The 142,693-nt window shown below is 50.3% G+C and overlaps 2 protein-coding genes and 1 long non-coding RNA gene across 5 annotated transcripts; 2 read left to right on the forward strand and 1 right to left on the reverse strand.

Moving 5' to 3' along the window:
• Positions 1-42,204: 42,204 nt before the first annotated feature.
• On the reverse strand, positions 42,205-92,204 carry TWIST2 (twist family bHLH transcription factor 2). 3 transcript variants are annotated; one of them, XM_027116810.1, is made up of 2 exons: positions 91,510-92,204; positions 42,205-42,917 (listed from the first exon to the last, which is right to left on the reverse strand). In XM_027116810.1, the coding sequence occupies exon 1, from the start codon at positions 92,025-92,027 to the stop codon at positions 91,545-91,547; it is 483 nt and encodes a 160-aa protein (XP_026972611.1). In that variant the 5' UTR covers positions 92,028-92,204; the 3' UTR covers positions 42,205-42,917; positions 91,510-91,544. The 3 variants fall into 3 exon arrangements, with proteins under 3 accessions (XP_026972611.1, XP_026972620.1, XP_026972628.1); XM_027116819.1 differs by lacking the exon at positions 42,205-42,917 and adding an exon at positions 81,420-83,154; XM_027116827.1 differs by lacking the exon at positions 42,205-42,917 and adding an exon at positions 81,420-83,184.
• Positions 92,205-92,373: 169 nt separating this feature from the next.
• On the forward strand, positions 92,374-95,105 carry LOC113625907 (translation initiation factor IF-2). The gene is given in 5 exon segments (XM_027116836.1): positions 92,374-93,000; positions 93,002-93,080; positions 93,083-93,142; positions 93,145-93,268; positions 93,270-95,105. Coding segments are annotated over 5 exon segments (894 nt in total). The 5' UTR covers positions 92,374-92,559; the 3' UTR covers positions 93,460-95,105.
• A 650-nt stretch (positions 95,106-95,755) lies between these two features.
• On the forward strand, positions 95,756-98,499 carry LOC113625910 (uncharacterized). The gene is made up of 2 exons (XR_003434932.1): positions 95,756-97,417; positions 97,757-98,499. It is a non-coding gene; the product is annotated as an uncharacterized LOC113625910 (long non-coding RNA).
• The last annotated feature ends 44,194 nt before the right edge of the window (positions 98,500-142,693 follow it).

Consider the following 142,693-nt stretch of genomic DNA (forward strand, 5'->3'; position numbering starts at 1 on the left):
ATAGTATACAAAAACTTTGCTCTTACATAGAACCATTACTTTCTCCTTCCTTTATCCTATGATTCTCATACAAATTACCTATTCATACAGTAATGCAGATATATTATTGTTGTACACAGTCGTTTTTAAGATAGAAAAAACAGTTACAAAGAAAGATACATGCATACCATCTTTTATATTTACCGATGTAGTTACCTTTATTGGTGTTTATTTTTTCATGTGGATTTCAGATACTGTGTGTTGTCCTATCATTTTAACCTGAATAATTTCCTTTAGTGTTTTTTGTAGGGCAGTTCTGTTAGTGAAAAGTTCTCTTAATTTTTTTTATCTAGGAATGTCTTAGTTTTTCCTCATTTTTGAAGGTTCGTTTTGCTGAATATAGAATTCTTGGTTGACAGTCTCCTTTCAGCACATTGAGTGTATCACCCTAATGCCTTCTGGCTTCTATGGTATTTGATGTGAAATCAGCTGTCACTCTTGTCGAGGGTCCCATGCCTGTGATGAGTTGATCCTTTACGACTGCTTTCAAGATTCCTCTTTATCTTTGGCGTTGACACTTTTATTATGACGTGGCTAGGTGTGGATCTTTCTCAGTTTAACCTACTTAGAGTTAATTAAGCTTCGCAGATGTGTAGGTTGAGGGTTGTCATCAAGTTTAGAAGCTCTGCACATTGTTTTTCAAAGGTTCTTTCTGCCCCTTTTCCTTCTCCTTTTCTTCAGGAACTCCCAGGTTGCAAATGTTATGCTTGATAGCGTTCCTTAGGTCTCTGAGGCTCTGTTCATTTTTCTTCATTCTTTTATTCTTTCTGTCCTCAGAACAACTTTATTGACCTATCTCCAAGCTGGTTGATTCTTTCTGCTTATAGCCTGAATGTGCTGTTTTTCAGTTGTACTTTTCAATTACAGAATTTTTATGAGGTTCTTCTTTTTAAAATACTTTGTAGTTCTTTATTGGTCTTCTGTATTTCGTGAGACCAAGTTCTCATATTTTCTTTTAGTTCTTTACACATGGTTTCCTTTAGTTTTTTAAACATGTCTAAAATAGCTGACTTCAATTCTCAGTCTAGTAAGTCCAACATCTGGGCTTCCTCAAGGGCGATTTCTATTGGCTGCCTTTACTCCTCTGTATTGGTCATACTTATTTGTTTCTTTGCTTGTCTGATACTTTTTTGTTGTTAAAAACTGAATTTTTAAATAATATAATATGGCAACTCCAGAAATTAAAATCTCCTCCTCAGGGTTTGTGTTTCTATTTGCTTGTTTTGTGACTTTCCTGAGCTAATTCCATATTCTTTATCACGTGTGACCACTGAAGCCTGTGCTCAGTTAGCTTAGAGGGCAGCTCATGATTGGACAGAAGTTTTCTTAAGTTCCTGGAACCAATACATCTCACAGCCTTCTTCGAGGGACTCTGTGTGTCGGGGGCAATCCTTCAATTCTCAGGCAAGCAGGTTACACGCTGCATAAGACTTCACTTCCTGCTTGCACAGAGCCTCAGTGCAGCCAGGGATGAGACCTAAGTCCTTGTCAGGTCTCTCCTGGGCATGTGCCCAGCTCTGAGTGTGCACACAACCCTGCACACGCATGTGGCCTTCAGATTCCCAGGAACATGTCAGAGTTTCTCCAAGCCCCGTTCTGAACTTCTCTCTCTCCAGCTCTTCTTTGTACGTTTTTCCGTCATCTTATTGTTTGTCCTAATTGTTATCACCGCCTCAGGCTGTTGTGATGATAAACTATTACCATTTTCCAGGAAACTGCAATAAACAGGCTGAGTGATGACAGTTCTCAGGGAATGGGGCTCTGGAGGAGCTCCAGCTCAATCTTGCCACCTGCAGTAGCTGCCAGGCTGTGGTTTTCATGGGGTTGTGGGACTATTGACTTTCAAAGCTACCACAGAGCTGGGACAAGGGAGATAGGAATAGGGCAATTGAAAATGCCACCAAGTTCTCTGTTCTTACTGAGATTCAGCGATGTTCTTGCAAAAATGCCCCCTAGATTGTTGCAAGTCTTTGGTTAATTTCCAGAGTTCTGAAAGCGTTGATTTTGACAATTTTGCCAGTGTTCTCATAGCTTGTATATCGAAAATGTTCAGAGGTCCTTGTGCTGATGTTCCCACGGACATCACTCTGCAATTATTCTCGGTTTTGCATATGGCTTATGTAGTCATCTGTGCTTATAAAAAGGAGAACATAAACAAAATCCGTGTGTCGTCCTCTTGCGCTCAGCCACACTAATAAATAATGCCATTCTGTCTTCGGGGTGTTCAAAGGAGTCTGCGACGCCGTACGGTAGCTGATCCAAACTTCATTGTTAGATACTGATGTCAGTAAATAATCCAGACGGAGGAAAGGCTCTATGTGCAACAATGCTCATTACAACATTAGTCATAGAGTAAAAAACTAGAATCAATCCCGAAGTCTGAGTTAGGGGAAAGGGTAGCTCAAGGACCCTGCATTTTCTCACTGGAATGGCACGTACCCATTCTCTGAAGTAATTATGAAGACTAAGAGTAGCATGGAGAACTTTTTAGGATGTGTTTATTGAAAAAGCAAAGTGCAAACTCCTATTTGCACCATAGTTATAACTTTGGAACAATTATATATGTGCATGTACAATCGCCAGAAGGGCAGAGAGAAAAATGAATACAATTTGTTAGGGTGGAGAGAACTGTGGGTGTTTTTAAATTAGATGTTTTTCCATCTTACTGTTGTGCTATGAGTGCAATAAATATGAAGTTTAAAAAAATAGGTCAGCATGTCTAATAGAAAGATTTATTTCACCACCGCACTTCCACACTGAACATGGCACAGGTCAGAGGCATCGATGGCAGGGGCTGCAAGAGGCCAAGGTGATTCCTTTGTGATGTGACCTGGGCACAGAGCTCTGCCTCCTCAGCTACAGAGATGGGCCCCAGGGACCAGGACGGGATGGAGTGCAGCTCCTTGCCAAGCTGCTTGGAGGGGGAGAAGGAGGAGGAGAAAGTTCTCGTCCCTTTCCTCCTGGCAGAGGAGATGTTTTTCCAATTAATAGCTATGAAGTCTCAAATGAAATATAAGCCTCATGAATTATTTGGCCTTTTGGGGGTCCAGGAATCTTTCAGTGTCTGGACAGGGTCACCGAGGCTTCTGACGGAGGCCCACATCTCCTGCAGGGGCACTCCCTTCCTGATGATAATGGGTGACCACCCCACTCCACCCCTACTCCCCTTCCACTCCCTCCTCCTGATTTGGGGGTCTTTCGGCTGCAGTCAGTAGTCCAGAGCTGTCATCCTGTGTTTCTGTCCTTTTATTTATTTATTTATTTAAAGTGTCTGAAGGGGAAGGAAGAATCAAATGGAATATTCTGTGGGAATCATTTGTCAGAGTGGGAAATAATTTCCCAAAGTTGGTTCCGTGTAGGTTGACCAGCTGTCCTGGTTTGCCTGAGATTGGGTTTTTCTAGAACACAGAAATTTTACTGCTAAAATCAGCAGGTCCTGGGCCAAGTCCTGAGATGAAGGAGTTGGTCTCCCTAGTTCCATGAATCTCTAGTTTAGTGGGAGGCTCATAAGTAGTGTTTGAAAATGGTTCCAGGATCATACCAGTCGGCAAAATACTGGACTGGGCAAAGTCACACAGGTATATTGGGTTGTGGCCAAAAAGTTCTTTTGGTTTTTTTTTTTTTTTTTTTGTGGTACGCGGGCCTCTCTCTCACTGCTGTGGCCTCTCCCATTGCGGAGCACAGGCTCCGGACGCGCAGGCCCAGCGGCCATGGCTCACGGGCCCAGCCGCTCCGCGGCATGTGGGATCCTCCCAGACCGGGGCACGAACTCGTGTCCCCTGCATCGGCAGGCAGACTCTCAACCACTGCGCCACCAGGGAAGCCCTCTTTTGGTTTTAAGTAGAAATAAAAGACACGTTTTTCATTTTCATCAAGAATTTTATTGAACAATGTATTCATTAAGCAAATGAACTTTTTGGCCAACCCAATATTTGCTACAGGACTTGTGAGAGTCTCATGCTATGTGGTATATGGACACACATATCCAAGACAAACTGCCCCTGGTGTAACCGCTGAAATTCTCTCTCTCTTTTAAATTAAAGAAAGAGAACATTGATCTGGGGAACTTAAAGGCTTCTGGAGATGAGTGGGCTGTGGACATCTTCTGGAAGGGAGGGAATCGTGGCCGTCCTTCCCTCTTCCCGGGAGTAAGAGAGTGGAAAGCTGCCACGTGGCCAGGGTGGTCCTCTCCAAGGTGCTCTTAGAGGAGGGGAAGTCGTGGGGTTAGCAGCTTAAGGGCCCTCCATCTGCACAGAACCGGCCGCACCAAGGGCTGTGATGGCCAAGGATGAGTACTGGCCGCCCGCCCCAACCCAACCACTGGACACAGGGAAAGGGCATGCGTGCTCCTGGTCCCAGGAAGGCAGACCCCTGGGCCCACAGAGGGGCCACAGGGAGGGTTGCCTTTCGCCTGGACACCCAGATTGTTTTGAGCTCTCATTCCCCAGGTGGTGTGGTGGGACATCCTTGCTGAGATGTCCGTAGGTGAAGCCCCTGACATCTTCATGGTTGGGGGCCGTGCAGGATCTGGGGTTGCCTGCTGGCCGGGTGTTCTCACCTCACCTTCTCCACTCCTGTCTACAGAAGGCACAGTCATCCCGCCCCCTGCCACATGACCCGCAGCTGTCGTGAGCTGTGAACAAAACCCACAGGGAGCTTAGTACAGCCCTGCTTTGGTCTCCTTGCGTCTCCGCAGCATTGGGCGTGCACACAGGGGCTGGGGGCTTTTCCACCTTCCAGGGACCGGGCTAGGGTGAAGGAGTCCTCCCCAGACAGGAAACTCAGGCTGCAAGGTTATGGGGTCTGAGGGGGGTCCTGGGGTCATGGGTGCTGGGCAACCGCTCGACTCCCCACACCCTGACCTCTCATCCTCCCCGATACTAGGGCGACAAAGGGGTCCTGGGATCTGCGTCTGCTGGGGTTTGCACGCTCCTTCCCTGGACTCTGGGGTCAGGGACACAAGGGCTGCTGGATACCAAGAGTCAGCTGACAGCCTCACAAGAAGCTCATGGTCCGGGGTGGGCAGACTGCAGGGGCTTTGCGACCCCGGCCTGGTCTGTGTGGACAGGAGGGGGTGGGCTGTGGGTGAGCACAGGGCCGTCCTCAGCTTTGCACCAGGCAGGGGGCTTCTCCTCACTTGCCTCCAGCCTTGGCAGGAGATCTGTACCCACTGTGGTCCCGCTGGAACCTGACCCAGCCCCTCCGGCTGTCCTGGGCGAGGCTGCGGGACCTTGAGGTCGCTGTCCTACAGGAGGGGCGTGGCCGTCAAGCTCTGGGAGCAGAGGCCGGTGGGCTCTGGGTCAGCCATGGACTAACGGCACACTCACTGGCCCCCAGGGCACAAGGGCCGTGCCAGGCACCAGGGACCCGTGGGGTGTGCAGTGCACAGCCTGCAAGTTCCTGAAACACATGATATGCAGCAAAGACCATGGAGGGCCAGGGTCATCAGGGGACTCGTGTCAGGAATGCTGTGCGCACGGACGCTGGTTGGGCCTGGCAGGAGCCATGTGGATGGCATCTTGGGGCTGCTGATCGAGACTAAGATTTTTGAGTAAAGATGGGATGGAAGTCACTCTGTCTCTCTGGGTCTTCCTAGGTGGATGGGAGGCCAGGGGCATGCGTGCTGTCTGGCTCTGGGGAATGGTTGTAGGGGTGATGAGGGCTCAGGGTGTGCCCTGGGCGGGGGTCTGTCAGGCGCTCCAGGTTTTGCAGGCCTCTGATTTGCTCAGTGTGGAGCCTGAGACACGTCAGGGCGCCGAGTAGGACAGGGCACCCAGGGCCAGCAAGACGGTGGAAAGAGAGGGCGCCTTTTGGGGCAGACAGGACAGCTTTAACCTCGGGGGCAAGAGAGTCCCTGCCCACCATCTAAAGGTAGGGGGCTCCACCCCGGCCACAGAAGAGCCACACAGCCTCTGTCGGCAGCTGGGGGTGTGCGGGCAATACTGCCCAGACTGGGGAAAGCAGGGGAGCCCCGGTCAGCCTCGCAGACCTGGAAGCGGCCCACAGGGTCGGCACCTCGGGCAGTGCGAGGCCTGCCACAGTTGCAGATGACAGCCACCAGGTGGCATAGGAGAGTCCAGCTTGGGCAGCCGTGGCCGAGTGTCCTGCCGGCCGCCCAGGAGGACACGGGAGCCCGGGGTTCCAGACTCGGCCACTCCCTGCCCCTTGCCCACTGCACGCCCTCCCCAGGTGAGGCGAGGCCCGCCCGCCAGACATCTTTTGTGTGTTCTGGTGGCATCTGATTAACTGTGGGTCCTGGCATGACTGGGGTACTAGGGGGGTGGCATGAAGATCCCGAGAATGGAGGCGACCAGGAGCCCCCTCCCCACACCCGGTACCAGAGGCAGAGGCAGGAGGCAAAGGAACAAAGTGGAAAAGCCCCAAAAGTAAAGGAGAAGGAAAGACAGGAGGGGAGGGGAGGGGACAAGCTGGGACCCTCCGTCCAGGATGTCCAAGTCCATGCCGTGTTCCGGTCATTGGAATGAATCCTGCAGAATCCTTTTCTGATTTTCCACATTATTGAACATTCTTAACTTTATCAAGGAAATGTGGCACCTGTCAGTCCAAATCATTCATTCTCTGAGCAATCTGCCCTCGGGTCTGGAAGGGCTCCTCTTTCACAGGCACTTGTGTGTTTCTGTGTCTGCGTGCGTGCGCACGTGTGCACGTGTACTCAGCCCCGTGGTGGGTCACAAACGCGAGGACAGTTTACAAGATGTACTGCTTCTCTCTCTCTTTTTTCAGGTCCAGAGTCCCTGTGGGATCCACTCTGCCTGTGATTTCCGGGAGGCGGCTTCACTGTCTTGCAGAATCGTGGAGAATTGGTGACAAGGTGAGAAGCAGTTCCTGGAGGTGCGGCACCTCCATGGGGTTCTCGAGGAACTGGCTGCTGCCCTCCCAGGAGCGGGGCCCTCTGGGTAGATGCACCCGAGGAGGACATTTCTGCCGGGGAAAGGTCTGGGGAGACGAGGCCGAAGGAGCAGGAATGCAGGGAGGAAGCTGGACGCGGCCCGGGGCCTCTGGGCGGCCAGGAACCTGGGGAGGATCCCACCTTTCCTTGGGGATCCAGGAAACGGGGGCCCCTGGGCTGCCGCTGGGGCCTGTGGCTGCAGCCTGGGGTCCCCCTCCCCAGGGTCAGGGCCAGGGCGGCAGAGGTGGCCCGTCAGGCCCCAGTTTGATGAATTCACTTTTAAACAAACTCACCACAGCCCCGACTCTTTCCTGGAAGGCCTTGTCCCATAAATTTTCATTTAGTGCCATTGCATTTTCATCCAGGGAGCTGTCAGGGGTATTTTGAGAAGGAACTGGGAGGTCAGATGGTCGGGCTTCAGCGGCGGCGCGGATTACAGCTTGGGCTGGACGCCAGACTTGGGTAAGACAAAGGGGGCCCGGCCCACAGGCTGTGTCCTGCAGGGCCCTCAGGGTGGCGCTTCCAGAAGGTTGACCAAGGGCCTCCAGCCCCAGCCTCCGGGCTGACCCTGAAGGCAGAGAAGCGACCACTGTGGTTTTATGTCGGAGGGGCCGCGAGTGTCCCCCCCTTTCCTGAATGTGCAGACCCACAGAGGGGAGGGCAGTGAGGACTTCAAGATGACCCTCCTTCGCCCTGAGGTCTGCGGATGGCGGCTTGGAAGCATGAGGCCCCCCGTTTGTAGGGACTTCCCGTGGTCAAGGTGCTTTCTCACACACCATCTTATCCGGTCCTCACAACCACCCTGAGAGGGAAACAGGGCAGGGGTGAGTATCCCCTTGTTCAGGTGAGGAGACCGAGGCTCTGTGGAGGTGGGGGAGGCCCTGAGGTCACGTACGGAGAGGGGCCCGGAGTGGCTAGCTGCCCCCTGCCGATCTGGTAAGCACTTCCTCAGGTAATGCTCACCCCAAGTCATTATTTTACGTGCACATAAAACCTTACAATATGTGCATAAACTAAAGACTTCTTTTTCCCACTAGGAATGAGGCAGCGGGAGCTCGTGGGCCTGGCGTCCTCCACCCAGGACCTACACCCACAATGGACAAGAAAAGGGCTGTTAAGGCGCTGGGGTGTTGGCCTTCCCTACCACACCCTACAACCCCAAAGGGTCTGTCCCTCACCTTGAATGCTGGATCTGCCCTAGAACCTTCAACCCAGGAGGAGAGAGGCATAAGGATTTCCCCTGCCAGCCGGGCCTCTTCAACGTAAGCGATTAAATTCACCAAATATTTATGGAGATGAACACGTACCACAGGCTTGGGGCCGAGCTGGGTCTAAAGGCCCTGCAGTGGGAAAAGGGAGGTGGTCTGCCCCCAGGAATCCAGGAGGACCTCATGGAGGAGGTGTCCCAGGACCCCAGCCTCAAAGGTGCCTGGCTGTGCAGGCAGAGACGGTGAGGAAGGCTGGGCAGAGCCGCGCTGAGCGAGGGCAGAGCGGGCGCCCTGAGAAGCGTGTTTCTGTTGGCAGCATAGCTGCTGGATCCATTCTCCATTGGATGGCTGCGTGATAGGAGAATGTAGGTCAGTGGGTTTAAAAAAACACTTGCCCGGACTTTGAGTGTATGCAAGTATGTGCAGAGAGGCTGAGAGGCTTGCCTGAGAGTCGGTGAGTATAAAGCCTTCTGTGGTTGGGAAGAGTGGAAACATCTAGTTATTTTAGTGGTGCTGGCGGGGGATGGGAGGTAGACGAGAGAGATAGACATACAATCACATGTCTTCGTAAGCCCGTCACGGGCTCCGAGCACCAACCGTGAGCAAGTCCACGTGTACGTAACACAAATCTCAGTTCAGGAAGCCGCAGAGGAAAGAAAACGCCAACTGGTGAGAAAGTGCCGAGAACGGGGCCCATCGGTGGGGGGAGGTGACGGGGACTCGGAGGGGAACCCTGGGGCCAGAGGCCACAGACCGGAGCGGGTTAGAGAGAGAACTTGGAAACAACACAGCAGAGCCCCGTGGGCCCGCATCCAAGGAGCCGACACCCCCAGCTTTAGGTGAAGACAAGATGTTTGAACAGTGACTGCAATCACGATCTCCATGATGAAATACGGGACATTATTTCAATCCGGGTGGATTTTCTAATCATCTCCCAGCAGCAGTTGTAGCTCTGGAAAGCACAGCCCAGAGCTGGGGGCTCGAAGCACCCTGGGTGGCCTCGGGAACACTTAATTAAACAAAGAGCCAGCCACCGAGGGCTGATGACAGCCCCCTGCCTGTCCCGGGGCTCAGGACCCAGCTGACGCGGGCAAGCTTATGGTCCTTGCAAAGGTGGTCTTGCCTGCAGGAGCCCAAAAGACCCTGGAGGGTGGCGACGAGTGGGAGTCGTGCGGGGCTCACCGGGGCTGCACAGGGCCCGCAGCTGTCCCCTCGGCACCACGGGAACTTGGGGCCGCATCGTGGCTGGCCACTCAGTGGTGCGGGTCTCAGCCTCTTCAAGCTTGTCTCCTAATTTTATGCTGGGGCTGTCATGGGCCCTCCCACGGCCCCTCCAGGAGGATTAAGGCACCGTGCCCCCTGCCCCTTCCCGCATTTAGCATGGAGCCTGGCCCTTCCCGCATTGAGCACGGAGCCTGGACCTGCGGGGCTCGGAGTGGGCAGGTAGTGCGCTTGGACACCCGGGCGCTTTGCCTGCCTCTGTGACTCCAAGGCGCTTCCCCAGATGTGGCTTCTCCCTCACTCCCCTGCCTTCCCCTTCTAAGGAATTTCTTGGCTTCAGAGGGGAGGTGCTGTGGATAAGAAAAACACCTTCCCGAATACCAAATACTGAGGAGCAGCCCAGTAAGTTAAATCACCTTGGTGGGAGTCCTGAACTGGCTTCCTCCACTGAAGTAATTAATGGGATGGAGAGCAGAGCAGGGGGAAGACAGAGCTCCGACTGCAGTGAGCACCAAAAATTTACAACACATTATTTTAGCCATAAAGAGCCCTTGGGGCCCTTCCACTTGCAGGTCAGCTGGCATGGAAGCCGATCCCAGCCCCGATCGGTATTTACTGAGAAAATATCACATGCCTCCCCATCTGCTATTACACTTAATATTTGAAACGGATCCACACGAAAACAAGGGGATATTTAGTGAAGGGGGCAGGCTTTCCTCTGCACATGAAGAACGTCTGATCTGAGTGAGCCGGAGCTTCCAGGAGCCTCACGCGGGCTGAGGAGGGGTGATAGCCCTCAGTGCCGTCGGAGAGCATTGCCGGCGACCCAGCACGTCGGGGGCTTCAGCCCCCAGCCACTAGACTGCCCTTCCTCTCTCTCTGGCTTCTCCCGCGAGAGCCTGCTTCTTTGCCCTTGAACTTCTCATTCATTCATTCACCAGTGTTTACTGTGCACCTACTATGAGCTAGGCTTTGTTCCAGGTGCTCGGGACGCATCAGTGAAGAAACCAAAACAGATCAAGGTCCGTGTCCCGGTGGAACTGTGTTCTGGTGGGTGAAGGGTGTCGGCTCGCCAGCAAAGGGCACCAGTGACCTAGAGGGTGGTGAGTGCTGGGGACAGAGGAAAAGCAGAGCAGGTGAGGGAGTGCAGGTGGGCTGCATCTTGGCCGGGGCGGGCCGGTGGGCCTCGGTGGGAAGGAAGCCACCATATGGAAATCTGGGGAGGGACGTGGGGGTTTGGATGTGGGCCCCTCACCGTGGAGGAAGGCGACCAGCAGGACGGAGAGGAGAGGTGGCAGGCCAGGACCACAGAGGGTCCACGTATTAGTTTCCTGGGGCTGCTGTAACAAATGACCACAAACTGGGTGGCTTAAAACAACAGAAGTTTATTTTCTCACAGTTCTGGAGGCCAGAAGTTCGAAATCAAAGCGTCAGCAGGGCCGTGACCCCTCCAGAGGCCCCGGGAAGGACGCTTCCTCGCCTCTCTCCAGCTTCTGGCGGGCAGTCCTTAGATGCGTCGCTCCGTCTCTGCCTCGCACTTCCCCAGGCCACCCTCGCTGGTCTCTCCTCCACTTCTTCTCTTCTGATACGGTTACTTGTCATTGGATTTAGGGCCCATCCAGTTACACCAAGATGATCTCATCTCGAGGGTCTTAACTAATCCTATTTGCAAGGACCCTTTCTCCAAACATGGTCACATACCGGAGGTTAGGACTTGGACACATCTTTCTGGGGGGCCACCATTCAATGCACTGGAGGTTTGTCGGATGAATGGGATTAGAAATCTGTGAGTCCTGGTTGGAGGTAGCATGGTGCAGTGTGGGAACCCTAGATTCTCAGCGGGGCAGGCTCCAGAAGGCTCTAGACCAAATTGGTACAAGGCCCCACCCTAGTGTGAGCTGGGAGTTAGGTGGTCCTGGGCGTTGAGTCCCCCTGTGGGCTGTCCCCACACCCTAGTGTGAGCTGGGAGTTAGGTGGTCCTGGGCGTTGAGTCCCGCCGTGGGCTGTCCCCACACCCTAGTGTGAGCTGGGAGTTAGGTGGTCCTGGGCGTTGAGTCCCGCCGTGGGCTGTCCCCATCTGCTGGGCAGGTGCAGTCAGGGTACAGGGCGGTTAGGGGGTGCTCTGCTGGTCCTCATTTATGCTCAGATGACCCCAGAGGATTCAACGCAGTGAGAGCACTTGTGCACATGCTCAGTAGGCGTCAGCAACCTCCACCGCGTGTGGGCACTGTGGTTACAACAAGAGGTGGACAAGCCCTGTCCAACGGGAGCGACGCTGCCTACCGCCCACTGGTGATGGCAATGGAGAAGGCTCGGGGCAAAGAGGGGGGTGTGCTGAGCCTGCAGAAGCCTGGGTGAGGGGCTTGGCCTGGCCCCCATAGGGGTCTGGGGGTCGAAGTCAGCTCTACAAGGACCAGCGTGTGGGAGGGTGTTGCAGGCAATGGGGACACAGCGTGGAGCATGGAGGTGACGGCGGGCTGGTGGTGGTGAGACATGAGACTGGAGAGGCGGGCAGGGGCTGATCTCGGGGATCCTGACCGGCAGGGCTGGGATGGGCCCTACCCTGGAGTCTTAGGTGGGATCCAGGCTCGGGTCCGCTGTGCAATAGATGGGTCACCTGGGAGGATCATGAAGGATGCATTTGGGGTTAAGGGCACCAGAGGCCGGTGGTCCTATCCGTATATTAGAATCAGGACACAGATGCATCACAGCTGATGTCCAAAGCACTTTCCCACCATGGTCTGACTTAACCTCCCAAGCCATGCTCGCTGGGAGATGGGGAGGCCTCCCTGCCTTTCGTGGGAAGTGAAGGAAGGAGGGGACAGGTCGTCAAAATATTTTTTCATTTTGTTTCTCAGACACCTGGGTGTTCCGATCGTAGCTGGAACTGTGAAAGGTTTGAAGTCCCATCCCTGGTTCCGGCCAAGAAGCGGAGGTCAGGAGACTGCCAGCAGGGCCCAGGGCCTGGAAGGAATGTCTGGCATGTATTCTGTGCGGGATAAGCCACAGATTTACTTCCTAATGGCAAGAAAATGAAGCATGAAAAGAAACAGAGAAGAAAAGGTTACAGGTTGCAAAACAGAGCTGAGAAAGAAAACTTTTAATTGTCTTATTTGAAGCCAGGACAGAGGAAAAGAGAGACCTATAATTGTGTCCTTTCCATCAGCCCTTTATAGAATGTGGGCAAATTACGTCCTTTCCGTATTAAGAGGTGAAAGAATCAGTTAAATGATTGGAATGATAAAATAGCATCTTCTCGTGAGAACACCCAGTGCCAAGGATGTGCAAACTCACTTGCTGACTCAGTAAACATTTGAACAGGTAGGAGCTAAAAATCTGTCCGCCGTGGACAGAAAAAGGCAAGAAGATAGTAATAAGAAATGTGCAAGACCTTTGTGAATAGAATCACAGTACTTTGTTGTGAGCCAGCAGGACACTCGAAGGAAAGGAGAGGCACGCCCTGTCCATAAGTGGAAGACTCCATATTGAAAATACAAAAATTCCCCCAAATTAACCAGTAGATTTTCTACTATTTGAATTTAGGTCCCAGTGGGTTCAGGGAGAAAGACACAAGGAGAATTCTGATGATTCTAAAGTTCATTAGTCAAAAAAAAAAAAATATATATATATATTTTTTTTTTGGCAAGAAAGTTTCATTTCACATCAAGCACAGAGGGGTTTTGTTTAAGGCATGTGTGGCAGTAAGAACGTCAGCCCTCGTGGGTCACTGGATGGGCAGACAGGAAGTTGCAAAGTGATGGGGCCAGGAGGCACCATGAAGCCCTGGAGGCGGCAGCGGTGGTGCCGACTCTCTGGTCCTCTGCCCTCGGGGACCCAGCCCGCCTCCCTGTCTGCATCTGCCCCTCGTGTCCCCATCAGCCTATACCTCACCCTCAAGGCTGTGCACCTTTCCTTCCCTCGTGGCCTCGGCTGACTCCTCCTACTGTCCACTCTGAATGTCACCTACGTGGGGTGGTGGAAGACAAGCCTTTAGGGATATGCAAAGCACAGTGGGAAGGGGCTGCGGTCCAAACTAAGGAATGCATCTCCATCAGGAGGGCAAGGGGAAAACTGCGGAAGGGTTTCAAACAAGGAAATGTCAGTAAGGTGATGCGGGCAGAGGATGGGGAAGAAGGGAAGGAGCCCGCCGTGGCTTCCAGGAGAAAGGATGGTCCCCAAGGATGCTGAAACCTCCTCTGGGCGCCCTCCTTCCACCTCTCAGCGCATTTCACTGTCTCCGAGGGTTCAGGGCCAGATTCCAGACTGTGACTCAGGGGGTCAAGTTTTCAAAGGGTTAAAGGCTGGCTCACTGGGGTCTTTCTTTCTGGAACGGACAGGCAAGCTGTGGATCCGTGGTCCTCAAACTTTCCTCTGAAAGATTTTGGAGAAACTGGGTACCCCTCATACGTTTTAAGTTGACATCTAAAAACTTTAGTGAGGTATTAAAAAGTTTCAAAGCCTATAATTTCCAGGATATTATAAATAATAGATTTAAGCAAAAACTGCTGCTTTTCTCTTTCAAACGTACTCATTAGAATGTAAATGACATAACGAATCCCTTACTAATATCAACTTAGAAAATACATAATAAGCTCTACCTATCAGAAAATGTGCATGTTTCCTTTTTCTTCTTTAACCCGTAATTCTTTTCCATTTCCTCCATCAATGTCTATCTTAATATAGTATATTCTCATGCTTGAAAGCCTCTTACAGATCACCCTGTTATTATTTTGTTTCCTATTAATCCTATCACAAATGAAGATACTTACATATATTGCAAATTAAAAATACGTTTTTTCCTATGACTATGAAGCTCTAAGTATTAAAACTTTTTTCTTGTAGATTAAAATATCATTGCAGTTAATATTAATTACTAATGATCAAAATTATATAAATATGATTTAAATATTGATAATTATTAAGCAAAAAAAAGGAACATTTTCTCACAAATTGTGCTCAAACTTTTTCTACGTATTTAATAAAGGAAAGATATGTATTGCCAAAAAGAATTGGCCTGACACCTGGACTATTCTTTTAGCCTTTTTCTAATATAAGATAGAAAAATTGAACAATTTTCTAAAACGGATAAGGTAACAATTAACTGAAGTCAGAATACATATTTAATCCAATGTATGGAAAATATGTTTTAACTATCTCATTAAGGAACAAATACCCCATCTGAAAAAATTCATGTGAAACATTTATCCACGGTGTTTCCAAAGTGGTATTCGTCAGCTTCTGCTGGGTTAAGCCGCATAACAAATGAGCTCAAAATGCTCACAGCTCTCATTTCTTGCTCAGGCTCCTCTGTGTGTCTTCACAGCCCAGGACCCAGGCTGAGTGGGTCGGCCCCTTTCCAGGACCCCCATCGTCCTGGCTGTGGACCAGGAGGAAGAGGGCTGGTGTGAGCAGGTTGGGTGGGGCACAGGACACGCACTCACACCTGAAGTCAGCAGTGTGTCTGCCAGGAAGGAGGGGCGAGTGATCACACCTGATGAAGTCATCTACCACAAACATAACTTAAACAAGTGGGGTTTCCTGGACCAGACTTCAGCTACATTTAGCAGAATCGGCCCGTTTCATCCACACTCCAGAGTTGCTTAAAGCTGCCTTCTCCCCAGCTAAGGACACATCCTGGCCAATTGTTTTTGCTTAATTAGATGAGATAAGACCTATTTTCAGTACCTGATAACCCTAGTGATGTTTTCTCTGCTTTTCCCAGATTCTTTCTCAGCAAGAATGTATTATTTGATATCGATTGAGGGATGAAAGAAGGAAGGTAGGAAACAGAAGTCATCAATGTTTCTGCCACCCCTTCGTAACGCCCCCAGTGAGCACATCACTAGCCACGCCTCCCCTTTTACAGGTGTCTGGCTGGGAAATGCTGGTGCCTGAGGGGCTGATGGTTCCTGGATTTATTATTAAAAGCAGGCTTCCTTGCAGGAGGGGTCCGGGATGTTTTCCCACCCCAGATGGGTGAGTGCCCTGGTTTTATTTGCAAAGGGGGAAAACAGCTCCTGGGGGCTCAGGCAGGGTCCAGGAAAATCCCCTTCAGCCCAAGGACTTCCGCTTTGAGTGGCTCTGTCCTTGTTGAGGGCACAGGGAATCAGCCTTTGGTTTGAGTCAGGCTTTCCGCCCATTGCCCTCCAGCCCCAGAGGTATCTATCAGGGGCTGCACCTGCCCACAGCCTGGGGCCTTGATTGGGACAGGTCTGTTCTGAAGAGTCACCCACTGGGAAATGTAGGCCCTTGCCCGGGTTCAGATTCAATAGGTCAGGCAATTGCCCCACATCACACAGACCCCTCTGACCAAATCTGGGCAGGGGAGGGGCTGGTTAGTTAGTGGAGGAGAGCAGGTCACCAGAGGAGGGTGCCAGGAAGGACCCACCAAAGTCACATCTCAATAGATGCAGAGAAAGCATCTGACAAAACTTAGCGTGTATTTATGATTTTTTTTAAACCAGAAAACTAGGAATAGCAAAGAACTTTTCAACTCAACAAATGAGATTTACTAAAAATCCATGGCTAACATCATTTATGGTAAGAAAATAGAATGCTTTCTTTCGGTGATCAGGAACCAGGCAAGAAAGTCTGCTCTCACACTTCTGTTTAACATGCTCTGGGGGCTCCACCATGGCAACGAGGCAATCGAAAGAAATGAAACTCATACTGATGGGGAAGAAAGAAGAAGAACCATCTATATGCACAGGTGATAGGGTTGTCTATATAGAAAATCCTAAAAGATCTATAACAGAGCTACCAGAAGTAAGAAGTAAGTTTGGCAGGTTGCAAAATAGCAGATCAGTGTTCAAAAATCAATTGCATTTCTGTACACTATGGAGAATCAAATGGGAATTGAAAATTTAAAAAAATAGTGCCACTTACAAGAGCATAAAATATGAAATACTATGAATACATTTAACAAAAAAATGTGCAAGACTGGTGTGATAAAAAGCAGAAAATATTCACGAGTTAAAGGAGATCTATCTCTTTTTTTGTGGTACGCGTGCCTCTCACTGCTGTGGCCTCTCCCATTGTGGAGCAACAGGCTCCGGACGCGCAGGCTCAGCGGCCATGGCTCATGGGCGCAGCCGCTCCGCGGCATGTGGGATCTTCCCGGACCGGGGCACGAACCCGCATCCCCTGCATCGGCAGGCGGACTCTCAACCACTGCGCCTCCAGGGAAGCCCAAGGAGATCTATCTTAGTGGAATGTTATATCCTGTTCCTGAATCAGAAGATTCAGTACTGTTGAGATGTCAGTTCTCCTCAAACTGATCAATGATCTAATGTAACCCCAATAAAAATTCAAGCAGATGTTTTGGGGGTAGAAATCACAAAGCTGATTTTCTATTTATATAAAAAGTACAAAGGACCTACAATAGCCCAAATAATTTTGAAAAAAGGTAAAAAGGACAGAGTTGAAGGATTCACACCACCTCATTTCAAGGCTTTCTATAAAACCACAGAAATCGAGACTGTGACATCGGCATACAGATGACCATACAGATACATAGAACAGAAGAGAATCTAGAAAAAGGCTCGAGCAGATATGGTCATTTATTTTCAAGAGAAGCCAAGATAATTCATTGGAAGAAAAGACAGTCTTTAAGCAAGGGTGCTGGAACCATTGGGTATCTACATACAAAAAAATGAGCTCTATCCTCACCTCAAACATATACAAAGTTTCTAGTGCAGCCAGACGGTTTTAGTGTTTTTGTGAACTTTTATCACTATTTCAGTGGGAGGCAGGGAAGGCCCTCCACCAGGTTAACCTTAGGCTTCACCCCAGATGAAAAATCTGAGAGTCCGATAGGTTAATGAACTTGTACTAAGCAGAGAACTAATCTGTGGGGTAACCATTCAGCTCCTTGCCTCCAAGGTCAGCAGGCTTTCCACGGGGTCGTTTTGCTTCCCGGGACCCCTGCAGGATTAATCAGAGAGGACAGAGGTGTTCCAAAGTCCAAGGGGTGTCAGTGAAGTCATCTGCTTAAATCAGCGCCTTTGGGACCATAAGGGCACAAAGCCTCAAATGCCAGAGTGGGGAGTGCCCTCTGCTATCCTGGGCAGGTGGGCGCAGGGACAAAGGACAGGGTGAGGGGCAGGTTCTGAAACTTGGGCCCTGGCTGGGAGGAGCGTGGATATGCCTTCAGCCTGGGACCATTTACTGGGATCCCCCATGCAGCACCTCCAAACAGTGCACCCCCATAACTGCAGTAAAGAGACCTTCCAAGTGCCCACCCATGGAGCGCTCGAGGGGCCCAACCAACCTGCAGACCCAAGCGAGGCCTGGACAGGCTGGGAGGGAAGCCGATCTCAGGGTCCTCGGGGCTCCAGGGACCAGATCATGGGCAAAGCGTGAGCCCAGGATGCGTACGCCATGCCTCTGGGAGAAGACACTGACCCAACCCTAGAGGAAAGATGAAAGCAGGTAATGTCAGGAAGGGCTCGGGGCCTTCTCCCTGGTGGGAAATTAGGGCCGATTCTTACTTTTGATTTTTTTTTAAAGGAAGGTACTTTTTTACTGTGTTCTTTAACATCGCTGGAAACAAAGTTTGTACGAAACAGGGATGCCTTTTACGACAGGAAAAGGACCCGAAAGAAGTGGCTGCCAGGATTTTGGCCATAGGGCTGATCTGAGAGGAAAGAGAAACGAAGTGAGTCAGGCTGCAGAGGGGCCGGAGAAGTGCGGTGGAGGTCTGCCCTTGCAGCCACCTGGGAGGCGGGGACCCTCGTCCCGCAGATGGCGGCTCTGATGGAAGCCTGCATCCTGGGCAAAACCCACGAGGTTCCAATCGGCGGCAGCATCTGTGGGAGCTGGCCAGACGCCCCCCAGGTGCCCAGCCCCCGAGGGGATACTACACCCAGATTGCTAGGGAAAATCACCCTGTCCCAGCGACAGCTAGTGTTTCTGAGGGGCCTCCCATTGCCAAAGTCCTTTTAGTAGCCACAGAGAGATGGAAAGAAACAGTCACTGCAAACCTCCCTGAAGGCTGCCTGCCAGGGTGGGGAAGCTGTGGGACGCAGGGTCAAAGGACCCGGGAAGTTACCACTGGAAGGTTCTCTGGGGCAGTGCTGGCCCGCAAGATTTTCTGTCCCTGCCTCACGCCGGGAAGGTCTGCCCAGCTCCTCCCGCCTTGCCGAGGGGTGGAGCCTCCAGGCACCAACCCTTCCTGGGCTCAGCCGAGGGCACCTGCTGGGCATGGCGTGGGCGGGCTTGCAAGGCACCCAGAGTTAAACCTGCAGACATTTAGGTGACAACGAAGGGCACGCTCAGAACAGTCAGGTCAGGGAAGGAGAGTGAGCTGTTTCTTGTGTCGTCCACTGGGAGACAGTTTGGGTCCACAAGTGTCAGGAGTGCAGGGGTGAACCTGGGACATCACCAAGGTGACCCTCACAGGCAAGAGGGTCCCGACCTCAGCAGCACTGTCTGTTCTCTTTGCTCGCTCGTGTGCACGGATATTCGTTTCCTGGGGCTGCTGTAACCAATGACCACAAACCAGGGGTCTTAAAACAGCAGAAATGTATGGTCTCCCAGCCAGGAGGCCAGAGCCCCCAGTCCAGGTGTGGGCAGGGCCACGCTCCCTCCCATGGCTCCAGGGGAGGGTCCTTCCCTGCCTCCTCCAACTTCTGGCCTTTCGTTCCTTGCCTTGTGGCTGCATGTTTCCAGTTTCCGCCTTTTCTTCACGTGGCCTTCCCTCCGTGTCTGTGTCCTAGCCTCTTCTTGTAAGGACACGGTTTACTGGATGTAGGACCCAACCTACATCCAGGATAACCATATTTCAACATTCTTACCTTAACTGCATCTGCAAAGACCCTGTCGCAGTCTGGTTCTGTGTTGACATGAATCTGGGGAGACACTACTGTTCAACCCACAGCGAGACACCTAAGCTTGCCGCGTGTCTGTTTTACCCATTTCTGTGTCAAGATGGAGAAAGTGGTATCTACCCAACCTTTTCTCAGGGGACATAGTTAATGCAGCTGGTGGGAACACACCGATAACCAGCTTGGGTGGGCGGTGAGAAACCGGGGCAACCTCAGCACCAGAGACCGGTAACAATAAGCCGCTGTTTTAAGGGGGCTGCTGAGGTTCCTCCAGGGTTGTGCAGGGTTGAGGCAGAGCCATATTACAGGGCCCGTAAGCAGCAAATCTCAGACTCAAGGAGGGAGGGAAGGAAGGGGCCCTCCTGATTGTGGCTCCGGAGAGCGAGGCAGGCAGGGGATCAGGAACTCGCCACTGGGAAGACTGGAGGAATCCCTCCCTCTGTCTTTCCCTGCAAAACCTTCAGTGACATCCAGGTTTTGCACTAATGCCTAGTGGGAGAGCGCTATCTCTGGGAATTTTCCGAGGCTTATTACAAGGAAGGTCCAGGACAAGAACAAAATTTTCATAGAGGGAAAGCCACCATCTGGGACATTTCTCCTCTTTCCCAGCTGTGGAGCTGGGAGCTTGCAGCCTGCACCCCGGCTGGGTGGTAGGAGGTCAATTCCTGCCAGACAGTAGACCTCACATTAGAAGGGGCTCACGTTAGAATAAACACGTGGAAGGGGCTTTTGTTCTCTGGGAAGACAATGCCCAGGGACATTTATAGTCAGGATTCTGGAGGGCGTGGACCTGAAGCAGCTGGCCTAATGCTGCCCTGGGGTCTGTCCTTGCCCTGGGGCCACATCATACGGTCCCCAGGAGCACTGAGAATGCCTCTCGCAACAAGTATGTAGGAAGGTTGGGTGGCCGTTATTATTATCTCCGTGTTCTGATGAGGAAACTGAGGCTCAGAGTGGACACCAGGGCAGCCCAGCCAGGACAGTGGAGGCGCCAGGCTGCACAGCCGGGTCGGGTGGGATCTGCCGTCTCTCGCTCTCCTCCGATTCTCAGCTTTAAGCTTTACTGTTCGAACGTGCGGGGCTCCCCGCCTACACCCCATAAGCCGGGCAAGGGGCGGTGACTTGTAGGAAACGCGCAATGGCTGCCCATCTGTCTTGCCTGGAGGCGTCACGTTCTCCCAGCCGTCCTGTGCCTGCAGCTCTCAGTGGGACAGGCCCTCCTGGCTGCCCTCTGACTTCCTACTCACCACGCATTTGTGTCCCCAGCTTCTGACCTCCCCGGATTCTGCCATCCCCACAGCGATCTGGGGCCCCAGCTCTGAACTTCTGCCCCCATCACCCAGGCCCCCAGAGGACAGTCCCCCCAGCTCAGTGACGCTGGGGCCCCACCAGCAGGTGCACGTGCCTTCTGCCTTCGGTGCAGCGCGGCCCCCGGGTGGCTTTGCGGGCCTCAGGCTCCTTTGATGCCTCTGGCCCGTCTCCAACATTGTGAGGACCAGGGTTTCTCCAAGTCTCTGCAAGAGCACGGCTGCCAGGGGCTTCTCCCAGTCCCCTCCTGTCACTACGCTTGCTCTCCACCATCCACCCTGTGGGCTAGCTCCCACGGTGCCCTCCCGGCACCTGTGGGTCTTGTTGGCCAAGTTCCATGGCCTGGTCAGGTGACATTGCGACTTGAATCTACTTACTGCTCTGGCAACGCTGGGGGGAAGGGCCCGGGGGGCCGTGCTGTCTCTGCAGGCAGAAGCCGCTGTGTCCTCTTCAGCCACAGACAAGCACTCGTGGTTAACAGGGAGGAGTGGGCTGCTTCTTCGGGAATCCGGAGCCTGCCTGCTTTCTAGGGCATCGACATGGCTGTCCCCATCCTGTATCAGGGTCCCTGTCTTTGCTCCCGACAGGACCCTGACCTGGGTTGAGAAAGGAGGGCTGGCCTAGGTGTAGGCCCAGGTAGACGGGGCCCGCGGCGTGGCCCAGGACAGGTGCGCATGACCTGGGTGGGACCTGGTCAGAGCGGATGGAGATTGGAAACACCGTCTCTGCCCATTACACGTGGTCTCATAGCATCCACGTGAAGGTAACTGCTGGGGGAGAACGAATAGATGTTCAGGAAAAGTGAGATAGGGCAAGACCACCCCCAGCTGATGGACGCGAGGACACACAGCACATCCGCAAGCACAGAGGCCGGAGCACACGCTCCCTTCGCTGGCTGCAGACGCTGAAACACACATTAGTACAAAAATGCAAACAAGGCACCCAGCCACGTGGGGATGAAAGACACTTTCCTCGGGAGCAAGTGGATCCACGAGGAAATGAAGAATTAATAAAACTATAGATGTAGAAAAATACAGTCCGACTTCTTAAGTTGGAAGATACTGAAAAAAATTGCGTGTAAAATAGAAGGTTATGGCCGTGGCAGCAATGGAGGGCTGGCGATGCCTTCTCTATCAACCAAAGAAAATGACCACGCTGGGTCTACAATCTGTGATCTCAAAAGGGTTGAAGGAAATTGTAGGGAAAGTAATAAAAATGGCAACAGATCACATGAGTAGAAACAAACATACATTGTATGAAGAGTGGAAATAAACGTATCTGAATATGGAAAAAGCTGAAATCAGTCACTAAAGCCAAGAGCTCGTCCAAGCAAAACAAATGAGAGGATATTTGGAATTAACCTAGAACAGGGTTCCTCCGCCTCTGCACTGCTGACATCATGTTTTGCTGTGAGGGCCGCCCTATGCCCCGTAGGGTGTTGAGTAGCATCTACTACTGGCAACACCCCCGAGATGGGACGACCTAATACGCGTCCCGATACTGCCAAATGTCCCCAGGGGAAAAAATGCCCCGTGGCAGAGAACCGCGCACGGCTCTAGAGTAAGAAAAGGTCACAAGCCCCCGGAGCCTTTATCTGATGGGTCACCTTGTTGATCTCACCCTTTCAAGGACCAGTCATTTTCATGGTATGTCATTAGTTTCTGGACATTCTTTCAGGTACATGTCATGGGGTAAGAAAACCAGAAGAAGATCTAAGGTGCAAGATTATTATTTAGAGAGAGCAGGAGAGACCAGCGGGTACATCTTGCTTCCTTTTTCAAGCAAAATTGGGAAAAGACCCAAGGTTTTGAAACAAGGTGACGAAGGAATGTTTCTTGTCGATGAGCGATGACAAGAGACTCTCTGATAACACAACATCTTCGAGATGGATCACATTTCGGAAGACAAGGCTGAGAACTTGTCACCAGATGTGGCCAGGAGCGAGAGCTCACAGACGCCAGCAAAGTCACGTTAGCATTAAGAGTGCCAAGTGCCCGGCAGGTGCCTCACTCTGCAGGGACCCACTACTCCTTCCAGGCATGGTCTGGGCAGGGTCCCTAGTCACGAAGACCCCTGTCTGGTACCAGTGCACTTGGGGTCTGTCCCCATGGTTGCTGCCTCCTGCTCCGGCCCCTGGCTGGTTCTCACCTCCTTCCATGGGGCTGGGAGTGGTCTCCCCGTTGGCCTCAGTGCCTGTGTCCCAGGGGCTCCAAGTCCCCAGGCCTCCAGCTGTCAGAGCCCGGCTGTGCCTAGCAGAGGTGAGCAAAGGAGCTCCTCCCCACACAGTTTGACTGGCTACAGCCCTGGGGACCTGGGCTTCCCGGTCTGTGGAAGTCCAGCGGGGGAAACGGGCTCAGCCAGGGGACAGGCAGGGAGACCAGCTTCCCCTTCTGGTCTTGCTGGGTCTGTGTTGCACCTGTAACCACAGCACAATCAGGACACAAACCTCCGGGACACAAGCAGGCATCTCCCTGCTCCTGTGCAACGGCTGCAGCCAAGGTCGAGGATTTGGTCTCACTTTTCAAAGTAGAGTTTATTCATTTATTTTTATTTTTTTGCGGTACGCGGGCCTCTCACTGCTGTGGCCTCTCCCATTGCGGAGCACAGGCTCCGGACGTGCAGGCTCAGCGGCCATGGCTCACGGGCCCAGCCGCTCCGCGGCATGTGGGATCCTCCCAGACTGGGGCACGAACCCGCGTCCCCTGCATCGGCAGGCGGACCCTCAATCACTGCGCCACCAGGGAAGCCCTAGAGTTTATTTTTTAACCGTTCCCATAGTTAATTTAACTCCACAGGGGGTACTTCCCTGGTGGTCCATTGAGTAAGAATCCTTGCTCCCAATGCAGATGGCCTGGGGTTCGATCCCTGGTCAGAGAACTAGGTCCTGCATGCCGCAACTAAGACCCGGCGCAGCCTGAGTAAATAAATGAAATAAAATAATAATAAAAAACAACACCAGGCTCTCCAAACTGCAGAATAATAAAAAGGGAATAAAAACAACTCCACAGAGAGCAGCTCACCTGTCCACTGAGGTGGTCCAATAGGTGAGTGGCCAGGACTTCAGTCTTCGTCCGTTGGCCCCGTGTAATCGTTATTTTACCCTTTCACTCTCAGGAGTGACCTGGTGTGTTCAACCCCTCTGCTCACACCCTCCCAGTCATGCCCTGGGTCCCAGAAATCCTTCTCAAGACACCTGGCAAAGTTCACCCTTTAAGCACCAAAGCATGAAGACAGTTTCGGGCCATTTTGTGTAGAAATCCGAAGGTCACATGGAGTCTGGTTCGGAACGAGGACCAGGTCCTTGATGACTCCGGATTCTGCGCCCTGCCCTGCCCTGTGCCAGCCCCTGGGGCTCACCTGGGTCCCAGTAAGAATATCTCTCTTTTCTTCCCGCTGTATCTCTCTGTCCACCACACCGAGTTGTATCTGCAGGTTGAACCGTGGCCCGTCCCCTGTGTGAAAGCTGTACCGTCTCCCCTGGCGGGTGAGTCATTTCGTGTAATTCGACCTCCGTGGATGGATGCCTGCTGGGCCCGGACCTGATGGGGCTGAGGGTGCAGGCGCCGAGTGGGCGGATGCAATCCTTACCTGGAGGGGGAGAAGGGCTTCAGGTACAGAGTCCTTGCCCAGGTGCAGGAGTGCGCAGGGGCTGTGGACACATGAGAGGTGTGGAGCCCCGCCGAGCACAGGCAGGCTTCCTGGAGGAGGGGGTACTAAGCCTGTCTTGTAAGGTATAAGGAGTGGCCAGGTGGGAAAGCAGGAGGCCATCCCTGAAGGGGGAGTAGACTGAGCACAGGCAGGTGACAGGCAGGTGAGCTAAGCCTGTGAAATGCAGGAAGGGCTGGGGCCAGGGCTGGGGCTCGGGACACAGTGGTCCTACGTGCCGTGCGGGGGGCTTGGGGAGCCCGAGTCCTCTCTTTCTGGCCCCGTGCCACCAAGTAAGGTCTCCTACAAAGCCACAGCTTGCCTCCCAAAACATTAGAGACTGAGTTCGAGAGACCCCACAGTACAGGGGAGATGCTGCCAGTTACTAATCATGTCCTGGTTGTTCGGGGCCAATTGTTACAGGGGTTATTGTTTCACTTCCTGGTTCCTAGAGACAGTTGTCTGATTTCCTATACAGTAGAGTCTGACTTCCAGCAGCTGCCTTCCTGGGCTGGTTACTGCAGAGAAGGGGTTGGTTTCCTGGGCTGGTCACAGCAGGTTGTGGGTCAGGGTTCTGTTTGCATACGTGGATGGCCTGGCCATTGTCTGCTTGTGTTTCAGTCTCTCCAGTGAAATGGGCTATTTTTTTCGGACAGCGCAGTCATCACGCTAGAAACCCCCCATGTTCTGGCACCTGGAGGCTAGAGCATGGCTCGGGGTCAGCAGGGGCGCAAGTCTCACTTGGCAGTTGACGGGGACCTCCTCTGTCCCGGATCCGATGTGGCCACAAACGTGGGCCGCACCCAAGTGCACGGATGGACGCACTGGAGCCGAGTCCAAGGAGAGGCCTGTGCCCAGGTCCTCCCGGGCCCGGGTTCCGTGAGAACCGTTTTATTGAGATGGATGGTATGCAGTGGGTTGAGAAATTGCTGTGGTTGGGAAAACAATGAAAAAAAACCTCCCAGAACAAAATACTGAAGAGGAAAGTGCTAGGCCAACAGAGGAGGCAAGCTGAGCACGTGGGAAATTACAAACTAATTTTCAAAAAGCGGAGAGGAGGGAAGCTCGAGCTGTCTGTGTGCCAGTGCCGGGGGATTTGGCCGGATGGTGGCTCTGACTGCATTTCAAGTGTAAGATACACTTTGATTAATTTCTCTAGACTTCACCAGAGTTACACCAGCAACTCCCAGAACACTAATTACAGAGAAGAGGCGGGCAGTGACTCATGCTGGAAGGAACCCAACTGACGAAACCTTCCCAGCCCTCGGAAAGCATCCGCGGTCCTCATGCGATGGGAACCGCCTTGATCAGGCAGCTTTGGCGTGAGGTCAAGGAGATAATGGAGACAGAGCTCTGATTAATGCGTGTGTGTGTGCACATGTGAGTGCACACGTGCACAGGCTCTGGGTGTGTGTTCTCAAGAAGAGCTGGCAGGGACATCTGGCAGGCACTCTTCCTGGAGGGAGTCACCCTGCGGGAGACTGATGAACCAGACAGGCGCTCTGGGGTTTCGATTCCCAGGAAAACAGCAGAAGCTGGTCCTGAGGACACCACTGAGCGACCCAACCCACCATCACCACGGGCTGGACGTCGCCTCTCCCAGCTGGACCCAACCACGCAAGGCCGTGTTGGCTGACCGAGCTTTGCCTTGGAAGCTTGAATGGTGGAGAAGAGAGCCATTCATCCTCCAGATGCTGTGGGGATGGGACCAGGCAGAACCGTCCGCCTCCTGCCTCAGACCTGGAGTGTGTGACAGCGGAGGAGGACACCCAAACGTACGTTTCCTCTCCAAGTGACGAGGTGCCTCAGGCCCTGCCCTGATGGGACGCTGTGGCCGCAGAGCTGGCGGCCACCCGGCTGTGCCTCTGAGGAACGACGGCTTGGGCCTCCTCTGCCGGTCAGGGCTGGAGGACGGCCCCCTCCGTGGCTCTCGGTTCCAGGCTGGGAGCAAGCTCGCCTGCCTGCAGACGTCCTGGTGCACGGGCCCTCAGGGGGTGACAGAGATGTATTACGCTCACACGAGGTCCTGTGTCTTCACCCTTGATCCCTGGGTCACGGTGTGAGTACAGATAAGAACCAGCGTGCTCTTCGGGCACAGGTAACATCCACGTGCAAACCCGTGAAGGGCTGAATGTGGTTGAAGCTTTCACAGCTTCGGGGGGTGTGTGTGTGTGTGTGTGTGTGTGTGTGTGTGTGCGTGTGCGTGTGTGTGTGTTAAAAACTGAGACGGGAAAACATGGGAGTCAAGAGCAAGGGCTCTGACTCTCGCTTCTGCCCATCCTAGAACCCTGGCTAGTAATTAACCCGTGTGGGTTCAGCTCTTCAACCCGTGGGCAAGGACAGGTGTACGGGCCCACAGGAGCCTGTACAGCAGACGGATGGGACGAAGGCGCAGCCCACGGCAAGCACTCAGCCGTCACGCTGGGGAGCATCTCAGGCTGGCTGGAGTCAGATGCGCCGGGCTGTGCTGTGGACTGCTGAGGGCCGCAAGCTTCACACCGCAGTGGGCGTGAGAATCCACAGGGGCGCGTGATCCAAACGCAGAAAACTTCACAGGTTTGTAACCAAACAGCCAACACAGGAACGATAATTTTTAAAATCATAATTAAAAAGGAGGAGAGGGCAATGTAGGGGCAGGAGAGTAAAAGGTACAAACTATTAGGTATAAAATAAGGTACAAGGATATATTGTACAGCATGGGGAATATAGCCAATATTTTATAGTAACTATAAATGGAGCATAACCTTTAGAAATGATTAATCACTATATTGTACACCTGTAACATATAATATTGTACAGCAACTACATTTCAATTTAAAAAATAAAAATAAAAAATAATACTCATCTATATCAAAACCTAAAAGAAAATACTGACAGTCACAAAGGCATCTTAAATTCTTCATACATCAAGAAATTGTGATGGGTAACCTTACACGTCAGCTTCACTGGGCCACGGGACGCGCAGATAGCTGGTAAGACATTATTTCTGGGTGTGTCTGGGAGGGTGTTTCCCAAACAGATGTGAGCATTTGAAGGACTGAGGACCGATCATCCTCCCAATGCAGGTGGGCGTTATCCAATCCCTTGAGACTTGAGGAGAACAAACAGGCGGAGGAAGAGTGAAGCTGCTCTTTGCTTGAGCTGAGACACCCGTCTTCTCTTGCGCTCGGACATCAACTGCCCCAGCTGCCCGGCCTTCCACTTGGACTGAATTATACCACCGGCTTTCCTGGTTCCCTAGACAGCAGATTGTGGGATTTCTCACTCTCCATGATCATGTGAGCTAATTCCTATAACAGACCCCCTCTTATATATCTGTATCTGTATCCGTATCTATATACCTATATCTACAACTATGTGTTGTTGGTACTGTTTTTTCTGGAGAATTCTGACTAATCCAGAAATACTATGGTAAATATTGGACTTTGCCTTAAAAAGGGGAGGGCAGCTCGATGGGAAGTGAGAAGGGCTGACACCTGGGAACCACAGGGACGAGTACACAGGTGGAGAATGAACCTCTAAATGGGCATTGAGCCTTGGGGGGGACCCAGGGGTGAAAGGGTGTGACCAGCACGGCTGTGCTACTCCAGGACTCGCCGTGTTCACCTGTGTGTGTGCCCTTTTCATTCAGCCTGACTGGTTGGTGCACCAGACTCGTTGTCTGGTGCTGGGAGAAATTAGACAGGAACCGATGGGCAACACACAGGCGCAGGGAGGCTCTCCCGAGAGTGGTTGAGCCCTCCGCCTTGGATTGGCCGTCTGGCTGGCATGCAGGACCATTGGATGTCATTGAGCAAGTCCTGTAGGCTGCGCCCTGTGCTAGGGCCTGGAGAGCCAGCAGGGAACAAATCAGACAATGACCAGACCCTCATGCGGCTTAAGCTGCAATTAATGAACACAGACCAATAAGGCAGAAGAGCAGAGGCAGGCTCTGCCCCTTGTCCTCTTGTGCCTCATGAAGGAGCGTTGCTTATGACATCAACAAGCACAGATGCCTAGATGGTGCTTCCAACGTGGAAGGAAAAAAGTTTGGAAGATTTTGGAGCCTTTTAAAATCATGAGTTCTTTCATCTCTCACATGAAAAGGGGCGACACCCAAAGCAGGGCAGTGACGAGCTGAAGGTCACGCCGTTCCTAAAGGTGCAGCTGTGATCACACACACGTCCCCCAAGCTCCCCCATGTCAGTCACTGCTTCTTCCAATGTCACAACGTGCGGAGGTGCCTTCTTCACAGTGGAGAGTACCCGCTTCATTAAGTTGCATTTTGAATGTATTTTTGTTTATTTCTAATTAAAATCTTTATTTTGAGACAATTGTTGATTCCCATGCAGTTGTAAGAAATGATAGAGACCCTATGTAACGGTAACATGTTGCAAAACTTTAGTACAATATCACAAAGCCAGGAAACTGACGTAGATACAGTCGCAATACAGACCATTTCATCATTCCGTCATTCCACATGCCATCACCAGGAGGACCATCATGTTGTTCCTTTATGGTTACGCCCACTTCCCTTCTGCCTCCCCTTCTTAATCCTTTGCAGCTACTATTCTGTTTTCCATTTCCATAATTTTGTCATTTCAGGAATGTCATATAAATAGAATTAGACAGCAAGTCATCTTCTGGAATTGGCAATTTTCACTCACCATAATTTTCTGGCGATCCATCCAGGCTGTTGTGTGTATCAGTAGTTCATTCCTATTTCTTGCTGAGTGGGGTTCCATGGTATGGGTGGACCACAGCGTCACTACTCACCTGTTGAAGAAAATTCAGTTTGTTGCCAGTTTGGGGCTATTGCAAATTAATCTGCTACAAACATTCATGTACGGTTTTTGTGTGAGTGTAAGTTTTCATTTTCTGGGATAAATGCCCAGAAATAAAATTGCTGGGTCGTATAGTAGTTGCATGTTTAATGTTTAGAGAAACTTCCAAAGTACTTTTCCAGAGCAGCTGCGTCATTTTACATTTTCACCAGCCATGAATAAATAAGTCAATTTCCCCACATCCTCATCAGCATTTGGTGTTGTCACTAATTCTTATTTTAGATAACCTGATAGGTGTATAGTTATACCTTGTTTTGGTGTTAATACGCATTTCTCTGGTAGCTAATGCGGTTGAACGTTTTTCATGCGCTTATTTGTGTTCTGTGTGTTCTCCTTGGTGAGATGTCTGTCCACATCTTACGCTCATTTTCTAATTGAACTGTCTGATTTTCTTTCTTACTGCTGAGATTTGAAAGTTCTTTACACATTCTAGATATTAGTCCTTTGTCAGGTATATGGTTTGTAAATATTTTCTCCTAGTCTGTTATTTGTTTTTTTCATTCTCTTAACACAGTCTTTCCCAGCAAAAGTTATTAAATTTTGAAGAAGTCCAGCTTATTGATTTTTCCTTTTATACGTTGTGTTTTGGGTATCAGTTCTAAAAACTTTTTAGCCAAGCCTAAGATATGAAGATTTTCTCTTCTTTTTTTTCTGAAAAGTTTACAGTTTTAGGTTTTATATTTAAGTCCACGATCCGTTTTGAGTTAATATTTTATAAAGAAGAATACTTAAGTTGAGGTTCATTTTTTGCCTTTTAATGTCCAACTGCTGCATTTGTTAAAAACCCTATCTTTCCTCCATTGAATTGCTTTTGCTCCTTTATCAGAAATCAGATGGGCATATTTGCATGGGTCTATTTCTGTGTTCTCTGTTCTGTTCCATTGACCTATATGTCTGTCCCTTTGCCAATACCACACAGTCTTGATTACTGTAGCTCTACAGTAAGTCTTGAAATTCAGTCGACTGATTCCTTCTACTTTATTCTTCTACAAATTATTTTAGCTATTGGTTACTTTGCTTTCCATAAAGATTTTAGAATAATTTTGTCTCTAGCTAAAACTCTTGCTGGGGTTTTTTATGGGAGTTGCTTTCAACCTGTATATCAATTTGGGGAGAATGGGGATCTCTACTATGTTGAGTCTTACAACGCATGAACCTGTAATGTCTTCAATCACAGATCATCTGTGATTTCTCTTACCAACATTGTGTAGTTTTCAGCACATAAGTCCTGTACATGTTTTGTTAGATTTATACTTAAGAATTTTCATTTTTTGGGAGCAATTGTAAATGGTATTTTTTTTTTTTTTTTTTTTGCATTACGCGGGCCTCTCACTGCTGTGGCCCCTCCCGTGGCGGAGCACAGGCTCCAGACACGCAGGCTCAGCGGCCATGGCTCACGGGCCCAGCCACTCCGCGCCACATGGGATCTTCCCGGACCGGGGCACGAACCCGTGTCCCCTGCATTGGCAGGTGGACTCTCAACCACTGCGCCACCAGGGAAGCTCAGGTATTGTATTTTTAATTTTATATCCAGCCTTGCATGCCCAGAATAGATCCTACTTGGTCATAGTGTATATTTATTTTTATGTATTGGTGAACTTTATTTGCCAATATTTGGTTAAGGATTTCTGCATCTATATTTAAGAGAGGTATTGGTCTAGAGCTTTCTATTTTTTGTAATATCTTTGTCCAGTTTTGGTATCAGGGTAAAATACTAACTTCATAAGGTAGATTGGGAAGTCTTCCTCCTCTTCTGTTTTCTGGAAGAGATTGTGTAAAATTGGTGTTAATTCTCTTTAAACATTTAGTAAAAGTTTTTGGTGAAACCATCTAGGCCGGAGAGTACTTTTTCTTTTCTTTTTTTTTTTTTTTTTTTTGTTTTAAAATTGTGAATTCAATTTCCTTAATACTTATAAGTTATTCAAATAATCTATGTCATAATAGGTGAGTTGTGGTATTTTTTTTCTGAGGAATTGGTCCATTTCATCTAACCTGACAAATGTTTGCAGTATTTGCTTACTATCCTTTCAATGCCTAAAGCGTCTGTAATGACATCCTTTGTTTCACTATTGGTCTTTTTTGTCTTTTCTCTTTTTTTCTTTGTCAGTATTTCTAGAGGTTTGCCAATTTTATTGATTATTTCAGAATACCACACCTTTGCTTATGAGTTTCTCTATTGCTATGTTTTCAGTGCCATTGATTTCTGTTCTTATCTTCATTAATTTCTTCTTTCTGTTTGTTCTGAATTCTTTTATTTTTATTTTTATTTTTTTTATTTTTTGTGGTACGCCGGCCTCTCACTGTTTTGGCCTCTCCTGTTGCGGAGCACAGGCTCCGGACGTGCAGGCTCAGCGGCCATGGCTCACGGGCCCAGCCGCTCCGCGGCATGTGGGATCTTCCCAGACTGGGGCACGAACCCATGTCCCCTCCATCGGCAGGCGGACTCTCAACCACTGCGCCACCAGGGAAACCCTCTTTTATTGTTTTTATGGGTTTTTCAGGTGGGAGCTCACATGCTGACTTGAGGCTTTTCCTCTTTCTTAATGTAAAGCACTTAGTGCTATAAATATTCCTCTGAGCACTGCTTTAGCCTTAAGTCTGCATGGTGGGGGGGTCTGTTTGTTCTCTCTGTTTTTCATTTCTCTGTTATCTTTTTCCTGTCTTCCTATGGATTACTTGAACATTTTTTCAAAATTCCATTTTCATTATGTTCTGGCCACAAAGTAATGTAAATTTAAGGTGCAAATGCATGTCAGGATTGGCTTGTGTTTACAACTTCTCACAGGTGTGTTTTCCTCTCTACTCAGCCCCAAGGCACCTTTCCTTAAAGTACCCTGAATGTGGTCTGGGGAAAGCAGTGGTCCGTTTGGGAGTCTCAGATTGATGTGAGGAGGGTCTTTTATTCAGCTTGCCATGTTGAGAGTCTCTGCGTCACGTAAACTGTCAAAGCTGCAGCCCAGGTCTGTCCGAGTCTTCAGACGCCCTCGGGCCACCTGCAGTGGCCCTGTCCTGTGTGTCTCTCTGGAACCCATTTTTCTCTACATTTTAGCCTGTTGATTTCTCACCGTCTTGTTGGCTCTTCATTGCTTTTAAGACAATTTTAAAAGATTTTTTTTCCAACCTATTTGTTTTCAGCAGGAATTTGGTTTGAGTAACCTAGTTTGTCACGTTCCTGGAAGTAGAAGATTCTAACTACTTTTTAAAGGACCTTCTGGATGGAGTGGTTTTGGTTGCCAGTAAAAGGGATTCATTTATGTCGCCTCAAGAAAAGGGGTGTCTTTGCTTGGCTTCCCCTTCAGAGCAGAGTCTGAGACAAGGCTTCTGCACAGGTGGCTTATTCTGTAAAGTTTCCAGGGAACGAGGGACGGGGGTACTGCGACAATGAAACAGGGGAGGAGGGAACGCTGATCCAGGGGTGCCTCGCTGAGCTGTCTGCACTGCAGACAACAGGGCTCCACCCTGCTGCGGACTCTCTGAGCATAACTGTCCTCTTGAGACGTGGGAGGGGAATATCTCTCTTCCAGCTCCTGCCCTACGGGTAAAGAGTCACCCCAGGGTGTGTGAGCTCCCGTGCACTAGCACTTGAGAGAATGCACCAGAACAGACCAGAGATCCATGACTAGTGGCCGGGAGCCCCAGGGCAGCGGCTGAGTAGTACTTGATGCCCTTGGTGAAGCGGTCAGGACACAGCCCCACACAGCTCATTCCTCCGTAGGGACTGGGAAAGAGGCAGGTCAGGAGGACATGACAGAGGCCCTAAGAGGTGTCTGCACAACGCCGTGGACCACGGAACGTGTGGTCTGGTAGTTGAGGACGTCGAGGATAGGGTAGCCCTCTCTCCTCCTGCACCTGGGACAGCGCGGTCATCTGCGCTTCTCTCCACGGCCCCTCCGCCTGCCGGCTCTCTCTCCTCCCTTGTAGATTCTCCCCCTTCCTCTCTCCAGCTTGTTTGGGGGCCAATGGCACCGCACTTCCATCCCTGCTGTGACTCCAGACGCACAGGCTTGTGGTCTCGGCTCCACCATCAGTGAGACCAGTCTCTCTGTTTCCCAATTCCCAGGAGGACTCTGCTGGCCCAGTCATCTTTTTGACCCAGGCCACTCATGCCACGTGCCCTTGGCCGCCTGGCAGTCAGCTGCTGCTGGGCCCAGCATCCACCCTGTTCCCGACGGCGGAGGCAGGGGGACAGGAGTGGGGACCGTGGGTGGCTGTGCGGGGAGACGGCTGTTCACCCAGAAGAGCTGTGGGCGGGAAGACACCAGCAGCACAAAGGACCTACAAGTGAAGCAGGGAGCTTTCATTTTGTTTTTTATTACTTCTTACAACTCCCCAAAAGGACAATGGGAGGAACTGGGTCTGCGGGGTCAGCAGATCATCCGACGAACAGAATGTGCAACTTTTTCCAGCTTGACTAGCTTTGCTTTTTTTTTTTTTTTTAATCTGTGAATTGTTGGGTCAATTCCCAACATCATAAAGAGCCAGATTTTGTTAATCTTGGCATCTAAATGATGTGTTTTCAAAATCTGAACTAAAATAAAGCAGTAACAACACGCAAGAAGTAACATCCTGTTTTATGGAGAGTCTGTTAAAATAAAAATAATGAGAAAAAACATTCTGTGTGCAGAGTCAATATTTAACCCCCTGTTGCTGGGAGGTGGAGTGTTTTCATCTGACGTGCGTGTGAGAGGACGTGCGTCTCAGGACGGACGCGTCACCTCCCCGAGGCCTCAGCACTGCTCATAGGGCTCACCTGGTCTGGAAGCAGCGGGAATGTCACCACAGATCAAGAAGAGCTCGAGCACAGGTTTCGGGGACCTGGACCCCAAGAGGATGTTTATCTTTAGCGTGTCGGGCTGAGATGAGAGTTGCCCACCTGTCAGTCCGCGAGCCCTGGTTGCATGACCCTGATCCTGGACATTTTAGATCAGGAGCCCGGAGGCTGGACTCTGCTCTCAACACTCATCTTCCATCTTCCCAAGTTTCTTCCAATCTCTGGGCATTGAGAAGGTGCGGCATCAACACAGCCCCCCAAAATGAGAACACATGTCTGCGTTGCCCTTCCCAGGGGACTTGCTCATGTGTTGTCACATTTATGTCCCCAAGAGCCCTGCAGGTTACATCTGGTTTCCAGGACCCTTGCCTCACAGATGGGGAAACAGGGAAAATGGGTTATTTGCTGTGGTTGTTTGTTGTGTTGTGTTTTGTCAAATCAGAGAACTGTCTCTTGGGTCTTTCTTCTTCTAACGGTAGGAACGGGAAAGCACATAGGCCTTTCCTGGCCTGGACAGGTGTGAAGGTGACCCTCACACTCACCTGGATTCCCAGATCGTCACACCTGGCAGCAGTTCTATTTTCCCCAGTGTCGCTATAAAGGTTACTATTTGGATGTGGGTTATTATGATGTCAATATGTCAAACAGGTTTCTTTCCTCCCTCATAAAATTCTGCAAGTGTGACAATTGTTAGCAAATGATGATCTAATTCCTATTTTGGTGGAAGCTTGGAGCGCACTCTCTGTTAGGACTTTTTGCATCGTAAACCGACAGGGAGCTCAGCTCAAATGGATGTCAACAACAAGGACCGTGTACTGGTCACCTCAGGGGAGAGGACATGGGTTCAGGGACCTTCAGGAGAGGTTTGATCCAGCACTCAGGCACACTGCTCCCCCTTCATAGCTAGTGGCTCTGCAGAGGGACCTGTCCCTGCAGCCCGACTCTGCCCTGAAGAAGATGAGTTGTCCCCAGCAAGAGTCCTGAGGTTCACTGAGCCCCCATCCAGTCTTTTCCTGGATCCGGAGGTATCTTCCTCAAGCCCCCAGGTTCCCCAGGTGATGGGGCCCTGCAGGGACCATGCCCCGGAAGGCACCTGTGTGGGGACCACTTGCTGAAGGGCTCCCCTTAGGACCCCAAGGCACAGAGCCCCGTGGAGTGGGGTGGCTCCGGGGAGAAGCCCATCCAGCACTGCTCTGAGAGCTGCCGTGAGCACGTGCTCTGATCACCAGCCAGGTGAGATGGGCAGCCACGTCGCTACCTTCCCTACGTTCATTCCTGGGGCCCGAGATGAGGCACTGGCCCCGCCATCCTGAGGACCTGACCCTCCCCAGGCACAGCACAGTTTCTGGAGTCATCCTTCTGTGGTTCTTTGACCTTGCACTTAGCCGAGACTCCTCCAGGAAAGCCCAGGAGCATCAGACGTGCCTCTTACAAAGCGCCTTCTTCCAACGCCTTTCCTCTTCTTCACTCATGTAGACGTCTGACTAAGCTGAGCGTCTCTCGGCCTCTGCCCGCCCCCGCTACCCACGAGTGACTTTTCTCCATCTGCTGGGCGAGGAAGAAGGGAATGTTGGGGCAGGGGTGTCTCTGCTGGCCCTTCCTCTCCCCGGCTGAAACTTTACTCTCAGCTGGTTTTCCGAGGACCTGGCCCACTGTCTTAGCTAAGCTTCTGCTAACAGCGCGATCACTGTTTTGAAACAGAAACTGAAGAATGTTTGGGAGTTGGGGTCTGTGCAGAGAAAACACTCTCCTTGACTTTCTCTACTGAATGGCATGTGTGAAGGGAGACTCAGGCTCCCTCCTGCTTCGTCCCCGCCCCCTAAAATCAATCACCTGGTTAAAAAACAAACCCAAGAAACAAACAAAACTCTCAGCCTGTGTTACCAGAGAGTGGTGTCATGTGTCTCTTCATTCCAGGGCCCTGCTGGTAATCTACTGATTATGAGTCGAGTCACGAATGCTTTCACACAGGCTACCTTACTTATTGTCACAAAACCCCACGAGAGAGGTAGCATTGGGGTTTGATCCCCATTTTACAGCTGAGGAAACTGGGACCCCTAAGTAAGTTTCTAACAGTGACTCTACCCTGCGTGTCTGGGAACACGGTATGATACATGCCGCAAACAGCAGCTTCGGAACAACCAAGAAGAGACAGAAATCACCAGGAACAACAGAACCAAAACCACCCCTGTTTCTTTGGGTGGACTGTTCACTGCTTGGTGTGCAGAGCCAGGCTCTCCGAGGCTCAAAGGGGGACCTTATTCAGGGCGGAGAGGGTCGGGCCCTCCCGGGGGAGGTTTGTCTCACTTGCCCTCCTTGGTCCTCTCTGACCAGCACCGGGTGAACTTGGGTCTCAACCCTGGAGCATGATGGCTAAGACATCCTGATGCTCTCTGGCCCCTGGACAGCCATGCCCTGGCCTTGGCCGGCTGCACCCTGATGGGAGCACAGAGGTCTCCCCCATTCCTGGGTCAGCACATCCACCTGCCCGACAGCAGCCGCCTCCCAGGAGTGGAGGCGCACCTGTTCACCTCTCACTCAATCTGCAGCCTTTCTAGCAGGTTACGTGGGCTGCACGGCGATGCTGGGAAAAGACCCAAACACCTGGGTGAAGTGTGCGGACTGATGCCAACAGCAGAATGGCAGAAAGTGAGTGCAGAGTGCAGCCAGGCAAAGCTCCAGGTCCTTGGAGCCCAGCAGGGAGCTCCGGACTGGTCCCTGTCCACCTGGCCTGTCGCCCAGGCCACGCATGCCAAGTGTCGCTCTGGGTGGAGCCTGCCCCTTGTGCGCGAAGGCCGGGCCGTGGGCGGTGGAGGGTCCGGAAGGTGTGTTTGGAGTGACCTGTGAGGGAGGGGCCAGGTGCCGGGCCACCCCATTCGTCAGGAGCACCTGCTGACATTTTCTCCTTACACGTTTACGGGTGCTGCAGCCCAAACCCACCTTGCACCCCATTCTGAGCCTCTCTTTCCAGGTCTGTTGTCTGGAGACCCCTCGGCCTAGAACATTTTAGTTAGAAGAGCTGGGCCACAGCACGGGAAGCCAGACGCATCCAACCTCCAGCCTAGACAGAAGGCTGTGATGCTAACAGCTCAGCCCCCTTCCAGCAAAACTTAGGTGTCAAGAGTTTCTGGAGCTGCTGCTGGAGAAGAAGAATCATCACCCACGAGCACAGTTCACACTCACGGAAAAGCGAGAGTTACTATCCAAGGGCACACGTTTTACAGCAAAACCTGTAACAGTGGAGATTTCAGTCCTTCAACTCTCCACCTCCGCCTTCTTCCTGATACGGTCTCTTGGGATTTCGGCAGGTTAATCTCTACATGCCCTTTGATTTTATTATTGCCCAAGGAGATAGACCCAGTTTGCCACATTCCAACGGGAAACATTTTCATGTGTAAAAATACCCGAAGATGGTTTCCCGTCTGACGGTAGCGGGCCCACGGTTCAAGCTGGCCGCTTCCCTTCCACCCCGTGGGCGTGCGGGGCTTTGGGGAACACTGAGTCTCTATGGCCCTGCAATCGCGCCTTCTCCGCCCTTAAATCAAACCTTGATTCTGAAGCCCTGAGTTTCATAAATTTAAATTGACCAGAGGAACCAGGAGATCACTTAGAAAGGCCAGAAGTCTTCCCCAGCAGCTCTGAGCTCAGCAGGGGAGGATCGGATTACTCATTCCACTGGCCGCCCCAAGAAAGGAGCCCCCAAACTGCGGTCAGGTCCTACTTCACCGCAGCTTGGGGGGGGGTCGGGTGACGGGGTCTGCCCCCCGGAAGTGCACTTGAAGTAGGAGCTCAGCCTGTGAAGCATGTGTGCCTGTATTTGGATGGGCTTTGCTCCAAGCTGGACATTTTACTTCAAAGGGAGAGGTGACCACAGAGCTCTCAGGCTGGACACCTCTGAAGTGGAGTGGAAACTCACCGAGAGAGGGAGGGTATCTCTTTCGGGCCCTAAATCTGTGAGCGGCCAAGCGCCCTGGTTTCTCAGCATCCCCTAGTCTCCGTGGAGGATGGCTGTCTGCAGGCGGACATGCTCAAAGTGAGGGCACAAGGCGTTCTCCTCCTCTCCCACAGGCGGGGAGGGGCTGAGGGACACCTCTCCTCCGTGTCCACACGTAATTTCCCTCTCCGGTCAGTGCCACCAAGCAGACCAGGTAGCAACACTTCTGTCCAAGTAGCTAGTCATCATCCCTGACATCATCAGACCCCTTTGTCTTCCTGCTGCACCCCTACTTCCCTCCTTGCAACCCGAGAAGCCGGGACCAGGGCTGTGATTGGTTGGAACCTGCCACTGTGCCGTCCATGCGTTTGCAGTTTGGGAAGGAATGCCAACCCCATGAGTTCCTTCCATTTCTGCCTTCATTTCTCTCTGTTTTATTCTCAAAGTAGACACACGGGCAGGAAACTTACAGCCTTGTCCAGGACTGCGATGACACAGCCTACACAATAAACACGTCGTGTCTCTCAGGGCCTGAGGCTGGAAGCTGAGATCAAGGTACTGGCAGGGCTGTTCCTTCTGAGGCCACGAGGGAGAATCTGTCTCCGCCTCCCTCCTTCGCTCATAGACGGCCGTCTCCTCCCTGTGTCCTCATGGTTGCCCCTCTGCCCATGCCCTAATCTTCTCTTCTGATAAGGACACCAGTTATGTGGGATGCAGCCCACCCTAATGACCTTAGTGTAACTCGATGACCTCTGTAAAGACCTTAACTTCAAATAAGGTCACATTCAAAGGAGGTTAGGACTCCAACATATGAACTGGGGGACACAACTGAACCTATAACAAACCTGAACGGCTGTCACAGGTCACTGGTCCACGGCACAGTTTACAGAAGGAGAAACCGAGCTGGAGAGAGGGGAAGTGGGCAGCCCCTCCCCGCTGGGATCAGAAACCATGGCTCCCGGGCTTCCCTGGTGGCGCAGTGGTTGAGAGTCCGCCTGCCGATGCAGGGGACGCGGGTTCGTGCCCCGGTCCGGGAAGATCCCACATGCCGTGGAGCGGCTGGGCCTGTGAGCCATGGCCGCTAAGCCTGCGCGTCTGGAGCCTGTGCTCCGCAACGGGAGAGGCCACAACAGTGAGAGGCCCGCATACGGAAAAAAAAAAAGAAAAGAAACCATGGCTCCCACTCTGGACGCTCACTGGGTGCCAGGAAACGTGCTGAGTGCCCCCCTCCCCGGTCCTGACACCCAAGGGAGGCACTGCTGTTCCCCGGGGTGTCGCTGGGGAGACCAAGGCAGGTGGGGAGAGCGTGATGCTCCGTGGTGACAGGACGTGGATGCTTCTACTATCGCGAGCGCTCGCAGCTCTACTACTTTGAGGATCTTTGTCTCCGTGCTCGAGCATCAGTTATCGCTTCTTTGTCTTCTCGTTTGGTTGCTTCTCCAAGATGTCTTCCTGAGGCCCAGCCTGCCTGGCCTATCCTTCCCTCAGTGTCCCCACAGCCTCAGGGTCGACGTCCACCACGTTCCCCATGCGGGCGCCCAGCTTAGCACCTGCCCCTGCCTCCAGACGTCCCTGTAATGCGGGAGTCACCTCTTAATGAAGAAACCACCTAATGCTGAGATACTCCGAATCTTCACTGCGTCCCGAGGAACGTATGGGGGGAAGGTGTGTTCTTCATGGCGGGCACATGTCTCAACACCTCTGTCTCCCCAGCCACTTTCAATACCATCATCGTCCCCCGGAAACTCTGCTCCCCTACTCTCAACCTGGGGCCCGCCCACTCTTCCCTCCCCACAGGCACCTCTGGCCTCTGCGGTCCCCCATCCTCCCGTATCCCCACCTGTGTCTCTCCAGCCTCCCTGCCCCTGAGCTCCCACCATGAAGTAACCACTGAGGTAACCAAGGCAGAGCAGCCGTCTCCAGGCTGGGAAGGGAAGCTGAGAACCCCCAGGGCTCGGGCTCCACGCGTTTCTATGCCCCGGATAAGGCAGAGAGAGCTCGACTGCTCCCTAAGCCTGGGCCGCAGTGGGTCACGGCATCAAGACAACCTGAAATTCTCAAGACTCCCAGTCGGGCCCTCCCACCTCCCCTTCAGGTGGGGAAGGAGAGGAGCGGGTGACCGTTCTGATACTCTGGGGCCGCAGTCCAAGGTGGAGAGCATGGCAACAAAAGGGATATTTAAGCAGACGGACCCAGAGCCGCTGGTGAGTAGGTAAACTGTGAATGGAATGTGTGTGCTCCCTCTAAGGAAAAGGCAGACAATATCCAGGTGAGTGTGTTATCTGAGATACAAACGCTTGGCCGTGTCACTTCCGGAGGAGAATCCTCAAACACTAATGCTGGCGTTTACCTTCAGCCATGGGGGCGTTGGTGCAGTGGGCTCTGTTCCTTACACCAGACCTGCAGCAGCTGTGGGAGAACGGGCAGCCTCGATGCCCTCATCCAGCTGTTTTGAGGTGGAACCCAGAAATGCAAGCGTTTTATTCGATGTCTCTTCTGCGACGTGTGTTCAGGTCCTGCCTAGAATTGTACTCTTGGCTTTGTCAGTCCCCGAGACCCAGGTGGACACGGCTTGTTCTTTCTGGAAAATGCTTCCTGTGACGTACGTATTGCTACCCCTTTCCATATTTCCACGGAAACTTTTTGGGTGACAATTTTAATGTCTATGAAGAAAATTCACCTGATTAGGTAGAGGGAGGGAGACATATTTAGGTGAGCGTTCAAAGACAACATGATACGTAGAGAGTGAATATAAAACCGCAGAATGGGGGGTAGGGCTATTCTCATTATAAGCTCTGGGTCCTGGAGGAAGTGGGGCTTCCTCTGAGCGTGTTTGTGTCTGGATGGGGAAGGGGATCCAGGGGCAAAGAGTAGAGTTTTCCCGGGGCCCAAGATATGCCCTGTGTTCTTTCCTTGGACTTTGGCCTGGGGGTCCCCTGACTCTCCCAAGGGGGGCCGTGCGTCACCTGCATGGGTACCTCTTGTGCCTCACCCCTAGCCAAGCCCTCTGCCTTGGGCTTGGGTGGGGGAGGTTCATAGGGCCTGGTCACCCACAGTAGAGACCCAGGGGCTGGTCACTCTGCAGGGTGACATTGGTTCCAGCTCTGGGAGGAGGGAGCATGGATTTCGCAATTTGGAAATCGAGAAAGAAATTCTGGCCGCCCCACCTGTAAGTTTTAGGTGATATGATTTGGTGTTCTTTTAATCTCTCCATGGCGAGAGACCATGACCTTTGCAGTCTTCAAGGCCTCCAAAGGCCTCTGTAGGACCCTGTGGGATAGCACAGGACAGGGCAGGAGTCTCATTGCCAGGACGGCAGCTTGCCCAGCTCTGTCTTCCCAAGGTCTCAGCAAGGAGTCCAGGGGTGCTTTTGTTGTGTGCAGTGGGTGCTACAGCTTGTGCTGCAGGGACCCCTCCAGGTGGTGCACCACGGTCACTCCTAGGGGCCAGCCAGGTGATGGAAGTTGAGGACAGGCTGGTATTTCTGGAGCTCCTGCCTTTCTGGTGGGCCTGGGAGCAGAAGTAGGAGAGGGGTACAAGGGCTCATGGGCCACCACAGCCCTGTCAGAGACCCCCACTCTCCAGAACCCCGTCTGGGAGCTGGGTGGGGTCTGTGTGGCCTCTCATCTGTGGACAGCTCCACCCAGCAGCCCCAGGTATCGGCTGTCCCCCAGGAGACATGTCTCTGGTGGCTCAAGGTGGTGACCCATGGACTTGTAGTTCCCCCCACCGGAAGCCCTTAACCTGGGAGCCACTCCCCAACCCCCAGTGAAGCCCACACAGTACGGAGGCCAGCAGGTGGGGCGCGGGACTTCCTGCCCCACATGGAGTGTGTCTGCACCACCTCCCTGCCCGCCTAGACCAGACCCCAGCCGGCTTCTCCTTCTTGGATGTGGACTGTGGACTGTGGCCTTTCTGGGACTTCTGCTCTTGAGCTCCATCCTTACCTGCACATACAAGTGCTGCAACCTTAACCTGGCCCAGTGGCGTATACAGGGCTATGGCAAGTGGGACAGTTGCCTGTGGAGCTCATGTTATCAGGGGGACTGGACATATGCAGAGCAGACTGTAACCCACTGGGAGAAGTGTGAAGGAGGACATGGATGTCATGTCTGGGGAGAGTAAGGAATTCCACCTGGGAAGGCTCCGCAGCGCTGGCACTGGCTAGCACTGACCTTGAAGAGCAGGCCTGGGACACAGGATGGGTGACTCTTGATCTAAAGAACAAGAAATGGTCTGGAGAGCGTACCTCTAGCAACTGAGTCTGGGGCGTGGGTAGGTGAGAAGATGGGCACCTAGAGGGGCTGAGGCCAACCTCATCTGCTTTGCCAGGCCTGGGTCTGTTAACACACTCAACTGCATTAGTGTTGGTAGTTTCTAGAAAGTTCTACAATCATGTATGCTATAAGATGTCTCACATCCTTTCCGGTCCCCTTTAAAGTGAAATGATAGTTATTTTTGCAACCCATTCCAACTTTCTCAGGCCCTTTCTCGTGTTGCAAAGTAAAGAAGAGACGGAGGACCAGGACTGCAAAGACATCTTTATTGTTCCTGGGAGGGAGCAGAATACACAGCCACATTGCAGTCACTGAGCTTGTTACAAATATCTCAATAAATAAAACAAATAAGCAACATATACACTGAAACAGAAAAAAAAAAAAAAGGCTAGCTGAGCAAATCATGGAGAAAGAGAAAGGGGAGAAGTGAGAAGAATTCCAGGCTTCCTTGAAACAATCATGCAGGGGCTTGGGGGTGGGAAGGGAGCACGAGGTTCTTTTTCTGAGAGCCTTGGTCCAGTTTAAACAGAATTGTACAGGAAGGCATTTCTGGCTTATTTTTTAAAATATACACTAAAAAAAGGCACTTAGAGGGAAATACAAATCCAAAATCCTGGTAAATGTGTTCCTGAATTCAGCGATCTTCAGAAATAATAAATCCCCGCCCCCTCAAAACAAAAATAAAAAAATAAAACCCAGGCCTGGGTCTGTTCCCACCCTCAAACAGTGGCGAGGACGGCAATGAACATGTCACCGGCAAGAAAGACCGTGCGCGCCACTTCCTCTGCGGGGCCCGTCTCGGGGAGGGGGCCGTGCGGTCCGGGCTCTGTCGCTGTGCCCTTGTCTAGGCACCGTGCTGGAGCACTGAGAGGGGCTTTCCCGGAGGTCGTTCGGGTTTCAGAAGTTACAGACTCGGATGCACCCCAGTTCCATGTGCGCTCAGCCCCGCGGGACAGTCTGGAAAACAAGGTAGAGGGAGGTTGAGAAGCCACCGCATCTCTCGGTGTCCAGGGACCGCCCTCATCCAGGAGCCCCCGGACGGGACGGGACACGTGCGAGCCGCTCTGACACCCGTCTGCTCCCTGTCTGCCCTGGCAGAAGCTGCACAGGTGACCAGTGGTCAGGGCCACTGGGCACCTGCAGGCCGTTGCCCCCAGGGACCCAGGCCAGGCCTGGACCCCCCCCTCCCTCCCCACCTCCACCCTCTCCGGCTGCACCCAGACCCAGAGGGCCGGATCTCCTGTCTGCTGTGCCCACCAAAGCCTTGCCCCCCAAGGTGCCCGGCAGGGCAGTGCTGACCCCGTGGGTGAGCCGCTCCCTGGTGGGGCTCCCATGGAGAAGAGCAGCCCACCATGGAAGGGGAAGGGGTGCTGGGGAGAGGTGGCTGCAGGGGCTTCAGGACAGCGGTGTGAGCCGAGCCAGCTGCAGAGGGGTGGGGGCGAGGACGCAGAGAAATGGGACGGCTGCTGGGCAGGAGCTGTCAGAGGGGGATGAATTTCTACAGCTGTGCTTTTGAAAAAACGACAGATTCACAGACAACGCAAAACAGAAGTGTACAGGGAGGTCGCATGCACCTCTCACCTGGTTTCCCCCACTGGTATCACCTGGCACTAGTCTCGTGAAGCGTCACAAACAGAAGAGGGACCTGGGCACAGCACGAGGGCTTAGTCACACCTCGCTCGCGCGTGCGCGTGTGTGTGTGTGTGTGTGTTGGGAGTGGAAGGAGGTTGTACCAGGGGTGTGTGTGTGTGTATGTGTGTGTGTGTGTCTGTGTGTTGGGGTGGGAGGAGGTCGTACCCAGGTGCGTGTGTGTGTGTGTGTGTGTGTGTGTGTGTGTGTGTGTGTTGGGTGTGGAAGGAGGTTGTACCAGGGGTGTGTGTGGATGTGTTTGTGTGTGTGTTGGGGTGGGAGGAGGTTGTACCCAGGTGCGTGTGTGTGTGTGCATGTGTGTGTGTGTTGGGGTGGGAGGAGGTTGTACCCAGGGGCGTGTGTGTGTGTCTGTGTGTTGGGGTGGAAGGAGGTCGTACCCAGGTGCGTGTGTGTGTGTGCGTGTGTGTGTGTGCGTGTGTGTTGGGGTGGGAGGAGGTTGTACCCAGGTGCGTGTGTGTGTGTGTGTGTCTGTGCACGTGCGCCAGGCTATTTCATCACCTGTGGATTCTTGCCCCCTCCAGTGCGATCAAGATACACAACTGTTGAATCCCAGCCCCACAAAGCCCCGGAGCTCATGCAATTGGTCCATAAAGTGCAGGTGGGTCGATCAAAATGCCACTCTGGGGCCAGCTTCCAGCCGCCGTCTCCGGAGCCCCTCACCCCCATGTCCACCACCTCCCACGGGACCTGGCCAGTGAGGCTCCCAGGAACCAATGCAAGTGACAAAGGCCACGCTCTACCAGAAGCACTCCTGCCTTCCCACTGGGGAGTGAAGCTTGCTGCTGACGGGGAGGTGGAAGACCAAGTGATGTCGCAGAGGGAAGGGGCGTGTGCCGGGCGGGCCCCGCGGGCAGGGAGCTCAGGACCTCACGGGCTGCCATCTGCGCCCGCAGGCGTCCTAGAGAAAATGTGCCGGAGAGAAGATCCGGGCCAGGGTGTCCGAGCACCAGACTACGGAGTGAGTGACGCAGCCCCGTAAGCCAAGGTCGTACGTCTCCGCAGTGGGGACGGCGGGAGGGCCCCGGGGATATCGCGGGGCACAAGCACCTGGCCAAGGACCTCTGCACGCGCTGGCAAGGTCCCTGGGGGTGAGCACAGTGGGCCCCTCACCTCACCCCAAGGAGGCAGCGCGTGGCTGGGGCGGCTGCTGGCCTGTCGCCTGCTGTTCTGGGGCCGTGGACTGCTGACTGCCCAGTCCTGCAGGACCCAGCTCTACAGCACACCCAGCCAGCTTGCGGCCAATCCCAAATTTACAGCGTTGTGGCGGGGGGGGGGCGGGGGGGGGGGGGGGGCGGGGCGCGGAGGGGGGGGGGGGGATTAGGGGGGTGTGTGGCCTGATGCCACTGGGCAGGGGCAGCACGAGGTATGTGCCTTGACCTCCTGCGCCCCCAGCTCCCTCCCCGTGGAACCCTGAGCTCCACACTAAGGCCCAGCTGATCAGGGAACTCTAGAAACCTTTGCTGCCGCAAGACAAAGCTCTGCAAAAAAGCAAAGACACATTTTCCCTCAAACTCCAGTGCGTGGAAACACACATGCGCTTCTTTTATTTCAAGTTCAGAGCACTCCAAATATGTAAGCCTTTTTAAGTGGTCCTGGGCAGAAAGTCAAAGGCTGCTCTCTCTTGGAGAATGTGGTTGTAATTAGATAATTAATAAGGGGGGCAGCTAGAGAAAGCTAAATGGAAGCCTTCCTCAGTGGGAGGAAACAATTACAGCAGGTTTTGATATATGAGCCGCGCCAGCCCTCCGAGGGGAAATACAGCATCATCCGCGGAAAGCCAGAAACGACAGGGCCGCCCCCAGGAGCGCAGGTTTCAGGGTTCACTCCACATGCCTGCGGGGCCCAGGGCTTGGGCAGGAGCGAGCGGCAGGTTCATTAGTCTTTCTGACCGAGAGCCTTCGGGGCCGACCGCCTTGATGTCACCCTGACCCCAGCTGTGTCTGCTGACATGGGCGGCGTTCTCAGCCACAAATGAAAAACATCTGGGGCCCCGACAGCCTCCCGCGTGTGAGAGCCACCTGAAACCGTGTGCGTGTCTCCTGTACACAGTTCACGCTGCATCTGTCTGCCCGGCCAGGAAGCGGGGCGGGCAGAGAGGCCGGGCAGCGGCAGGACTGAGAGGCTGGTCGTCCCCCTCTCTCACCCACACCGACCACTGGGCACTGAGAAGCAACGAGGGTCTTATTCGAATCTGTATCCCTAGGGCCTGACACAGGGAGGGGCACATCAACAACGTTCTCCAGAAAGTGAGGCAGGGGTGGGCTTAAGAGGGAAGCATTCATTTTAAGGCCTTCCATCCATTCACTGATTCACCCCCCCATCCATCCATCCACCCACCATCCTTCCATCTATCCCTCCATCCACCCACCATCCTTCCTCCCTGCCTCCCTTCCTTCTTTCTATTCACCCACCATCCATCCACCCACCATCCTTCCATCTATCCCCCATCCACCCTGCCATCTATCCCCCCATCCACCCTGCCATCTACCCATCTATCTTTCCAACATGTACTGAGCATCTTTCATGTGCCAGGAATGCTGTTAGCTGTTTAAAAAGCCCAGAGCAATCTAGCAGGGGAGGAGTAACATGTTTATAAACAACTAGAGCTCAGGGTAGACAGTGACAGCTTTTTTAGAGGAAGTGCAGCTAAGACTCTGCAACCAGAAGGGAAGGGTGAGGAATAAGGGTAGAGGGAGAGGATCACAGATGTGAAACGTCTCCTGGTCAGATACAGCACACGCACGCACACATGTGCACACCTGAGGCTCTGCCAGTGGAGACTGGGGGGCAGAAGGCGAGGGTCAGGAGACCAGGAAATGTTCACAGCAGCCGGGGGGCGTGGCCACGGTCCCCAGCACAGAGCAGACATCCAGGGCGTCGTGCCAGCTCTCACTGCCCCTTCAGCATGAAAAGTGGAAGCATCTCTGCCTCCACAGGCCCCTGGCACTGCCCAGCTCACTTGAAGGGGCTCCCCCCGTCAGGCTGCCCTTGCTGCCCCCTCCTCCCGTTCACTACGCCTAAAACAAAGACCCTGGACACCTGGGCTCCCAGGTACACTGTGCAGGGGCTGGGGTGGGACGTGCCAGGGGTAAATGAGCAGTGATGGACCCGGGCGTGGAGAGCTGACAGCTGCCACCTTCCCTGGTGGGTCTCGCCCATTCTGCGCGGGCCAGCCCCCCTCCCTCCTGGGCGTTTGTCCTGCACTGTTTTTCAGCGGGGGCCCTCTGTCCCCTGGCCGAGCCTGCCCACGGCCTCCTGACCGTTTGAACACAGCTCCCAAGAGTGTGGTCTGGAGGGACAGAGCCAACTTCGTATCACCAACAAGATGTGCCGTAAACACGAGTAGAAAACAAACGATGATTCGCATCAGACGACTGAGGACCACAGTGGGGAAACTGCCAAGCGGAGCACCACACAGACAGCCCAGTGAATGGGGATCCAGCTTCAAAACAGCGGAAATCATCATCTTGGGAGAAGCCAGAGGAGTGTGTGTGGATAAAATGAGAATATGCTGCTTTGAAAGAGCATGAACAACCAGGAGACAGGAAAAGGGCTCTTGGAAATCACACAAAGAATATTAGTAGACATTTTTTTAAATAATAGAAACAAAATAGCAAAATAGACACTGATGAAAAACAATTAATGAATTGGAGACTGACTGATGGAATCTCCCGGCATCTGAGCAAAAAGACAAGGTATGTGGAAAGGAGGAAGCGGACGCGGTCACAGGAGAGATACCGACAGAAGAGTCCCCACGCTCAAGAAAGATCGAGGGTTTCAGATTAAAAGGAACACCGAGTTCTGGAAAGGAAACCCAACAAGACAAGCAACAGAGCCACATCACAAAGTTCTGGATTCTAAGACTAGAGAAAACCTCCTACAGGCTTCCAGACATAAAAAGAAACAAAAAAGAACCAGACTGGGGTGCCTTCCCCTGTGCTCATACCACCCGCTAACTGGCAATTCCAGGACACCCAGAATTTCTGTGGAGAAGAACGGCGTCCCTGGAGCTCTGTTCCCCAAGAATCCATGGACCCCGTGGGGAGGGAAAGAAACAAGAGGTATTTAAGACCTCAGGAAGTACACCTATCAGGTCCCGCTTCTAGGAAACACTACTAGGAAACATCTTCCATCAGATGAAAAGTAGCTCGGGCTCTGTCTCTGCAGGCATGGCAACAAATGATCTAACAATCGCCCCCACCGCAAACCAGACAAGCAGGTCAGACGCTGTGGTCAACGCTCTTTCTGTCCCAAGAGGGCAGAGGGCGCTCTTCTTCCCCAGCTGGGTCCCCAGGGTCTGGAGCAGCGCCTGGCACACAGTAGGTGCTCAATAAATACTTGCTGCAAGAGGGGCTACAATGAGGAGGTCAGACACACAGCAGAGGTGAAGGTCACGCAGGTGACCAGGAGCCCCAGGCTCCCTGTAACACCCGCACTCTGTAACGCACTCGGACTCCCGTGCATTCTAAGTTTCTGCTCCTCGAGACCAGCAGGGTCAGCGACACACAGAAGCCAGTGAGAAATGCAGACGGCAGGTCTGGCCCGGAACTGAGGAATCAGCACCTGCACGCTGGCAAAATCCCAGTTCTCCGGAGATGCTCCCCGAGCAGGAAGAAGTGGGGGATCAAGCACAGCCTACATCATCCACAGCCCTGTTCAGAGTCGTGAACTGCGGCTGCGACGGGCTGTGACTGCCGGGGCACGTGGCTGGGTGGAGAAACAAGAATTCCAGCTTCATCATGCTCCCTGCCGGGGGCGGGGCCCCCGCGGGCTGCCAGGCCCTGAGGCTGCGCCAGCCGCTACAATCCTGCCTGAGAGCCCCAGACGCGGAGACCCGCCGGGGCGCACCCGGGACATGCAGTGGACACAGCTGAGCAGCCGACCCGTGTCCAGCTCGTCTGGCTGCACCTCGATGGTCACCCACCTGAATGCGTGGGCAGCAGGGGTACCAGTGACAGCCCCCGCAGGGAGTCTTGGAAGGATCACCCACTCAGCTGGACGGGTTTTCTTCTTCCCTCTGGGTAGGGGATTTGAAGAGAACATGGGGCACTGGGTGCAGGCAGGCGCTGGACGCCTCCCTGCCTGCCGTCTGCTGGCCTGGCCGGGATGGGCAGTGCCAGCGGGTGGCCTGAACAAAGCTCGTTCCCCAGAGCCGCTTGCCCCAAGGCAGTTTCTGTGACTAACGTTTGTCCAGGGACGCGGGGAAGAGCGGTTTTGCTTTCGTTGGAGAGAATGCGAAGCTCTGAGCAGCGAGCTCCAATCAGGCCTGGATAACGGGAAAGCACGTACACAGGACCCCCTCCCTTAGGGACCAGCGGCCAAGGCTCACCTGGGCGATCGGAGAGGCGGTGGTCCAGCTGCCCCTGCAGATGGGGGCCCTCTGTCCTCCCAGTTCAGGCCCCCTCCCTGCCTGTGGCCTCTGGGCACCTCTCCTGGCTGTGAACCGGGCCTGGAAGCCCCAAGGGTCAGAAGGGTAGAGAACTGGCAATGCCAAACGACAAAACGGACCCCGTCCCAATGACTATTTGGGAATCCACCTCTAAACCCTAGAACAGCAGGAGGGAGCCCGGAGCCATCCTCCCGTAGGCTGGACTCTATTAACTGCGACTTGATTTTCAAAGGAGCAGTTTAAGGACATATCCCTGTGGGGTGAAGGAGGGACAGACAAAAGGCAAACTGCTTCCTCTCCCAGCAAATGTAAAGCAGAAAGCACTGGGCTTGTGAGGTTGTGACGTTTTTACAAGGTTCCTCTGGACGGCTGTCCCACCTCCCTCCCTCGCCCGGTCCTTCCCTCCCACTGCGAGTCCCTGCCCTTCAAGGGGCTGTAAGCGGTCCCTGAACCAAGCAGCGGCTGGGAAGGCAGGACACTCTGGCCTCTCTTCACAGGCCCCTGGGCCCTTTGTTAAAGAGTGGGACAGAGGCTGCAGCCATGTGCGTCTCATTAGGCCAGTGAGCGGCAAGGAGGTGGCAAATGGGGCCAGAGTTGAGACCCGGAGCTGCTCTGCCGGGGTCCGGCCCATCCCTTCTGGACAGTCCTGCTTTCCCGGGAACGGCTGGGTGGGAGGTATCCCACCATACCACAAAGCTCCCAGGACCCCCAGCGGGTGGGGGGGCTTCTGCTGCCCTGCGGGGATGCCTGAGGCACTGCCTGCTCCTCTCGGCTCTGCGGGGACGTCAAAAGATTCCAGGACCTGCGCGTTCGGCTCGAGTGTGACATTCAGGACTGCTGCCCGGACACGGGCGCAGGCTGTGGGTTCCAGAGGGACCGTGCCCGTCTGTGCTGGAGCCACCGACGCCCCCTGTGCTCTCTGCCCCCTCTCTGTGTCCCAGACAAGCCCCCTGCTTGCAGACGCCACCTGCCAGGGGCCCCTGCCCTGTTCCGGGTCTGGGGTCAGTGGAAGGGTAAGGAGGATGAGGACAGGTGGCCCCTCTCTCCAAGCTCCGCGACTCAGACGTCTGACCCCAGCCAGCCCGCCGTGCGTGAGAAAGAGGAGTCCTCTTTGGAACGACCGCGTTTAGGATGCCAGGACTTTCCTATGGCTCCCTGGTGGCTTGCAGGGGAGCTGGTGGCCTTGCTTCTCCAGGGGACCAAGAACCTCACATCCACTTACAAGTGGAAACAGCGCTCTCTCCCCCTCCCTCTCTCTCTCTCTGTCTCTTCCCCGGCCCCAGCTTGGGCTTGGCTTCAGTGACTCAGGCTATGTCTGCAGTGACCTGTCTGCCGTGGGGAAGTAGCCCTGAGAACAGGCGGGGGAGGGGGCATGCTTGCCTCTGGGCGTCCAGGCAGGTCCCTCCTACTCGGTGCCTCCCAGTGTCACTGCCTGAAGAGACCGCCCTGCAGAGCCCACCCCCGGCAGCCGGAGACTCCCCAGGGCCAGCCCTGCTCAGTTCCCAGGGGAGCTATGACAGGAAGGCCAGGGGTCCCCGCGGACCCATCCTCAGCGCTGCCTCGGAGGGAGACTGTCCCATTTCTTCTCCATGAGTCACGCGACGCTGCAAAGGGTCGTCCCACGTTTCAGAGACAGTGAGGGCAAGCAGTCCCGAGTAACCAGAGACGAGGAGGATGCCGCCTCTTCCTGGCCCACAGGCCTCCAAACCCAGCAACCAGTTTAACCGGTGAATTATGATTTCTCCAGATGTCACTACATTCAGCTTCCAAATAAAACTCATGAGTGTTAGAGGGTGGAGTAAACAGTCACACTGCAGGCGCCCCACTTCAGGCTGGAGGTGCATGAAGTAAGTGCCTCTCAGGATGGTCCATCCAATGACACCATTTCGGAGATGGGGGCCTGGCGTTGGGGGTGACGTATCCCAAGTCACCAGGCAGGTGCAGAGTCACCAGCAGAACTCAGGTCAGCTAAGCCCTGGGCTGGAAATCCCTCGTCTCCCACGACCGACTTCATGCCCACACGACCGACTTCATGCCCACAACACCCTTCACTCGGGTCCAAACCTGGGGGCACCGAGTTAATAAATGTCTCTGCACATTTGACAAATGAGTATCTGAAGATACAAGGGTCCCAGTGACGGCAGCACCAGCTCGAGAGGACATTCACTGAAGGTTTTCTGACATCAGGTGTCCTGCTGGATGTTGGCCTGTAAGTATGAGGAGGACAGGCTCCCCTGTCCTCAACCAGTTCATGGTTCCCTTGGGGACGGACAATAAAATACATTATCACAACAAAAATGTAATGTGTTCTAATGAAGGTATAATACAGGTACGTAAAGGTCTACAATTATTTTACTTTAAAATACAAACAAATTAAATACAATGATTATAGCAAAATGTAAGAAATGTTATCATAAAAGTATTGAAAGTATTGAAAGGCACATAATAAAAGCACAGAGAGCGCGACGATTAAGTTTCCAGGGCTTTGGGAAGCTCTTCACAGGATCAGGGGCTGGCGCTGGGTCTTCAAGGAGTCTGGTCCTGGGTAGGAAGGGGGAAGGGCCTCGTGGGCAGAGGCGAGGGTGCACAGGCACACGCGAGGTGGGCTGGAGGAAGGTGAGGATTTGGGGTAATGGTGAAGGCAACTTTTGGGGGGGCAGAGATGGGCAGGACCCACAGAGCAGTGGGGAGGCAATGAAAGGGGTACTAAGCAGTGCACGGCACGGTGAGCTGGGCTTTCCCGAGATAATGGTGGGGTGGCCCCAAGGATGCCAGGACGGGGAGGCCCCCCTTGTGGTCCAGGAGGAAAGGGCTGAGGACCCTGGGGAGATGCAGCAGCGCTGGAGAATCAGCAAGAGGTGAGCGGTGACCGAGGGTCCAGCTCGGGCAACAGGAGGGGTCGTGACCCCAGGGACTAAATGGGGGTCACGAGAGAAGGCGCTTTTGTGGGGAAATAAGACTAGTGCTGGTCGGGCTGAGTTGTCAGTGCTTTCACGACACCATGAAGGTTAAGTTCACTCAGCAGGATGTGCGGCTTGGAACCCCAGAAGAGGGTTGGGGGCTTCAGACTTATGAGCAAGACCCTCCCCTTGGAAGGAATGAGGGTACCTGGCTTTGCTAGGAATTGGACCCAGGCCTCTGGATCCCAAGCCCGGGCCTCATTCTCCATCTCTGTGCCTCCTGTCGGGGGCAGAACTGGGGGTCGCAGGCCTTTAGGGCCACACTTTCAGGGAAGGTGGGGAGGCTGAGTGTGGACCATCTGAAAGAGGCTGGTGGCGCTGGCCACTAGCGCCCCATGCTGGCGGGAGGACTGCATTGCAGGGGAGAGCTCAGACCTGCACATGGCCATGGGGGCGGTCAGCAGGTGACCTTGGGGAGGGCAGGCCCAGTACAGTGGGGGCTGGGCTGGCTGGGAGCAGTCTTCTGCATGTCTGGAGGGCAGTGAGCATGCCAGGAACTGGCTTCCTACGTGGATTCTGCCCTCATTTCCACATCTTCAACATAAACACACCCAGGCCTGGAGAGGCTGCAAAGCAGTGGGGTCACAGAGCAGAGGAGCGAGAGCTGGGAATGAAACCCAGACTCCCGCTGTCTTCAGAGCGTGCCACCCCATCTCTTACGGGGGGGCACAGCCTGGAAAATGCAAAAGAACATTTCCCACGCACGACGAAAAATGGGGGATAGAAACACTGTTTCTAGGAATGCATCGGTGGTGACGATGACCTCTGCCTGACTACTGCCAGCTTTTAGCTCCCCGATTAATCTCAGAAAAGTAGGCAATTTTTAAAATGCAAAATGGTTTACAGAATCTATTTTATTGGGCCCTCCTTTTTCCGACCACCCAGAAAAAAAATACGCTACTTTTGAAATATTATGCATATAGGTGTGCACATCCAGAAGAATGCAAAAACCTTACTAAGAATCCTACTATGACCCAATCCCCGGTCCTGCCCATCTCTGGGAACCCTGATTTTGGCAGCCTTTTGAGATATGGGATTGATTTGGACAAAGCAACAGCACTCAGGGGGCCCTGGCGGGAGGATGTCCTTCTAGGCACAGGGATACCCCAGCTTTCCGCAGACCAGCCACGGGCTGGGCTAACCCACCCCTTCGGCAAGACCTTTTGCTTCCCAAGCTCTGGATTCAGTTACTTTTAGCCCATTTCCTATTCTCAAACCTCAGCACCACCTGAGTAAAACTGATCTCTGTTGGGAAACATCGTACCTAGAAATCGACCAGCCCACACGCAAGCATGGAAGGGCCTCAGGGGTTCGGGTGAAACTAGCTCATAGAAGCAGGACGGGGTGAGTGAGCGACCCCCCGCCGGACCGGCCACGCGGCTGTGAGCGGCCAGGGCTGAGGCGGGAAAGCACTGACCTTCCCGGCGGAGGCCAGCCCCGGGGTCCCGAGGAAAGGTGTGCGCTGTGGCCTTGGGGTGGGTTCCATGGGGACCGGTCAACACCCCGGCACGTGGTGAAGTAAAACTGAACGTGCGTGTTTAACGGCCGATGAGAGCTGAAGGGGAAGGGGAGTGAACGGACGGTCCACTTAGCAGGTAAATGGCAGAGAGACGGCAAGCGGTCCACGAACAAGCCCGGCTGCTAAACGGCACCTCTTGCGCTTGCAAGAATCCAGCCCCTCCTGCACAGCCCTGCTCCCTGCCCCCAGTGGCCACTAACTCCAACCGAAAGACACCTGATGGGCCCCAGGACAGGCGCGCAGGTGTCTCAGGGCAAACGCAGAGAGAACTCGGGGTTCCTAGACCGGCCACCCCTCCCAGGCAGACCGCAGGCCCTGTCCGCCAGCTCCCGGCCCCAGCGAGAGGGCGACCCCCCGGCCTGTGGCTCCCGTGTGTCTTCTCGCTGGGCTTCCACGCGCTGCTCACAAACATGGCCTCCTGCTGGCGGGTGAAGCCGACACCCTGGCTCGCTCACCCCGTAGGCCTGCCAGGGGAAGGACATCTGATGGACTCTCCTCTTACCCCCAGATGACAACTGGGAGCCCTCAAGCCCCAGGGGCAGCAGACACAGAAACAGAAGTCAAGTTCACGCCAGCCAGCCCCGAGGTAAGTCTGTGATGAATCTCGTGCAGATGCTCCAGCTGCTGGTAGAGGGAGTGGGGTCCCGGGGGCATTAACAGGGGGGTCTGCTGTCAGCCGGAGAGGGTCAACCAGGGGTCCCCATCCACCGGATAAGGTCAGTGTTACCCTGCTGATCTTCAAAGCACCTGGAGTTGGTGCCGCCTCTGGAAAAAGCGTTAGATATTTCCTCCTAAAGAAGGCATCCATCACTCTCCTTCCAACAAAGAGCTGTAATTCCCAACCATTTGCTTCTGAGATTCAAACTTCTAATTTCACAATACACAAACCTAGGGGCTCCTTTGTCTGCACTGAACCTAAAAGGACCTGTGCATGTGGGCGATAGACTGTTCTTTTTAATTGACATACAGTGGATTTACAATGTTCTGTTAGTTTCTGGTATACAGCAAACTGGTGATCCAGTAATACACATATATATATATATTCTTTATATTATATCTACTCTTTTTCAGATTCTTTTCCATTATAGGTTATTACAAGATACTGAATATCGTTCCTTGTGCTGTGCAGTAGGTCCTTGTTGATCTATTTTATACATAGTAGTGCGTATCTGTTAATCCCAAGCTCCTAATTTACCCCTCCTCCCCGACCCTGCTTCCCCCTTTGGTAACCGTAATTTTGTTTTCTGTGTCTGTGAGTCTGTTTCTGTTTTGTAAATAGGTTCATTTGTCTCATTTGTTTTAGATTCCACATATAAGTGATATCACATAATATTTGCCTTTCTCTGTCTTACTTCACTTAGTATGAGACTCTTATCAGCCCACTGGTAACGCCCCCTGTGCCGACTGACCCTGGGGACTGAGCAGTCCAGTCTGGGAAGGGCAGGTCTTGGGGGACAGGTACTCTCAGGGGCCTTCTTGGCCTTGGCTTCCACGCGAGAGTTTTGAGTCACGCCCTCATCCCAGATGGCTCTCGGCCCCCAGGGCCAAGTAAAGAGATACAGAAATGCTTTCATTATTGCTCAATTTTTAAAAGTTCAAATTTCCTGGATTGAAATCCCACATTTATAAATTACAGCAGACTCAGATAAATTATAGCAGACTCAAATAAATCTTACGGAATGTATTGTGTTTTCAAAATATTTTTGAGTAGGAAAAAAGAACACCCTGAATTATTCTGTATTTTCCCACACAGCCACAGAAGATGGCATGAATGAGAAGTGACCGCCCGTGTGTGTACGTGCATTTCTGGAAGCAAACCTCAGTGGGACCCCACGTACTAGGTTGTGCGGTAACACCATGTGCCCCCTCTTTTCTACAGGCTTCGTGGAACCACTGGCTCTTCGGAGACCCCTCCTAAGCTGGGGGCTGCCGGAGCAAAGCATCTGAGAGCCAACAAAGCCCGTCCCTGGATGCCTGGACAGGGAGGTGCTGACCTCTGCCCCAGGGCTGTGACCAGGCCTGACACCAGGACGTCCTGCAAAGGCGGTGCTGCCCAGCATCGCTGAGCCTGCAGACTGGTCCTGTCTCCCCTGTCTATAAAGTGGGCTGGTTCTACCTGCCCCAGGTGAGTGAGCACCTGGCACGTAACGGATGCTCACCTTGCGCTGAGAAATCCACGGGGGGCGTTACAAATGAGGCCACTGGCGCTCGAGGGACGGAATCCTGTTCCATGTCACACGTTCTGGCTTCCCTGGGGTTTGGGATGACTGTGCACTGCAGGCTGAGCGACTCAAGTAGCCTGACCTTACGTCCAAATACAAACAGAGTTTTCTTTGAAATGCGGCCGCTCAACAACTAGTATCTATCGCGCGCACAGCGTGCGTGGAGCTCTGCTGTAGACCCGGGCAGGCGTGGCGGACGGGGTGGAGCAGGGCCGACGGGCTTCAGGCCTGTGGTACTTGGATAGTATGTGTATTCGTGTGTATACACACATGCCATCATATCCCCTATACGTGTGTATATACGTACCACATACACACGTACGAATATAACGTACAAACACTCCTACGCACGACGCCGCAGCCTCTTCTCTAAGGAGGGTCACCTCTGTCCTGAGTTTGCTGCAGTTGTTAACTACTGAATTCACAGTTTGGGGGTAGAGGTCATGCAGTCACATTGGTCCAAACGGGCCCGTCGCACAGAAGTCGGCGTGAATTCGGGGCAGAGTTCAATCAGACCCTGCTGCTCTTCTGGGCGTGACCACTCAGTGCAGCTCCACGGCCCCAGGAGTTCTGGGAATGGCTGGGCACCAGAGAGCAGATGCAGAAGAGCCACTTTGCACCCTGGAACCTGCCCAAGGCAGACAGGACTCCCTCTTCTTAAAAGAACGTTCTCAATTACTCAAGTGCCAAGACTTCCCGTCTCTTCCTTTCTGGAAGAATCAGCCTGACAGTCAGTCGTGCAAATCACAGATGCCCATGTGACAAGCAGAGCTGTGTATCTCCCAAGTATCCCCCTGTATTTCTGTATTGATTGCAACTCCTGAGTTTGAAAGCCGGAAACGACTACTTTAATTAGAAAGATAACAGTGCTAAGACCCAGAGACAGGGGATGAGACCTTGGAGTTACGACCAAAGCAGGGCAGCTGAAGTCTGAATATTTGCTATCACATTTCTGACCAAATGAAAGGCTACACTCCTTGAGCGGGAATCACCCTTTTGCATAATCTGCCCATTTTTAATGCATTTATTTACCATTTGGACTCTCCAGCTTAGCATCCTATAGTAATTTCTTTTGCCGAGACAGACCCATGAATGTGGAAAGCCGTGTTGATGTCGATGTTTACAGAGGGATCGGCAGCTACTCTAAATCTTAGATCCAGCATCCACCTTCCCCTCTAGACGCTCTTTAATCAAGCTTCGTCAATAAATAGATGAGATACAGATGTTCTGTGTAGTTTTAAGGAATTCAGGTGGAATCCACTTTAAAATAAGACACAACTCTGGAGGCACATAGAGAGGAGGAAAGTTAACAGACAGAAGGAAGCTTTAACAAAACCCCAAGCGGAGGCAGGACTCTGAAAATCAGCAAACACACCTTGAACCAAAGATAAGAATTCGAATAACGCTTAGGGGAGGCACAGAACAACCCAAACGCTTTCCACATCTAACACGAGTTACTTCAAGGAAACCTGGGGTATAGAGGCTCACGTCTGGTAAACAAATAAATGAAGCCAGGGTTACGCTCTGAAATAGTTTTATATGTTAAAAACTTCAGTGAAAAGTGCCTTTAGAAATTGAGCTTCTCCCCAAATGAATCTGACACAACTTAGTTTAGACAGTTTTCCCAACACACACACCCATTTCGCAAAGCAGAGTAACACGTCTGAGGCTCCAGGACACGAGAGAGACCTCTGCGGTGTCAGACTGTCTTCCCTCTCATCACAGGGCCGGTCCAGTGGGAGCGACGGTGGCGAGGCTGCAACTGCAGACAAGGTCCCGCCTCTCCCGGGGCGACGTGTGGCCCCTGCTCTGCTGTTTCTGCTCATCCAGGCCGGCTGGGGCCCGGCTCCACAGGGCACTCAGGACTCGGGCTGGCAGGGTCTCCACCGTCTTGTAGCTGTGCCTTTGCGGGCATGTGGCCTTCCAGCCACTCGGGCAGTGGAAGACAGACTGAACTGTCCCCCACTTCCTCCTGGAGATGCTGCTGCCACTTCCTCCTGAAGCTCGCTGGCTGGCACCAGTCACCCTGCCCAACCACAGGGTCTGGGGAGGGGGAGGGGGAGGGCCAAGCGTTGGTGGTGCCACTGAGTCGGCCCCAAGGGCCAAGGCAAGGTTTTTGAGCAAAGGTTTGTCCAAAACACAAAAAGTAGGTTGTAGGTGATCACTTGGGAAGCCATCTGATCATCTGATGACACTACCTTCTCCAAATGTGGGCATCAGAGTCCTGAAGGTTGACAGGCAGCAGAATCACGGCTGGGGAAGCTCGGTATTTTGGGGGAAAAGGTGCAGACAGCCAGATACTGAATGAATGTGTGAAAGAACTTAACTTTAAAAAAAAACGGTCATTAAGGTCAGCCATAAGGGCAAGACACCAAGGTGAGCACAATGACGTGAATCCACGTTAACTTGGTAGCAACGGGGTCTCGCTCACTAGCTCACACCCTGTTTTATTCAGGTGATGTGGCGGCTGCAAGGGTGGTGAGGTGAGTTATTACTCGGCTTCGAGGTGCCACCCCTGCTCTCCTCTCCTCTCTCCAAGCGACGGGCCACCTGGTTCTCAGGACAGCGGCAGGTGTCCTTGGCGTGAAGTTTCCGCTGGGACAGTGACTTCAGGAGGCTCGTCGTGCTGGAGGGACCCGCAGCTCGATGCCCCAGGGTTTTGTGAAGGGTCCTCGCTGAGCTCAGAAGAAGGCTCCCCAGGGCTCGCGTGAGCTGGCCTTTCACTGAAGTCCTCTTGGCACCGCTGCCCTGGGGTGTCGTCCTCGTCCAAGCATGTTCTTGGACATTGCGAATGCGTTTACTCCAAATTTGGTCTTTCAGGGGTGCCTGCACAAATGCCTCTCCTTCTCTTTCCTGGAAGTCACCTTGGTCACTTCACTTCCAGGACCAGAAGGTGTGGCTGGGAGACTGGCTCGGGACATCCCTCACGGGGAAGCTTCTCCTGCTGGTGGGGCTCTGTACTGAAAAGAGGGTTCCCACTGACCAGACGCATGACTCTTCCACTGCCCCCACCTCGCCTCCCAGCCCGCTCACCCTGTTCAGCTCATGGGCGTCACCCAGAACTGCACACAAAATGGCAGCCTGGGTGCCGTACACACACCCAACATCCCCCTGGCTCCAGAAAACAGCCTAAAAGTTGGCTCTCTCACATTCTGAGCGAGGTGAACTCAGGGCTGGGTGAGGGATTACCGTGTACACTGTGCTCATCTTCAGAGCACCAGCAGTACTATGGCATCTCTGGGAAGGAGCTTGGATTCTCCCTCATACCTTGTACTGTGGACTAGAGAAGCAAAAGCGAAGCTATTTAGTGAACCAGAAAGATGTGGAAGGAAACCACTCTCCCCACCAATATAGTTTAGCTTGAGTTTCAGAAAGTTTAATTGTTGAGTTGAAGGCATGATTAACACTAAGTAAAGCTGTGTCCTTGGATATTTACAGGGGTTCAGGGCTTAATGTCATTTCACTAGGAGCTGGGGACTCAGATCCCAGGAGAGGGTCTAGGCAGGCAGGAAAGCATGGGAGCCGTGCTGTCGGTCTTTAGAATAAAGTTCACAGCACGTTTTACATCTTAGCAGGAAAACCATTAGCTTTTGTAAGTTAAGACTGCAAATTAAAATTACAAACATACTTTTAAAATGTAAAAACTACCTTGGATCCCTTTAGGCAATGACCCTACAGTGTTCAGTAATATCCCCCCACCCCACCTCCCCAGGGCTACGCGGCATTTACGATCTGGTTTGCAGGATTCTCGGAGATCTCAAGGGCGAATTCTCATCATCACCCTCAAGATCATCAAACGCAATCTCACCTGCTGACTGGCGCCAACCCACAGGACATCGGGAAGGTACAGTCCCCAGACCCAGACGTCCTCTGCTGGGCTGTGGGCTGACACAGCAGACACTGAGGACACTGCGTAGCCATAGGGGCAGAGTCATAAATAAAATTCCTGGGCTGTTTTCTTTCCTTGGTCAAACGTGCACAATAAACGCATGAGAGGCCAGCTTTTCATCCTCTGCCACTTTGCCTGGATTAAATAAAACTGGCTGAACCAGGCAGCACGTATCAGGGCCTTGGCGGGTCACCCCGTGGGCACTGGGAGGGAGGTCGGGAAGAGTGGACCACGCCCGGAGGAGGGGCCCCTCCAGCGCCAAAGACAGCCTGAGAGTAAGGTGGGGACCCTCAGGACCAGGCAGCAGGGACCCCGAGCAGGAGGCGGCACAGCTCCGCCCCATCTCCCCCGTTTGGGAGTCTGAGCACTGAAGGCACGAGAAGCTGACCCCAAACCCTGAGCATGCCAGGGACGCGTCTGCGTGTGTAGTCTACACTCTGCCATGTCTTCTTCCACAGATGACACTCAGTGGGTGACCCCGTGGCCCCTCTGCCTCCTTACCCACCCCGCCCAGGGGAGGTGAAGTGGCGTGACTGGTGGATGGTGGAAGGGGAACTGAGTGTGCTCAGCGCAGGTCCTGGACCCCTCCTCCTGGAGTGGGAGCTGCCTGCAGGGAGGGCGTTTCCCATCCACCCTCCAGCAGCTCCCGCAACCCCCAGGCCCTGCGGGGAGGCCCATCTCGGTCCAGCTCTGCCGACACAGGGTTGAGTCGGTCTGACCCTGGGACCCTTCATCTCAGCCATCATCTGTAAACAGGCAGCGCAGCCTACCCCAAGAGGAGTTGCAGAGCCGAAGTGTTGGGACTTGCCTCAGGGCTCAGGCTGCTTCGCAAAGGAAGGTCCCATCAGGCCCCGCTAACCCCTCCTGTCTCCCCTTTGCCACCTGCTCTCTGAGTGACCTTGGTCACGTCTTGTCCCCAAGCTGGACCTCACTTCTCCCAGGTGGAAGTGGCTGGAGGTCTCCACGGCCCTGGGGGTCTGGTGATTTTTGAGAATCTTGGGGACAGCTGAGAGCTCACTCGCATGTCCCCGCGGGGGCACAGCTGGCATCTGACAAATCTGTTTTAAGACCTGGTTAAAGCTGTGGAACGCTCACTCTCCCCAAAGATGCTCAATGCTGTGAGTACACGCACTGCCTTCTTGGGGAGGAGGCTGGTTTAACCGGAATATTTCTGAAGGGAAGGAGGCTAGAAGGAACCCAGATAAACACCGGGGGACCGGAGGGGAGGCGACTCGCACTTAAAGTTGTGGGTCCAGGTGGACTGAAGCCAGACATGCCGCCCACGGACCCTTGGCTTCGCAGAGCAACTCTGATCGGCCATCGATTACTGACGTCTTGCAGATGCAAAAGGAGAGAAAAGCCAGTTCCGTACATCTTACAGCTGGGAAACCAGTAAAAACACAGCCCTTCAGCTTTCCATTCCTGACAGCCACCTCCCTCTCCACAAGGCAGAGACCGCACCCCCCCCCCAAAAAAACCCATCCCGCCCCCCCTGGACACCCCAGGAGCTGGGGTGCATCTGACCCACCACCCCCCGGGCGTCAGAGTTCCTCTGTGGCCAGGCTTCTAGAAAACTCTTCTGCTCAAGTGCTGAATGTTTTCCCTGATCTGTCTTCAAACTCCCAATCTTTTTCTTTCTGCTGGAATTAAAAGCTGGTGAGCGGTGAAGGATGGGCCGGCCATCACTCCTCCTGTGTCTCCCGTCCCTGCACTTCCGCTTTTCTCTATTTCTCCTATTTGATGCGAGAAAAGCCAGCCCAGCTCCTCCGAGAGCAGCTGGAGACGGGAGCGCGAGGTGGATTTTACATCTGCAGAGAAGTTAAGACGAGTGACGTGGCAACCGCACCGTCTGCACTCCCATGAGCCTGCCGCCCCACCTGTGCTCACAGGTCCCCGCTTCTGGGTGAGGACAGGCCACAGGGTGACTTCAGTGGTCGGGGGGGACAGTCCCCAGCCCTGTCTTCCCAGTAAGACAGGATTTGCACAAACGCCACACTCTCCTCCAAGGGACATCAGGCACCACAGGCAGAAAATGGAGCCCCAGAAACGCAACAGCCTTGCTGAGGTCTCTAGAATTAGCAGAAAACATGGATGCTGGAGGGAAAGAATCATCAAAGAAATGTTCACGTCCATTTCGCCCCAAACCGCCCCTTCCCTGAGTCCCCTGGGGCCATGCTGAGCAGAGGGCGTCCAGCCCTGTCTGCACACTCTCGGACTCAAGCTCTGAGGACGGGGCAGCCCTGTGCACGCCGGGCAGCTGCGACCGACGAACGTCTCAGGTTCTGATCCTCGGGCCTCACAGGACGATGCCCTGGGCCCATCGCACAGGAGGTTCCACTGTCAAACCCAGATGCCCTAGGATGTGTGTCCCCTGGGAGCGCACCTGGACCAGTCTACCTGTCCCCCTGCGGCCCCGGCTCTCAGCAGCTGGGACTGCCCTGGGTTTCTGCAGAGCCCCTCAGGAAGCATCCTTCCACTTTGTTAAAAGCAGCTCTGTCCTTGGAGAGTGCTTAAGATTGAGTTATCACTTCTCAGTGATCCAAGCAGATTTGTTCCCTGAAAGGTCCCTCACATGGAACAAAATGAATCCGTGAGTTACAGACAAATCCGCTCCTCCCAAGGAGTTCTCCTCATGAATTCAAGTGCTTTTACAGATCATTAACTCCTGGGCCAAGAGGCCAGAGCAGGGAGGAAGCTGAGCTGGGTGTTGGTGGCCGCTGCCCCGAGGCCAATCAGAGCTGGGCCAAGGGGCTCCGAAACGATAATAACAGGAGTCATCGCTCACCCAAATTAAATTTACACATGCTTCTGAGCGCTGTCTGTCTTGTGAGGCCGGGCACCCTGGCACAGGGAGGGACACACGGCTTCTGCATTTCTGTTTGGGCCACAGCACAAAAGTGGAACAAAGCCCTAATCTGTTTTCCAGCCGCCGCCTAATTTCAGGTCCCGGCAGTTTGGAGAAAGCCAGTCAGTGCAGGTGGGCAGCAGTGCTGATGCAGAAGGGCCGGGGCTCCAGTACTTCCAGGAGAACACAGAGCTGGCCAGTTTGTCCCACATGGTGCCCTGGGCTCAGAGCAACTGGGCCGCTGGGAGAGGAAGGCGAGAGCCCTCGGGAGGAGGAGGAAAGCAGGGCCCAGGGTGTGGACAGGGGCTCAGAGCCAGAGGCGCCTGAACTTAAATCCTGCCTCTGTGTGCCTCTCTGAACAAGACAGTGAGAGAGAGAGAGACGAGACAGAGAGACAAGAGAGACAGAGAAGGGCATTACCTGACTCTTGGGGGTGGTGTGAGGCCTGTGGTGCGTGTGGACGGGAAGCCCAAGTGCACTCAGGTGGGCACCGTCTCCTCCCTCCAGCCCTGTGATGCCCAGTGTCCCCATCTGAAGGCTGAGCAGCTCCCCAGAAAGCACCCTTCACACAAACAAGTGCAGACACATAACTCCTGCTGGGACTTGCACAGAACTGCAGGCACAGGTGATGCTGAGAACGGACTTGCTGAATGGAACTGAGCGGAGGCGGGGCAGAGAGCTCGCAGCCAGGGAGGTGAGCCCGTCCCAGCTCAGGGGCAGCGACCCCACGCCAGGTGGGCACATCCTCCAAACCCAGCCCAGGTATGAGCCCCCACACTCCTCCCTGCGGTAGAGGCAGGCTACGGGCACGAGAGAGTGAGTGGATCAACGGATGAGTGAGGGGCACAGGGGTGAAGGGGCGCTGACTGCTCTCTATGACCCCCATTAGACCATGTGAGTGCACAGGGCTTGCTGGCTGGACGGGTGAGCGCCCACCACTCGCTCAACAGTAATAACGACAGTAACAGTTACGCCCCTTTGCTCTCCCTGCCTGAATGTGTCAGCGGCCCCAGGGTTCTGTCCGAGGTCCTTCTCTGCCCACCAGGCATACGGGGGCTTCCCTCCCTCCCCTCCTTGAGTCACTCCCCACCTGGTGGCCTCCCTTCACCCCGTCTGGATCTCCAACATGGAGACCTGCACGGCCATGAGCAGGTGAACCGCAAACGAGAGCCCCGAGAAAGATCGCTGCTCCTCCCTTGTGGGGAGTGGCGTGTCCTCTGGTCTTGGGGTGCCTGGTTCAGGGCTGCCAGCCCTAGGAAGCCCTTCCTGACCACCACCCCCCGCCTCCCCTCCACATGTCCAGCATGCTTCCCACCAGTGCGGCCTGACCAGGGGCCCCGGTCTGCACAGCTGTGATGTCCACAGCCCAGGGACCGGGGCTTAACTCAGGATGAGGTCCTGCTAACCCCCGGCTTGACGCCAGGTCCCTGGTTTCGGGGGTTGGAGGCAGCACATCAGGATGGCGGGGGAGTGATTTTCAGCACACGCCTCCCTAGCTGGGCACACTGGAATGGGGAGGGGGTAGCAGGGCAGAGAGAGGACGGAGTATTGTAGAAAAATCTACAAACAATTCTAATGTACATCCCCTTCCCAGCATCGGAGAATGGCTCGGCATCCCCGGCAGGAGGCTGTGTGCATGCGTGTGTGCGCGCGCGCTGGAGAGGACGACCACGAGGCACATCGGCTAAAGTGAGACACTTTTGAGAATGACAGGGGCACCGTCACTGATCAGGCTTGGAGAACAGGAGTGAACCAAGACGGTCCTGGGGATATGGGCAGGGACGGTCACCCTAGCAACAGGGCATCCACTTCTGACCCCTCCACCCCCACTCAGTCCAGCGGAGCCCTGGTCACTGATCTCACCAGGACGGCACTAACCCCACACCTCCCCAGGTGCTCGGGTCCCCGCAAGACCATAGGCTCAAAGGGGAGAGAGCTGTGTCCACCCACAGCAGTGACCCCTTCCTGCTCTTTGGCGCCTGCTGGGTTCTTTCTCTGCACAGAGCACACTGTGCCATTTGATATTATCCACTTAGAATTCTTTTCAGAATTATGGTCTCCCTTTCATTACTGGGTGTCCCAGCACTTCTGTGCGATCACGTGCCCTCACTTGGTATGTTTCACAGACAAATTCTCACCGCAGCCTCCAGAGGTAACATTGAGTGAAACATAAAAGTGGGCTCCTAAAGGTGGTGGGCACATGGGGTTTCCAGCTGAAAGCACCGACCCCACCCTGCCCAACTGGCGTCCTGTCCCCTCCATGAGATCTGTCCCCGCGGCCACACACAGCTTTCAGGCCACGATTAAGATGAAACCCACAGTCCTGGGGAAACGTTTCCATTCTGTGTTATCTCCGGAAGGAACAGACTCCACGTGAAACTGGGGACCTCGACTTCACCTGGAAGACAGATCAACCTGGCGCTGCCACCTGCACTTTCACGAGAGGCGTGGAGAGCAGCGCCCGCGTCCCTCTGGTCAGACCCTGACGATGGCCAGGACCCGGGAGGGCCCAGACGGGAGGGGCTCGGATGCCAGCAGGGCTGGCCCCTCTTTCTTCAAGGTGCCCTGGAGTTCGCAGTCTTTGGCTGCCATCTGACTCTAGATCAGAACACTGAAGGAGACGGTCAAGTGTAACTGTAACTCCAAAGGCAAGAGTGGGCTGCCTGCAGGGGTTCCAGACAGGCTGCGACAAAAGGCCAGCTGTGGGGTCCGGGGCTCACTGTTGAACCGCTGGCTCATGAACAAAGTGGGGTGCAGCCGGGAGGAGGGTCCCCTCCAGAGCTGGGGGCCATGGCCATTTGCAGAGAGCCTGGGTCTTCACAACTCCTGTGGCTATTCCTGCGAGACCTGGCAACCCCTCTTTCTGGAATTACACTCTGAATAGCCCCCCCCACCTGTACCTGGGGATGACAGATATCTGGGGTGTTTCCAAGCTCTCTGCAGCCCGACTTCATGCTTTCTTCTGGTGCCCAGGCTGCCCCTATGATTTCAGTACTGGAGCTCTGAAATCTCCCATCCGGCCACCCCAGCTTTCCTCCTCACGTTTCCTTGTCATAAATTTCTTCTTTCTGCCGTCCTCGTCTTCCCTGCGTCCCTGACAATAACTTTCTTGAATTAAAAATTACATTAAACATAGGAATTCACTTGAGAAAGAAATGACACCTTCACAGTCGTATGTTATTTGCAAACATCCTCACAGTAAGCAGAGCTTCTCATTCAGAAGCACACTGTGCTGGATTCCCCAGCTAAGAGACGTTCCTTCACAAAAGGCCTTCACTTTTCTTGTTAAGGATATAGGAGGTGTTGTTTATTTTTTGGTTTTATGAATGGCATCATTTTGTTTCATCATATAATCTAATTGGTTATTGCTAGCGTATATGAGGACGTTCTTAAAATTTATCTTCACTTAGTAAATGGCCTCTATCCTAAATGGTTTCCTTGGTTCTAATGGTTCTGAAGGGATTTCTTTCTTTGGTGATGGAGAGGGGGAAAAGCTTCCAGGTAGATAACTGCTTTACCTCGGAATAATAACATTGTTGCGGCTCTGCTTTCGAGCCGTTCTGTCTCTATTTCTTTTTCTTGTTTTACAGAATCATTGAAGTGTTCCAGGCAGTGTTACAACACAGAATCTTGGTGAGGATGCTCTTGACTTTCATGCCAAGGCAGTGACTGCCACGTCAGCTTTCAGAAGAGGTACTCTCCATGAGGGTGAGGACAAATCATTATCGTAGCTACTGGAGACTTTAAATACCAGAAGAAGAGATTTTAATATCAGAAATGCATTAAATTTTCTCAGATGCGTTTTCAGCATCTATTCAGATGATTCTATTTATTTTCTTTTTTGACTGTGGATGGGCTGAACGGCATGGCTCGGGAGGATGAGGAACAAGCTTAATGCTTCTGACACGTACTGACTGTGTGTCAACTGGTCTTCTGGTCCAGAAATAAAACCTCCTTGTCATGTGCTCTATTCTTTGGAAACCTTGCTGAATTTATTTTTCTTATACTTTATGTAGAATTTCTTCTAAGTTCCTCATGAGACAGGTCTGTGTGTTTGTTTGTTTCTTTTATCTTCGACAGGTTTTGGTTTATCATTATGACAAGCACTGAGGTGCTTTCTCTTTTTCTGAACTAGTTTCTGCGTGATGTTCAAGACGGTCTCCGGCGGGGGAGGCTTTTCCTCAGTCCCCAGGGGAGCGGGGACTACTTCCTGTCCAGGAAGTAGGGCAGGGGTGCTACTTCCTGTCTGAAGGACCCTTGAAAGTAGGAGAGAGTCCCCGGGACAGAGCCCACCTGAAGCCTGGCGTTCCTGGAGGCGCTTCATGAAGCATTTGACAACCATTTTTTCCCAGGCTTTGCTCCTCCCGATTTCAAAATTCTTCGGAGGGAGGAAAGTTACAAGCCATCTGGAGAGCCCCCGGTCCCCCTGCAGATCCTGCCTGGGGCCATCTTGGCTTCCCTCCCTCTAGCGAGGGCTCGCCGCTGCTGCGTCTCCCAAGAGGCCCTGGTCACCTCCACAGGCACCCAGGGGGCCGAGGCAGGGGCGGGCGACAGGGATGTAGTTCTACCAGCCCCCTCGCCCACGGGCAGTGAGTGGATGGGGCCTTGAACCCTGGCCTGTGGGCCTCAGGGCCACCCCCACTCCCCTAGGCATCCTGGTGCCTCCCTCCAGCCCTGCCAGATGGGGAAGCCCCCCAAGAAACTGGTTCCCTTGTCTTTTATTGACTTTTTTCTCTATTGCATCAGAATCTCCTGAGTAAACTTCCACTTGGGACTGAGAAGTGAGAGTCCAGGGGTCTTTGCCAAGGATCGGTGAGGTAACCCTTCCATCTATTTATTTATTTTTTTGGTACTTGGGGACTGGGTAGAAATGCGCAGACACCCATGATTCCCAGAAACCGGGCCGAGGGAAAACAGGCATCTTGGGAATCGGTCTGGCCTGATTTACGGCGTTCCCGTGACCCAGGTCAGGGAGCTGAAGTTCACGGCATTTTCTTGGAACCCACGTACTCCTAAATGTCCAGCTCACTGCAAGCCAGTCCCTCTTTCAAGGTGATGTGCTATTCTGCAGTTTCCTTACAAGGAACAAACGCCAGTCATGTGAAAATAAAGCAACCGGGAGGCACCTGTTAGAATGCCTGCCCACCATCACACAGACCTTTTTTTTTTTAACTCCTGTTTACTATCTTGTGTTTCAAAGCTTAATTCTACCGAAGTTAACCAGCTCCCCAGTATATACCTGCTTACAGAATTAGATTACGATTTACGCAAAGGCTGGGGAATGACAGCTTGGGCCTGGACCAGGTCCCCTGCTGGAGGACAGGCACCACATAGACTTTTACTTTTCTCTTCTTTGATCTGCGGAGCCGATTCATTTTTACCCCACGGAGGAGGCTCCTGGAGGAGCGGGAGTCTGTCCCAGCGGGTCACACTGTTGGAGGAGTCTTGGAAGTGGCCTTTTATCCTTGGCTAAGCCCTGCAACTGGGGCTCCCCTCTCCTCTGTCATCAGGGCTCCTTGAAGGGCCAAGTGTCCACCGTGTCTCACCCCAGAATGAAGAGACAGAGCTGGCTCCACTGTGGCCTGAGACCACGACGGTCTGCAGACGTCCCATCTCCCCAGCCAGGGTTTGCCCACTTGATTCAAGCCATTTAAGATCTGGGAAAGCCAATGAAAGTATTTCCTATTTTCCGCATTGTTCCCTGAGTCTTCTGGTAGTAAGAAAATAAATCATTTCAAGCTGTGGATGCCCCGCCGTCCTTCATTCATTTTTGCGCCTTCATGCATTCTACACCAAGCCATGGAAAGAGCGTACATGAGTACTGGCACTCCACAGGGAGGGGCCCAGTGTGGCAGAGAGAGAGGAAATATATCGCAGTAACACAGGTTCACCTGCACCTGGAGGGCTCAGGAGTATGGGAGCGCAGGGCAGGTACCTCTCTACCTGAAGCACAGCAGACATCCAGACAGTGCTCACCTTGGTCTTGTCAGGGAGGAAGCCTCTGTAGGTTCTCCAGGAGAGGAGAAAAGGGCCAGAATGTATGTCTTCATAAAAATACCTGCCGGCACTTGGAAATGGACCGGAGTCGGGGTTGGTGCAGACTGGACCCAGCAGGGAGAGAGTCAGTGGGCCAATGTCCAACCATAACACAAATCATTGCAAAAGTTCAGCCTTTTGTTTAGAAGCATAGGGACGCTGCAATGTCTTATCGGGCTGCATCCTAACATTTTTTCCATTCTTTTGCAAAAGAAGAACATTAAATAACTAAACTGGACTTTTTAAGCCCCAGTAATGTGGGACTGAAGCGGAACACTGCACTTGCAATTAAGATACCACAGGAGGAAAGGCGAGGGCTTTAAGCAAATGAGGTTTCCATTGTACTGGACTCGGCAACGCAGGAGGCGTTAACGAAAGCGCCTAGAGACACAGCCGTGTCCTCGCACCGTGGCTTCCCTTGAACAGTGGTGGCGGCTAACCACCCCCCATCCACACGGAGTGCCAGCCTTGGTCCGCCATTCCTCAAGAAACCCGTCATTTGGGAAGATGTCCCCACCCATCGTCATCTTGCCAGGGGCCCCGCGTCTTCCAGAAGGGCTCCTAACTTCTCCAAGACACAGACCGAGTCCCAGCCTGGTGTAGAACTGCAAGTGAATTATGATTTTTTTCCCTGAAGAAATATGATCAGCAAGGTTAGAGCGAGTTACAAAACAGCTCTGAGACGATACAGAGTCCCCGGGTTTGGGGACGGGGACAGTAGACCAGAGAAGCCCAGGCTTCCAGCCTCTCCCAAGTGAGATCTGACAAAACACACTTCGTTATTTTGTTTCTGGCGTTGAGCTGTTCCAGAACATTCCTTACAGGCTCACTTATCAAACCTTTCAAAGATAAATGTGACTTTTGGTCGGGTTTGGCTTCTGTCTCCCTGGCGGGGTGACTTGGTAACACATAGTTGTGTAGGGGGACACGCAGGTGTGGATTTCTGCTGTCTTCCCAGCCTGCCGCCTACAGCCAGCCCCACCCGTCCCCCACGCACACCCCACCCTCTGGGTGCTCTCAAGCCCCGTTCTCTCCACGTGGGGCTCCTCTGGCCACTCCCTGCCCAGGCCTGCTAACCCTTGATCTTGGCGGGATCCCTCACTCCATTCAGTCATCTGCCCAAGTCGCCTCTTCAGAGAAGCTTTAAGTGACCGCCGTGACACCAGCCTCCTGCCACCCCCCTCCCTGTCCCCGGCTTTATTTTCCTGGACAGCACCTGTGACTACTGACCTGACATCTGCTTCTTAGTGTGTGTTCCTGCCTGCTGTCCCAGGCCAAGCTCCGTGGTGGTGAGGACCATCTTTCTCTTCCCGGAATCCCAGTCTCTAACTGGGAGGCCAGCACACAGACAGAGCTCAATAAATTTCTGCCGAACGAAGGACCGAGTCCACCAAAGTGCCGCACCTTTGTCTGGCCTTCCCATGGCGTCCAGGAGATAAATCCACCGCTTCTTTGTTTGCAAACCACTGTCACAGCACGCTGACATCCGGCATCATAACTGGTGGCTTACATATCTGTCTCCCTGACTGCGGGGTGGGGGGCGGCGGGGGGCAACTCCTCCACGGGAGAGACCAAGTCATGATCACCTTTAGTCTCCAGACCCAAATATAAGGGCTGCAAACAGTCAGCGCCCAACAAATGCGTGTGCAGTGTGAAGACAGGGCTCTGAAGAAATAACTCCATCGCATAGTACCAGCTATTCTGAACTACCCCACACAGTGTGTGCTCTGGGCTGTATGTCTGCGACCTCAGACTTGCCACCTGCAGGAGGGGGAGACACGGTCCAGAAGGTGAACTGGCGTCTGCCGGGCCCGACGTGCCCACCTCCCCACCCCCAAGGCGTGTCCTATTTCATAATTCTCCGTTCCAAGAACATCCAAGGCCTGCTGTTTGAATGACCTTAAAGATACATATCTGTATCAAAGTAATAGACGTTGAACGCACCAAAAGAAACAGGATCCCACTTCCCTCCATAGAGTTGGCCAAAAAGTTACCAGATCTAAATGCAGATGAATAAAAAAGATGCCTGAGTCCTGGCCTTACAGCTCAGGCCACTGTCAGCCCAGAATTCCTGCCCCTGGAAGGAAGGTAAAATGAGCAAACCAAATGGCTTTTGCCTGGGCCAGCCTCCAAGTCAAAGGGCCCAAAAGTTGGCCCCAAACAGAACTAACCCAAGACTCCCAGCTAGGGGCCCTCAGGGGGATCTGACACCAGCAGATCGTGGAGGGAGTGGGGAAGGCAGGACCCTCGGTGGGGACCCACTGCCCAACACCTGTTCCTCTTTGCATCAATATGACAGGAACACCTCCTGAAAGTTTTTTTTTTTTAATTGTAGTAAAAAACATAGCATAACACACTACTATAGATAACTAAAAGGGCCTACTGTACAGCACAGGGAATTATACTCAATATTTTGTAATAACCTATAAGGGAAGAGAATCTGAAGAATATATATATTTACAGTATCTTGTTAGTTCAGGTGTACGGCAGAGTGATTCAGTTGTACATACGAATATGGAATATATGCTACATACGTATAGAATCAGTGAGTCACTGTGCTGTACGCCTGAAACTAACAAGATACTGTAAATCAACTATATTTCAGTTATTTTTAAATGTGAAAAAAAAATACACGGCCTAAAATGCGCCATCTTTACCATTTTAAGTGTATAGTTCAGTAGCGTTTAGAATATCTACACAGCTGTGAAACCAACCTCTAGAATGTTTTCATCTTGAAAAACTGAAACTCTGTACCCATTAAACAACATCTCCTGTTTTCCTCTCTGCCCAGCCTCTGTCTTAGGAGTCTGACACTCTAGGGATTTCATGTAAGTGGAATCAGACAGTATTTGTCTTTCTGTACCTGGCATGTTTCACTCAGCCTAATGTCCTCCGGGTTCATCCGTGTTGGAGCCTGCGTCAGAATGTCCTTCCTTTTTAAGGCTGAATAATACTCCACCATATGGATAAACTCCATTTTGCTGGTCCGTTCAACCCTCAGTGAATGTTTAGTGAATGTTGCTCCCACCTTTTGGCTACTGTAAATGATGTTGCTATGAACGTGGTGTACAGATACCTCTTGAAAGACCCCCCCTTTCAACACTTCTGGGTGTTTACCCAGAAGAGGAGTGGCTAGATCACCTGGTAATCCTATCTCTAAGTTGTGGAAGAACCTCCGTACTGTTTTCCACGGCAGCTGCACCCTTTTACGTTCCCACCCATGGTGCACAAGGGCTCCAGTGTCTCCACCTCCTTGCCAGCGCTCGCTGCCATCCTAGTGGGTGTGAGGTGGGACCTTACTGCAGATTTGATTTGCATTTATCTTATGATGAGTGACGATGAGCATCTTCTCCTGTACTTGTCGGCCATGTGTATATCATCTTTGGAGAAACGTCTACTCAGGTATTTTGCCCATTTTTAAATCGATCTTTATCGTCACTGTTGTCAAGTTCAGAAGTGCTTCACATACTCTGGACGTTAACCCTCTCAGATGCACAATTTGCACATATTTTCTCCCATCCGTAGCTGCCTTTTCACTCTGTTCATTGTGTCCTTTCACGCACAGAAGAGTTTTAAGTGGACGGAGTCCCGTTTGTCTATTTTTGCTTGCGTTTGCCTGTCTCCTGAAAGTTTTACTGAGAGCGCCCAGATTGTTCTTTTTGGACGGATAAAATTCCATCTCCATGGGGTGAAGAAGCTGCAGCAGCGGCAGCCGGTGCCAGCGCTTCTTGTGAAGTCCCTCACTCTCTTGACTGATCTCCCTTCTGTGCCCTTGCGTCCACGGTGCCCCCTCCTCCAGTGAGCCACACACGCGGTGCTTCCTCTCCGTGGAGTCCTCCCTGGGCTCTGCCTCTGCACAAAACACCTTCACTTTCAGGCACCTGCATCCCCCATGCCCACTCGACATGATCTGATTGCCCACGGACACCACGGTCCACCCGTGCCGACCACACAGTGTCCCCCCGTCACCAGTGTCAGCGCGGGCAGGGCCCACAGTGCAGGGCGTATGGCTGCAGCCGTGCTGAGCCATTGCGTTTGCTCCTTCTTCATCCCCTGCCTCTCCACACCCCCACCCCATCGCCGGACTGTCTTGGGGACTTGGTGGGTACAAGCCCCGGCACTCAGGGCTCCCCCAGTACTCTCCAAGCCATCAGACTACGTCCTGTCCCTGCTGAGCCCGGCTAGCCACGTCTGCGGGGGTGGGGGGGGGACAGAGGAGAGCATGGGGGTTCTGATCCCAGAGAATCACCCAGCTCAGAACACAGCGTATGTCACAGACAGAGCCACGGCCAGAGCCGCGTTGCTGCCCACCCCACTCCCCAGCATCTTCTGTCTTGTGAGGACCAGCAGCTGTGGTCCAGCCACTGATGGCGTGATGGAGTGACGCTGAGGAGACGAGACCCCAGTCCGGGCTGATCCTGCGCACAAGTTCTGTGTGACGGAGCACCCTCCCCTCGCTGAGACCCGCTGCCTCACCTCGGAACCAACATCAATGGGCTCGGGTTTTGCCCAGCGTGTACCAGCTCCGGGCAGGTGGCAGTTTGGGGCTTGGAGCCCACCAGCTCTAGACCCCCCCCCTCCCAGAGAAGGCCCCTGGGGCCTCGGCAGACGATGCCCAAGGGCCCTGGAGTCCTCGGGAGCCTCGGGCGGGTGCAGCCAGAGGAGTCCCAGTGGCTCGGGCTGACATCTGAGGGACGCATGTCTGGTCTATGTTGGTCTGTGTCTGCCAGGAGAGGTGGTCCAGGAGTGCCAGCCGCCTCCCTGGGCTTCCGTTAACTCCATTCCTTCTTTCAACCGTCCTTTCACTCCCTGTGAAGAGCCTCACCTGGCTGCGGGGAGCCTGCCTGGTGCCTCGGCCCTGCCGGGCGCCATGTCTGGCTCTTCCTCTCTCTGGCCTCCACCTGGCACATCCCTACCCTTTGGTTCCAGGCGTCCTCCTGCTCGCATCATCCAGGCCTTTGGGAATGCACCCAGAGACCTCTGGGAGGGATGCTCTGCCCCCGGCCTCCCAGCCCGCCCATCAGCTGCTTTCTGGTGAGGACGCTATTGCATTTCCGCCCTGGGTTCGAGGCATCTCCCAGGGGTGATGTGAAGCCCACAGCTGGCGGCCAGCCTTTCCACCCAGCCCTCGGTCTCTAGATGCCGTCTGCTGGCAACTAGCCCAGGGCAGGCAGGCCGGGCCTTCCGCAGCCCTGCAGTAACTGCTTTCTTCTGCTTTCTCGCAGGGAACTCAGCCTCGACGCTCTCCCGTCACAGCCCACCCCACGCCAGAAGCCGGGCTGGGATTCTCCTTATTGCACCTCCACCCTCAAAGCCACTGCATAAAGCCTGGTGAGAAATGAGTATTTTACTGAGTGTGTGTGTGTGTTTGTGTGTGCTGTGGGCAAAGGAGATAGCACTTAGTGTACAGCACTTCAATCCTCAAATCACAAATCACAGTCCCGCCCCCCCGATCCAGATGTATCTCTTCCCGCTATTCTCCCCTCTGCTAGGATGCACTGAAGAAGTTTCTCTCCCTCTCTCTCTCTCTCCCCCCACTTCCCTCTCCACCCCCTCCTTTTGCAGACAGCAGTTCAGGAGCTGTGTTCCTTCCAATGTCACAGCCCCCCCTTCCGGCAAACTGCCACAGGCTTCTAGGATGGACAACGCTTACAGGGAGAGGCCGACTCTGTTCCCAGCAAACTCAAGGCCCCCCAGCTTCCAGGAGCGTTCCCCTCAGAAGGCAGCGAAGGAACTATAAATCACAAATACTTTTTCCTGTCACAAGAGAAAATGTGCTTTTGTATCACAGACACAGCATAATTTCTTTGTGTACTTGGTAGGGAAACAGAGGGTCCTCCTGCAATCCCCTCCCCTGCATTTTTGCATCATACAAACACACGCTGTGTACAGACCACATGCCCGGCCTCGGGCTGGGCCAGGCGGGTGGACGTATAAGCGAGACGTGGTCTTGGAGGCACTCGAGAGATACTGGGCAGTCAGACGTGCCTGGAGAGAGTTACAGCAACAGGGCCACTGTGAGGGGAGCATGGCGGGGGTCACAACAAATGCCACAGTCCCCCCAGAGAAGGGGACATGGGACAGGGGTGCCAGAGGGGCGGAGGCGGGGGCACGCTAGCACAGAGCATGAGGAGATGGGTGTTTTCAGGACACAACACTAGGATTTGCTCATTCACTCCACCTGTTCCAATGGAACACCTGTTCCAGGTAGCTCCCCTGCAGGTGCAGAGCACCGTGTGAAAGGGACAGACCTGCCCCCCTGGTGGAGCTGATCGGGGAGGATGCCCGGGGTTAAAAGTGCACAGAAGCCGCAGCCAGGAGGGAACCTGGAGCAGTGCTGAGGGCAGGGGTGGGGTAGCGGGATGGCCAAAGAATTGACATTCGACGGGGCCCAGGGGAGGCAGCACTTCGTACGCCATGTTACGGATATTTCTCCATCAACCATGGAGGTGATTAGATGAGATCAGTGACTTGCAGACATGCCCTGGCTGACTAGGTGACGGATGTCCTGAACGACAGGATAACACTACACACCTACCAGGAGGGCCACAACCCAGCATGCTGACATCACCAAAGGCTGGTGAGGTTGTGGAGCAACAGGAACTCCTGGTCAGCGCAGGGGTGCGGTGGGGGCGGGGGCTGCAGGACGGTGCAGCCACTTGGGAAGAGAGTTTTATGCTTTCTTACAAAACTAAACCTATTCTTTCACCCTGTGATCCAGCAAACGCACTCCTTGGTATTTACCCAAAGGAGCTGAAAACTTACGTCCACACAAAAACCCACACGTGGAGGTTTTTACAAGTTTTATTCACAATTGCCAAAAACTTGGAAGTAACCAAGATGTCCTTCAGGAGGTGAATGGATAAGTAAACCGTGGCACATCAGACAATGGAATGTTATTCAACACTAAAAAGAAATGAGCTATCAAGCCCTGAAAAGACATGGGGGAACCTTAAATACACATCAGCAAGACACAGAAGCCCATCTGAGAAAGCTCCGTACTGTATGATTCCAACTGTGTGACATTCTGGAAGAGATAAAGCTATGGAGACGGGAAAGAGATCAGGGGTTGCCTGGGGTTGGGGGGATGGAGGGATGAAAAGGCAGAGCACAGAGGATTTTTAGGGCAGTGAAACTATTCTGTATGACCCTACAATGGTGGATACACATCATTAAACATTTGTCCAAACCCACAGGATGTACCACACCAAGCGTGAGCCCTGATACAGACTCTGGGGGATGATGACGTGTCCGTGCAGTTTCATCAATTGTGACGAATGCTCCACTCTGGTGGGAGAGGCTGTGTGTGGGGGTGGCGGACGGTATATGGGAAATCTCTGTACTTCCCCCTCAATTTTGCTGTGAAAATTAAACTGCTCTTAAAAAGTAGTTGAATAAAAAGGATAAATTAAATAAACAAAATTTTTTTTTTTGTTTATTGTTTATTGTCCTAAGATGGGCCCAGAAGAAGGGCCCCAACCGTCCCCTGCCGGGCAGGGCACTGAGTGACAGGAAATGTTCCCTTATTGGGAAGCACATCCGATCCATGCTGGCGCTGTGTAGACAGTGGGGAGTCTTCCCTACTGACAGGGAGCATCACATCTGCTTGTTTACCTACGCCACACATTTAAACAGGGAGCCGGGATTCTCTGGGTCAGAAGGAACATGTTTCTAATACCACAGCAAACGAAACAAGCTCCGTGACAAGTCTATAGGTTCACCTCGTCCCCGGGCTCTGTAAGTTCAGAGGCTTCACCCCTGCCTAGTGGGTTGATGCCCAGGAGGGTAACCTGGGTTGGGGAGGGTTGAATCCATTTCTGGACCTGGGGCTCCTGTGTTCAGGCTGAATCATGACCAGCCTGCCTTGCTGAATCCTGACAGCATGGAAACAGAAACGCACAGGCGTGGCGACCTGTGGGGGGTGGCTGGAAGCAGAATCAGCCTCCCCCCACCCCCACCCCCACCCTCCTGGCAGAGAGCTGCATGGGCTCCCGCAGGCAGTGGGCAGGGGCGCAGGAAATGCCACCGGTGCGCAGCCAGCATCCAGGCCCAACCCTTGCTCTCTCCCCAGGGAACGGCACATGGGGGTCCCCATCTCGTCTGAAATAGAGATCCCCAGTGTGACCACCCATCCCAGGAACAGGAGGGGGCGTCTCACGTTTCCGACCACCTGCTGAAGGCACAGACCACCTGCGGGCACTTCCTGGCTCCGCCCACTGCAGCTAGATGGCCTCAGCTAAGGCCCCTCAGTTTCCCCATCTGGGCATCGGGAGTAAGGGCACACACCTCGCTGGGCCATTTTCAGGATTAAAGTAACTCTACGTGCCAAGTGCTGGGACCCCTAAATACTCCGCATTACAGCCTCAGCGAGCACCCTCACTGGTCTTCCTTTGCTCCCTGAGCTTCTCTGGGGCAACGCGGCTCCTCCCTCTGAACCAGTCTGCGGGGAGAGAGGAGGCCCCTCACATCGCCACGCGGCCAGGCCCGCGGTGGGAGGCACCCCTCCGAGCCACCCCCAAACCTTGGTGCCAGCCAGCTGCACCTGGCGGGCTTCACAAACCCCCTTCCTTGGCACACAGGAGCTCAGAGAAGGGGGCTGCTTGAGGGGAGGTGCCCAGCGGGCACTTCAGAGGGGGCCGAGCGCAGGGCGTGGAACAGGGTCCCTCCTATGCCCGTGCAGGCTGGGCAGGGTGCACCAAGGGGCGGTGGACCCCTGGCAGGGGGGACCCTGGCTCCGTGTCTCTGCAAAGCAGCCAAGGCCTGCACCCGCCTCCCCCAGACCCGTCTCGGCCCGGCTGTGCCCCACGGCACCAGCTTCCCTGCCCCGGTCCCACCTGGTCTAGGCCCCGGCCCGGGTTCCGACCTCCTGCGCCCCCGTTCCCCCGGCCGAGGCTGACCGTCGGGGGCAGGGCGCCGCCTCCTGCCCTGTGCTCCTGGCGCCCCACTCGGCCTTCCTGCTCTGTTTATTTGCGCAGCTAGAAGACAAAAAGCCATCGCTCTGACTCACTCATGCTCCCCCGTCGGCTCTGATTCATGCAGGAGGCCCACGGCGGGGACTAACCCGGCCGTTAACCTCCTGGTTTCTTTATGTCTCTACAGCAAAGGCAACTGTGGTTTCGGATTGAGAATTCAAGCACAGCTCGCTGCATCCGTGTGCTCACGGGCGTACTGCAGAGGACAGACAGCCTGGAGGAGAGTGTCTGCCCGGGGCTTTCCCTCCTGGAGACTCAGCGCCACTCCACCCGGCACTGATGGAAACCTACAAACATTTCAGCCATCCTTCTGAAAAGGATTTGGCCATCTGGCAAGGGTGGTCCCAGAATGTGCCAGAAGCCTGCATCCGCGCAGCCCAGGGTGTGAAAGAAGACAGCCTCAGAGCAAATTAGATTACGGTTCAGAGCTGGAAAGGAAACGTGAGACTCAGAGCTGGGGGCTCAGCCCAGGGACACTAGGTTGGGAGGTGCAGGTGTGATTCAGATAGTAGGTGAGGCTGCAAACCACCGGGGTCCAGGCTTCTAGGGAACCTGACTTGTCAGGATGGGAGGGGGCGTCAACCCACCGGCACCGCCAGCTTCTGCTTCAGTCCTGAACGTGTGCCGTTCATTCCCGAAGGCCAGGAGCGGGGGTGGGGTGGGGGGGGGGGGGGGGGGGGTGACTGATCTGAACCTTGGATTCCAGTGACTGGTGAGCACAAGCGCCTCCAGAAGGTAAGGAGGCTTCTCTCTTGGGGTTCCTCTCAGTCTGGATTCGGGGACAGTCAGTCCACTGTATTTTCTCCACTTGCTTCCACAAATCTGAAGTGGTTTATGATTAAGAGCATATATCCCCAAATACAGAAAAGAAAAGAAAGACAAATGAGGATGCTGAAACCAAACCGAGGGCGGGGTGACCACAGGGGAAGAGGATGAGCTAATTCCTGTAATTAACGCTTATGCCGATCTGCCCAGGAGATAAGGGCAGAAAGCAGAAAGGTACATGGTCCCCCCCCCCCGCCCCGCCCCCACCAGAAGAAGCCGGCCTGGGGTCCCGGTAGGGAGCCCAGCTGGGCCAAGTTGATGGGTTCTGGAAGAAGACATCAAATGGTCCCAGCATTAAAGGCCCTCTGACAAAACGGTGGACAGGGGACAGGGTAGTGACGGTGGATTACAGAAGATAACAAAAAATATATATTTCACATGTTACTTCAGTAGGAACCAAAGTTGTGACATGGAGTGAAAGTTCCAGCGAGGGCGGATCTGCAGGAGGGCAGAAGGCTGTCTTGCAGGAGCCCTGCTTTACCAGCGTGGGCCTGGGGGTCGGAGGGTTAACCAGAGTCCAGAGGAAGGGATGCTTGGTAGGAGCCTTCCACCCTCCCTCGCAAGCGTCCTGGTTGGTTTTCTCAAATTGCCTAAGTGATACATGGCATTTGCGGAAAATTTGGAAAATAAAGAAAAGCAATAAAAATAAGAAGGAAAGGAAGATTTTCCACTAACATTCTGGTCTACAGACACGTGTCCTTACCTTTCTCTCTCTCTCTGGACGAACATACCCACGCAAGCACACTCTGAATTTTCAACCTGGGATCATATGTTCTGTTCCATTGTATAACCGTTTCCCTCACATTATTAAATATTTGCTTACGATACCAAATCTGCTGATGGTATCGTGTTCCAGAACATGGCTAAACTGCACAGCTTATTCAAGCGATTCATTCAGGACATTTTAAACATTTCCCTCATATTAACAAAGCTGATATGAACGTGTCTGCTGCTGGGCAGAGCCACCGTGATTCACTCAAAGAAACATCCTAGAAGTGCATTGGCTCCATCCAAGCCTATTTCCAATTCTTCAATCTTTTTTTTTACCTACTGTCAAAACCTCTTTAGAAAGATTTTACAGTGTATCTTCTCCCTGGCAGGGACAAGAGGACCTGCTTCCTCACCGTTTCTTCAATAATGGGAATTATCATTATCTCTATGAATTTTCCACTTTAGTAAAAGAATAGTATCCTCCTGTTTTATTTTGAATTTCTTGGCTACTGTTGAAGTTCAACACTTTTATATGTGCATAGACCAACTGAACTTCTTTCGTAAGTTCATATATTTTGCCCTTATTTTCTACTGGGTGATCGTCTTTTTTCTTATGGATTTTTAAGGGCTCTTTGTCTCATAAGAATATTGATCCATTATAAAACACAGTGTAAATATTTCCTTCGCAGTTCATTGGAAAATTCTGGATATCCTAGTTTTCTGGTATTTGGAAGTTTCATTTTTTAACTGAGTTGCAGTTATTCCTTCTCTTCGTGACTTGTGTCTGCTGTTCCTCAGATGACCAGCCGCAGGGGCCAGGGCAGTGAAGGTTTCACATCAGCACCGTCATTTCCATCCCCTCCATATCCACTGTCAGGCTCTGCGGCGCTCCTGCTGCACCCCAGCCGGTGGGCTGGGGGTGGACACACGTGTCAGTGATCCCCGCCGGACAGAGCCATGGACCTTGACGGGACAAAACGACATTCATTTTGTCCGCCAGGGTTCACCAGGAGGCCTGATTTTCTATTAGCTTTGACGGCGATGTTTTCATGGAGAGGTTGGGTGGGTGGACATTGTGACACCCGACTGGCTGCAGGGACAGTGAGAAGGACGGGGTAGGTGGGAGGGGGCACCCTGTGTGTGTGCGCCCAAGGGTGCCGACTTAGTTCCCGTCACCCGGACGGTTATATGAAAACCAGCTGCAGGAAGGATGGAGCCCACCCGCCCAACATGACACTGCCCTACCCCGGGTGCTGGCCCAGTGTCCACAGTGTGTGGCACCCAGGGGGATATGGTGAGCCCCCGGTTCAGTTACTCAGAGCAGAGGTGGCCGGAGAGTGGAGCAGTGTCCCCAGGTACAGGAGCGCTGGGCTGCACTCGTGAATCAGAGACCATCCCCTCTGCACCTGGGCTCCGTCCTCACAGCTGCAGGAGGAAGCACGTGGCGTTGATGCCTCGGGGCCCCAGGACAAGACGCGTCTGGCTTGCGGGGGTGACCCGGGTTCTTGTCAGGCGGCGACACAACTTAACTAGGGGGCCGGCAGGCAACCTGTCCTGTCCTCCTGCCTCAATCTGAGTTCTCTCTCTCAGCAGCTTGAGGGAAACTGTCTGCCTCTCTTCTTCCCTCCCTGGTGGTTTTCTTTTGGGGGGAGGGGTGCACAGAGGACCAGGAAGGGGGGAACTGCAGCAGCAAATTTGCTTTCAGCCACTCACCCCTCCTGGTGAGATTCTTTCGGACCTGCTTCGTGTTCTCCTGAGCCCTCCAGTCTGATTCTCAAAACACAGTCCGTGAGCCCAACACTATCTCTGGGGTTTCTGCAAGTGTCTCAAAGTGCTGACTGCACGACACCACGAAGGTGATGGCGTCTTTAGAAGTGGAACTGAATCACGGCGGAGGAAGCACTCTCCCACCCGTCTCCCTTGGTGGGTCTCTGGGGCACAGTGGCTCAGGAAGCAGGTGAGGAGTTAACTCAGCAGTGGGGAAAGGAGAGAAAAAAGATCAAAGGAGAAAAAACCACCCAACTGGCCCCGAATGATGGCGTGCCACCCCTTTCCCCATGTCCCTCTCTCTGGGGGCAGGCCCCACCATGCTGGTCACATGTCCACTCTGCACTGGGCTAGGGTCCCAGCCCTTAGAAGGTGGCACTGGAGAAAGAGAGGGATTTACCCAAAAGAGCAGCGCAGGGCCAGAGGCCCCCGTTCTCAGGAATCACCAGCTCGGGGTGGCCACAGCACCCCCTTTGAGGGTCTCTGAGCCTGCGAACCAGACTGAGATAGGCACACTCGTGGGCAGGCCCTGGGCTTTAGGGAGCCCATTGCTGGACGCGACGGGTCCAAATGCTCCTGGGCCACCCCTGCAGCAGGTGTGAAGATGCTCCCCGTTCTTGTCTGTTGGGTCGATGGCTGGCAGGGCAGAACCTTGGGGCCACTCCCGCCCCTGCGCCCCTCCCCCCCGGAACCCCAGTCCACCGTGGAGAGGCTTCCAGAGACACAATCAACAGGCCGCTAAGTGTGTTAGCAGAATTGTCTGAGGGACTTTTTTTATGAACACATTAGGAAAGAGATTTCAAAAGGAAAATGCTTTTCGGCAACACAACTTGACTAGATGAGAAGCATCTGATAAGCGCTGAATCAAGTGGATAAGCTGGATTACGTCTCTGGAAAGTGGAGAAAAGGTAAAGGTTTAGCACCCCTCCACCCCCAAATCCCATCAAGTCACCAGAGAGGGCCACAGTCTGACTCAGGACTTTTTTTCTTTTTTTTTTTTTTTTGCTGGCAGAATACACAATTCATCATTTTAACCATTTTAAAGTATACAATTCAGGAGAACTTTACACTGTTGTGCAAACATCATCGCTATCTCGTTCCAGACCTTTTTCATCACCCCACACAGAAATCCCACACCCATTAAGCAATTGTGTCCCGTCCTCCCTCCCCGCCAGTCCCTGGCAACCACGAATCTACTTTCGCCTGTTCCGGATATTTCATGTCAATGGAATCGACGCTATTTGGTGTTTTGTGTCTGACTTCTTTAACTCAGCGTAATGTTTTCAAGATTCACCCACGCTGTAGCATGAGCCAGTACATCACGCCCTCTGGCTGAGTAGTCCTCCACTGTATGGAGAGACCGCACGGTACTGACCCCTTCCTCAGCTGATGGACACCTGTATTGTTTTCACCTTTGGCTATTGTACACAGCACTGTTATGAACGTGAGTGTGCACTTCCGTATGAACACCTGCTTTCAATTCTTTGGTGTACATACCCAGGAGGGAATGGCTGGGTGCTACTGGCTCTTGGAATTTTGATAACCGCAGGACTGTGAGAAACTTACCCCATCATTTTGCAAGGCAGGAAAACTGAGTCCCAGCGAAGCTATGACACACCTCAGCCCAAAAATGCAGGGCTGAGAGCAGGAAATTGATGTCCACTGCATGTTCAAATTCAGGAAAAGTCCTGTTTGGATTCTCAATCCCCTGGACCCAAGACAATGGGTTTTTCCCAACAGATTCACTTGGGGACCTAGCCCGCCCCTACAAGAGCAACTTCCTTTGCTTTCTGTCTGATTAAAATTCCTCCAAATAGAAAAATGCCATGTCAGGGAAATTCACTAAGGGAAAGAACTGCATATGATTTGTTCTGGAAACGGTGATTTCACTGAAGAGCAAAATCCATTGGGGAGAGGCTCGTTGACCACATGTAGTCGTGAACATTTAAAACCTCCAGAATTCACATTGTGAAGAGTCACACAGGAGGGAGCACGGTGGGTGCCAGGAGCCAGAAACACACCAGCTTTGCTCTTTGTGTCCTCACTTCCCCTTTGCCTCTTTCTGGTTAGCAAAAGTGAAATTATGTAATTAACATTGAATGATACTCGCTGTAACTTTCAAAAAATACACAACACAAGCTGACTGTCCAAGAGCTTGCTTCATAAAATCTGCACATTGACACGCTTCTGAGGAACGAGCCAGGAGGATGAACTCTGTCGTCCTTGCAAATAACGCTTTATCACCATTCAGAGAACTCGGCGGCTCCAGCAGAAGGATGCTTCCCAAGATGGCCAGCATGGTGAGTTGGCTTCTCTCAGCAAAGCCAGGCGCGTTCTGTTTCCCCTGTGAACCTCAGTGGTGGGCGGGTGTCATCTCCTGGAAGTCTGCTGTCTTTGGACCAGCGAAAGCTTCAAAGTGAAATTTGACAGTGGGGTTATCTACAGGAGGAGGAAACCAGTGCTGAGTTCCCACGTCTTCTCGTTAACCCTGGCAAAGGCTGAGCCACGCTGGCTGACACTCAGCCGTTCGTCCGCGTGACCTGAGGGCAGATCAGCAGCAGCTCCGAGGCCAGTCAGGCCCAGCTGAGCACCCGCCTCCTGGGCTCCCCTCGCCTATGCAGGGTGTTCGCTCAGCCACCGCGCTCTCAGGGACCTCTGCTTTCTCTGGTACCTGGGGCACCCGCTGCCTCTGGTGGGGTCCTGCAAGTCGGGCGCCACCTCTGGGACGTCTGGGATGGCCCTCTCGGGGTGACGCTGATGCCCCGGGGCAGGTGGCAGGTGAAGGCTCTGCAGGTCCTTGTTAGGTCATGCGGCCCCGTGGCCTCCCGCCTGGGGCATCATCACAGCAGCGGTGAGGCAGCCCTACTGGATTTTACAAAGTGTCCCTTTTCTGGGAAGGCCGGGAGGGTGTTTGTTCTGATAAACCCCTGTCTTCTAGGTTTCTCAGGGATCCCTGGGGAGACACGATGGGTCTCCAGGGACCAGCAGAGGGAGGTCCGCGCCCGCACACACTCCTGATCCTTCCGTTTCCTTATTCAGGGGCCCTGATCCCCTCAATCGCCCTATTCCGTGTGCAATTCTCCACACATCACTTTTCCTGTTCAGATCTTCACTTTCTCTTTTACTTTGCCATTCCTGAAAAAGTTACCTTTGTCATATATAAATCATAAATGATCGATTCATGTTTCCAGAATCGCTGGAGACGCGTAAGAAGATTAAATTTACTCAACAATGAAATTATGTGAAATCGTTCATTTTTGAAATGTAATAAAACAAAAGTGGATGTCGCATAATATTGATCTTTGAAACGAGCAGATGAATATATCACAGTCCACGCTTTTTGCTTATTGTTTAATTAAAAGAAAATCTCTACCCTCAAAAAATCGTCTAAAAGAGAGTTCCGGAAGCGGCAATAATTTAACATCCGGCAAAATAGCCTTGAGTTAATTCTGCCCTTAAAATACTTGACTGTGCGGACTCTTTCCACAAGAGGGGTGTGCGTGGAGATCCCGTGCAGCCCCAGCACGGACACTGCGAACGATCAGCCCGGAAGCGCCCGCCGGCGGAGTCACCACATGGTTTCATGCAGTTCTAGGTGGTTGAAGCAGGTCATTTTGCACAAGAAAACTCAACAAAACAGGACACACCAGGCTTTCTAGGGTACAGATATCCATTAGGGGCACTTTTGTTCTAGTATCAGTGGAACAGTTTTTTTAGAGAAGAGTCACGATCGCCAGCTAAGGAGAGGGCGTCACCCAGCGCACAGTTTGGGGGGCAGGGGGTCTGGCTGCACATCTATTACTGAGCTGCACTGAATTTCCAGAACACCCAGGCCTGCTCTACTCAGGGAACCTGAGACGGGGTGTTTATTCCCCACGCCTGTTTGTGCTGCTGTCGCGGCCTGAGGACGGGCTTTTTGTTCATCCTTTATCACTTACTACGATATGAAAGCTTTCGTGGACTTCCGTTATTCATCATGCTACATCTCAGCTAAAGGATGAGCGCCAGAGAGGATGCGGGGTTGTAGGGTCCGGGCGGGGAAGGAGCTGAGGAAGAAAGGCTCACCAGACAGAAAAAATGCACGAAGGATCAAATCTTCTTTCTTAGGTTCCCACCGACGCATACAGATATCATGAAAAAGGACAACAAGGTGGCCACGTGTATTCTGAAGACTTTCATTAGTTACGACCCGATATATACGTAGTAGGCAATTTGGGATGATTTAAACTCAGGAAAATTAATCTTCAGTGACGATGTTGTTCATCAGTCAAACCCAATTATATGAATAGAGACGTGGCGATGCTCTCAACTCGAGAAAGAAAATAAAGCCCTTTCCCCGCTCCTTTCCTCTCCAATTTGCAGTAATTTTAGGCATTTCCCAAAGAAATGATAAGCTCCTGTGTACTGATCAAGGCAGTCTCATTAGGAATGGGATTTTCAATGTACACAGCCTTCCGGAAGTGACCCAGTAAGTACAGGTCTTCCCATCCCTGCAGGCTAGCTTTCCCTGTTACTCTTCCCGAGTTAAAAGTCTGAGTTACGGAAGCAGACGACTAGGTAGCAGGCACTTTCGCGCCCACAGGGCCAGAAAGTCAAACAAGGCAAATGGCTTTTGACTTCTGATCCCACTACACTCCCTGCAAACAAATCTACTTAAAGAGCTGAGATTAATGAGAGGAAATAGCAGCTCAATGTTCATTTCTAGGTCTCGTGATTGAAAGAACGTGCTGCCTGCTTGCATTCTGACTTCCAGAATGTTAAATCAAAGTCGAACACACACAGAAATCCACCGCGGCCGCAGAGGCAGAGACTAGAAACTACTGGCCTGTGTTTTCTTTCAGGGAGTTTGTTTATTTTACAAGCTGTTCCTCAAGGAGCCCTCACTTGTCTCTGGAGCAAAAATCTCTTGAATCGCTAAGAAGAGGGACACACTCAGAGAGAACCGAACAGAAAGGCCAGTGTGGTGTTTCATTTGTGCAGCAATAGAAAAACAGCACGAACAACGAAACTTGGGGCATTTGTTCTCCATGGGGAGTCGGACAAAGGATCCCCACACCTCCCTCCCCAGGCACAAGGCTGAACACCCACCACCGGTTTCCCTTCTCAGCTGCTCTCCCTGACACTCCGGAGAGGCCCTGGCTGTGACCCCAGCACAGACCTCAGCCCTGGGCTTGGGGTTGGTTGTTTGGTCTCTATCGCAGTGTTAATAAAATTAGAGTTTTTGCCCACATCTTTCCCATCAGTCACACACCAGATCTGCACGTCCGGAAGAACAAATGTGAACCCTCTGTCACAAACAGCAAGGAAAAGGAATCTAATGGCAGACAACATAATTTACCATTTCTCCCCAAAGATGCAGGTGGCTATTTTTAAGGTCGAATATGAGCTAAAAAGAAAGGAGGAGTATTTTTCAGAATAACTGATTTTGATAACTTAAAGCTCGTTGGGCTCAACCCTGTCCTTCATTCAATTGATGGGGAAATTCTGGTCTAAAGAAAGGAGAGATGTGGCCAATTTTAGAGGCATTGCTCTTAGGATATGAGAAGTAAAATTACCATTCTACAGGAGACATCACGAGAAGCTGGGTCATCTAAATCTTTCCCTGATCAAATAACAGAGGAAAACGATATTATGGGAAGAAATTGAACAATAACAGCCTCCACAGACACCATGCCTCGCTCTCTCAATCATGTTGCCTCTTACACATAATCACAGGATCATGTTATTCTAAACAAGAGAGTTGCAGATAAAATAATACAGATTTCAAAGCACGGAAGACATTGTTTTGACTCAAAATGACTCTATTTTCAAGTAACCACGAAACATTTCTCAGGTCGGAATAAAGTTACGTGCTGGCTTTTCCAGTTTCTGATCGAGTCTCCTTTTAGCATGACAACTGTTAGCAATCACTGAAGAAAAATCCCACCATGCCTTAGCTGACATCAGCATGGAAATCGCAGCGTTAATGTCACTGTATCTCACTCCAAAATAAACATTAAATTAAGGCACATTTAATATAACTAAATTGCGGTCAAAGACTTACCCAAACACAAAATACGTTCCTATTAAAGACAAACAAATATTAATTTAAAATAACCATGCCTCAGTTTACGATTTGATATCTCTCTGTCAGTCTCTCTCTCTCTCTCTCTCTCTGTGTCTCTCTGTCTCTCTCTCTCCCCATCCCCCAACTGTGTAGTAAGACTTCAATCTCTACACTTCTTGGATGAATAATTTTGATAAATCATCGGCTTCAGAATAGTGTGTGTGGGGGGGATATGTAAGTCAATATAGACTTAGTATCTTAAAAGCAAATGTTGTATCAGTTTCAGGTGAATATTTCCTGAAATTCCTTTGAAAAATATATTCGTTATTAGCAAAGGGATAAATGTATTGATTGGTATTTCTCCTCTAGATTTCTGGGATTCTACTCTTTGTTTTAGAATTAAAAGGAACCACTTCTAATTCATTATATATTGCAAAAATGAGAAATTCCTAATATTCTGAAAAGTGCAATAATGCAAATGATATCAGGGAAAAACATGGATTTTTGCTCAAAGCACATTTTTGGGGGTTTATTACTCTGAGATAGGCATAATCATTCCTTATATAATTTGCTCATTTGAATACAGAAATTTTTAAAATTCCTGTGGAATATCTTTTCTTTCAAACTTTTTATTTTGAGATAATGGCAGAGTCACAGGAAGTTGTAAGGAACAGTACACAGAGATTCCCTTACACTCTTCACTCGGTTTCCCCCAGTGGTAACACCTCAAAAAACGATAACACAATATCACAACCAGGAAACTCACATTGATACACTCTCCAGACCTTATTCAGATGTCGCCAGTTTTACACGCACCCGTGTGTGTGTGTGTGTGAGTGTTTCATTCTACACAGTTTTATCACATGTGTAGACGCAGGGGACCACGTGAAATCTGTTTTTAAGCATTTTCTGCTTTTAGTGTTTCATCTTGGCTTTACCTTTCAATGCATCCATGTCTGTAGCTCTTAGATTCTATGTCTTCTTTATGGCTTTGCTTCTTGGCTACACTAACGCATCCATCTCTTCTTTGAATCTTATTGCCTCGTCCGTGAATTCTCTGCTAGCGGAAAGCTTTGCATTTGGTTTGCTTTCTGCAGTACATTTATCCTTTCCCAGGACAAGACACAAACATAAACAGACTTTCCAGCATACATTCACAGGGTTTTTAAAGACACCAATGAGAATAGATTAATATAAATACTAAGCTTAAAAACTGTCATAAAAGTTCAGCCTTTAAAACTGGCTTATTAAAATATTTGTTTTTTTAAAAGCCCAGATTTAAACTACAGTTATGAGTTATAGTGATCTGCTCAGAAGGAGTTTACTTTATGATCTTTTCACCAGGCGAAAGGAATCTGGCCTCTGTGCCGTCTATCCAAAATACAGTGAAGCAAGGAGGATGAAAACTCAACTCTTTCAGGTTCAAGACTTGTCCGAAAATAGTACAGCTTTCAGAAAACCTCAGTAAAGTACTACATTTCAGATGACCTCAAACAGCCACTCTCCAAGTCCCAAGCCTCCGGCTCCCACTCTGGCCAGATGGGTAGCAAGACCTGCTTCCTGCAAGATTTAGAGTAACTACAAATGTTTAAGGAAACAATACCCACGTAACAGACGTCAGCCTCTATCTACATCAGATCTTTTCAGTGGGCATTTTATAACAAAACATTATTTATATTTCAAGTAGCTGGGCCATTCATTCTACTTCTTCCCCTGACCAACCAAAAGCTCTCCTAGGATTCTGCATTTCCATTCACCATAGGGATTCATTTTCTTTCACGACCAGCAAGCATTCTGAATTTAGCCATTAACGAACACCTCCAAAAAGTCGATTTTCAGGAGAGGGGAAAAGGCTTATACACATCAGATGGTTACAGGGTCCTACTCTGTTCTCCAAAGTAACTAAAAGTGCTTAGGGAAAAATAAGTAGTATTTTGAGGGTGGGAACCTACTGAAAATCTTTGCAGATTGCAGAAGTTAGATATCTTCTTTAACCACAAAGCAGAGAACACGAAAAATATCTGATAAGTAATCATCACCTCCCCACACCCTCCCAGCCAGGTGCCCCGCCAACCCTGCACCGGAGACTCAGGCATTTAACGAGAAAACTGAAAACTCCTTTGGAGATGTTCAGATTAGATGAACCCCGCTGACTGTCCAAAGACACCTGATTCATTGTGTATTTGTATTTTTAAATACCAGGCCAAAGGAAAGAGTCAGGATCCACATTAGCGCCAGCAGTATTCTGATCCTTCCTGTGTTTCTCTTTATATAAAGGGGCGATTTCGGCATCTCATGTGGCTGCTGCTCAACTAGACACAGCTTTTCTCATATCGCTCAACAGACACTAAAATCACATGCAATTTATGGAAAGGTCTAGAAATTCCTTACTAATACATAGACCCAATGCGTCTTAAAAATGTTACAAATAAATAACAAATGCCATGGAGCAACATTTTCAGGAAATCAAACCAATTATGACTGTATTTATACTCACACAGACTAGCAGCTTCAAAACAGAAAGAATGCAAAAGCTTGTCGAACATGCCTGATAAGTAAAAACAAGGTGCGTCCAGGATCATCAGGGGGTCAAAGATTTTCACATTTCCCTCCTCCTCTGTACAGTGTGGGTATCTACCTACCTAAGGAAACTGGTTTATCAGACCTAGTCAGTTATATTCAAGTACAGAAAAATATAAATAAATGGGCCCCGTGGAGATCATTTGCTCTCCAGCTGAATGTGTTTATCTCTTACATGTCAGGGACTTTTTTCCCAAGAAAACTCTTAATGCTTTTCATTTATTCATTATAAGTAATACCTTTTATTTTTATATAATCTGAACTGTGCTCTATGTCCGATTCTCTGTTTTAGGAATGCGATTCTTTTCAAATGAATTTCAAAAGATCCTACGAAATTCCTGCATTAAGGTAATACCTCTTGCTTTTGTTTTCAATAATTTTCTGGAGGGAAGTCTTAATGATAATTCTGTTGACTTTTTCCTTGAACAAAGCTATATATGTGTACGTTTTAAAAAGACGACGTTCCTCATCTGTTTGTTCTTATTTCAGATGTGCTATAAACTATGGTGGTAGAAAGGGTAAATGGAATTAACTAATGGAAGCTCATAATTTAGGCAGCAAAAACCAGAATTAATGTATTATCCCACTGTAGCATTGTAGTACTCGGCCAATCCAAACTTTCTTTCCTAGGGAAATATGTGATTGAGACACTTTCCATCTGCTTTTGACAAAGATAGGAGAAGATCCCCATAAGTTATTCTCTGCTAAAAATTCTTTTTAAAAAGCCTATAAAATGATTATTGTCTTAGGGGCCTATTTCACCAAAAGAATTTTCAGTGGCACAGAAATAAAAACTAAAAAAATAAAATAAAATCCACCTGTGCTAGGTCAGCCTTTCGGAGCCACAGCAAAAGCATTTGCAGATATTATAAAACACACAGGAAAGAAATGGATATGCTTGGGAGAATGGGCGGCTGCACGCTCTTGATTAATCTAAATTCCTTCTGTGTGAAGTGGAGACGTGAATAAAAACACTGCACGATGAGCGAGAAACTAACACATACCAAGTACGAAGGATTTTTAACCCAGCTCTCTCTCCACCAAAAATCCTGCACCCTTCACTCCATCGTCTGAGAGAGGCATGGTCACAGAGCCTTCTGGAAAGGACAGGACAGCATCTCCGCAGTTAGACATTGTCTAAGGGGCTTCTAAGGTGTCTGGTGAAAAGGGGCCGGTGCAGGACGCCCTGAGCGCTCTACTAGAGGAATCCAGAATTTCCAGTGCTCTCGGCAGCCGTGTCCCTTTGCCTTCTCCGGCGCCGGGCCCTGTCGCACCGCCTCCCTTTCCCTGCAAACCTGTTTCCCAGCCTGGACCCCTCGCGCTCTCCTGCAGGGCCGAACGCTCGGTCGCAGCGCGGCTAGAGCCCCCTCCCAGACTCTCGAGGTTCAAGGCTGGGGCCAGAGGCTCCCAGCTCCGAGGTCCACTCCACCTGCCTGCGGGCAGCCGGGGTTCCCAGCGGCGGTGTCCGCGCTCCGGTCTCCGCGCCTCAGCCTCGGCCCTGTCCTCCGCGCTCGGGGCGCGGATGGTCCCCGGCTTTCGGGCTGCACTGGCCCCCGGAGCCGCCAGCAAAGGGCAGCGTCCTCCCGCCTTCCCCAGGCGAACCCAGGCGCCGCCGGTCCACACCTCTGCGCCCACCGGGCGGGCCAGGTCGCCGACGGCCGGGTCCCCGAGGCGCGGGCCGGGACACCCTGCAAGAGCAGTCGAGGAGAACTGGGTGTCCGCACGACGAGCGCGCTCTGCCACTCCCCGGGAACGGGGCGAAGCCACAGCCTGGCACGGCCCGGCCCGGCCCAGGCAGCTTCCCGGGCGGCCTCCGCTCCGAGGGACGCAGTGGGTAAGCTGGTCCCCAGATCTCTGCCCCGGCCGGCTCCGGGCAGTTCTTCTGATGCCCACTCCCCCGACACTCACCCACAGGCCCCCACCTCCACAGAAGCAAGGACGGAAAATACCACTGTCACCAGTCGGCACGTTCCCGACTGACACCCTGCCTGGGAGCTTGCACAAAACCACAAGGGTGCCCCGGCACCTGGAAGCTTCCCGATGGACCCCCGTCTGTCGCTAGAAGGAAAAGCGCACCCCATCCTCGCCGCCGCGGCCCGCCCGCTGAGGAGGGCGCCCGTCGCGCGCGCAGCACCTACCCTGGCGCGCCGGTCCGGACGTGGGTGGCGCGGCGCTAGTGGGAGGCGGACATGGACCACGCGCCCTCCATGCGCCACACGGAGAAAGCGTAGCTGAGGCGCTCGTGGGCCACGTAGCTGCAGCTGGTCATCTTATTGTCCATCTCGTCGCTCTGCAGGACCTGGTAGAGGAAGTCTATGTACCTGGCGGCCAGCTTGAGCGTCTGGATCTTGCTGAGCTTGTCCGAGGGCAGCGTGGGGATGATCTTGCGCAGCGCAGCGAAGGCCTCGTTGAGCGACTGGGTGCGTTGGCGCTCGCGCACGTTGGCCAGGATGCGCTGGCTCTGCAGCTCCTCGAAGGACTGCGCGCTCGGGCTGCCCTTCTTGCCGCGCTTGCCGGGGGTCGGGCTGCCATCTTCGCTCGACTTCTTGCTGTAGCGCCGTTTCCGGCCGAAACGCTTGGGCTGCCGCTCGAGCTCCTCCTCGCTGGTGCCCAGGCTGTCCACGGGGGACACGGGCGAGCTGGAGCCCTCCTCCATGGCGCCCGCCCGGCGCGCGTGGGGCTGGGGGCGCCGGGCGCCGAGCGCGCGCCGCTGGCCAAGCCCGCGGTCGCCGAGCACACTTTCTCCGAGCTGCTCGAAAGGCTCTGATTTCAAGGCCGGCTTGTGCAAAACCGAGGTCTCCGGGAGAGGAAGTTATTCTAACTTTTTTGGAAACCCTAGCCGGGCTGGGTTGCTAAATAGTTGTCAGGAGCGAGGGCGGCGCGCTGATTGGCCGCCGCGCCCGGGGGCAGGGCAAGTTCTGGGGCCTTTGCTGGCCGCCCCCGCCCCCCGGCGCGGCACTTTCAGTTTTGCCTCCCCCTTAGGCCCCGGCCGCGGCGGGCACCCGCGAGTGCCGGGCCCTCGCGCGTCGCCCGCGCCTCCATCCCGGGCTCTGACCGCTCTCCGGCCGCGCCGCGCCCTGGGCTCAGCCGACCCGGCTTTGTCTGCTCCTTAACTGGAGATCGAAACTCGCCGGGCTGCGGGGTCTCTCCCGCGCCGCGAGGGGTGCGGGTGGCGAGTCCTACCCTGGATGCGCTCCCAGGAGGTGAGGACGCGGCGGGGAGACCCCGGGGGCGCCCGGGCCAGTGTGCGCCTTGCTTGCTCCGGGGCGCACAGCGAGTTCGCGCCGTGGCCCGCACGTTCGGCCAGGGGTGGGGGACGTGCGGGGGCCAGTAGCCCCGGCGCCCAGACAGCGGGCGTGCGGACACGCGGGTGCCCTTGGAGACGCCGCTCTCCACGCACGCGACGCGGGGATCCGTGGAGACGCGGCCTGCTCTGCCCAGCAGTTGTATGGGGGAGTTTCTCACCCCAACTTGCTGGGGAGCCCCGGCCCCGACGGCCTCAGCAGGCCGTCCTTCTAAGTGCGTTAAAACCTCAGCGCCACCGCGAGCCTCCGCGGGAGCGCCCGGCGCCCACCGCACCCACCTGCCTGGCCCCCGCCGGGGGTGCGGGAGCGGGGCGGGGGCGCCCGCTAGGCCGCGGTGCAGGGCCCCAGCCTCGGGGCCCACTCTCTCCTTCGCACATCGGCTGTTGACAGAGGGCGGTCTGGGGAGCCGCGCGGCCTCCCCTGCGCTGGGCGCCCGCGGGGCAGCCCGGGCGGCCGCAGAGCGGGGGCTCGGCCTCGGCGGGCGACACCGGGGACGTCGGCCCCGCGCCATCTGGACGCCGAGCGCGGGCGCGTTTGAAGTGGTTCGGGGGCTCTTTGTTCGCCAGGCCGTTCTGGCTCGGGGCCTGGAGGTGGTTTACGGCCTGGATGCCTTTGAACCTATTCCCAGGTGACCCGGGCTCAATTAGACCCGGGCCTGAGCGGGGCTGTCAGGCGAGCCGCGTGATCAAGGGCGGGCTGGGCCCTTTTACTGCAGTTGAACTCGGGGCCGGCGTGGCTGGGCCTCGGCTGCTCCGCGGGGCCGGGCCGCGCCCACCGCGTTAGGAAACCCGAGGGCGAGCGGCTGCGTGTGCGGCCCGGGCGGCCCAGGGGGACGTTTCCCACCCCCGCAGTTAGCGATGGGAGACAGAGCTGGAGGGGAGAGGCCCGCGCACAATGTGGCTGCGTCAGAGCGCTGCTGGTTTGCAGTTTCTTCCCCACCCGCGGGCTTCACGATCTGAAAACTACAGGATCCTAAGACTACGGGGTCCTAGGAGTCGCCGCGCCCAGCCCGCCGCGCCTGACCACCTCCTTCTCCAGCTCTGGTATGGCGCTCAGACTATCCAGCGCAGCAAAATAGCTTTCCGTGTCTCTTTAAAAATCTAAAATTAAAACTTAAGGAACAAAAGAGAGAGTGAGAGGGGCGTGGGGAGCGTCCTGGCCTCGCTGGGGCCCAGCCTTCCCGAGGCTTTGCGCGTCTAAAGGGCTCGCGCCGTATGGGAACCGCAGCGACTTGCTGCCCTTCAACTCCGTGCGTCGCTCAGTTCGCGGAGACCGAGGGCCCAGACCCCCGTTTCCCGCCCAGCTTACATAAGCCCAGAGACGTCCCTCCCCCCTCCCCCTGCCCATGAGCCCAGAGAGCGAGCGTGTAAGGAGGAGAGGAGCCTGCCTTGTAGGGTGCACCACCCCACTCTGTCTGCCCTGCTGCCCACGGGCATGAGAACGATTTCTGGAAGTCCCGTCTAAGAGCCGATCACCTCCCTAAGCCACAGCAATAGGGTGGAGCTGGGCTTACAAGGGGCGAACACCTGATATCCAAGGCACAGATGACCTACAGGTACGATTCTCCTGTAGGAAAATCCCTTTTAGAAATTTCCCTTTGAAAAATCGCTCAAGAGGGCATAGGCCAAGCCCGCGTTATAACAGTCAGACCCTTGCCTCGCGCGTCTAATGTTACCACGACAAGGCTTGAAAGGATGGTTCCTGCAGTGTGTGCAGTTGTACGTGGTGGACGGGTGCTCCACGGTCCTTTCCGTCCTTCTCCTACAGATCCTTCCCGCATTGCAGGAGTTGAAAAGCTACAGAGGACCTCTCTCCAACTCTGGCAGCCCTGGTCTGCAAGATGCAGTCCTGGGGTGGAGATGTTCGGCTGCTCCTGGAAGGGCAGTGTCTGCTCACATCTAGAGGCAGGGGGAAAAGCAACCCTTTTCTGGAGTGGAACCCAGCACGCTGGGAGTGTGGCAGTAGCAGTAGCTCCTTGACTCCAGGCTGGTTCTGGAATCACTGTTTTCCTGGTACAGTGAGGCAGGGGCTCCAGGTCTGCAGTGTGGTTTGCAAGCCGGTCCCCAAAGCCCTGTCTAGAGTCTGTTTATCAGCTCCACTGCAATTCTGTCATATTCCCTAATAAGTTGTTTCCTGCATAAACTAGCCAGTGTGGGCCCTGTTCTCTGCAAGAGAACTCTGCGACACCCCGACTGTGGACCGTAGCGTAGAAGATGAACGCTAGGGCTCTTCCCAGGGTGCCTTGTTTTCTCGACATCTCTCACTTGTAATGTGGGGATAACGTGGGCCTTGGCCGCACATTTATTAATGCCTTTAAGATCAAATCAGCAACAAACTCAGGCTATGATTTTTTTTTCACGTGGAATGTATACCTAATTTCAGTTTAAAAACAACACCAGAGGGCTTCCCTGGTGGCGCAGTGGTTAAGAATCCTCCTGCCAATGCAGGGGACACAGGTTCGAGCCCTGGGCTGGGAAGATCCCACATGCCGTGGAGCAACTAAGCCCGTGCGCCACAACTACTGAGTCTGTGCTCTAGAGCCCGTGAGCCACAACTACTGAAGCCTGCGCACCTCTAGAGCCCGTGCTCCGCAGCAAGAGAAGCCACCGCAACAAGAAGCCCACGCACCACAACGAAGAGTAGCCCCTGCTCGCCGCAACGAGAGAAAGCCTGCGCGCAGCAACGAAGACCCAGCACGGCCAAAAATAAATAAATAAATGTTTAAAAATAAGAATGAAAAATAAATAGAAACAACACCAGAAAGATCAACCCTGGCCTAAAAAGAATGGGAGGGAGAGAACAAGGTGTAGGGGTCTGGGACAGCAGCCAGGCTCCTCTGCATAAAACTTGTTATGGGGCTTCCCTTGTGGCACAGTGGTTGGGAGTCTGCCTGCCGATGCAGGGGACACGGGTTCGGGCCCTGGTCCGGGAGGATCCCACGTGCCGCGGAGCGGCTGGGCCCGTGAGCCATGGCCGCTGAGCCTGCGCGTCCGGAGCCTGTGCACCGAAAAGGAAAAAAAAAAAAAAAAGAGAGGCCAAAAAACCAAAAAAAAAAAAAAAAAAAAAAAAAAAAAAAACTTGTTATGTAGATTTGACTTTGAAACCATATAAATGTTTCACATAATTATTTAAAAATTAAACCAAAATGAGAAAAAAGTAGAAAACCCTAAAAAGTCAAAAGCAAAATCAGGCAGATGTACCTAATTTTGTATCATCTTTGTGGCTTAACCATGCAGACAGAAATAATTTAAGATCACTTTAAACGCTGTGATTTGACTCTATCCATCCCTAGAGGGATAGACTGTAAAGGAGAGAGAAAAGAACCGCATAAAGGCTTAATCTGTTTTCAGTATTCATATTTCTAGTAACAGTATTGCTGCTGTCATTCTGAAACTGTGACCTAAAGCAAGTTATTATGTTTACATCTTTGGGAATTGAGATTTCCACCCTAAAAGAAAAGAGATACAAATATAAAATGAAAGAAGTTAGGTAAGAGCATGGCTTTCTAAATTTGTTGGAAATATCAGTATGAGCTCATAATGTATTTCCTCTTAAACAATGTATTTCTTGACCCTGACCGTCGGAAAAGCACAGACGCCTTGAGTGACCCAGGGGCAGTGAGCACCCCTGGTGTCCATATGGTGGCCTCTCCTTGAAGAAATGGCTGACTTAAGGTCTGGGGCAAGACGTGTACAAGATAAACGTGGTGCATCGTTTTATACCAGAGAGCAAGGAAGCTTTCAGGGACTCCTGGTCCTGCTGGGATCGTATTACTGCCCGGGAGCTTCCCACCACGGTGGACTGGGAGAGGCTGCCATCCACTGTGGTTCTAGGAGTAGCTGGATTTAACTTAGCCTGACTTGAATTCATGACTCAGGAAGGCATGTTTTCTCTCCCCGGCCCCCCACCCCTTTCAGATAGTTCCTTTAAGTTCTCACCGTCCTGTCGTGTTTGTTTTTAATCTTAAAATCTGTCACATCTTCTGCCCTCTCCTTCCCTCCCCCACGGCTCTTCAAACTTTGCACTTTCCAGTGGAGCCCAGCAGATCCTGTTGACTCTGATGGGTGGAGAGATAAGAGGACTTACGGTTACACTCTGATAAAAACACGCATTTTATTGTACACTGGAGGGAGGAATTGATGGAAGACAGAAGAGTATTAGTGCAGGCCGGTTCATGATCACTGACTGTGCGGTTCATGCCACGCTAAGAAGTGGGGTAGGAGCCAGGCAGCAGAGACTTCGCAATGCAGCACGTTGAGGGGTGTAGTGGAGTGTGCTGGACCCGGGCTGAGGTCTGAGGTGCTGGGGAAGACACCAGCAAAGGGGGAGCAAGTCTACCAGGAGAGATGAGAATGTGTCAAGAGTCATGGGTGTCCCCACAATGGGTGGTCCCTGCACCTGGGAGCTCAGGGGATCCGTGGCCAGCACTCTCTTGGTTACTGATGATACAAACACAATCTGTACATGTTTAACAGAAAAGGAATTTCTTCACTACTTCAGAAGCTCAGGCTCTGGCTGGCTTCAGGCTTAGCTGGATCCAGGAGTTTCGGTGATGCTGTGTCTCTCTTTTCCCGTCCACCCTGCAGCTCTGCTTCCCTCTGTGTGTGAGCCTCACTCTGTCTTAGTACAAGGCCCCCCCCCCTTGTGCCTGAGGATGACCGGCGTGACACTTCAGTGTCATATTATCCTGGTATGGCAGCACTAATTAAACGAGTTTTCTCCCGTTGCTCCAGCAGAGAAGGTAAGCATGGAACCCTGACTGGCTGGACTTGCACCATGTGGCTGCAGGCCTGGGGGGCCCTGAGATTGGGGAGGTCCCGCCTGGAAGAGAGGCTGGGCCCACGAGCAAGGCGTGTACGTTGCGGTGGCACCTGGGAGGAATGTTGGAGCCAGGCTCTCACAGGACCAATTACAGGGTTTGGATTTCCTTCTGAAGGCAATGGGAACCGAAGGAGAGTTCTAAGGAAAGATGTGATGACCCACTTTTACTTTGAGAGAAGTTGGAAAGTGACAGCCAGCTGGGGAGGTTGCATTCATCCATTTTTCCTCTTGCTGTATCTAGTTATATTTTCACTTTTAGGTTTACCAGTTGGGAACAGGAAGACATGCAATTTAAACACTGCTCCATCTCGTAAGAAAAAAAGGTAAAACCCAACCACATCCAGTCTGTGCAGGAGCAGAGAAAAACCAGGATATGAGGAGGAATCAGGATTCAGTGCTCCGTCGCCGACCAGAGGATGAGCTTGGGTTAGTCCCTTCGTCTCAGCGGGACTCAGTTTCCCCTCTGTGAAAGAATGGCTCGGAGTGAAAGTTTCGTGAGGTTCCCTTAACACGACAAGGTCTAGGTTCTGTTTTCAGAAACTGATATCCGGGTTGGGGAACTTAAGCTTCGTGTCACACTTAGACACGTTGTGGCGTTTTGGAAAGACCAGGGCCGGGGTGGGTACTTCCAGAACCTGGGGACTGGGTTTTTCTTTAATCTGTCTAAGTAATGTGCAGGGGAGCCTCGGTGACCACACGTGCCCTGACCCCTCATAAAGCCCCTGTCCTGTTGTGGCCTGGTCATAAACTTTCCTGGAAAGGTCATGTGAATGTATCGTTCCCCAATACTTTATAATTAGAAATTATGGTCTCTCTTCCACGTGACACTTTTGAGCTTTAGCAGATCTTAAATTAAAACTGTATACATGTTTTAAAATGTTCTTCAGAAAACTTTAATTGCACAAGTTGAAAATTTGACTGAAAAAGTCCTGAACGCTTATCTAAATAAACATACAGATCTGACCTCAAATGTTTCAAAAAATAAATTTGGAATTAAACGTGCGTGTGTTAAAACTCTTAAGTATAAAAGCTCATCAAGGAAGTCTCCTGGGGGAAACACTTCAGGGTGTGTGGCAAGTTTCTCTTTTATAGAGGTCACCAGAGCGGTGGGGAAGTGGGCGCAGAGCTCTCCCAGGTGACCGGGACACAGAACAATTGGCTGTCCTTGTTTAAAGAGAAAATGTGTGTGAGTGTGTGTGTGTGAGTGTGTGTGAGTGAGTGAGTGTGTGTGTGAGAGTGTGTGTGAGTGTGTGTGAGTGAGTGTGTGTGTGAGAGTGTGTGTGTGTGTGTGTGTGTGAGTGTGTGTGTCTGTGTGTGTGTGTGTGTGTCTGTGTGTGTGTTTACGTAGGGGTAAGGGCTGAGATGTAACTTCTCCAGGCTACACATTTCTTAGAAGGTTTTTAATTATTTGGCTTGACTCCATTTTCCTACTTCATTTCTTCATCTCCTGCTTTAGGGAAGATGGATAAGTAACAACCCAGGTGCACCTCAGGTTCCCCTCCTCACGGGTGAAAGTGCCAGGGAGGACGCTGGGCTCCCTCGAGCTGGAAGCCGGTGGCGGGCGTGAGGCCTGCTGGCTCCAGGCTTCTCCCTCCGATTCTGCTTTTTGCCTCTTCAGCCCTGCTGACTGTTCCTTACCCCTCTTCAAAAAGGGCCTCACACCCAACTCCGAGGAGACGCTGTCTGAACTCTGAATATAAAGGGAAACTAGCTTTATTTTAGCTTTTTGATGGATACTTTTTCCCCCCCCCCGGAGGAAAAGTTAATGAACACTAGTACCAAAGGATGAAAGTGTCACCTTTATTTCCCTGGGTCACACAGGAAATATTTTGTAGGTATGTGGTACATCTTTTGGGTGGGACTCCTATATCCTGGATCCATTCTGACACCCGTGGCCTCTGCTAATTCGTGGCTGAGCAGCTGGGATCACACTCCCTCATATTTTGGCTGTACAGAGGTTTGCAATTTAAGAGGAAGAAAATGTTTTTACTCATTTTCCATTTTTAAAGTCGTATAAAAAATCTGGAATATTGTTATTTTTTAAATTCTGCGAGTAAAATTTTGGTATATAATCAATAACAATGCACATGATGGGAACCTTCACATAACTGGATGTTTTCTTTATGCTCAAAGTGAAGGAAAATGGTCAATGCAATGGAGGGGAAGGTGAAGGAGGAGGAGAGAAGGTGATGGAGGAGCTGATTACACGAAGTAACAAACCCAAGAAACAGAAAACAGTCTTGTGCTTGCTTCTGGGGTGAGTGGAGAAGTGGCCCAGCTTCCCTCACCACCACGCCACCCTCTTGACTCCCTTGTTGTATGTCTTGAGACACTGAGATCCCCAGCCAGCAAGCAAGTATATTCCATACACAAAGGTAGGAAAGCGGATCTAAGTATGGGATGGAGAACTGGGTCCCTATCTCCTTTTTTGAAGGTATAACATACCTGCAAATAAACTCCACCCATTTTAAGTTTAAAATGTGATACCTTTTGACAACTGTGCAAAACATTTCCATCGCTCCATAAAGTTCCCCTGTGCCTTTTGCAGTCAGTCACCTCCCCCTTCCCAGCCACTGGCACCCACAGATCTAATTTATGTTCCTGTTTTGCCTTTTCCAGAAAGTCATAAAAACGAAGTTGTACAGGACATAGCCCTTTGTGTCTGGCTTTTTACACTTAGAATAATGCTTTTTAGATTCATCCACACTGTTGCATGCATCTATAGTTTGTTTCTTTCTATTGCTGAGTATTCAATTGAAAGAAACAAACTACAATTTGTTTATCCATCTATCAGTTGACGGACATTGGGGTTGTTTCCAGCTTTCAGTGATTATGAATAAAGCTGCATTCAAATCATTGTTTAGACATGCTTTCGTCTCTCTCAGGTAAATACCTAGGAGTGGGGTTGTTGAGTCCTATGTAAGTGTATGCTTAACTTAAGAAGAAACTGCCCGACTGTTTTACAGTGGCTGGACCATTTTGCATTCCCACCAACAATGTATAAAAGACCAGCTGCAGATGGCTATAATAATAAAAAACAAAACAAACAAACAAAAACCTAGCAAGTATTGGTAAGGATGTGGAGAAATTTGGTGATGTCTTAATAAGTTAATTATAGAATGATCACGTGACCCAGCAATGCCACCTTTGGGTATATACTCCAAAGAATTGAAAACAGGTGTTCAAACAAAACTTGTACACACATGTTCATAACAGAGTTATCCACAATTGCCCAAATATGGAAACAACACAAATGTCCATTGATGGATGAATGGGTAAACAAAACATGGTATAGCCAGACAATGGAATATTATTTAGTCTTAAAGAAGAATGAAGTACTTATTTGATATCACTTATATACGGAATCTAAAAAATACAACAAACTAGTGAATATAACAAAAAAGAAGCAGACTACAGGAATACAGGCGTGGGAGAGTGGGAGGTACAAGCTACTGGGTGTAAGAGAGGCTCAAGGATGCATTGCACAACCTGAGGAACGTAGCTAATATTTGGTAATAACGGTGAACAGAAAGTAACCTTTGAAAATTGTATCAAAATTTTTTTTAAATAAGGAATGAGGGCTTCCCTGGTGGCGCAGTGGTTGAGAGTCCGCCTGCCGATGCAGGGGACACGGGTTCGTGCCCCGGTCCGGGAGGATCCCACATGCCGCAGAGCGGCTGGGCCCGTGAGCCATGGCCGCTGAGCCTGCGCGTCCGGAGCCTGTGCTCCGCAACGGGAGAGGCCACAGCACTGAGAGGCCCGCGTACCGCAAAAAAAATAAATAAATAAATAAAATAAAATAAAATAAGGAATGAAATACTGATGTGTGCTACAACATGGATGGACCTTGACAACATTATGCAGAACAAAAGAAGCCAGAAAAAGGGTCACATATTGTATGGTTCCATTTATATGAAATATCCAGAAGACGCAAATCCATAGAGACAAATCAGATTGGTAGCTGCCAAGCGTTAGGAGGAGGGCGTGTACTAACCATGTGCTCTGTTTTCTGTATCTTATGATGCTTTGACGTCTTGGGGCCTTGTGGACCCAGAGAGGGATTGTCCCTCCTAGACTCAGTGGATTCTTGGAGATAGCAAACAGCTTGCCTGAGGACATCCCTTTGACATGCAAACCAACCAGTCCTGAGTGCAAACCTCAACCCTACTCATTTTATCAGTCTGGAACACAGTCCCTGCCCTAAATCACCCCAGAACCAGTTGCCAACAACTAGTGACCACCTCTGCAGCCCTGGCCGCTCAAAGGGTTTCACTCTCTAACCTGAAGTCGACTCAGCTTGCTTACCCTGCCCTGCCTAGCCTGCCACACACAAACCACAGTAAAGGCTCCCGTCCACATGTCCCCCTCTCTTCTGCCTCTTAACCACCCCTGGTACTTCCCCGTGTGGCCCTGCCTCCTGTTTCTATGGATCTGTGGGTAGAAAAACGTCATCCTTCATGACAGTCGTATCTATTTCTGTGTGTCTTCCCATACCTAATTGAAACAAATCCCAGGTACATTTTAAAACAGAGGAGAATAGAAAGCGTTTAATGTGTATACAGTTGCCCTTTGGGATGATAAAAATCTTCTGGAATTAGGTTGTGGTAATGGCTACACAACATTGTGAATGTACCGATTGTCTCTAATGGTAAATTTTATTCTGTATTTCTGTATTTTGCATTTCTACATAGACAATCATGTCTATGAATAAAAAGTTTTTATTCATTCTTTTCTATTATGTGCCTTTTATTGCTTTTTCTTGCCTTATTGTGCTGGGTAGGACCTCTATACAATGCCGAAAAGAAAACAAAATGCTGAGAGCGGAACTCCTTGCCTTTTTCCCAATCGGAGGAAAGCATTCAGATTCTTGCAGTTAAGTATGATGTTAGATGTAAGTTTTTCACAGATTCTCTTTATCAAGTTGAGGAAATGTCCTTCTATTTTTAGTTTAGAGTTTTTATAATGAATAGGTGTTGAATTTTGCCAAATCCTTTCTCTACATCATTGAGTTGATCATATTTTCTCTTTTTTAGTCTGTTAATATGGCAAATTACGTTCACTAATTTTTAGATGTTGAACCAACTTTGCAACTCTGGAGTGAATCCTACTTAAACATGATATATCATCCTTTATATGTATTGCTGGATTTAATTTGCTAATATTTTAAGAGTTTTTAATGTCTAATGTGTTTTTTTTTTTTCTTTGTAACACCTTTCCTTGGTTTGGGTATCAAGATAAAATTGGCCTCATAAAATAAGTTGGCAAGTGTTCCCTCCACTTGTATTTTCTAGAAGACATTGTATAGAATTGATATTATTTCTTTCTTAAATGTTTGATAATAGAAGCCTATGAAGCCATCTGTGTCTGTCCTTTTCTGTGTAGAATCCAAAGAAATTCAATTCACTGTAAGTTCAATTTCTCTAATAGAGGTAGGGTTATTCAGGTGGTCTGTTTCTTCTTGGGAGAATTTTGACAGCCTGTGTCTTTAAAGGAATTGTTCCATTTCATCTACCTTGTAAACTTGATTGCTGTGAAATTGTTAATAACATTCTCTAACTGTCCCTTTAATTTCTGTAGTATCTGCTTTATTCTTTTTTTTTAACTAATTAATTTATCTATTTTTGTCTGCGTTGGGTCTTAGTTGCTGTGCACGGGCTTCCTCCAGTTGCAGCGAGCAGGGGCTGCTCGTCATTGTGGTGCATGGGCTTCTCATTGCGGTGGCTTCTTGTTGTGGAGCACGGGCTCTAGGCGCTCAGGCTTCAGTAGTTGTGGCTCACAGGCTTAGCCGCTCCGCGGTATGTGTGATCTTCCCAGACCAGGGCTCAAACCCATGTACCCTGCATTGGCAGGCAGATTCTTAACCTCTGCGCCACCAGGGAAGTCCCTGCTTTATTCTTAATATATGTACTTTATGTATTCTCTCTTTTTTTTCTTATTCAGTCTGTATAAGTGGTAATCAATTTAATGCTTTCATTGATTTTTTTCTATTGTTTTTCTGTTTCTATGTTGTTTACTTCTGGTCTTATCTTTGTGTTCTTCCTTCTACTTGCTGTGGGTTTAATTTGCTTCTTTTTGTAGTTTATTAAGTTGGAAGCTTAAGTAGTTGATTTGGGAACTTTCCTCTTTCCTAATATAAGAAGTTAATAATATAAATTTCCCTTGAAGCACTGATGTACTTGCATCCTACAAATTTTGATATATTGTATTTTCCCCTTTTTAAGTACAATTTTTTTCTAATTTGTCTTGTACATCTTCTTTGACTGGATTACTTGTTTAATAACCAAATACTGGGAGGTTCCAGATATTGTTCTGTTGTTGATTTCTGGGTTAGTTACATTGCACTTAAAATATATACTTCGTACTACTTCGATCTTTTAAATTTTGTTGTGGCTGGTTTTATGGCTCAGAATATGTTCTATCTTGGTGAATATTCAGTATACACTTGAAAATAACGTTGGGTGTAGTGCTCTAAAGCACGTCAATTAGGTCAGATTGGCTGATCTTTTAAAATCCTCTACAGCCTTATTAATTTTTTGTATACTTTTTTGGTATCAACTACGGAGAGAGGTGTGTTGAAATCTCCTGCTATCATTGTGGATTTGTCCGTTTCTCATTTTAGTTCTCTCAGCTTTTGCTTGATGTATGTTGAGGCTTCGTTAGTGGGGACAAACACAGGTAAGATTGTTACGCCTTCTTGATGAATTGGCTAATGTATCAATTTATGAGGTCCCTCTTTTTCTTTGTAATATTCCTTGTTCTAAATTTTAGTCTTTCTGATATTAATATAGCCACTTCAGCTTTCTTTTGACTAGTGTTTGCATGATATATTTTTTTTCTATCTCTTTACTTTTTTTGTTTTTTGTTTTTTGTTTGTTTTTTTGCGGTACGTGGGCCTCTCACTGCTGTGGCCTCTCCCGTTGCAGGGCACAGGCTCCGGACGTGCAGGCTCAGCGGCCATGGCTCATGGGCCCAGCCGCTCTACAGCATGTGGGATCTTCCCGGACCGGGGCACGAACCTGTGTCCCCTGCATCAGCAGGTGGACTCTCAACCACTGTGCCACCAGGGAAGCCCTATCTCTTTATTTTTAATCTTTCTATGTCAATATACTTAAAGGTTTTTTTTTTAAGTATATAGTTGAGTCTTGCTTTCTTTCTAATTTTACAATCAATCTCTGTCTTTTAAAAGGAGAATTTATATTGAAAATAACCATTTACATAGCTGAATTTAAATCTGTGTCTTGCTTGTTGTTTTCGATTTATTCTGTCTGTACTTTGTTCCTATTTTTGTCTTCTTTCCGATTAATTAAATGATCTTGTGTATTCAGTTCTACCTTAAATTGGCTTATTTCTTCTTCTCCCACCCCTTTCTCTCTGTTGTTGTCCTAGGCTTTACAATATGCATCTTTAACTTATCACAGTCTATCTTCAAATACTATTTTTCACTTCACATACTACTGCATGAAACTTACAATAGTATATTTTCATTTTTTCCTCTTATTCATTGTACTTTTGTTATCATACCTTTTGATTCCACATATGTTTTAAGTCCTACCATATCATTACTTTTTTTTGTTTTAGGCTGTTGATTATGTTTGAAAGAGATTCAAATATAATTTTACATTTACTCATTTTTACCTGTTCTGGTATTCTTCATTCATTTGTGTAGACTCAGATATACACCTGGCATCATTGTATCATACTTTTTCTGCCTGAAGAACTTTCTTTAATATTTTTTGTAGTGAAAGCAGATTAGGAATGAATTAACTCAGTTGTTATTGGTCTTAAAAAGTCTCTGTTTTGCTTTCTTTTTCGAAAGACATTTCCACTGTTTATAGAAATGGTTGGACAGCAACTTTTGCCTTCAATCTTTCAAAAAAATGTCTCTCTGTTTTCATTTGGCTTACAAGGTCTCTGACAAGGAGTCTTCTGTAATCTTACCTTTGTTCCTCTGTGTACAATGTATATTTTTTTCTCCAGTTTCTTTCAAGATCTTATCTTTATCTCTGGTTTTTAAATATTTGACTGTGATGTATCTTGATGTGTCATTACTTGTTTTTATTCTGCTTGAGATACTTTGAGCGTCTTTGATTTTTTGTTTGTTGTTTTTCTTTAATTTTGTCTGTTATCAACTACTGACATACAAATCTTTCTCCTACCCAATTCTCTCGCTCCCTCCCTTCTCATTTTGGGACTAAAATTACATATGTTATTTGCTTCCTATTTCCCCACAGTTCATGGATGTTCATTTCTGTTTTTTGAGGGTTTTTTTTTTCCTGCTTTTTCTTTTTTTTCTTTGTGTCTCAGCTTGGATGATTTCTATTGACCTAACTTCAAGTTCAGTGACAGTTTTTTTAATCTGCTGTATCCACATTTCTGATAAGCTTGTTGAAGGAATTCTACATCTCTGATATGGTAGGTTAAAAAAATTTTTTTCTTGCATTTCCATTTGACTCCTTTTTATGGTTTTATTTCTCTGCTGAAATTTCTCATGTTCTGACACATTGTTTACCTTCTCCTCTATCTTATTTATTATATTAAATAAGTTACTTATTATATTAACTACAGTTATTTTAAATCCCTGTCTGATCATCTAGATCATCTCTGGGTCTGGTTTTTCTGATTATTTATCTCTTGACAATGAGTCATCTCTTATAGTCTTTCTGTGTATCTCCAAAAAAAAAAAATTTTTTTTTTTAAAATTTGGGACACTGTATGTGAAAGAACAGCAGAGACTGAGGCAAATAGCATTTATGCCTGGAAATGGGCATATATGCATCTTCTGACAGACTGCTGTTGTGGGATTTGAGTCATTATGTAGTTGAGTTGGGTGTGGAGTTTTTGTTGCTAGGGTTCCCATTAGTGACTATGGACTTTGAATTTCTTCCTTGGAGGGGTGCTTCTTCCCTGTCTTTACTTTGGGCCTGGAGTGCTGTAGGCTTCTCCTCCATGTTCCCGCTTCACCCTCAGCTCTGTTTTCCCTGTACTTCTACACCATAAAGAGGAGATTTCCCCACATTCTTGACCCTCTGCCAGTGGTTGTCTGTGATGCACACACCGTGGCAGGGTCCAGAGAATTTTCTCAGTTCTCTTGCTCTAGTCTCAGCCTTGGGTGTGCATCTAGGTCTCAGGAATGAGGCTTTCTCAACGTTCCTGCCCTTCCCTCATGACAACCAAACCCTGCTTTCTTAGTGTGTGGGAGGGTCTCAGGTGGGAGAGAGTTTCCTGATCCTCCTCCTGCACTGAGAAGCAGACTTCTGCCTGATGTGCAGCATCAGCTCCTCCTACAAGGGAGATAGCCTTTGCTTCTTTCTTTCCTCAGAGGTAGAGCATCTTTTCTGGGCCCCGGGGGCTGGCCCTCCCCCAGCTTGGCTTTGGTTCCATAATAAAGCAGGAAGCAGGCAGAGTCTCATGCCTGTGCGCCACTGAGACAGACCCTCGAGGTCTCCTTCCCTGCCCTCTGTCTTTCTTGAAAGTACTTGGTAAAGGCCCATGGGAAAACATTGAATGCAGACTCCCCTTGTGTCTAGAATTGCCAGGGATGCTGAGCTGTCATGTGAGCCCGTGGTATTCGTTGATTAGGGCTGCCAGAACAAACTACCACACACTTGGTGGTTTAGAACAACAGAAATGTATTCTCTCACGGTTCTGGAGGACAGAAGTCCTCCGTAGAGAGGCCCTAGGGGAGATTTTGTTTCTTTGCCTCTTCCAGCTTCTGCAGTTGCTGGCATCCTTGGCTTGTGGCTGCCTTACATCACTTCTGCCTCCATGTCTGTCTTCTCTGTGTATCTCTTATAGGAAAACCTGTCATTAGATTTAGGACTCACTTGAATAACCTGGGATGATTTCATGTCCAGATACTTAACTTACCTCTGCAGAAACCCCTTTTCCGAGTAAGGTAACAGGTTCCTGGGATTGGGACCTGGACATAGCTTTTGAGGGTCACCATTCAATCTAATACACCCATATTCAGCATTTGAGAAATCATTAACTTTCAGCTGTTTCTTTTTGCCTGCTTGTGTGGTAACTACCCCTTTTTATGCTCCACCAAACATGGGGTAATTCATGTGGTCCCCCTCTCCTCAGAGGGCTTGTCACTCTTGGAATCTAGGTTCTCTGTGGCCTTGTGACTTCAGTTCTTTAGGAACTAAAGGAACATTATGATCTTGTAGATTTTCCAGCTCCTTCTCATGGTCAGAAGAGGAGCAATGGTCTCCGGCAGCGTTTTACAACCTAAGCAGAAGCAGAACTCCCCTCAAAGCCTTTCCCAGTGATGTCTCATTGCTGCTGTTCCCCTGCTGGTCACTGCTCTACTCATATAAAGACATGCAGCGTGGTGGCCTCGCCAGTTCCTGGCTGTCTGTGGTCAGGAGAAGTGTCTAGCTTGGCCTTCACGTCACTTATGACCAGAGCTTTTACTCAACTTGCATCTCATGAATCTCTTTGTCAGAATAATTTTGATAGTCTTCCGAGGCTTAGGGGAAACTAATTTGTAAATTCTCAAAGGTAGGACTCCTGGGGTTTTCCAAGCGAAAATTCTTTCCCATGTGGAATCTAACATCATCATATTTGTGCGCCCTTCGTCCTATCCAGGACCCATACGGACAAGTCGTGTCTCTCTCTGCCTGTGTGGTAGGTGAGACAGGCACATCCAGAGAGGTCCCCAGTGCTGACCTTGACCTCCCCTTCCACCCACAGCACGCATCACAGGGGGTACGAATCGCACATCCCAGTGTGCCTATTAGAGCACTCCCTCTCACTCTCAATAGTGTCACTTTTTGGACAGTCAATTAAACAGGCACCTTTCTCCTAGGGGATCAGGTGACCCAGCTCAGCCCAAACTTCTTGGTGTACCATGCATCTTGCCCCCTGCACTGCTCCTGTGTTCTCCAAACCCCCCACTGCTTGCTTGGTCCCATCCTCACCCTGAGCAATGACTGCTCAGCACTGACCCTCACCCTCTTTGGCCGTGACGCTTTTCTGGGAAGCAGTCTTGAGGAAGGGTCCTACTTGGTCCACCCTGTCTCAAGGTACCTTCCTGGGGCCTGGCTCAAGTGGCCCGGCTTCTCCTGGACCTGAGCATGGGCTAGCTCAGCACTGCCACGATGAAGCCAGAGCCCCAAGAAGCAGAGCTTTCACATGTAGAGTCTGCATTGAATGGGACAGCTGGCCCACACATTTGAGGATTTACCCTGAAATCCATACTTGTTGGATGTCGAGGGTGGCTCTGAGCTGGGGCTCTGTACAGACCCAGGAGCCATGGAGCATCTTTACTTCTTTCCAGATGAACAGAGAGGGATGCTTAGTGCTGGTCACGTGACAACTCACGCTTATCCTTTGGCTCGTTCCTTCTCTTCGTTCCGGCATTCCTTATCTTTTTGGATCGTAAAAATGTTTCATACGATGTACATTTTCCTTCGACTCTTTTGTTCAGTGGAGTTGTGTTCCCCCCTCCTCTTCTCTGTAGGGAAGGGAGCCCCAGAGCCCTGAACTTTTGGAAGGACATCCTACCATATTAGAGCACGCACACACACAACCTTTGATCCTTTCTCTGACACATGGCACATTAATCATACTTTACAGACTTGCATTGTCTGGGGCTTACATCATGAAGCATGGTCCTGTGAAGAGACTGGATCTGAAGAACACATGAAACAGAAAATGCGTGTTGTCAAACTGATTTAAACTTAGAGGAATCAGCAGGAAATTGTTGGCATCATGAATCATGGGCGAAAGATCTTTGCATCACAGGCAAAGTGCTTCATTCCAGCATCTGAGGGTCTGAACCTGAAGACTCCTTCCAGTAAGGACTTTCCATTGGAAAGCAATACTGAAAAATGAAAGGATGCTTTCACAATTCTTTTATTTTTGTTTTTCTATTTTATTTTTTTTTGTGGTACGCGGGCCTCTCACTGCTGTGGCCTCTCCCGCTGCGGAGCACAGGCTCCAGACGCGCAGGCCCAGCGGCCATGGATTACGTGCCTAGCCACTCCGCGGCATGTGGGATCCTCCCGGACCAGGGCACGAGCCCGCGTCCCCTGCACCGGCAGGCGGACTCTCAACCACTGTGCCACCAGGGAAGCCCCCACAATTCTTTTATTTTTTAAGTTTATTTTTTAGAGCAGTTTTAGGTTCACAACAAAATTGAGAGGAAGAGAATTACCATATACCTTCTGCCCACCACATGCACAGCCTCCCCCATTATCCACATTCCCCACCAGAGTGGTACACGTGCTACAACTGATGGACCTACAGGGGCACATCATAATTACCCAAAGGTCCACACTTTACAGAAGGTTCACTTTCGGTGCTGTGCATTCCACGGGTTTGGACAAGAGTATAATGACATGTATCCATCATTATAGTATCATACAGAGTACTTTCACTGCCCTAAAGATCATCTGTGTTCCTTCTACTCACCCCTCCCCCACCCCCAGCAGCCACTCATCCTTTCATTGTCTCCATAGTTTTGCTTTTTTTCCAGAATAACATAAGTTGGAATCATACAGTATGTAGTCTTCTCAGATTTGCTTCTTTTGTTTGGTAATACACATTTAAGTTTCCTCCATGTCGTTTCATTGCTTGAAAGCTCATCTCTTTTTAGCACTGAATAATATTTCCCTGTCTGGATGCACCACAGTTTATTTGTCCACTCACGTACTGAAGGACTTTTTGGCAATTATGAATAAAGCTGCTATAAACATCTGTGTGCAGGTTTTTGTGTGAACATGTTTTCAGCCCCTTTGAGTAAATGCCAAGGAGTGTGCTTGCTGGATCCTATGGTGAGAGTGTGCTTAGTTTTTAAAGAAACTGTCAAACTGTCTTCACAAGCGGCTGCACCGTTTTGCATTCCCACCAGCAACGAATGAGCGTTCCTGTTGCTCCACATCCTCGCCAGCGTTTGGTGTTGTCAGAGTTCCGGATTTTGGCCATAGGTGTGTAGTGGTACTTCATTGTTGTTTAAATTTGCATTTCCCAGGTGACCTATGTAGGGAGCATCTCTACTTATTTGTCATCAGTACATGTTTAGTGAGGTGTCTGTTAAGATCTTGGTCCATTTTTTAATCAGGTTGACTGTTTTCTTAGTGTTGAATTTTAAGAGTTCTTTGGACATTTTGGATAATAGTCCTTTATCAGATGTTTCTTTTGCAAATATTTTCTCCAAGTCTGTGGTTTGTCTTCTCATTCTTTTAGCATTGTCTTTTGCAGGACAGAAGTTTTTAATTTCAATTAAGTCCAGCATGTCAATTCTTTTTTTTCATGGATGGTGCTTTTGGTGTTGTACCTAAAAAGTCATCACCATACATAAGGTCATCTAGGTTTTATCCTATTTTACCTCCTAGGAGTTTCAAAGTTTTACAGTTTACATTTAGGTCTATGGTCTACTTTGAGTTAATTTTTGTGAAGGGTGTAAGCCCTGTGCCTATAGGTCCAGCTTTTCTTGCACGTGGATGTTCAGTTGTTCTAGCACCGTTTACTGCAAGGACTATCTTTGCTCCATCGTATTGGTATTGCCTTTACCCTTTTATCAACGATCAGTTCACTGTATTTATGGAGCCTCTCTGTGCTCCCCCTTCTATTCCATTGATCTATCTGTCTATTCTTTTGCCAGTAAGACACTGTCTTGATTCCTATAGCCTTATAGTAAGTCTTGAAATTGAGTAATGTCAGCCCTCCAATTTTGTCCTTCTTCAGTATTGTACTGGCTATTCTGGGTTTTTTGTCTCTGCATATAAACTTTAAAATCAGTTGTTAATAACCACCAAATAACTTGCTGAGATTTTCATTAGGATTGCTTTGAATCCATAGATCAACTTGGGAAGAATTGACATCATCACCATATTGAGTCGTCCTATTTATAAACATGGACTATCTCTCCATTTATTTAGTTCTTAGATTTCTGTTATCAAAGTTTTCTTCATATAGATCTTGTACATATTTTGTTAGATTTATACCTAAGTATTTCATATTTGGGGGGTGCTAATGTAAATGGTATTGTGTTTTCATTTTAAAATTCCACTTGTTCAATGGTGGGTGTATAGGAAAGTGATTGACTTCCTTGTATCCTACAACCTCATTTTAATTAATCAATGATTGGTTCCAAGAGGGTCTTTTTTTTTTTTTGTAGATTCTTTTGGATTTTCTACATTGACATTCATGTCTTTTGCAAACAAAGACAGACTTCTCTCTTGCCTCCCATACTATATACATTTAATTTCATTTTCTTGTCATATTGCATTAGATAGGACTTCTGCTTTCATGATTCCAAAATATTTAAAGTCACCATAAAAGAGGAAAATGAGCATTCAGGCCTCAATTTGTATTCAGACTCCACCAGTTATGACAGATGTACACAGAGTTGTGATCTTGGGCAAGTAACTTAACATTTTTTAGCCTCAATTTCCTTTTCTGTAAATTGGGATGATAATGGTATATACTCCAATAAGCTGTTGTAATGATTAAGAAGAATAATGCAAAAGAGTGAAGCATGATGTAGGTGTTAGATATTGTTCCATTTTCATTCTCACATGTGCTACCTTGAGATTTCCAGGCTGTTCCATTAATGACCTTGTTCCCTCTCCACAAGTGATCCCAGATGGGCCCCGTGACTAACACAGAACTTCACTTCCCATGATTCCACTCCCGGAAGGAATGTCACCCCATCCTCTGGCTTAGAACACGGTTCCTACGGAAGCAGAACAATGGCCCCCTAACACATCCATGTGGTAATCCCCAGAACCAGTGAACACTTGACCTTCCGTGGCAAAAGGGACTTTGCAGATGTGATGAAGCCAAGGGTCTTGTGAGGGGAAGTTAACCCGGATTACTTTGATGGGTCCAGTATAATCACAGAGCTCCTTATAACAGCGAGGCAGGATGGTCTGAGTCAGAGAGACGGAAATGGGAGAACAGAAGCCGAGGCTGGGTGATGCAATGTGGCCATGAGCCAAGGAACACAGGCAGCCTCTAGAAGCTGGAAAAGACAAAGAAATGGATTCTCCCCTGGAGTCTCCAGAAGGAAGAGCGCCCTGCTGACACCTTGACTTTAGCCACATGAGACCCATTTCAGACTTCCTGCCTCTAGAGCTATAAGGTAATAAAACGGTGCTATTTAAAGCCTGTACACGTGGTCACCGGTTACAGCAGCCATGGGAAACTACTCCAGCTCCCTTCTGGATTAATCACCTAGGATAAGTCTAAAGTTCTGGGGCTGAATGGCTTGGCGTTTGCACCTTCATTAATGGTGTTTGCTTTTCTGGTTGAAGTCTGGCCTGGAGAGCCCCTGTCCCACCAGGCAACTGGATTTTCTTAATCGCCGTATTTGCTTCATTTTCCTTCTAAGAGTCACCCTAGCCAGGCCCCCATGGAAGGCCTCTGACCAAATATGACAATGGTTTTGATGGACAGTCGTAAAGCCTCATTAAGATCAATACTTATTCTTTCACTATCAAAATCTACTCCAAAAAGATCTGGTTGGGCTTGTCCTTGATGCCCTGGATCTATATCAGCAGTGGTTCTACAAGGCACGAGGGGTGCAGAGAAACTCCTTTCCACATCCTTCCGATGCTGTTTACGTATTTGCCCTAGAGCCATTTCTTCAATATACCAACCTCCAGGCACATTAAAGAAATAATTTAGGAAACAGTTACTAGGACATTGTAGGACCTGGGGTAAAGGAAGCTGTGACGTTTCTTGCCACAGAGAAACCTAACTGGTTTATTGTTCATTTAAAAATTACTCTGTCTTGCTCTAGCTTTGTCATTCAGAGCTGCTGTCTGCTGTGTAAAATGGAGGAATATGACGAAATAAACCTTGCTAACTTTAGGAGGAGTTGACCGTTCATTTAGAATAATAACAGAGGTGAACTGGGTATGAAAACCTGTCTCACTTGGGGTATTGGTGCAAGAGAGACGGGTCTTGCCAAAACCTGACATGACTCGGTGGCTGCTGGCCAGTGATTCTCAAGCTGCATGGGCCTCTAGGAGGCTCAGGTGCACTCCTGTCACCGTGCAGCACCGTATGACCTCCCAGCAGGCGGCCAGCCCTCTTTAAGCTGCAAAGGCAGATGCAGAGTCTGAGACAAGAGCGCTGAGTCAGGCAACCTCAGGCCCAGTGCTGGAGCTGCTTCCAGGCTCCGGATGACATTCGAGGTCTTTTCAGTCACTGTCAGGTCAGGACTGGCCCCTTCCGAGGGCCCTGCACGCAAGCGAAGTCTCTCGGATGGTAATTCACATTTGTTGATCGAGTCCTGAGTGCCAGGCATTGCGTGAGCCTGGGAAAATGCCTCAGACAGAGCAGTTCGTGTCCAATCAGTGTAGGCTACTGTTATTATTAAGATCATCACGATTACTGCTGATACTCAGATGTGAGGTGGTCTTGTCTCTGAAACGAGGTGGACGCTCCCTAAAGAGGGAAAGCGTTTTACACAGGTACCACACGTGCTCCACACCCCCTACAAAATGCACCAAATGCTCGCCCTCCATAGATGCTCACTAAACTGTCCTTGACTTGAAATGACGCCCGATGTACATTCTTTTTTAAAGTCTAACGATACGGAACCGAAAGTGTTTTTGTAGAATTAAATGACAGAGGTTCTGCCAACGTCCACTGGCTATTAGAGAACATGTGTGTGTTTCACGGGCTTTGTTACCAAGGAGCTAGTTTATCCTCCCCTGAACCTAAAGTGAAATCACAGCTCTGGCCTAAATGAGATCATTTTTTTCTATTTTGGGCAAATAAAGATGTTCAAAAAAATGTTCTCTTCAAAGTCAGCTTTGAAGAGCCAGTGAGAGAGTTTGATAGCAGAGCAGGAGGGAATCAGAAGTAAGTTGTGACTTCCTGCTTTCCTTTTTAAAGTTCTCATGAGCCTTCTTTTGTGGGAGTCTTGGTGATTAATACGACACCTTGTAGATAGAAACACTGGATCCCTGGAGATGAAAGAGTGTCAGAGGCCAGGGTGGGCACGCTGCCCGCATTCCCTCTCACTCTATCCCTTCCCCAAGTCACCACTCAGCATCATAACATTTAAGAGCAGATGGGCTGGTCTAGATGCTTTCATTGAAAAGTCTCGAGAGATCCAGCTATTTTCCCAAGCTCACAAAGCCAGTAAGAGCTGGAATCAGTTTGTACCGAGGGCTCCCAACTACCAAGCTTCTCCTGCAATTTTGAATTAAAATATATATATGCCAGGATCAATCTCTGGAGCTCTTGAATAAGAAAACTTTGGACCCGAGAGTTACAAATCACCCTGTCCCTTGTCCCCTCAGTAGAGCATCTGCCCTCAGCTTCTCTCCCTGGGTCACCATTTCTCCTTGGAGGGTATGTCACATGGTTAGAACAGTTCTCATGCCTTGAACCCGGTGGCCTCACCGTGGCATCAGGACAGGGTGCCTGGAGCTTGTGGGAAACACCAAGCCTCCCAGCTGGTCTGACCTGAGTGAGGAAGATGTGTTTGCTGTGAATTGGGGAAAGTCGGGACATGGGTACACGTTGGTGGTGGCTCTTGCATGAAACTCTAGTTAATATGAATAGAACCACATCACAGCACGAATCGTACTCAGTATAATTAATCCCAACTTAGCCATATTAATTCCCAGCCACTGTAACTCCATTCAGTTTATCACTTAAGCCTAGATCAGCTACATATAGACTGGAAATAAGTCCATTATCTCCAGTATAAACCAGTAAAATTTGTTTAGTAGATACCGTTATGTGTAGAATACAAAACTAACTAAGACCCAGATTTTAAATGTAGCCTTTTTACATGGAAGATCAAGAGATGGGGTAGAGAGGAGAAAGCGTGTAAAATGCCAAGTCAAGTATGAACTCTAGCGCAAGACAACCAGAAGAAATGGAAACAATCTAGGGCACAGCCATAACCTAAAAAAATAACTTGTGTCTTCAGAATGAGGAGATGTTTTTATCTTTGAAACAAGACAAGATGATTTGAAAAAGGAACAGAGAGTGAAAGTGAGCCCTTAAACTCTTTTTAAAAATGTATTGTACAACATGGGGAATATAGCCAGTATTTTGTAATAACTGTAAATGGAAAGTAAGCTTTAGGAATTGTATAAAAATAAAATTATTTTTTAGATTTTAAAAAATAAAATAATGGAAAATAAAAATTAAAAAATACTGCGAAAAATAAATGTATGAATGATTAAATTAAAAAACTAGTAACAACACGTGATTACTGAAATAAACATTTCAACAGAATATTTGGAAGATAAAAGTCAAGAAAATCTCAAAGAAAAATAGAACAATATGACAAAGAAACAAGTAGATGAGAGCCCAGATTCTTCCAGGTTGTCCTGGACTAGTTCCACCTGAGTGAGGGCTCCGCCAGCCTCAGCCGACCTTGCCGACCTCAGCCCCATTCTCGGGAACACTTCTCTGACGGATAAGTGCTCAACACCGCAAGTATCAGTTAAACCCCAACCTGAGGCAGTCATCTTTTTTCATGGTGGTTGGCTCACTTTGCCAGTGAGTTTTATCTGAAGTCTGAGTCTTTTTCCTTAAACGCCAAGAACGATCCACTGTTTACACACATAATCTCATTCAGCCCACCCCGTACTTCCATCTCTAACTGTATCTCACTTCATGTCATCAGATTCCCAGCTGACCCTGGTGTCAAGAGCATGCGGGATCTCTCTGGTTCACCTCTTTGGAAGAGAAACCTACATCTACTTGGGGACAATGGTGGTCCAGACGATGGCCTAGCAGGAGCTGGAGAGATGGGTCAGGAGGAAGCACTCCGATTCCAGTGCTGCGTCAGCAGATCTGCACGCTCAAAGATGAGCGTGTGGCCTCCGGGGCTGCCTGAGCTCATGTGTGGTGCCCGTGCCAGCTGGGCAGCACCAAGCACAGAGCAAGAACCCAACAGTCACTCGCTCTACTCTCACAAGGTCGCACCACCGTGAAGTGTCCCCAGCAAGAGTGGCTGGTCCTATTTCCCCCAGAGGAAGGAAGGATGCTGACCTGGCCTGCAGCTCGCTCAGGACTCTTGCCCAGGATGTGCCGTAACCTCCAAGCGACTGTGAACTCTGAGAACAGGAGGGAGGCAAGAACCAAGGCCAGCCCCCACGGGCTTGTCCTTCCCATGAAGCTCCAGCTCGCTGTGCTCTGCTTCCTTCCACTCTCACTGCAGCCTTCAAGGTAGGGCTGATATTCCCTCTGTTTGCAGGCGAGGAAAGGGAAGCAACGGTGTAGCTGCATTGGTTACCCAAGGACCACGCAGAGAGTAAGAGGCAGGGCCAGTGTTTGAACCAGGCATCTTCCCAGAGAGGTTAGTAAGTGCTCAGTAAATAGAGTGGAAAAGACTTCCTGCTCTGTTGGACATAGGGTGCTGGGGGTGGAGGTGCAGACGCCCTCATATGAGCCCTATCCCTCCAGCTCAGGGAAACCCAGAGAACATAGAAGGCTCTGGAAGCACAGTTTAGAGTCTCCAGGATAGGCAGAAGGAAGGGTGAGCATCCTAGAAAGTGGTCCCCATACATCAGGAAGGACACCAACGGAGGGCAGCAAGGCTGAGCTCTGTTGCTAAGGACCCCGAGGGCAGAATGGTAAGAGACGGGTCTAAGTATTCAAAGAACACGCTGAGAAATGGCTATGGGGAGACAGAGAAGGCGGGCACACACCCTGACCTCAGCAAGGCTCAGACTAAGTGGAGATAAAGACAGAGCGTCACACAGGACCCCTGACGTGGCACAGGAGTGACGTGGGGGTGGGTGCCGGGAGCCCCTCGTGTCCCGGAGCGCTGGGGGAGACACCTCCAGAGGTGGGCACGCACTGATTCTCCGGGGACGGGCAGGATGGGAGTGGGAGGAGGGCACACGGGAAAGTCCTCCAGGAGTGGGGCAGGTAGTGGTTTCTCATTTCGGACCAGATGCGTGATGGAAGGGGCAGGAGAGTTCTCCGAGGGATAAAGAGTAGACTGGTCTCTTTAGGAAAGAAGGTTGGTTTTGGGAGCTGAAGGGAAGAAGCCAGGATGTGGGAAGGGGTCAGACTGAGGAGGGATGGGGGGCTGGGTCAAGGCTTTGAGATTGATTGCTTAAAGATCTCGAGAAGGAATCGCTTCTGGTGACGATGGATGGAGGGTTTAGACTAGGAAAACTGGAAACTGGGGTATTGGCCATAAAGGTACAAGGATAGCCTGGGGGAGAGGGAGGTTGTGTGAGCCTGAATGAGACCAGGATGCAGGGGCAGAGGAAAGAAAGAGAGGAATGAGTGGGAGAGGAAAGAGAGGAAGGCTTGGTCCCAACCCTGGTTATTATCAACTTTCCAACACAAACTGCCTAGCTGCTGTGAGCCTCCTCATCTTTCAGATGTGGCTCTCGTCCTCCTCCTCGCCCTCCCTCTCATCCTCTCCCTCATCCCTTCTCCCCATCATCATTCTGTCCTGCGGAAGTGTGTGTGTCAAGGGCTTTATGAGAAGCTGTAGGTAAAGGGCCCAGCACAATAGCTGGCACACGGCACTGAATGAAACAGCAGAGATGGCCACTGGTGTCTGTATCCAGGAGGCCGCGGTGTGACCAGTGACTCGTTGGCTGTGAGGCTGAAAGAAGGGGTCACGATGGATGCATATATGCCATGTTTACAGGAGCCAAGGATGGGACCAAGGACAAACCTAGGGGTGGTTTGTACTCACCCAGGTAAGTCCCCGGAGGTGTGACTTCCTGCCACCACCTGAAGGGGGAGAGAGTCTGCTGAGCACCGGTGTAAATTCCCTCCCACCCATTTCATCTCCCAGATGTCCAGTTCTCCCCAGCTGCTCTGACATCTCTCTAAAGGAAAGAACTTGGAGAGCTGGTCCACACCCACGGCTGCCCCTCCTGAGAGCTGTCTCCTTTTGGAGGTTTCTTATTCAGCCTTTCAAACATGAAGAAACACGTTACAAGCAAGAACCCTCTGTCTGGGGCTGTTTACTTGCAGCCCCTGGGCTCCGGAAAGGTGGTTCCTGGTACAAGAATGAGGAACGGAGAAACTGCAAGCACTCTCAGGTCTGTGGTACTTTCTACCTGTACTCAGACAGGCGTGGCTGAGATCAAGACACAAGAAAGGCATCAGGAAGGGCAGTGCTGTCTAAGACGCCAAAGAGCTGAAATGGGAAGTGAAAACAATACCTTCGTTGGCTTCTTTGGCCATATGGAATCACCACTTGCATTGTTTCCATTAAAAACCTTACAAAAATTGTATTCAGCAAGACCATTTACATATTTAGGTTTAACCTGGGATTAACTTAATCTGAATTGTTGCGTGTCCATCTGTTTCCTTTTCTGTTTGATCCTTAGACATTCTAATGTAATCAACATTGTTTTGGAGTTAATTTTGAAGTTGAGGATGGAGGGGAGGAAAAAGTATATTTAAAAGTGAACGTGGGCCAGGATAACGCTGATTTAGTCCTGACAAAAGGAGGAAGAGTGAGCACAAGGCCCGGGTCTGCACTGGAGGCTGCAGAGCTGAAATGGACACGTCCGTTGCCGGGGCTTTGACCGCCTGCCATCAGCTTGTCTACGTTTCCTCTGTGTCTGTGCGTCACACTCCTGGTGTCTCATGTTTTCCTTCTACCCCATGTTCAGAAATACTTGAGAAGAGTCAACAGATGTGGTTCTATCTCTATGGTTCTTTGTTATTCAAATTAGGGAGGAAAGCAAAATTTTAGGGAACCGGTTTTAATTAGCAAATGAAATAACAAACGTCTTCCACCAGGGCGGACCAGTGTATCTGAAGTTGATTTGCAAATAGGAGTTCTGTTAATCCTTTCAATGTTTCCCAAGATATGGTTGTGGAAAATGTTGTTCTGCTTTTACACAGAGAAGCTGGGCTCTGTGAGAAGCAAGTGGCCGTATATTAAAGAGAAGCCTTTGAGAGGCAGCCGGTTTAAACTGCTTGTAAACATCACTTGAAATGAAAACCAGAACTAGGCTGCTTCTTCATGAATCACTCGCACCCAGATGTGGCAGAGTTAAGTTGAGAACTTTCTTGTTCTGATTTCCAGATGACTTTAAAAAAAAAAAAAAAAACAACGTTTTTATCATTGGGGTGTATCATATCAGCCTTAGGAGATGGTGGAAACTTCCTGCTACACAGGGGGACTGTCAGGATGAAACAGGCCATCGTGCCTGCCTGTGGGTCTCTTGCCGTTGTTCTTGGAGGGGGCCTGGAACAAACTAAACCGTGAACATGTAATTCCAGAGAAGAGAGGACCGTCCTGGGAGGAGCTGCTTCAGAGCTGACGTTCCGGTTCCAGAGGTCGAGCTGAGGCAGATTCCGCTCTTCTGCATGATTGGGCCTTGGAGTAGGGGGGATGGTGGTCCCCATGTCCTAACCCCTGGAACCTGTGAATGTGACCTTACTTTGCAGATTAAGATAAAGATTTCGAGATGAGGCCACCCTGGATTATTCAGGTGGACGCTAAATCCAATGACAAGTGTCCTTATAAGAAACAGAAGAAGAGAGACACGGAGAGAGGAGAGGCCGTGTGAAGACAGAGGTAGAGGCTGGAGCAATTCAGCCAAAGTCTCAGGAAGACTTGGAGCCACTGGAAGCTGGAAGAGGCGGGAAGGAGCCTCCCCTGGAGCCTTCACAGGGAGCGTGGCCCCGCTGACACATTGGCTTCGGGGTATTGGCCTCTAGAACCGTGAGTGAATACAGTTCTTTTGGACTGACCCATTCCTGACCTCTACCCTGAAGTCCTTTTGGGGTGTGTCGAAGGTCCGCGACTGCAGTGGCCAAGAATGAGTGGCTTCATTCTTGTAGAGGCAGACGGCATGTGCCAATTTTTAGTTGGCATTTGAAACTACCAAGTTTGTGATACTTAGTTATGGCAGCCCTAGGAAACTTATTACAGGCCCTGACACAGAGAGCACAGATGAGCTGGGCAAAGAAACCATTGGGGTCACCTTCCAGTCCCTTAGACCCACTGGAGGGGAAGGGGGAGGGGCTGGGGTATAGAGTGGGTGGAGGTGGCCAGAGCTTTGATACAGCAGAGAGGTGGAGAGGACTCTTCTGACCGCCTGCCTGCTGGTCCAGACGGAGAGGACCAGCAAGTTCATCAGTGGGGCTCCACAGAGGCCTAGTTCACAGCCCAGACCAGGTGGGCCAGGGGCCTCAGCCTCCCCAAAGAGCGGACCCCAGGCGTGTCAGAAGTCGGGGTCTGGACCCCTGGCCAGTGTGGCTGAGCCTCCTGTGTTGTCCCCAGGCACACATGACCTACAGACCCTTTAAAGATTCACAGCTCGACATCAGTCACACTCTAGTTCAAATTTAGGTATTTGAGCTTGAATTCAACTTCTGCATTTAAGTCAAGATGCATCAGCCACTTTTACGTTAAGACCCACAGGCTTCAACCGAAGGAGGGAGACTGGCAACTGAAGGAAGTTTGTCTTGTTTGTTGTCGGAGGGAGGCACCCAGACCCTAAAATGGGTTTTCCCAGGACCCCAGGCTCTACCTTTAGGATCCTTAAATTAGAATCAACCCTAGTGATAGGGAGGAAGACTTCAGGGCTGATCTGATCACCAGGCAGACCTCAAGTCCTGCAGCAGGAGGATTCATGCCTGAGCAGAAGCCCCCGAAGCCTCACTGCATGGAAGTCACGGATGCAGTGAGCTCTGGATGTGGGGCCCCCCTCTCTACAGGGTGGACCACCCCATTTGAATTTATGGTATTTCTGGAGGTCTGGTTTTGTAGCTTTAAAAGTGCACAGTGTTCACTGAAAGGCATTTCTCCCTTAGGTAAGGTTTGCAATATGGGCTAGAAGGACATGGAGAGAAATACACCAGTGTAAAAGTCATATGTAACCTATTTAAAATAAAGATATGATCCAAGACAATGGATGCTTGAAAAATGCAACAACTGAAAGAGTAAAATTAGAAACTCTGTGGATGGACTCAAGAGCAGAATGGAGATGAAGAAGAAAGAGTCAGTGAACTTGAAGAGAGAACAATAGAAATTACCCCAGTCTGAACAACGGAGAAAAAAATAGACCAAAAAAAAAAAATGCCTCAGGACCTGCAAGATTACAACAAAAGATCAAAATTTATGTCCCTGAACTCCCAGGAAGAGAGAAGAGAGAGGAGAGCCCTAAAAGTATTCAAAGAAATAATGGCTGAATAATTCCCCAAATTTGGCAAAAGACATAAACCTTCAGATTCAAGAAGTTGAGAAAACCCCAAACGAGAAAATTCAAAGAACCCCATGCCAACACTCATTACAGCCAAACTTTAGAAAACTAAAGACAAAGCAAAAATCTTGAAATCAGTGAGAGAGAAATGATGCTTTACCCAGGGAAAAAGAGTTTGAATGCCATTGGGTATCCGGACAGAATTCACGGAAGCCAGAGTGACATGGCACAATGTTTTTCAAGTGCCGAAATAAAAGAACTGTCAACCCCGAATTCCATATCTGGCAAAATTACCCTTTAGGAATGAAGGGGAAAAAGACATGCTCAGACAAAGGAGCACTAAAGGGATTTACTGCCAGCAGCCCTGCTCTGAAAGAAAGGCTAAAGGGAGTCCTCTGAACAGAAAGAGTTGAAGGACTCCCGGAGCATCAGGAAGGGAGAGAGAACAACTGAAGAAGCAAAAATACGGATCATGGTGTTTTGGAGCCCTGAGCCAGCAAGTAAGAATCTGACTACTCTGAAACTGCTGTGCAGAGAGACACATGGAGCTGGAACGCTGAAGTAGGGAAACGCTGGTATGGCCTCCGTGCTTGTGTTGTCCCCGTCTCCTGCAAACGGGCGAGGTCATTCTCCTGGATGGCCTGACCTAATCAGGTGGTCCCTGTAAACGATGTTCCAGAGGTCAGGGATGTTCCTGCTGACCTTGGAGGGGCTCTTGTGAACTGCTGGGTGCTGAGCGCTCAGTCCCGCCACTGCAAGGAGCTGAATTCCGCCAGCAACTTGGAGGAGCTGGGAAGAGGACTCTGCACCCCCACTGAGAACGCAGCTCAGCCAGCCAAGAGAACCCAGCTAAGCTGTGCCTGGGTTCCTGACCCACGGGAACTAGGAGGTAACCAATGGGTGCTGGTTTAGACCACAAAAGGCATATCTAGGCTATTGAAAATAGAGAGATGATTCAAGTCAATGGTATTAGGTATCTGTAATCGTTTTTCATCAATAAAAACAAAAGGTTTACTTGAATATCAAAAGTTTTATAAAAGCCAACATATTCAGTGATATAAACTCAGTGGAAATCTTACATTTATCAGCTCTTCCACAAGGAATTAGAATTTGCAATGACATGTATATTAACAGCAAAACAGTTTAGTTATATCAACGCCCTTGTCATTGCTCCAGTCTGGCACCTACTCAAATGCCCATTGGTGTCTATATTGAGAACACTACACAGCCATGATGAAATTAATGTCCATACTGTGATATAGTCACACAAGAGAGTACTACCAGCCATGAGAAAGAATAGTCTACCCCTACACGTCGACAAATCCCACAAACACAATGCTAGGTGAATGAAGCCAGACACTAAAGCATACATGCTCCGTGATTTCACTCATACAAAGAACAAAAACAAAACTGTGGCCGCACTAACCTATGTGATTAACAGTTATGATCGTGGACTTTGGGGGTGGGGGGTAACGCCTGGAAGGGGGCACCATGGGGGATTTCTGGGTGCTGGTAATCCTGGCGGCTGGTTTCCTAGGTGTGTTTAGCTTGTAAATATTTCCCTGTGTACTCTTCTCTATGTACACTGTGTTTCATTAAAGTTTTAAATGACAAAGAAAGGTCTTTCAATAATAAAAAAAATAAGTGAATTTTGTTTTTCTGGGGACTCTCATTGCTCTGCCCAGACTGAAGATTCGCCTTCTAAGAAGTGTGGCGTGGCACCAACTACATCTTTAAAACGGAATGCCACACGATCCGTAGCGTGTGAATGGGGCTGTAACCTCAATGGTACATGGGAGGTCACATCGTCACTCTGTGGGGTGCACTATGGCAACAGCTGGGGTTTAAATGTGCAGATAAATCATCTTCTCGATTTAAAACCACCAGTGAATGCCTACTTCTACCTCCAGATGAATTGCTCAATAACTCCCCAGAGTAGCTGGCTTTAACTCAGCAAATGCCCTAGGTGGCCCTTTGGGTGTCAGGTACGACCCCCAGCCCCGGCACGGTGTGGAAAGGCGACTGTGGAAGCGTCAGCTGAGTCACTCCAGGGAAGAAGCAAAGAGGGGCCGGGGGTGCCAGTGCCTTTCCTTGGCTCTGAGTGGGGTCCCGCCATGCCTCCGCCCGGCTCTGAGCAGCACCCCGGGAGCTTCACCGCCCTGCCTGCTCCGGGTCACTGGCTGGAGGCTGGGGGAGTGGGAGGGAGGGAGGAGCCAGAGCTGTCCCACAGCAGCAGCTGTGTCGGCCCCCAGAGATCTCTCGGCATCAGTGACCTCTGGAGCATTACTTGAATCTAAAAGCTTGGGGGAATGGCTCAAACTCGGGCCGCTTAGCTGCAACACTGTTGCCCTTCTGCTTATTCCCTGGACCTGACTGGGGGTCAACTTTGTGCCACGGCCTTGAGATTTACGAGGCTGTCCCACCCGCAAAGGCTGGTGTCATCCCTAATGTGGACCCTTGCTCCTTCATCCGTGTAAGTGCATCAGACTTGGGTTTTTGGAAAATGTTTACTGGGGTGTGGGATGGAGGTGTCTTATATGCTACTAAAGTATTAACTCAGAACGTGTGTCATGTACAAATCTGTTTAAGTTGGAGTCTCCCAGGTTGCCTTTCTGTCCAGGGTTCAGAAGAGAGCTCAGGGCTCCAGAACGCTCCAGCCCCGGGCAGGTTAAGACGTCAGGCCCCACAGATGCCAACGGCCCTCTCCGCCGCTGAACAGCTCGCCTGACCCTGCCTGGGCACTTGAGGAAAGCCCACCTTCAGGGACCTCGATGGTCTGTTCAAAGAGTCCACGCCACGCTCCGCGGGTCTGCAGAATCACAGCCACGGGGTGGGCGGGGCTTCAACGGGCCACGCCCCCAGAGCACCTGCCACTCCCAGGACAGGTAGCTCAAAGGTCATTCTTCCTCCCCTAAATGAATAGAGAACCCAAGGGGGATTGCTTTCGGCCAAGGTGACTCTTCATTACAAAATATTCACAACCAAGTTTTCAAGCAGCTCTTTCTTTTAATTCCTTCCTCATTTTTTAGATAAGATTCTGCTTATAATAATAACCACCACAAAATGATTAGCAACTGTTCAGAGACATAGCTAATACAGAAAATGAATTAGACATGCATGTGCATTTTGGAAGGCAGGTGAGCAAAAGTAAAAGACGAAGGGTCTCTCCTGCGTATGGGCTTTATTTGGCTTGGGGGTGAGATGCACCAATACGAGAGCAGATTATCCTTTTTCAATCACCTAAGCTAATGGACTTGTTTCCCTGAAAACTGAGGTTAAATGTCTACTGGCTTACCATCCTTGTTCATTCTTTCAGGCTTTTAGATTTTTCTAGTCTGTTTCAAATCACAAGGCTACTCTATGTTTGAAGTCCCCTTTATTTTATTTTTTAATGCAACAAAGGTCACACAAACCAGCTTTTAAGGTTTGTAGGGGACTCGCCATATTTATTTTCTCAAGTTATTGGTTCTGATCCCATGCCCGGAGAGATACAGCGGAGAACGAGTCTGTTCCATGAGGCATGTTTGCATCAGTATTAAAAAGTCCTCGCTGTGGAGCTGATTAATAGAGTATGTTTGAATTAACGAATCATTTCGTGCTTCCTCTAAATACGTTTTAATTGAAGAGGCAATACCATTGGTATGAGGGGACTTCTGAAAACTTCTAGGGGAAGCTGATATGTGATTGAGCAGGAAAAATAAATTCTTAAAATAACAAAGTTAACTTTAAATCTCAAAACATGTTAGGTACTCTATTTCTCTCTCTGGTACTTTAATTTCAGGATTGAGGAGGCAGTCGTTATTTCTGAGGGCGGAAAATAGACCATTCTCTTTTCAATTAGCTCAGAAATACTTTATTTTATAAGTACTTGTTTCATCAGCTGCTACCCCACTGGTTTTTAAGGTGTGAGTTTGGGTTTGTTTTTGTTTTTTTTTTTAATATTTACCTTAATGCTAATAATGGCAGATCCAGTGACAGGTGAGGAAATATTGTGAGACCAAATCATTGTACATTTTCAAACTCCCAATTGTCCCCCAAAGTGATGGGGTGGCCCATCTGTTCCGTGCAGGGGTGTGTTGGAAAGTTCTAAGAACACTCTTAAAGGGACACACATTTGTTGGAGAGGTTGCGTGCGAGTACCGTCGGGGAGGTGGGTTTCTCACTATGAACTCTTCATGATCTCTGAGACAGCCACATTCGGGAAAGTGGGTGGTGAACCAGATGTGGTGGGGTAGAGATTCAGGAGAGCTTTGGTGCTGCAGCAGAGAGGACGAGGATAGCTAGGGCAAATGATGGCGGCCGTAAGCTTTTAAGAGGAAAATACATCACTCCGGCCTTAGTTTTCCTTTCAGAAGTGCTTCCCATAAATGATGGAAATCCTGTAAACATCCCCTTCTCAGATCCGTCGCAGGAGACGCAGCGGTGAGGAGTCAGTGTAGTCTGTGGTGGAGCGAATTCTTTGACCTAATTCAGAACGAGACTCTTCGGGATCCTTCTGCTTTAAAGCGGTCCCGGCACGGGGCTCCTGAAGCATCCGCGGCCAGTGCCAAGCCGATTATCTCTGCTTTTTATCTGCAGACGGAAATGGGAGCAATACATGCAAAATTAGCTCCATAAATAAATGCTGAGGTCTAATTGCCCAGTCGGCCCCAGCCCAGGAGGCTGCGGGACGTTCTCTTGTCTCTTTCATCTCTGGTTGTGGCTGCCCAGGGCGTACAAAACCGTGTGTTTTCTGCCTTCGGAGGAGAGCTCTGGTGGCCTCCATCCATTTTCCTAGTGGAGGAATGTTTACTTTGCACTAATTGGTCTCCCGCCTGGCAGCCTCCCGCAATAGCCAAGATTCTTTGAGCGGAGCGTGAGTCTTGTGTGGAAAAGAGAGAAGGTGACAGGAGGCAAAGGTCAAGGGCAGAGACCTAACGGATAACGGCGCTTAACTATTCTAGAACCTTCTCACCAAAAGGTGGGTTCCAGAATGAGGATTGTCCTCAAAGTCACACGGCATCCTTTCTCCCCAGAGAAAGGTTTCTGACACCAGCGACCCGGGGTCCTAGGCCACATTCCTAGCCATTCTTCAGGTCAAAGGGATTTTCTTTCTATCAGAGGCTTTAAGTTTCTTAAACATTCATTATTTTGCTGTGCTTATAAAGCAGCCATATGGTAGAAAACGTGGAAAATGCAGAAAAGTGTAATAAGGAGAAAAGAAGTCTTCAACAATTTACCGCTCGGAGATAACCACCAAAACTAAACATCGTGTAGCCGCACGCTCTTTAAAAGATGCTGTGATCGTTTTTTATGTGAAGTAACATAACCTGCTTTTTTTCACTTAGTATTACCCCATGTACATTTTCTGTTATTAAAAACTCTTAGGAAACTCTTATACTGTGTCATGTTTCATCACTTAATTTTCCATGATTTATTTGAAGACATATCTCTGATGATGGACGCTGTGGTTATTTTCAGACTTCATTATTATAAATGAGGTGGTGACGAACATCTTCGTGCATAAATCATTGTCTCCGTTTTTGATTATTTTTTTAAAGTAAATGACTCAGCATGGCATTATGGGGTCAAAGACAATGGACATTTGATCATTGTTAATAGGTACTTCCAAATCCCTTTCCAAAAGTGTTCTATCAGTTTGAAACCCCACCCCTGCCAAAACCTAGGAAAATACCTAGGCATTCCACCCACCCTGCCCGCAGCACTGGACATTAACATTTTTTTTAAATCTTTGAGTATGATAACTTATTGCTTTGATCTGCATTTCTTTGACCATCAGCAAAGTTAAACACATTTTTAACTGATTCATACCACATTTTGTACTGTTGCTATTTTTAAAATTAACTCCTTAATCTTAATGATGGTGACCGTGTAAGGCAGACATACAGCGTGTTTTTCTACATAGCTCACTAGTTATATGAACAATAATTATTCACTAATCCTCCCAGTCTTCAGTGCTTTGTGATGCCTTCTTTGTCAAATACTCACGTCTCTGCTCGCTTTCTGGGTTATCTATTCTGTTCCTTCGTCTGTCTGTCCTGGATCAGTTGACCAATGTAACGATCGGGGGTATTATTTCACTGTGTTCTGACATCTGGTCTACTAATGAGATAGGCACAACTGTCTCACTGTTATTCCTTCATTGAGTGTCTGTCTTTTTATCCCTGGTAGCTTTTCAGATTTTTTCCTTCTCCTTGATATTTGAGTTTACTATGTTCTGTCCTCAGGTGAATTTGCTTTTATTTATCCTGTCTAGGACTTGAGGATATTCTTAAATTGCAGCACTCATGTCTTCCTTCTATTCTGGAAAAATTCAGGCATGATCTCTACAGATATCACCTGTGCCCACGTTTCAACATTCTCTCTTTCTAGAAGTCTTATTGGATGCATTTAGGCATCTTATTTTATTCTCTACATCTGTCAATTTCTCATTTATATGTCGACTTATCTTTCTGTGCTGTGTACCCATGAGTTTTCATACATTTTTCCAGTTCATTATTTCTCTCTTCAACTACATCACGTCTGCTACTGGAGCTTTTTAAAGATATGCACTAACCTAAGGTTTCTACTTAATTGTATTTCAAATTTGCTTATTTTTGTTTCATAATGCCTACTCTTGTTTTAAACATTCTTAGCTTCCTTTGATTCTTTGAATATTTAAAATATTTTTAGTTTAGAGTTTCATTCAGATTATTCTGTTAAGTCCAATCTTTGGGTGTGAATTCTTCCATTTGGGGGAGTGGATTCTGTGATCCATCTCAGTTGACACTGGACTTACCTGTAGTCAGTTCTCACCTGTGACTTGGTTTTCAGCATGGCGTTTCATACCCCAAGAGAAGACATGTGAATTTGGGTTTCACACCTGTGCACAGCACAGGCTGAGTTTCTTCTCAATTCACAGCTTGTTAAAGGAAGTTTTCTTCCAGGCCATGACCTGGGGCCAGAACACAGAGATTTTTCTGCTCTCTGTTCATGAGTGGTGAAGAACTTTCCAATTTCTCATCTCTTAGATTCAGATAAGAAGAGCAATTCCAGATTCTTGGGTCTCAGGGTCACATGTAGCCTCTGTTGCTGTAGAAACTCCAGCCCACACCCGCTTTGGAGCCAAAACTCCTGCTCTAGCTGAGATTGTCCTCTTTATTTCTGGGACCTGGAGATTTGCCTTTCTTGCTTTTATCTTGGCTCAATATTTTAAGTTTGAATCAGCAGTTCTAAGTGTCTGGAACAGGCATGAACATATCTCATGACTGCTGGGTCCTTTGTAATGACTAGAAATCGACTTAATTATCGTAGATTGAAAATTGCTATAAGATCCTCTTTCTTCCCTTCCCTTCCCATTCTTAACTTTCTTTTTCCTTCTTTATCCATTTTCACATGACTTTTTCCAGAGGCACCTATTTTTGTGAAGTTAGGGAAATCCTGTAGGAATTTGAATTAATTTAGGAGGAATTTTTATTTATCTGATATTTAGTCTTCTTATTTAGAAACATGGTATAATCGATTCTAAGTTTCATGTTCATTATTTTGTTGTTTACTATTACACTTTCTTTTTTCTTCAAAATGTTCATTCGAGTATAAGCAACATTCTTGGTAATGAGTTGATGAATCTTCTTGGTTTGCATATTCAGGTATTTTCAAATAGCCTAGGAAAGTTTTCTTCTCTTATAACTTTGATTTGCTTTGTATTTTCTCTTTTTTTTACGTGGGTTTCATGGATCTTCATTCTCTCTCTTCTTCGTCTATCATTTTCTCTCTCATAATTTTCTTATTTTTATCTGCATTTTGAGATGACATTTCAAAAGCTTATGTTCTTCACTACAAATCCACCTTTCTGCAGGTGAGCTCGGTCTCTGCTGCCTCCACTGCAGCTTTCGTGCAGCCTCCTCTCCTGTGCTTGGCAGCTGGTCCTTGTCTTGTCACCCCAGCACCTCCTCCCTGAGGCTCCACTTCCACACGATTGGTGCAGACCCAGAGCTACGCATAAGCGGGCCAACTGTGTGGACGGATGACTTTCCACCCTCTTACTCCATCACGCCTACTCTCTTCTGAGAGAAAGCATGCTTTGATCATCCTTTTTGTTTCTCAGTCCACCTTCCCTGTCACCATAGTTGTTAGAGGTTCCACCTTATTCCAACATACCCTGTCCATCACACCCGTACTGCCATTGCTTTGGACCAGATCTGAGGACCCAGGCAGGACTGGGCAGGGCCCTGCTGGGACTCTTTCTCTGGTCCTTATTTCTCCTGGTGCATGAGTTCCATCTCCCTCACCTGTATCTTGTCTCCTGTCACCTGGCAAGGGCTTTGGCCACCAAGACTTTGCTGGTTCACGGCTGTGGCTGCACCCTCCCGGAAGACCAGCCCCCCGCACCTCCAGGGGAAACATTTTTTTTTCCTTGTTGGTTATTTATTTTAAATATAGCAGTGTGTACTTGTCAATCCCTAACTCCCTAACTAACTCCCCACCACCCTTCTCCAGGGGAAACATTTTGACTGGCTCTGCAGGGTCTTATGCCCAACCCCATGGCCTGAGGGCAGGCTGCTCTGATGGTCAGCCCCTCTAGAACCACTGGTTCACATAGGGAAGGATAAGCTCCCCAGAAGGAGGGAGTATGGACCCCAGAAGAGGAAGGAGAACTGAGAAGACAAAAAGAGTGTGCGCCCCCAGCCTGGTCTGTATTTAGAATTGGACATAGGTCCTTTCCAAGGTTTCAGAATAACCACTGAGTCAGTTAATGAAATGAAAAAATGTTGCCAGTAGATTGTTGATGTCCTGTGGCTGAAATATCTGTCAAATCCATTGAATTCTTCATTTTGTAACCTATTGTTTTTTCTGTTTTTTTTATTAAGGCATAGTTTACTCAGTAAAATTAATCCCTTTTGATTGTGACAAATGTAACCACCAGCACAATCAAGATATAAAACAATTCCATCACCTCCCAAAATTCCTAACCTATTTTTGAATCAAGAAGATATAACCAGTGGTGCATCAGAAAATGAGATTTCATTTTAAAATATTTAATATGTAAAGATATATTCACGGTTACCCTCCATCACATTTATATTGAACTTGTTTAAATCTGGGGCTGGTAGAATGAATGTGTGTGTGTGTTTGTGTGCATGTGCGCATGTGTTTAATGCCAGCAATACTAATTCAACAAAATTGCCTTCAAAAGCCACCCAAGTATTCCCTCTCCTGCCAACGTGCATTTCACAGCCCCACGTCCTTGAAATGCCCACCCAGGTTGAGTTGCAAGTCCCTTTCCAGAAATTAGAGCAGAGTGGGAGTTATGTTCAGAGGGAAACAGACAAGGCGTCCGGAGGACGGGAGGCGAGAATTCTACTGTTGAACCACCAATGCCTTAAGCATCCGGAGAAAGGTTACAGAGAGACGGGAGAAGAGCAGGAGCGGCTTGGTGAGAAGCGGGCACAGAGCAGGGCTGGGGCAGACCAGAAGCGGTTCAGGGACACAGAGAGAGGGCAGAAGATGCCACGGAGCTGAGCAGGCATGGGACTGGGCTGAGGGCACCAGCAGATCCTGCGATGTGGTGGGAGCAGTGACCAGCTATCCGCCCACTGCCTGGGCAGAGCCGGCCAGTGTGGGGGTCTGAGTAAAGCGCTCCAGAGATGAAGACAGGGCCACCGGGAGAGCTCTTTGCCAACTTGTTTCTGTCTCTCTCCAACACACATGCGTGATCACACAGGTGACTCTTCTCTGCAAAGGTCCTTCCCGTAAAGCAAAGGTGTGATTACAAAGGCTTCCAGAACATAACTGCAGCACCAGAGACCCCTCAGGTTAAGTTAGTTTGAACTGAGCCAGAGTCAGATGATACTTTTTTAATCTCAAAGAAAGGTAGTATTTAGAGGTAGAAGAGAAGAGCCTCTGAGTTCAGTGACAGCGCTTGGAATTAAGGCTGGCGGGAGGATGCAGCCTCCCAGCTCTCTGGCAGGTGTTTGCCCCAAGTCAGACTTGCAGAGTTAGCTCCTCGGACCCAGGAAAGCCCAGCCTGGAATCTCTGCCACCAGCACATGGAACCCTCAACAGGCTCACGCCTTCCCAGGAACGGCGATGCTGGTTGGGTACCTGCTGATCTTTCCACATCTCCAAGGTGGAGGTCTCTTACCAAGCAAAGAGCACACTAAATGTCATTAAATGCCTTCAAACTGAAACAAACCCAAAAAAGTTCCTGCAAATTCAGGGAAATCGTGTAACCTATTTTTCCTATTTTTTTATTAAAGCACAGTTTGCATTCAGTAAAAGTCATCCTTTTTAATTTTGACAAATATATAGTAATGTAACCACCACCACAATCGAGATATAAATTCTGGTTTGCCACAGAGTGCAATTCAAGGTCAGGACAAGCTATTACCCCCGCAGGGCTGCGTAAGGATATGGCTCTGATATCCTGCGGCTCTTAGTTTCACATCCTGGTCAGGCCCCCTCATGCCGAGTGACTTTGGATAAGTAACTATACCTTCCTAAGGTTTCCCAGCTACAGATGGAGAGGACAGCATTGCCCACCTAACAGGGGGTCATGTAAGGATGGGACGAGTTGCTGGGAAATGTGTAGGCAGCTCTGGGCATGTGCCGCTGTGAGCACCTGTCAACGATGGAGGTGGGAGTCAGAGGTTCTCATCTGTCAGCACACCCAGGAGTCTGCCTTCTGCTTGAGATTCTGGTTTGTCTTTCAACTAAAACTGAGACCCGCTGTGCAGAATGAGGAAAAACAGCAACAGACAAACGACAAGCAGCACAGGTAACTCTCCCACGGCATTTCCTGTGCTCCAAGTAGGGCTCTGAGTAGTTCACATACACTGACTTATTTAATCCACACAATGTATGTGGTGAGCATACAGAATCTCCATTCTACACATGAGGAAACTGAGGTAGAGAGAAGGCCATTTGCTCAGGAATTCATTCACAGCTGGTAAGGCGTGGGGCGGGGTCTGTGTTTTTAACCACTACGCAACCCACTGTTTCCAGAGCGAGGGCGCAGTGGGGAAGCAGAAGAACAGGTTGGACACTATGAACATAGATGCTCATTTATCTACAAGGAAAGATGTTCCCCATATATAAGGTGAGAAGAGCCCTCTATAAATCTAGGTACATCGAAAAATGAAGAATTCAATTTAAAATGGGCAAAAGACTTAAACAGATGTTTCTCCAAAGAAGATACACAAATGGCCAGAAACACATGAAAAGAAGCTCAAAATCACTGATCATTCGGGAAATGCAAATCTTCATATCTTTCAATTAGGACGGCCGTTATCAGCAAACACATACGCGTTGGCCAGAAAGTGGAACCCTTGTGCATTCCTGGTGAGAATGTGGAATGGTGCAGCCCCTGTGGAAAACAATATGGCAGTTCCTCAAAAAATTAAATAGAGAATTGCCATGAGATCCAGCAATTCCACTTATAAACCAAAAGTATTTAAAACAGGGATTTAAAGAGATACGTGTGCACCCATGTTCGTAGAAGCATTACTCACTCTAGCCAAGAGGTGGAAGCAATCCAAACTCCACTAACAGATGAATGGATGGATAAATAAAATGTGGTCTATCCACACGATAGAATATCATTCAGCTTTAAACAGGAAGGAAATTTTGACGCGGGCTGCAACATGGATAAACCTTGAGGACATCATGCTGAGTGAAAGAAGCCAGTCACAAGAGGACTAATACTGTCTGATTCCGCTTCTACGGAGTACATAAAATAGTCAAATTCACGGAGACAGAAAGTAGAATGGTGGTGGGCAGCGGCCAGGGAAAGGGGGAGGGATGGGGAGTTAGGGTTTAATGCGAGCAGAGTTTCAGTTTGGGAAGATGAGAAAGTTCTGGAGACAGATGGTGGTGACGGCTGCACAACAATGTGAACGTACTCAATGCCACTGAATATAGGGAGAGGTAAGGAAGGAGAGGGATTATCAAATGCTATCTCTGGTGTTCGTTCAGTTTAGGAGTTACCTTTCTTTTCTCCTTTACACTTTTCCATACTTTTGACAGTACTTTGAGGACAGCCATAAGCCATTTACTGAAATCCCCTACTTCCCTCATCCCCTCCCTCCCCCCATCCGAACCTGCCTTTGTGCTGCTCCTGGAAGGCTCGTCCCTGGAGGTGGCAACATACAATTAGACCCATTTTGCAGACAACAAAGTGAAGACTCTGAGAGGCAACATGAGTCACCCAAGGTCACCAGGTAGGTGGGGAAGTCTGGAATCCAGTCGGCCCTGCGGGGGACACAAGGACACCCCCGTCTGCCTTCCTGCAAGAGGCTGGTCCCTGAAGCCCCAGCCATCATCTCTATGGGGATATGTTTGTTTTCAGAGGCTGGAGCCTGTGCCTGTCAGAGGCCTGGTGAAATAAAGGCGGTGGCAGTTGGGCCTGGGCTGTGGCCGGGTGCGTGCTCAGCGCCGCAGGGGAAAGCGTCGAGAACAGCGACACGCTCTGACTTTGTTATCCAGGGAACTGGAAGCCGACACCTCGCTTCCCACGTGGGTTGACTTGGCTGGGACCAGAGGTGGGGGACCGGCCTCTGTGGTTTTCCCCGGAGGCTTCGGTGCCTTTTCCCCCACTGTGGCCGCCCCTCATCCTTCCCCTGTGACCCTGCAGAGGCCCCAGGCCGGGCGTCGGGCTCCCACCTCGGGGCGGGGCCCAGGCTGTCCTCGTGGCCCTCTGATGCCAGCACCCGCTGATTCAGACTACTGGCTACCACTGGACTCTTACTTTTTGCTTTCAGAATGGTCGTCGGGAGGGGGTGGCTATTATAAAGTTCAATTTCTACTGTGTTTGAATTAGCCCCATTTATAAATCTGTTATCTTTTTTTTTTCTCCCTTAGATCCTACAACCACAAATTGCATTGGCTTACAGTCTTTTTTTTTTTTTTTTTTTTTTTTGCGGCACGCGGGCCTCTCACTGTTGTGGCCTCTCCCATTGCGGAGCACAGGCTCCGGACGCGCAGGCTCAGCGGCCACGGCTCGCGGGCCCAGCCGCTCCGCGGCATGTGGGATCTTCCCGGACCGGGCCACGAACCCGCGTCCCCTGCATCGGCAGGCGGACTCTCAACCACCGCGCCACCAGGGAAGCCCTTTACAGTCCTTTTTACGCTGCGCTCACTTGTTTATTATTTGGATCCTAGGAGATTTCTGTGCTAATAGAAGCTGTTTCTACATATTCAGCGTCACGAGCCACGAACCGACCGCTGGCTGCCCTTGGCCGGGCTCTGCATGACTCTGAGACGTGCACGGGCCAGGACGCCAGGGACCTCAGCCCCGGTCTCCAGGCGGCCTTCGGGGATGCTGCGCAGTCCAGCTGGGAGACGTGGGAGCCTGGGTGGGCAGGAGGGGACAGGCGGGGCAGCCCCCAGCCGAGGACGCTTCCTGACTAGTCACTGGCCTCTCTCCCAAGCTCTGCTCCTTCTTGGAGGTTAGGCGGTCACGGCGGCTCCGTCTTCGATGGAAAAGGCCAGGATCTGCGCTTTTTTTTTAGCAACTGTCCTTTCCGGCTCGCATCGTGCAGGCTCAGGCTGTGTTTATTTGGATCTTTCCGAGGAACCCTCTAACCGTATCCATTTCTGTAGACAGAGCTGGCAGAGTGATGGAGCTTCCCTATTCTTCTTTTTTTTTAAGTTGCAAATGCTTAAAATTCTGCTGGCCCTTAAGCTCCCAAGGGGACCCCCAGCCTCAGCCCCCTGTGCCGTTGCCATGGCGATCTCCCCTTCCCTTTAAAGTCTGGAATGCCACATTCCATAAGATTTGCACAGAAAGTCGCTTGATCATACGCAAAGCCCTGGCTGTCGATCTCGAACATTCTGTATCAATAAACACGCTCGAGACCCTCTCTCTGCCTTGCTGTAAGAAATCAAACTTGGAGACTCATTTAGGAGACTCTGGAGGAGTCCAGGATAATAGACGCCCCAGCCTGGGTATAGCACGAATTACCTCCGATTCTGTCCCTCAGCAGGCTAGCGTTTTAAACTATTGTTACACGAACGATAGCCTGCATTACAGAGCAGTGGTAAAATTATATGTGTCGTCGAACCCAACAGCGACCAGGCTCAAAATACTGAATTTTACACAGACACTGAGGCCATTTAAAACGTTAAAGCAAATTTAAATCCTTAAATAAATAAAGAACTAGATTTCAAGGAAATTAAGGTTATTTGCTAGAGGAAAATAGACTCCAAGTTGTCTTTACGACTTAATGGTTAGTAATTTCTGAAGGAGTATTCTCTTCTCTAAGCCTATGTGTTCAACCATTTTCTGAAATAGGAACAGGACTAATTGCTCTTGATTAAAAGATTGTCCCTATTTTGTGTTAGATCAGAGGGACGAAAATAAACAAAAGATACAATGTTTCTTTGTACAGAGAAATTGCTTTGTCAAAACGGAGAATTTCCACCATCAAAAATAAAGCATCAGGAATAGAATTGCTATTTTGTTACAATAAGACAGAATTCCTCTGTAGCGACTAATGATGGATTTTATGTTTGTTACTAAGCAGCGGGGTTTTTAAAAATTATTATTTCAGGAGTGTGTCCTTCCTTGTTTGCAATTGTGCTTGCGGTGATATTAAACAGCAAGGTGTTAGCAACTGATTAAAGCAGCAAAAGAAAGCCCTGCCAATCATATGGAGACCCGGGAATCAGTTTCTCTAGCTGGACTAGATGACAGTCAACACACCTGCAGAGTTTTACAAGCAGGAGCAGTGCTGGGACTGAACTCAGGCAGTCAACTATTGTAATGAATCCAGAAAAAAAGTACACAACTTGTTTTCCCTCAAAGATAGAGGTGATGTGGCAGCGTTTTCAGATGTGCTTGGTAAGGTGGGGGGTGGGGAGCAGTCTCTGCAGGTGTGTCCACTGCCATAAATCTGTTAGGAGCACTTGCATGATAAAATAAGAGAGTGGATCGCCTGCTTCAAGAAGACAGCTCAGGAAATTGCAAAGACAGAATAATGCATGTGAATCTGAGCCGGCAGGCTGGCTTCCTTGTGCTTGGACAAAGGGGCAAATCAATTCTTCTCCAAACATCTAGGACCACTTAAATGCAGAGTCTAGGCTGGATGGGGTTGGATCTGCATTTTCCCCTAAACAGAGAATACCCATTGGAACATTGCATCAAATTAGCTTCAGTAAACTTGCCACTCCTGTTATATTGTTTTCTCATTATAAGATATACTTTCTACGGCAAGGCTCAGTAAAGAACCAGTAATCCGAAGCCCAGTTTTTTTTAATAAAGTCTTTACTATATAACAAGTCAATGAGCCCAAAGCGTTCATTTTTAAACACTGTGGGCACAAGCTTTAGAAAAATGTTCTCCTCTGCAATGATTGCGTTTGTGTAAATGTGGGCACACATGTTGTAAACGAATTATATGTTCCAGAATTATAGAAATGAAATAATTCTCAATTTTAGAAATGTTTGGAGACAGAGAATGTGATTTCCATTGCTAATTTAATGCAGGTTTTTAAAAATGCCTTTTATAACATCAAAATATTACAGATGGAATATATTTTTGTCCTTCTCTTTTATCTAGACAAATTCAGGAAAACCCAGAGGTTTGGTATGACATTTTCATCAAAAAAAATATCACCGTGCTGTGTCAGAAACACTCCTGTGAAAATAGGAAGAGAGAATATAAAGCCTTTTTCCTTCGAGGAAACCCCTTCAGGGAGATACACTCAGAATTACCAACATTTCTACCAAAATATAAAGTGTAAAGAAAGCCTGCAATTAAACCAGAGGTTTTTTTTTTTTTTTAAAGAAAGCTGTATGATTTAAATGCTATCTTTTCCTGCATAATTTAAAATTACTTTTTATTTTTAATTAGATGTGACATTGTTTGCTAAGGTCTTGGTACCTTCTGAACTGTTATAAAAAGAAATTCATTTAAGCTTCCATTTAGCAATCTGCAGTTTTCCAAGAGCTCAAATAAGTGAAAATTAAAGGGTAATATTCAAAAGAATCCACTAACTACAAAAGGGGTCTATACTGAGTTTATTACAAATTAATGAATTGCTATGAGAACACGTTTCCGGTTTTAAAAATCAGTTTTAAAAGACTTAAGCAGAATACCATGTAGGTAGTAAAACTGGAAGTTTGTTTTTTTAAAAAATATCCTGTCATCATTAACTGAGGCTGTAGCTTCAAACGTCTTCAAAACTTGAAGTCACAGAAACAGCTTCTTCCTCCGGAAGGTTTCTAAGTGACCATTTCACATAGAACATCCTTAGCTTTCCGTGGAAATACGTCTCTTACGGTACTTTCATTTTCTGAAGCGATTTGCTGGAGTTCATAAAGAGAAGAACACCTTTATGGTTCCCTGTGAGGATTGTACTTCACTTTACATAACTTTACCTCATTGCACTTTTTTGCTATTTGAGCAGCTCATCTGAGCTTTAGGTCACCCCCTAATGCTTTGCCTGTTAGTTTCTGGGGACCTGAAATCACCAGTGCCTGCAGCCCGAGGGGAGGGGGCCGAGGGAGCCTGGGGGCTGCTGTCAGGGTTGCCTGGGCCGTCCCCGTGCTTGGACACAAGCACTCGGCCAGTGCGGGTCTGCTGGGGCCTCTACCCTTTTCTGGACCAAGGATGTTCAGTAGAAACAAAGGAAGGCCGACCTTGATCTATCTCTCCTGAGCTTTTAACGATCTGGAAGGAATAGTAGGTCTGTTTTCATAGAAAAGGGTGAGCCTGTTGCAGGATTTTAAAAGAGAAGTTTGCTAAGAGCCAGGAAGTGTGGAAGAATTGCAGCAAGGGCGACACCGTATTTAATTTGGCCTCGTGCGGTAATTCTGATCTGGGGAGGCGGCCTGGCTTTGGCATGAAGCCTGCCGCGGAGAGCAGCCCTTGGGTGTCAGTGGAGGTGCAGAAGCAGGGTGGCCACAGATGCACACAGAAAGCAAACGATTAACGTGAGAGATTTGTGACCGTCCCTTCCCTGCTTTGCGTTTACGTTCAGGAAGAATGGGCAGTGAGAGGTAAGAGAAAGCACACGTTCAGGAGGGTTTTCGTTGGAAGGAGAGGTACAAGGCTGTGGTGAGAGCACCCGGAATGTGTCACACGCCTTGGCGAGCTTCTGGGCTGGGCAGGAACAGAGCCACCGCCCCCCCCCCGCCTCCCCCTCCCCGCACCTACTCCCTTTGCTGGCCTCTGGTGCATCTGGTAATTAATTGCTCACTGGAGAACTACCTTTTCAGCAAACCAACATGTTTTCCGTGTATTCAGATCAAATGAAAGGACGTTTCTTTTCAGGTTCTGAATCCAGTCCCAAATTTCAAACAGCATGTGATCCCGGGCTGCCGCCGGAGCTGGGCCAGGGGTCGGGAGAGCTCCCTGGCAGGAAGGAAGGAATCCAGGCTGCCTGGGACACCTGTAACCTTGGGGGAGGGCCTCCTGGACACCCGGCTGGGAGGGGACGCACACCCCTTCGTGGAGGAAGATGTGTCCTGTCACTGTGAGTCCATGTGATGGTGGCTCTCCTGCCAGGCGTCAATAAAACCGCATGAACTGTGGAAACAGCCCACATGTCCATCAGCAGATGAATGGAAAAGCAAAATGTGGTCCATCCATACAGTGGAATACTATGCAGCCTTAAAAAGGAAGGGCATTTGGACACAGGCTATGACTCAGAACCTTGAACCTTGAGGACGTTATGCTCAGTGAAATAAAACAGTTGCAAAAGGACAAATACCGCATGATTCTGAGCAGTTCCCTACAGTTCACAGAGAAGGAAAGTAAAATGAGGGTTAGGAGGGAGAGTAGGCGGTTGGTGTTCAGTGGGGACAGAGTCTCAGTTTGGGAAATGAAAGGTGCTCTAGAGAAGGATGGTGGTGACGGTTGTACAGCAGTGTGAATATGATTGATGCCGTCGGACCGTGCGCTTAAAGATGGTTGAGGATATATTTTACGGTACTTATATTTTGCTACAACTTAAAAAAAATATGTTTTTAAACACCAAGCTAAAAAAAGCCACCAAAACTCATGAACTGCTGCTTCATGAGGCCACAGAGTAGCCACCACTGGCCCCGTCTGATTGGGGAGAATTGGTCAGAGAAGCTAAGAGAAAACATCATAAGCAGGACTAGGGTCCTGGGTCCTGGCATCCTTTGTCAGGGCACGTCTCCCACAAGCCTCTCCTGTCTGGTCCTGGCACACAGGCTCTGAGTTAGGCGGGGGGAATAGATGGTCCCAGCTCAGGAAAGGGCTGGACACAGATGAGAGAATTGACCCACCTGCCCACGGGACCACTCAGAGCTGAGGCGGCATCAGAGCCCCGCCCTCAGTGCCCTCTGCCTGGCCCTCATCTCTGGACCTCACTGCCCTTGCATCTCCTGCCGCGGCAAATGAAAGCACCAGGCTGTCTGGTTGCTGGAACCACTCTCGTGCTCCTATCCCCAAAACGTCAGCAATTCACTGTGTGATCGGAGGCAAGACACTCACATCTCTGGACTTTAAACTCCCTAATTTTTACAAAGGAAGGATTTGAACAAGATCTTCTCAGAAATTCCTCCTAACCTGGATTTTGGACAGCCAGAGTGATGATCTACAGCTCTGAAATTAAAAATTCTAATGTTCATGCTATTTCTTTTTGACAGAGAAAGGTAATACTGATGTAACATCTCTCTCGCTTACACTTGTGTGTGTGTAAACAACATGAAAAAAAAGGGTGCCCGGTGATGCTTTCCCTAACAGAGAACATATTTCCGTTGTGCAAAACCGTAGCCTCCTCCTAACTTGCCTTTTATTTTTATTTTTTTAACATCTTTATTGGAGTATAATTGCTTTACAATGGTGTGTTAGTTTCTGCTTTATAACAAAGTGAATCAGTTATACATATACATATGTTCCCATATCTCTTCCCTCTTGCGTCTCCCTCCCTCCCACCCTCCCTATCCCACACCTCTAGGTGGTCACAAAGCACCGAGCTGATCTCCCTGTGCTATGCGGCTGCTTCCCACTAGCTATCTACTTTACGTTTGGTAGTGTATATATGTGAAACTTAAAAGCTTTTGCACAGCAAAGGAAACCATAAACAAGACCAAAAGACAACCCTCAGAATGCAAGAAAATATTTGCAAATGAAGCAACTGACAAAGGATTAATCTCCAAAATTTACAAGCAGCTCATGCAGCTCAATAACAAAAAAACAAACAACCCAATCCAAAAATGGGCAGAAGACCTAAATAGACATTTCTCCAAAGAAGATATACAGACTGCCAACAAACACATGAAAGGATGCTCAACATCACTATTTATTAGAGAAATGCAAATCAAAACTACAATGAGGTATCACCTCACACCAGTCAGAATGGCCATCATCAAAAAATCTAGAAACAATAAATGCTGGAGAGGGTGTGGAGAAAAGGGAACCCTCTTGCACTGTTGGTGGGCATGTGAATTGGTACAGCCACTATGGAGAACAGTATGGAGGTTCCTTAGAAAACTAAAAATAGAACTACCATATGACCCAGCAATCCCACTACTGGGCATATACCCTGAGAAAACCATAATTCAAAAAGAGTCATGTACCAAAATGTTCATTGCAGCTCTATTTACAATAGCCCAGACATGGAAGCAACCTAAGTGTCCATCAACAGATGAATGGATAAAGAAGGTGTGGCACATATATACAATGGAATATTACTCAGCCATAAAAAGAAACGAAATTGAGTTATTTGTAGTGAGGTGGATGGACCTAGAGTCTGTCATACAGAGTGAAGTAAGTCAGAAAGAGAAAAAGAAATACCGTATGCTAACACATATATATGGAATCTAAGGGAAAAATAAAGGTCTAGGGGCAAGACGGGAATAAAGACACAGACCTACTAGAGAATGGACTTGAGGGTATGGGGAGGGGGAAGGGTAAACTGTGACAAAGTGAGAGAGAGGCATGGACATATATACACTAACTTGCCTTTGAAGTTTTTCATCTGCTGCGTGACCACAAGAGGGCGATGAGGGCAGTGGATTCTGTCAGCACATGTGGGAGCCAGGGTTGCTGTTTGTTCTCTCCTGGATCCTTTCAGCGTCTCTCTGGGGCTCAGCGCCTGCCACAGCTTCTTCAAGGGAGTGAGAACAGATATGGAGGCAGCGAAAGAGCTGAGACCGTTTAAAAATAGAATATCTCATAATCACCAAATAGAATTCATTCAACAATTAAACTAGCTAAAAAATATTTTAGCGTCAGGTATTGGTTTCATTGCAAAGTAATCTAGGAAGCATCCAGAGCTTAAAACTCAAATGTCATCCACCCGCCCCCCCCCCCCCCCCCCCCCCCCCCCCCCCGGCTTTCAGGCTCCGGGGTGATGTTTCCAAACCTTGGAGGCGGTCAGGCTGGGTGGCCAGGTGCTTCCTGCTCACCATGCTGCCATGAGCTTGGCTTTGTCCCAGTGTGACCTAAGGACCATCTGAGACACAGTGCTAGTGAACTGATTCTGGTACCAGACTGGGAACGGGCAAAACTAGTCCGTAAGAGGAGATACATTGAAAAGTTCCCTCCCCAAGCAGGCCACTCTCCTGTCTTTGTGGTTTCCTTGTTGGTCCAGCCAGAGCGATTATTTGCATCCCGTGTCCCAGGCTACCATCCACTGACTGAAAGGTGCAGCCGCCCCTCTGGTTGGGAATGTATACCATGTCCTGCTGGTAAATTACGACCACGCCCTTCGAGGCTGACACCTCCTCCTGGACCCAAGCTACTCTGAAGCCCCTGCTTTCAGCTTGGTCGTGTACACTGCATGAAAGAACGTCCCTGAGATGAGTGAGTTCCTTCTAAAAGGCTGGGCCTGTAGTAACTGATTAATTGTTTTCTTTTTTTATTGGAGTCAAGTTGATTTACAATGTTGTGTTAGTTTCAGGTGTACAGCAAAGTGAATCAGTTATACGTACACATATAACCACTCTTCTTTAGATTCTTTCCCATATACGTCATTACAGAGTACTGAGTAGAGTTCCCTGTGCTACACAGTAGGTCCTTATTAGTTATCTATTTTATATATAGTAGTGTGTATATGTCAATGCCAGTCTCCCAATTCAGGGTGATTTCATGAGCAGTGACTACCTGGCCAGGCACTGTCCTAGGT

Source organism: Aethalodelphis obliquidens, unplaced genomic scaffold (assembly GCF_003676395.1).
Source record: "Aethalodelphis obliquidens isolate GAN/ISIS:26980383/991018 unplaced genomic scaffold, ASM367639v1 scaffold2, whole genome shotgun sequence".
Classification (NCBI taxonomy): domain Eukaryota; kingdom Metazoa; phylum Chordata; class Mammalia; order Artiodactyla; family Delphinidae; genus Aethalodelphis; species Aethalodelphis obliquidens.

Bases quoted from the DNA above. Each gene is read 5' to 3' on its own strand.
- TWIST2 (XM_027116810.1), bottom strand. From the start codon at position 92,027: ATGGAGGAGGGCTCCAGCTCGCCCGTGTCCCCCGTGGACAGCCTGGGC.